This window comes from Elephas maximus, chromosome 18 (assembly GCF_024166365.1).
Source record: "Elephas maximus indicus isolate mEleMax1 chromosome 18, mEleMax1 primary haplotype, whole genome shotgun sequence".
NCBI classification, from domain to species: domain Eukaryota; kingdom Metazoa; phylum Chordata; class Mammalia; order Proboscidea; family Elephantidae; genus Elephas; species Elephas maximus.
The window spans coordinates 59,572,054-59,716,232 of NC_064836.1; the positions used below are offsets into that span (position 1 = coordinate 59,572,054).

General features: G+C 38.5%; 1 protein-coding gene across 3 annotated transcripts; it reads right to left on the minus strand.

Annotated features, from left to right (window-relative positions):
- Positions 1-20,467: 20,467 nt before the first annotated feature.
- Positions 20,468-77,619, minus strand: VGLL3 (vestigial like family member 3). Of its 3 annotated transcripts, none has more exons than XM_049858002.1 (4): positions 77,000-77,619; positions 63,474-63,591; positions 49,731-50,267; positions 20,468-25,887 (listed from the first exon to the last, which is right to left on the minus strand). In XM_049858002.1, exons 1-4 carry the CDS (start codon positions 77,123-77,125, stop codon positions 25,844-25,846), a joined length of 825 nt encoding a protein of 274 aa, XP_049713959.1. In that variant the 5' UTR covers positions 77,126-77,619; the 3' UTR covers positions 20,468-25,843. The 3 variants fall into 3 exon arrangements, with proteins under 3 accessions (XP_049713959.1, XP_049713958.1, XP_049713957.1); XM_049858001.1 differs by having other exon boundaries at positions 63,474-63,753; XM_049858000.1 differs by having other exon boundaries at positions 63,474-63,756.
- Between the last annotated feature and the right edge of the window lie 66,560 nt (positions 77,620-144,179).

Consider the following 144,179-nt stretch of genomic DNA (forward strand, 5'->3'; position numbering starts at 1 on the left):
GGCACCACGAGTCCTAATGACTCAATAACATTTTTTTTTTCTAATGTGTAACCACATCTTTTTCTTCAAAATTTATAAATCATTATTAAACTCAAAAAAGTGAATTTCTTTAGCAGTTTAGAGGAAAATGCATTAGCCTTAAGAAGAAAAAAACTCAAGAAATACATTAATCCTTACACTTTTTAGAAATTCAAATGCTTGTTATGTGTGTGTATGTATTTCTAAGAGTCATTCAAGACTTTAATAAAGTAATGTACTCAAAATAATTTATTAACTTCAGTTTGCAATAACCCATCTGGTCACCGCTAGGTGTTTTCAACCAAAACTACTTATATTAATGATAACACTGAGACTAAGAGTCTAAAACGTCATTTATAATCAAGCAATGTTAAATTAAAAAGGTGAAATATATTCCTTCATAAAAATTTCCATGCCAATACAGTCTCAAGTGTCTTTACAAAAGGGATGGAGGATGTGAAACAAGTAACAAAGACTAACATGAAAAAAGAAAATCCTTTGAGACAAGCAACACCAAAAATATTTCCAAATAAGACCTGCAGAGGTTCCACAATAAAACATCTGTGACCATAAGTTGGAAAGACCTCACAAAAAGGGAAATGTATGATTTTAAAGACAAAACCATAAGCAAGGACGGTTTGTATAGATACTGCATGTGGTGAGCTCTAGGTCAGATGCACTAATTAATTGGGTAGCAAGTTGACCATGCTACCTGGAAATAATATTAACAGCTTACATGTGCATAGCATTTTAGAATCCCTAAAATATGGGATATGAATTACCTATTAATAAGAGAAATGTTCATTAAAACTGCATAATGAATAAAGCACAGGGCATAGTGTAAAATGCATACAGATTTAAAACATTACTTATGATCTTATCCTTAAAAGGTTAACAATAAAATTTTAAGATAAAACATATATGAAAATTAGAATATGTCTACTTTAAAAGGGGTACTTTTATACTAAAGAACTAGAATATTATAACCTCAACTCGAGACGGTCATTGTGTTAAAAAAAAAAAAAGAATGTGAACTTATTTATGGACTAAAATGGTATTTCTCTTATGTCCAAGTCCTTTCCATGAGATAAGACAAGACTGATAGGTGTTATGGGTTGAATTGTGCCCCCCCAAAATATGTGCTATAAATCCTGACTCCTGTATCTGTGTATGTAATCTTGAGGGTGTCAAGGATTTCATTTTATTTGGATTCACAATCAACACCCATGGAAGCTGCAGTCAAGAAATCAAAAGACGCTTCGCATTGGCCAAATCTGCTGCAAAAGTCCTCTTTAAAGAATTGAAAAGCAAAAATGTCACCTTGAGAACTAAGGTGCCCCGACCCAAGCCATGGTATTTTCAATTTCTCATATGGGTATGAAAGCTGGACAATGAATAAGGAAGACCTAAGAAGAACTGATGCCTTTGAATTGTGCTGACGGTGAAGAACATTGAATATACCATGGACTGCCAAAAGAACGAACAAATCTGTCTTAGAAGTACAACCAGAATGCTCCTTAGAAGAGGGGACGGTGAGACCTCATTTCACATACTTTGGACATGTTATCAGGAGGGATCAGTCCCTGGAAAAGGCCATCATGCTTGGTAAAGTAGAGGGTCAATGAAAAAGAGGAAGACCCTCCACGAGATGGACTGACACAGTGGCTGCAACAATGGGCTCAAGCATAGCAATATTGTTAGGATGGCACAAGACTGGGCAGTATTTTATTCTGCTGTGCATAGGGTTCCTGTCACCCAGAACCTAACAACAACAACAATCTCATTTGGGAATATGGTTTTCTTTGTATGTAATGAGACCATATTAGTGTAGGGTTGTCTTAAATTTAATCACTTTGAGATATAAAAAGAGCTGATTAAGCACAGAGCAAGCAAGCGCAAACAGGGCAAAGGTAGATGTCACATAGAGATCTACCAGGAATGCTGAGAAGAATGTTAGAGAATCTGAGACAAACATTATCCCTCAGAGCAGACAAAGAGAGCCTTCTTCTAGAACTGGTGCCCTGAAGTTGGACTTCTAGCCTCCTAAACTATGAGAAAATACATTTCCATTCTTTAAAGCCATCCACTTGTGGTGTTATAGCAGCAGTAGACCGCAAAGGCAGTAGGGCAATCCAGTGCAGAGGGAAGAAAGAAGGAATCAAAACATGCTTGGCCTAAATAAGGAGGCACAATCCTCAGTTAAAAAAGAGAAGATAGATAGGCAGGTAGACACACACACACATATGTATATGGAAATTGTGCGTAGCAAATCAAAATGATGGCACAGGGTCAGAGTCAAAGTCTATATAGCTAATCTGGCATTAAGAAGATTAGGAGGAAAATGAGTATCGTATGAGAGGCCAGTTGATTGAGGATGGCCTTAATAAAAGTATTGAAATCTTGAGACCTTCTCTTACCTAGTAGAGAGTAAGAGCAACCACTTCAGAGACGATGCTGAAATGATGGCAGTGACCCTCACAATGAGCCTGAGTAGAATTAGAAGAGCAGAAAAGTAAATATTCCTTCCCATTTTATAGATTCTGAACTCCTGGGGGTACGCTCACGTCTGAGTCATTTCTCTCTCCTCACAAAAAAAAATTTTTTTTTTTTTTCACAACTTGGAAGAGCACAGAGAATGACACAGGTCAGGAATAACTGTAACGCTGCACCCTGTACCTGTGCTATGCACCAAGAGTACTATGTTTTAGGTGCTCTCTCATTTAATCCCCATAACCTTGTTGTTCTTGCCCTCAGCCTGTACCAAAGAAGGCCAGGCTTATTACCTACTGGGGTGATTAAACTTACATTTCCGAAGGGCCTGAGTTCCTAGGACCCATCTTTTATTGATGTTATATTGTCTTCACTATGAAATATGCCATAATAAGTTTCACCCTAGGGATCCCCTGGGTTCCATGCATATTTCTTCTTGCTCTCATTAGCAGCAGTCTATTTCCCCTTGGTGTTGTAACCACCATTCATCCCCGATGGTTCAGTGGCATGAGGAACCCAAAAAACAGCCCAGTGTTAGTCTCCATTCCCAATTTAATGAAACAATCTTTGTATCCTATGATGAAACTATCCATTCCTTAGGAACTGAGATCCCCAGAAAAGTAGGGCTTAAATTTGCAGAAAGGTGAAATAAAATTTGAAAAGTGGGTTATTTATTACAAGGAAATCACAAATACACACCACACAGTGCAGATAGAGAGTTTCTCAGAGGAAAAACTTAGAATAGAGAAGCAGTAGAGCACACACATTCCCCTGAACTCTAATTATTCCACACCTTAAGCAGAGGTGGCCTGCCTGCACCAGAAGGCTTGGAGTGCAACAGAGAGCACTCCCCGAGAAAGAATGAGCCCCATGCCCAGGCTGTATTACATATTCCTAGATCGGCCACTAGGGACTAAGAAGCATCTAGTTTCTCAAAAAAAAAAAAAGTTTCTCTAAGTAACTAGAAAACTCTGAAGATATCTCTGGGCCCAGGTACAACTTTATAGAGTTGCATAACCATGGCCCAGGCCTGCATACTGAGAGTCCTAGGAAAGCCTTGTGTGCCAGGAACACAGACACTAGCCAAAGGCCTTCGTGTCTCCATATGACCCCTCAGTCCATCTGAGGCAACTATCTGCCTCAAAAGGGGAAAGAAAATGAGCCTTCAGGACCATCCAGACTTGTTTCTCATCAGATGATAGACATAATAGTGAGCAGGGTCACTCCCACTTTCACGAGTTGGTTCCAGGATGAGTATATTCTGGCTATTGAAAGAGATAGATAGCATTGCAATCAGCTGTGGATTCATAGCAAGTTCTGCATCGTGTAAGACAGCAAGCCAACTTGGAAGAGTACTAACTTTCTCCTGACACCAAAACTAAATCTTCAGCTATTCCACTATTCCAATAGATCAACACGGATTATATAAATTTGATGAGCGTGGATTCACTGCCTCTCTTCTCTGGCTATGAAATGAGTTTCTAGGTTAGACATGATGTGGTCTGGAATACCATAACTGAGAGTAAGACTCTCTATAGTGACGTGGATAGCTGTGCTGGAAGAAGCAAGTTGCACAGATAAGACAAATCCACTTCTAAAATACATACCTAATTCTATGAGGACAAATTTTGCTTGCCAGGAATTGTTTCTCCTTCTAAGAGGTATATTGTGCAAATTCCAACAACTTGTATTTCATTTTAGAGAGGATATCTCAACATGTCTCAGATTACAGAACCCTTAGAAACCTCACTCGTATAACAGAAGCCTTAATTTTCATGTGGTTTATCTCTTAATCCTTGCACACAAATTGCTTTCTGGGTATTTAGGGTATTCTTACTACTTCCTGCTCATCAGATGCAACCAGTATCAAAGCCATGGCCCAGTGGGGTATTCAGAGGAGTGTCCAAATGATCAAGATCCTGAGGACTCTCGTAGAGCAGTGACGATATACTGTTGTCTTTGATGGGTGAAAGCAAGCTCTTTCTATTCATCGTTTTTAAATTATTCTGAAGAGAGAGAAAACAAAATACTTCACCAGTCAAATCAATAGCTGTGTGCTAAGTTCCAAGGGCTGCACTAAATACACACATCGGGAACAGTATTTGCATTTGGAGTCAGCCCCTGATCAAATTTTCCAATCATTTTCCAAGACCTCTCATGCTTTTTACAGGTGAATTAAATGAGGAGGTTCTAGGACTCACCATCCCTACATCCTTTAGTCCTTTGGTGGTAAAACTGATGTGTGTGTGTATATATATATATAAACCCACTTCATATATATAAATAAATATTATATATATGTATATTATATAGTTTGTTTATATTATATAGTGTGTGTATATATATACATATATAATATTATATATATATATGTGTATATGTAGTGTGCATATATATATAACCCAAACCTGTTGCTGTCGAGTCAATTCTGACTCATAGCGACCCTATAGGACAGAGTAGATCCACCCCATAGAGTTTCCAAGGAGCGCCTGGTGTATTTGAACTGCCAACCCTTTGGTGAGCAGGCATCGCCCTTAACCACTACGCAAACAGGGTTTCCATGTATATACGGAAACTCCTCTAGGGTTGGGCTGTTACTTTTGGTTTACTGCTTAGGTAAGGATGGCCACTTCCTGGCTCTACCAAATGGCCAGTGTAGGGATTTTATCAGTTTCCTAATCTACTTTATACAACTATGCAATCAGAAACCGAGGAAATAACCTGAGGATGGTTCTGCAGACCCAAGAGCACTCTTTGAGATGGGCTTAGGACCAAACTCCACTCATCATTCAACTTAGGGCCCCAGTGAACCATAGTGGCATTTCAGATCCCTAGTGATTAGTGTTAACTCAGAGACAAATCTTGGATTTTTCCTCTCCCCAGTGCACAGTCACAGGTAAATGGGCACATGTCCTTCCAGTGAATGCTTGGAGGAATATTTGCAGTATATACTCATGCTGGGGTTGCAGGGCCTACCTCACGGGGACCTGATCTCCCCTTCAATCAAAGGGCTCAGGGTTGTGGATTAGCCTGTGTGGAGAAACTGAGCGAGAGGTCATGACTTACATGGCAGTGACTCAAATAAAATTTCTACTTCCCAGATCAGCATATTTCCTGTAACATGGATTAAATAACATTTTATGACTATTTATTTTGTTCCTGTTATTGTTGTTGTTAGGCGCCATTGAATCAATTTCGACTCACAGTGACCTCACGTGCTGGAGTAGAAGTTCCCCATAGGATTTTCCAGGCAATAATCTTTAGGGAACAGTCTGCCAAGTCTTTAAGACCCTATAATCAGTTAACCATGTTCCAGACAGCTACAGGCTAAAATAATGTGATTGACATTCATCCATGTGTCCAGTTATGACAATTGAGTTGGTTAAGTACTGCCACTTCTCCTCTGCCACTCTGGGATCCCATAATGCCCATGAAAGTCATGGACACTACTTCAAGGATGACAACTCCCACTGTCATCTCCAATCCTTGAATGATAACCAGGCCCAAGATTTCAAGAATGCAAATGTTTCCTTCCTAAAGCATTTCTCAATGTCCCAGTGATGAAAATATCTTCTATAACAACCTTCAGGGTATCTTTGTTAGAGGGAGAGAAAGCAAATTGTAAGTAAGTGTAGGAAAGCCTGGCATCTTGATGTCATTAAACATAGTCCTTTGTTGAATCCATGCTTCAGTCAGTCAACGAAGCAAACTGTCAGAGCCTTTTCAGAGCTGTTCAAGTTAGCACGCAAAATCCAACACCTACCTTTATACGCCACCTCCTTAGTCTAATACACTTAGGATCTATTCGTGCGCATGCTCTTTAGCTTCCAAATGATAAGTAGGAGCAAGTGCTCTCATTCCAGTGGTGTGTAGGCTATCTTCTGCTAAAATAACCAGTGATTTTCCACCGGGCTTTTCTGGCATCTGACTCTAGTTATGAGTCTAGGGGCAATAAAGGGTGGTGTGGGTGGGTCATGAAAGAAAGCTAGTTTCCTCAGAAAAAGGGGGAAGGCTGTTTCAACTGGAAAATCAATTTCTGGAAAATATGGAAACCTAGGTTTTCAGCCTTCATCCGAGAACACCCAAAGTTCCCACCTAACTCTCAGAGTAGCATCCCTTCCTCACTAAAACACCTAATGTAATTTTAATATATAAACCCAGTAACCCAGTGCCGTGGAGTCAGGACTTGGTAAAGTTATCTGCCTTAGTCAAAATTCTCCAGTATTACATCTGTCTAGCTCTCTATCTATTGAGAGAGATTGGTTTGTTAAAGGAATTTTGCTCATGTGATTGTGGGGTCTGGCAAGTCCAAACTCTGCAGGTCAGGTGACAGGCTGGAAATTCTGGCAGTCTTACACCAAATTTGGTAGGCCAGGCAGTGGGGAAAAAGGGTTCCAGAAGGATGTCTATTTATAGTTTGAGGCAAAAATCTTTTTTCCTCAGGAACATCAGGTTTTTTGCTTTTAAGGCCTTCAACTGATTGAATGAGGCCTACCCACATTATGGAGAACAATCCGCTTTGCTTAAAGTCAATTGATTTAAATGTCGGTCACCTGTAAATAGCTTCTTAGCAACATCTACACTGGTGTTTGGAAGACAAATGGGCACCACTGAAGAGACAAATTGACACATAAAATTAGCTATCTCATTCTCTGAGAAACTTGCTTCAGAATTCTCTAACCTTCACCATGAGACCTTAGTCCTGATGTCAGGGATACCTGCCCCCTGTCTATTAGAGATAACAAATTCATTTAAACCTGTCATGGAAGCTTTCTGGTTTTCCACCTATATTTTGACCTGAGAGTTCAAAGCCCTGAGTTGACTATTATGAAGATTTATTTATTTATTTATTTTTATCAAGCCCTTCAGTGCTGTCAAATATACTTTCCCAACTTCTGCAATACAGGTTACTCAGTTTCCTAGAGCCTTGGTAGTTCAGGTGTTTGCAATGCCATGGCATTCCACGGTTTACTAAAATTGCCTTTTCACCTTCGAGGAGGTCATTCTTCCACTCGGGCCCTGACATGTGAACGACTCTGTGCCACAGTCCTTTATCAAGGATTTATCTACTGGGACCACTTCTTTTAGGCACATTCTAACTAGGTAAACAAAAAGCACTCCAAGTACTAAAAGTAACAAGTTTAATGCACAAAATTAGTTACGCCATGATCGAAGAGCTAAGTAGTCACACGGGAAGGGGATGGTGGAACAACTGGAGATTAGCACTCTCAGGAGGCCACCACCAACATGAAGACAAGAAAGAGGGGCAGAATGAGGGGAGCCCAGAGGCTGGGTACCTGGCAGAATCTGGGGCCACGGACAAGTCATAGTCAACTCGGAAGACACAGTTGCTGCTCCGTCCAAAGCAGAGAGAAGGAGAAGTAGCCTGGCTTTTTCCTTCTACCTGCCTTCACCCTCCAATCTCCTGCCTCTACCAGGGGAGAATCCCCCAGTGGTGCCAAGCAGAACATCAGGAGGTCTAGGAAGACATCTGACAGCAAACATCCCTGATGCCTGCAAAGAAACAAATGTAGTCGCCCTTTCTAAAACAGAGGTTTAGTCAGGAGAAGGAATTATTCCTCCCTCCAAAAAAAAAAAAAAAAAATTTTTTTTTTTTCCCTGCCTCAGAGTGGTTTACTCTGGCCACAATGAGCAACAACCACTGCCCAGTGAGGACAGCATCAGTTTTGATGGGCTCAAACTAAAAAAAAGCTCCTGGCAGGGTGAAAATTGACTATGTAGGCATTCGGATATTTACTAAGGAAAAAGACATGGAGGAGAAGTAGACACTGCTTTACGAGAAATGAAGGAAATAAGATGATTGATGTGGTAAAATTATTGGTAGAAGGGAATGTGATAGAAATCTGAACACATGAAACAGCCAGAATCAGGGGGTTGAGGGGTTTTTTTAGATCATGGGACTTTATCCATTTAAGTTGCTTTGTCCAAAATGCTGGGTGGCACCTAGAGCAGGTGGTAAATGCTTTTAGGTTATGATGATAAATTGTCCATCATAAAATGATAGCATGAATGACTGTAGGTAATTACATGACATTTGGGCACAAGAAAATTAAATAGTCAGAAAAGGTTCATTGGTATGGAATTTTATTTAATTATTTGTTTCCTAAAGGAAATCACAGAAGCCAATATGGGTTGTTAAAATTCAGCCAGACGGGGGTCTTAAATGCTAACAAGCGGCCATCTAAGATGCATCAACTGGTCTCAACCCACCTGGATCAAAGGAGAATGAAGAACACCAAGGTCACACTATAACTATGAGCCCAAGAGACAGAAAGAGCCACATGAAGCAGAGACTTACATCATCCTGAGACCAGAAGAACTAGATGGTGACCGGCCACAACCAATGACTGCCCTGACAGGGAGCACAACAGAGAACCCCTGAGGGAGCAGGAGATCAGTGGGATGCAGACCGCAAATTCTCATAAAAAGACCAGACTTAATGGTCTGACTGAGACTAGAGGAATCCCGGTGGTCATGGTCCCCAAACCTTCTGTTGGCCCAGGACAGGAACCACTCCCAAAGACAACTCATCAGACATGGAAGGGACTGGACAATGGGTTGGAGAGAGATGCTGATGAAGAGTGAGCTACTTGTATCAGGTGGACACTTGAGACTGTGTTGGCATCTCCTGTCTGGAGGGGAGATAAGAGGGTAGAGAGGGTTAGAAACTGGCAAAATCATCACGAAAGGAGAGACTGGAAGGAGGGAGGGGGCTGACTCATTAGGGGGAAAGTAAGTGGGAGTATGGAGTAAGGTGTATATAAGCTTATATGTGACAGACAGACATGATTTGTAAACTTTCACTTAAAGCACAATAAAAATTATTAAAAAAAAAATTCAGCCAGACACATCAAGGATTTGTGTGTTTAAATAGAGGTAGAGTCGAGTGAGGAGGAGGTGAGCTGGATAACCTGTTGTGTCTTCAGTGATATGTATTTATGACTTCTGTCTACTGTGCTGTACATAATTAGTACTAAGAAAGCTGTAGATTTTATTTTTTAATTCTATTATTTCTATTTTCCAGAGTTCAATAATTCAAACCAGCACACATAGCACATGGAATGAGCAAAAATGCCTAGATTATGCACGGATTTGAGTATTGCCTCCTTAAAGGATAAGCTATGTTAAAAATACAAACTTTAGGATGTCAAATCCCTATGGGAATCCTGCCTCTCTTGTTTCTTTTTCTTCAGATTATGCAAATACCCACGGCATTTCTTACAAAGACATTCTTTGAAATCTTTCTTTGTTCCACTCTGCTCAACACTGTCATTATTGAATTTTTACAGCTCATACTTTCATTGACATCTGAAGAAGTTGTCAAATAATATTTTCCATTTAGGTTACTATTTTCAAACCATTTTAGCCCCAGGAAAATATTAATTCCGATGTCTAAAAATGGTACAGTATTGTATTTAAAGAAAATACATGTAGAATCATGGAACTTGTAGAACTACAAGAAGCCTTAGAGATTGTCTAGTTTTACGGTCTCTAAAGATGAGGAATCACACTGAGTTTTAGTGAGATTTTCAGGGGCATATAGGTTGCTAGTGACAGAACTAGGTCAAGAATCCATTTTTTTTTTCTGACGATCCAAGAAAACAGTCTTTTAATAGGACTTCAATTATTTTATCCATGTAATCTAGTTCTGTTCAGGGGCCATGCATAGTTGAAAACACCATATAGTCTTTATCTTAAGAAAAACAGGACTGCTTTATCCAGGGGATAATTCTTTCCTCAGTGTTCTCATCTTCAGGTTATTTGCACACAAATTTTCCATTTCGAAGTCTTTTTACAAACTGTTTTTTTTTTTTTCTTGTTTGTCTATATTGAATGCCTTCCAAAACTTTTTTTAGCTTTCCCCCTGCCTCCCTCAGTTGATTTGAGTCTTTTTAATCCTAGCTATTCAGTCTGGGACTCTCTTACTATCTTCGAAGTTGGAGTTTAATCTACTACAATAGATTGAAACCAGAAAATTAAAAATGCAAAGCCACAAACCAATGTCCTTGTAAGTCGGGATTTCCTTTTTTAATATGGGGCACATGTTTAAGTGGCATTTGCGTAGGCAGATATGCTATGAACCTAATGAGGCTAAAGCTTCAGGAAACCCTTCTTTGCACAGGTTCTTTCCAAGGCCCTGGGAGGGACCCAAGGTATGTGTTCATATCAACATGTTTTTGCAGATTTTACAAAAATCATCTATTGTAACCACTATCATTTAGGAGCACTGTCTTTTTCCACCCATATATTCTCTCATCACACTTTCCCCTTTTCGGGTGGTGGGGATCCAGCATAGGGAACGCTGACTTGGGACATACACATATAGTTTGGATTTAGTGGGCTATGTCTCTGGCATTCTCAGGCACTATCGTGTATAATTAACTGATCACAAGCCATTCCACTGTATGAAGTCCTTTAGGAATACTCCTCCTCTCCTCACTGAGCTGTCTCTAAAGGGCCTGAGAACACAGTGCTCCATGACAATGTCCTGTGAAGCTCTGTTACCAAGTGTCTTAGTCATCTAGTGCTGCTATAACAGAAGTACCACAAGTGGTTGGCTTTAACAAAGACAAATTTATTCTCTCACAGTCTAGTAGGCTATAAGTCCAAATTCAGAGCATCAGCTCCAGGGGAAGGCTTTCTCTCTCTGTCGGCTCTGGAGAAACATCCTTGTCATCAATCTTCTCTTGGTCTGGGAGCATCTCAGTGCAGGAACCTCAGGTCCAAAGGATGTGCTCTGCTCCCTGCACTGCTTTCTTGGTGGTCTGAGATCCCCATGTCTCTCTGCTCACTTCTCTCTTTTATATCTCAGAAGAGATTGGCTTAAGACACTACCTAATTCTGTAGACCTCATCAATATAACTGCCAACAATCCATCTTACTACATCATAGTGATAGGATTTACAACATAGGGAAATTGCATCAGAAGATAAAATGGTAGACAATCACACAATCACACAAGGGGATCATGACCTAGCCAAGCTCACAGATATTTTTTGGAGACACAATTCAATCCATGACACCAAGCTAAGAAAGTAATGAAAAATAAACAGGTCTGAAATGTGCAGAGAATAAAACTCGTTGTTGGAAAAGTAGTTTGTTATATTATAGAGGTGTCTTAAGCAGTTCATCAAAAGGTACCTTGCATTGTTTTTCTGAATTGTGTGTTTGTGGTTTTTATAAGTTTTTCAAAATTTGTCAGCTGTGATTTCTTTTGTCATGCTAAATAAATATTCACTTTCATGCGTAATTTAATATTCATCATTTTGTATTTTTTCTTACTAAAGACTCTGCCCCCCAACTTTTATAAATTTCAGGCCTTGCCACACCTGGATCTGCCCCTGGGTGATTAACTTTCCACAGTTAATCCTTTTAGGTTTGTGTCCCCCCAAAATGTGTGTCAACTTGGCCAGGCCATGATTCCCAGTATTGTCTGATTGTCCACCATATTTGTCATCTGATGTGATTTTCCTCCGTGCTGTAAATCCTACCTCTGTTAATGAGGCAGGGTTAGAGGAAGCTATGTTAATGAGGCAGACTCAATCTAAAAGGTTAGGTTGTCTTTGAGGCAATCTCTTTTGAGATATAAAAGAGAGGCAAGGAGGCCTCATAACACTGAGAAAGTAGTACCAGGACCCAGGATCCTAGTGTTGAGAAGCTCCTAGACCAGGGGAAGATTGATGACTAGGACCTTCCCCCAGAACCCACAGAAAAAGTCTTCCTGGAGAGCTGGATCCCTGAATTTCAACTTCCAGCCTCCCAGACCGTGAGAGAATAAATTTCTCTTGGTTAAAGCCATCCACTTGTGGTATTTCTGTTTTAGCAGGACTAGATAACTAGGACAGTTAGAACTGCCTGATCCTGGCTCACTCCAGCAGCTGGAGCTCAGCAGGGTTGGGGTAGAAAAGACCTACTGTGAGTAACCAAGGAAGTAAAAACAAGCTAAAACCTCTCCTGGGGAGTGCAATAAAAATGTCAACATCAGAGAAGTTGAATTTTGTTGACAAGTCTAAGGGGGTCATGATGGGCCAGAAGTCTTAGACAGAGAGTTCAGAAGCCTCACAGGCCCAGAAGCAGAGCAGAGACCAAGGAGATGTGGTTGATCTGAGAATATTTCCATGAGAACAATGGACATTTCTAAGACTTGTTTGTATGAATGTATACTGCCTGATAAGAGGGTAGTTTGACCTATGCCAAGTAGTAAAGATACCATCCCACTGCCATTGAGTCAATTCTGACTCATGGAAACTCCATAGGGCTTCCAAGGCTATAAATCTTTACAGAAACAGACTGCCATATCTTTCTCCTGTGGAGCTGCTTGTGGTTAAAAAATGCCCACCTTTCAGTTAGTAGTCGAGTGCATCAATCACTGTGCCACCAGGGCTCCTTCTGAAGACACTATACCTCTGTGAAAATTGCCTAGGAAAAAGGATTAACATCCATTTGACCTCAAGACCAGGGCACCTAGGGATTGAAATCACTACTTTGTATTATTTGGATTAATATTGCCAGCATACGTAAGTGGCCCTGTAGAAAAATCAGAGAAGGAAAAAATACTAGAAATCAAAGATTATAGCATGCTTGGAAACTGAATTTGAAAGGCAATCTGTCCTGTCTTACTGTTGCATGTCTTGTTTTGACATAAACTGTCATGCCCATCGAAAATGACATCCTCAAAAATAGTTCACTGGATAAATTAGTTCTGTCTTGATGCCTAAAACAGTAGAAGTTCCAGGCATGAAAATTGCCAAGATGAAAGGTGAAAGAGAAAAAGGCTGATCATATAATTATATATATATATGTTTTATGTGTTAAGCCAGCTTTAAGAGTACTTATACTGCTATTTTTTTAAATGTGGACCATGGAGACAAAACTACAGGAAGCCCATACATCAGTAACAGTAAGTTCTTTTATGTTTTCTAATAAGGAGAATATTTGTGGTATTATGTTTCTTTTTTTGCTCACATGGTGGGATTGCAATTCCTCATCCTGTTTGAAGTTGACCTTGGCAGTGCTCTGGCCGAAGAAGTTTGAGTGGAAGTACCATTATGATGAGCTAAGGTGGAAGCTTTCAGAGCTGGTGCCCAGTTCCCTTTGTCCCCTTACTCTTGTGTGGTGATGACGGATGCTACTGTCAGTCTGGTCCCTCAGAGACCATGATGGGCAGAGCTTCCTGCCAATCCACGTTGGATGGTAGTGTGAGCAAAACTGAGCAATTGTTTTTTGTAATCATTGAGATTTGGCTGGGGGGAGATGAAAAGTTGTAACTGCAGCATAAACTAGTCTATATTGACTGGTACAATTTTTAATGCTTTGTCTTCAAAATAATTGCAAACAATTAAAAAATATGCCATTTGGCATGCCTATGTGTGCATGGTACACACACACACACACACACACACATATACATATATATAAAATGGAGCCCTGGTGGTATAAAGTTCAAGAACTCAGCTGCTAACCAAAGGTGGGCAGTTCAAATCCACCAGCTGCTCCTTGGAAAGTCTATGGGGCAGTTCTACTCTGTCCTATAGGGTCACTATGAGTCAGAATTGACTTCATGGCAACACGTTTGGTTTTATATACATGTATGTAAACACATACACATTGAGTTCTGAGGGGCAGGGAGATTTGCCCTATTTTGATGGGATTTGGAGGGAAAAAAAGGAGGATAAATCATCTCCTTCTTCCTCAAGTTTATGACAATCTGATTTCTGTTGCAGAAATTGGGCTTAATTTTCCAGTTACCCATCATGATACCTCAACCATGTAATTCAATGACCACCAGTTTAGGTCAGGGAGCACAGCTAGTTTCAATATAAGCAGCGTAGAAGTGAAATACCCCCTTATCCAGAATAAGGTCTTTATATTCTTTCCTTAGGTACATTTTTCTACATGAATGTGAGCAAACAGCCACTCAAATTCATTGGTTAGTAGATTGAGGGGCAGCTTGGTCGAGTGGAGAAGAAATGAAGTTAGATGGACTGAGCATTCGATCCTTATTCTACTTAAGGCAATTCATTGAACATCTCTGCAACTCAGTTTTCTCATCCATGATGGGAGAAGAAGTTGTGTGAGAGGATTTGCTAAGGTAACTTTTGCATAGTGCCTAGCTATGGATACCTAATAAATTGTGATTATTTTTAATTGATACATGAAACCCTAAGTTTCCTAAGAAGTCTATCCTCTGCAGGCATTTATACATTATCTCATTAAAACCACATGTCTACTCTAAATTGTAGGTATTACCATCTCTCTCTCTTTTTTTTTCTAATGAGAAAGATACTTTATCCAGGTCAAATGACTGGCTAGTAGAGGGTAGAATGAAAACTGAATCTTCTTGAAGGCCTCTCAACCTTCTGACAGAGAAGCTGTAAGCAGACGCATTTCACCAGTTAGGATAAGTGTGTTTTCAAATGATTTCTTCCAGCGCTTTCAGTCTTGCCCCTACACACACTCAGGGTCTGAGAAATGAAGATACTTAACATTCGCTACCTCATTACATATAGATAATAATCAGAATCAAAATTCATTTTTTTTTTTTTTTTTAGCAGACAAAACAAGAGCTTGTCTCTTAAGGAGATTAAGGCGTTGACATTTTTAGATAAAAAATAAGATGTCAACACAAAGAAGCTATGTAATTCTTCACATTCATTATTCACTATTTTAATGAGATTTGAGGTTGAACTGAGAAGGAAAATAACTATAATCCTTCATACCAGAAGGAAGAGTTGAATGAATTGATTCTGTATCCCCAAGATACAAATAGCATTCTACACTCCCAAAGTCAGCCATATTTCTACTTGGCTCACCAAATCTGCATTACTCTTCCTCTCCCCAACGTGTTCACTCCTTTCTGGCCATTTTTAGTTACTACTCTTGCCTCTTCTTTTCTAGTTGACTAAGATTATTGAAATCTAATGGCAGCAAATACATTCAGAATTGATAATAGCAACAACTTTCATGGGTGGGTGGTATTTCGAGACTTTTTTTAAGGGGTTAAACCTGAGTTTAAATCCTGACTCTGTCCTTTGTAGCTGAGTGTCCTTGGGCAAGTGCTGATCTGCTGATGTGAACGTTAAGATCGTGTGTCAACTTGACTGGGCCATGATTCTCAGTGTCTTGGCAGTTGTATAATGTCGTGATCACTTCCCTGTTGAAATTTGGTATGTGATCACCCCCGTGATGGAATCTGCCAAGTGATACTGGTGGGGGTGGGGCCTGTGGCAGCTCACCACCCCCTCAGCCTTTCTGTCTCCACCTTCCACCGCCTACTTCCTTCTTGCTCAACTGGCAACAGTTGTTGGCTTGTTCTGGATCCAGCAGCTGTCTCTTGTCTTACCTCTGGTTCTTGGGACATGAGCTAGCAGCTTATCTGTCCATCTTGGGATTCGTTGATCTTCACAGACTGTGAGCGGGAGCTCTGCTCTCCTACCTGCGGATCTTGGGTTCACCAGCTTCTGTGGTTCTGTGAATTGGGAAAGACCTCTGTCTTGATCCAAGGACTTGGGACATTCCAACCCCTACAATCATGGGAGCTGTTTCCTTGATATAAATCTGTACATATTTATATGCTTTACTGGTTCTGCTTTCTAGAGAAGCCAGCCTGAGACAGCTGATATCCTTAGTTCCCTCAATTACTAAAAAATAAGATTAATAAAAACATTAGTATTTACTTAGTGTTAAATGATTTATGTTCTTTATTTAATCCTCGTAACAACTCTATGAGGTAGTTACTTTCAATAGCTTCATTTTATAGATGAGCAAACTGACATTTAAAGAGGTTAAGTAAATTGCCCAAGGACACAGCTTCTAAGTAACATTGCTGAAACTCAGATCCTCATTTTTTTTTTATATAGTGCTACCAGCCTCTCAAATAATGCTATCTCTTTATTACTATTTGTGAGAATTGTTTGAGATAAATTCATAGACTGCTCATGGCATATAAAACCAAAAACCAAACCCATTACCATCAAGTTGATTCTAACTCATGGTGAACCCTATGTTACAGAGTAGAGCCACTCCATAGGCTTTTCTTGGCTGTAATCTTCATAGAAGTTGTTCATCAGTCCTTTCTCCCATGCGTGAGTGTGAACCACCAACTTTTAGGTGAGTAGTTGAGAGCAAACTGTTTGCACCACCCAGGTACCTTGATATGTAAAGGACATTTAATAAATATTAGCCCCTGTATCTTTGTATCTGTGTAGTGCTCTTAGTTTTCCCAAAACATTTTAAATTTATTTCATCTGATCTTCAAAACAAATCTAACAAATAAGGAAACTAAGGTAATATGGGACCAAATGATAATCAACAAATTACCAGTGGAGCTGGTCACAGAATCCGAGGCTTCTTTCTTCATATTTACCACTTTCTCCTCCCCAAACCTCCAATCTGTCGAAATTCTGTAAGGAGGAGCTTCCATTTTAAATTTTATTGGGTCCTCCCTTCCTTTTTTTGGCTCTGGGCAGAAAGGCATACGCTTATTTTCACAACTGGATGAGTGTCCTGAAGTTACCAAACCTGATGATGCATGCTTAAAATGATTACTCCGTATTCTTCGGGATCATCGTGGCCGGAAGGCCACTCTCTACATACAGGACTTTCCCTCCCCTTCCAGTGACAAGCCTTAATGGAATCCGGCCTGCAGAGTGTCTGGGCTGTGTGCAAGGCTGGTGCCACAGCAAGTCCAAGCAAGCTCCCTGAAGCTCAGCCTTTGCAAAAATGTGTAACTCAAAAACATTCCTTCCAGCCACCACCCACCTCTCCCAGTGGGAATCTGCCCAAATGATCGTTTGGAAGCAGCTTGGAAGCAGGGGTAAGGGTGTTAAGTACATGCCATAGAAGAAGGAGACTGTGGAGGGGTAAGTGGGTGGAGACAAGGGGGAAAGAAAAATGACAAAGATGGAAAAAATAATCACTACTGCCACCAAAATATTCTGCTCAAGGACGAGAGAGTACACCCTACAGCTGTTAGCACTGTTCAGCATATTTTGCAGATTTACATATACCAAGTATTTCCAAACAGTTCTGTGTTTGTTTTAAAATCCCACACAGAGATGTCGGGTAAAGCTGTCACTGTGGAAAGCTGTTTTCTTGCTGATGTTTGCAAAACTGTTTTCCAAATTCTCTCTGTATATCATAAGCTGAGCACAGGAGTCGTGGCCACTGACCACACTGTAGTGAAATCCAGTGATGTATCCATGGTCCAGAGTAAATAAAGCACCTGGCTGGCTGAAGCCAATCCTTTTTTTTTTTTTTTTTTAAAGTTTTGGTTAAATGCAAAATGAAACACATACCACCATCCAATGATACCTGGTTAACCCTGGAATCACCTAAGTGTGATTGATTCTAAATTGCTAGTTATTCTTACTCTAATTTACCTTAATATTTGATTTGAAAGTGTTTTCTTATTTAAAAAAATAGCACTGAAACCGGTTTCTCATGTAGCCATTTTTTTTTTTTTTTCGGAACCATCAAACCCTGCAAAACCACACTTTGCCCATTTGAAAAAGATTAGAGAATTTCCAGCAGAAAGGATGGAGTAGTTGAAAGCTGTATTTTCCTTTTAGCAAGATCCGCAAGGAAAGGATAGAGTGTCATGCTTAAAGAGGAACAGATTTTGTATATTTTGGCAAGATATTAAATCCTCTGTTGCTATATTTGGATCTGTGCAAATAGTCTCTCCTACAAGTGCAAAGCAAAGATCAATGCTGGTGTTCTTCATTCAGCCACAGCCAAACTTGGTATGGAAATAAAACAGTTGTGCTTAAGTGTTGTTTCTAACAGAGTCTTGAAGCTCGTTTATTGATCAGCACCATTCCAGCGCACGGATACCCACGGAGCACATTAAATGTATCAGAACAATTTTTGCCTTTTGGTAACATTTTTTTTCCCACTCCTTAACTGATAGCAGATGTAATGATTTAATCTGGACAAAAGTAAAACTTTGCCACATCAGTGTGGTCATATATAGATATTTAGTCAAATGAACAGAGGCAGGTCAGATGAGATGCTTGTGGACTTAGGACATCACAGGATGGGCATATGTTCCCAAAAAAGGAAGCAAAACAATTAAATGGTATTTGGTTGTCCCCAGAGAAAACACACTTCAGCTAGGAAGAATCCACACCAGATGTCTTGCTCTCCACCCTCCTGAATGCCTGTCTTACATAAATACCACATAATCCTTTGGATTCTGAGGCAACATAATAACCACGTGTAATGTTTGAAATAGTGATAGAACTTTTCCCCAAATGCAATTATTTCTGTGAATGAAGATGAATCTCACACAAACGTCCATGCGACTATTATGCCTGGAGTTCTCCCAGACAAGACATGAAAAGAGGCTGATAAAAAATGACTCAAGTCCAGTACTAACTGTGGTAAATAGAAAAATGGGAACCCAAAATGTCCACATCCTAATCCCCATGAATGTTACCTTACATGGCATCAAGCGGTCCTTAAAAGTGGAAAAGAGAAGCAGAGGAGGTCAGAGTAATGCGACGGAGAAGAACACTATCAGTTGTTGCTGACTTTGAAGATGAAGGCAGGGGGCCAAGAGCCAGGGAAGCAAGAAGCTGGAAGCAGCAAGGAAATGGATTCTTCCCAAGAGCATCCAGGAGGAATGCAGCCAGTGCTTTGATTTTGGCCCAGTGAGACCTGTGCAGGAAGTCTGACCTACAAAACTGTAAGATAATAAATGTGTGTTGTTTTAAGCCATTGTGTTTGTGGTTATTATTATTTTTTACAGCAGCCATAGAAAACTAATATACTAGTATAGTCTAATGTGACAGTTAAGGAACCTGTGCCAAGTCATTCTACCTGAGATGCTGGAAGGTCAACTCATTTAAATACTTATTTCCAGGCTTTTGCACTTTCCCATTAAAGACTGCTTTAATAAGAAAATAGAACACCCATGTAGGGAAACTCTAGCTTCCTTCATAATTTAAGTTCTTGGAATTCTCCTTTCTGGGTGCCTCAGGCTTCAGTATCAATTAATTGTGGGCAAGTTTTGTTTTTCATAGTGCTTATAAAAAAAAAAAAAAATTTTTTTTTATGGCAAGTCAAAGTACCCACAAATGTTTAAACAAAATTACAAAATACACCTTCCTTTAAAGAGACAACTGATGACCTTAAAAATGTTATTAAATATGTCTCAAGGCTCTTGCTTGTATGTAAATAATATTGCCCGTTTCATTTGCTCTCCCATTATAAACACATGTTTATATCCTCTTCCTCACTGCAACATGTACATTTCCTTGGCTATAGAAATTAACTTTATATAAATTTCTGAAGATATTTATAAGCCCTTAGTTGAATAATAAGGAAACAAGAGAGCTTCAGTTGTCGACAAATGCAGACCAAACCAAAATGCTACATCAAAATGTAAACATTAAATTCACATTAAATTATTTATTGAACAGATTGAAGATAATGACATCTGTTTTTACTACAACGTCTTCTATCACCTTATATCATCAACACAGAGTTATGGGACCCAGATTGGAAGAGTGAATAGAAATGAGAAAATGTCTCCCCACCACCATCCAACAAAATAACAGAAAAGGATATGATTTTATAAAACCAGAAGTTTTGTGAATTATATATTTTTGTCAATTCAGAAATGACCTCATAGTTAAAATTTCTTTTTCTAGGCAGGTAAAATTAAGCTAGCATAAAATTGTTTACAAAACTGAAAAATCTTGAATTTCATTGCATTTCAATGAATGATGCAAGATATTCCTATTATTACTTTTAAGTTTGCTTAATCAAGTGAAAAATATAGAGTTCACCATACTGTGTAATTCCTTTTTCATAAAAGTATTTCACTTTACCTAGATTTACATGATGAAAACAAATCTAATGCATATCTTCCCTTGCAATATACGCACTTAAAAATTATACAAATAAATGAAATGAAAATACTTCCCTATATTGTATATCCTGAAAAATGTATGGAATAGTATTTTTAAATCAGATATAATATTCAAGATTGTAAATAGCCTAAGAAATTAAATTGAATGTGTAAATAATCATTAACTTTTGTCCTAACCACAGCATAGAAAAAATGTACATCTCTATTAGTATAAAGAGAAATTATAAAAGTTCACATCATATGCATACACCAAAAATATTAATTAAAGAATCCTGTATCCTGAAAGAGTTATTCTTAGGTTGAAATTAAGTAATGAGACATTGTTAAAAAGGAAACTAATTGAGGGTGACCTGCTCTTTTCTAGGAAAAAAAAAAAATTTGTTTTTTCTTTTGCTCTTTTCTAGAAGGATTCATTAATTACTCACACAATGGAATTTGTAAGTTACACTGAAATCTATTAACGTTTCTTGGAACTTATAAAGGAGATTCAGGTAAATTTACTGGATCAAGTTAATTTGAGTACAATTTCAAGAAAACACTTGTTTCATCAATTATTTAAAACAACAGAAACATTTTGAAACAAGCAAAAAGGCACAACAGACAATAAGAGCCATTTTAAAATCAAGATATTTTAACAATAAAGATTATTTCTATAGGGTAAAAAAGTGTATAGGGTAAAATTTCCAGAGAGCACTAAAATGAAAAAAGCTACTGAAAAATTCTAAAAGTCAGCTCTGTGGCCAATCTCCATGACCAAGTTACCAAGGTAACTGGCATTTTGAAGCTATCAGAATGGATATTTCCTTAAAAGCTCCACCCATGCCCCACTCAACCCAAACTAACCCTCTTTTGTATGGTTTATAGATTCGTCTTCCACAGGTTTATTTGCCTAAAACTTCAGCTTAAGTTTTCAAAAAACACCTTAATAATAGTTCTGATGCTTTAGTGATAGTTTTAAAAAGTTCTTGAGCCATATTTTTAGAAAATAAATTTCTGATTTCACTCTCAAGCCAGCCCTTATATTTGTGAAAGCTGTGTCATTGACCCTGGAGGGAGGAACAGAATCTTACGTTTTTAGGGTCCTGTACAACATTTCAGTGGACTCGGCTCTGCTGTGTTTCTGTTGGCTGTGAAGGTGATCGATCACAGGATTTCTCACTGCCATCAATACCCCTTTGTATCTGCCCTGGTTTGCGTGAACTCTTTCCACCTTCAATAACTGACACGGTGTCAACATCTGCTTCCAATAAAATTGTTTCTTTTTTTCTGAAATGGAGTTAAATCTGCTGACTGAGATTGTAAAGGGTTGGGTATTTTTCCCCCCTTTTCATGTGGAGGATTTTTTTCCATCCATATTTTGCAACTATTCCTTCCAGGCAACTAAAAAAGTTTGATAACTTCAAAGGGAATGTGTTCATTTCAGGGGCCAAAGAAGCCCAAAATATAACTGAAAAATATAAATGTTGGAGATTGAACAAAACTCTTGCCTTAATTTTGAAGAAAACAATTCATAAGGTCCTAGATGAGTAAAGTTTTGGGATATGTAAGAAAACTCAGAGTTGGACTTATATACCACAAAGTAGTAAATTTATTTTACTTCATAAATGACACACTAAACAAATCAGAGTTAATTAAGAAATTGATATTTTATCACCCACACCTAGCAGGAGACAAAGATTTTCTTTCAACATTTCTTCTGGAGAAGTACAAAGTTTTATATATATATATATTTGATTGTTACAGAAATGGGTATGGAGAAGGAAAAGAAGGAACATTTGGGAACTCAATTTTATGATCTACTCACTCAATGGATAGACATTTGTGGTAGCTGTCATTTACTGAGTACCTACTATGAGCGAGATACACACACACACAGTCTGTCAATGAGATAGTATTATCCCATTTTACTGATGAGAAAAATGAAACCCGAAAACATATGTCTAACCGTAGCTAAGCCAGAATTCAGAGAATGGCCTCATGTCCAGGCTAATGCCCTTTTCCATCAATCTATTCTGCTTCTCTAGTCATCCCCCAGACAGGGCTCTAACATACTTTCCTTTCTCACCACTTAATGCCATTGCTCCATTGTCTGAATTATCAAATAACAAAGGGATGTGCAGTTTCTTGAAATAGTTTCTAATTGCCACTTTAAATTACACATCTCACGTTAAACCAGATCGCAAACCCAGAAGCTAGATTGTCATAAGTCTGCAGATCTTAGAACAGGAATGGGTACATACGATCTGTATAATAACCAGTTCCTCAAGAACTTATTTTGTGCCTGTGAGTATAACTGGTGTTTTTAATAAAAAGTTTGTTATAAAAAAATGAATTCCTCAACTATTTACAATCTACTAGTTCTCAATTTGTAAATTTTAGAGTAATCCTTGCCATGTGTGCTTAAAATAATAAAGAAAATCATTTTAACAAGAAGGAGAAAGGAGAAAAGGAAAAGAGAAGGTAGGAGGAGGTGGTTATGGGTTTGTTGTTTTCTTTTTTTATTCTTTGAGGCTCTTTACCGATAAACAATGAGGGCCAAACAATCTGTTAGGATCTTAACCTGCCAACCTAATGTTGTTTCTTTACTAGTGATGGTTTAATGTTGGAAGAATACATTACATTGAGAATAAAAGAGACGATTTTCTAGTGTCTAGTTCACAAGTTTTTAAGAAAGCTTGAATAAAGTCTAATTTGCAAGATAGTCAACGGTGGAAGGATTCTAACTGAAATCACGGAGGGAGGTGGTAGCTCTCAAAATGGCAGCTTGAAAGCCTTTAAGTTCAACATCATCATTTTGATGTGAGAAAACTAATTCCCCAAAGTGATAAAATTTGAACGTAAATGAAGTCAGAATAGTATGCTAAATTACAACTCATCCTCTTACTTCTGGTAGTAATATGGTCATAGCAAGGGATGCCATAAAATTATTGAGAAATGCCCTCATCCTCTTTCTACTTAAGATTTTGACCTACTACTTGGATGGTAGCATGCCAACAATAGCTGGGCTTGTCTTCCAGGGGAGAGCTCCCTGTGCACATCAAAACTCAGGTCTCTAACTTATCTTGGCCCATAGAGCCAAAGCTTTGTCTGGCAGTAACGAGAAGTGTCATACAGCAGACTCTAAATTCAGGGTGAAGCCCTCTGTATGGTCTCTCCACTTTAATTCACTTCAGTGAAGAATAAGGAAAAGGGCAAGGAGTTAATTAACACTTTCTCTTCTTAATTGCGGAAAGTCAGTTGAATAATTTGAACAAGTTCCAGTAAAACATCGATTTAAGGGGAAAATGAAAAGGTAACAGGTTCCAAGGGAAGAGAAGGCAAATAAATAATCCCAGGTCAGTCATCCCATAGAAACTTCTGAATAATGGTCTTTGGGAACTTAGGAGGACCCAGAAGAGAATGAATTTTATAGATTTATTCAGCTCTTTGTTCCATAGCTATGGACAAAATTATGTATGGTAAATATTCGAATGAATCAAAATGTAGATAATTTAACCAAACTGACGCCTAAGAATTTAAATTCACATCATTAGTAAGTGGAGATACCTTAAGTTTCAACCCCACGTTAGATAAAAATGTGTTTTTGTGTTAGGAGAGTCTGGTTAAGAAGAAGTAGTGTATGGAGTGATGAGGATACAAGGGAGTGTATAGATTTATCACTCACAGGATGCACCAGAAAAGAAAAATAATCAATAAAATATAGCCAGGGGAATGTCTGTAAATGACCTGTGAAAACTCTGTCTAGCTAAGTATCTAGTGCTGTTTAATATGTTTAAAATTTTCATACACATAACATATGCAATTCAACATGGAAAGTGGCATTTCACTGAACGCGGTATTTCACATGGCTGGGGAGGGAGGTTGGGGGAAATTTGAGAAACTTCTTTATCAAAGTAGTATTTCTATATAACACTAACTTTTTATCATGGCCCATCTCTAGGAGCAGTTGAAAGAAGAAATGGCTTCGTATTAAATTTCTTAAAGTATCAGTAACTGCTACTTGCATCATTTTTATCTATTTCTAAGAATCTTAATCAAAATTCAGATGTCACCTTATCGAGATCCTCATGGCTATGTCAAGTGGAATCTTCAAATTTTCCATGTTTTAACTATTTCCAATAATGGTGGCATTAATCCCAATTTAAACCTCATTTTGCGTTAATTTTTTTTCTTAAATAGAACTAAATCCAGATATAAATCCCAAACCAGATATAAACCCAAAAGTAAATAATTGAAAAACCCTATGTTTAAAATATTACATATAAGATATATTACTTTTTTCAGTTTATAATGCTGGGTGATATTACCAGAAACAGCCATTGATAAAGGCTTTGTGACATGTTGAGTACCTTGCCAGATATTATCCCTTCAAATTCTCTCTCCAAGGAAAAAAAAAAAAAATCCACTTAAAATAATGACTTCTAAAACTGTCATGAATAACTAATTAGAAACAAGAAAAATAAGTCACTGGCACTCACAGGTAGCAAGGTTAAATAAATTTCTTCCAGTAGTTACTTATAAATTCTGGTTCTATTTATCAAAGTTGGATGGACTAGAAAGAATTTTATTCTAGGCAAACTCTCCTTCTGACTGAAAGTTTATGCAAACTTTCTTCTTAGTCAACTTCCAAGTACTCTTTGGGAGAAATTAAAGTAATAAAATTTCCTTACTTTAGTGCAGTCATTAAAAAACTTCCTTTTAAAGCTATACATACAACTCAAAGTTAAGTGAGCTGGCATGGAATTAAACATTCACTGAGATTTAATGTAAAAACAATACTGCATTGGCTTGGCAATGGTGCTACTTTGTAAAAAGGAGAAAATATCAAACACTTGAGGTAACCTAGAAAGCATGGACAGAGCATATCACAGACATCTTGACAATCAGTATTTTAAACATTTTGCCAGTGCTTCTCTGAAAAAGCAAGTTCTTTAAACAGAACTTAACAATTTTTACAATATTAAAAAAAAAAATCCCTTGAAAGTAACCTATCAATGCTAAATCAAACTTTCTGTATTTCTACAAAAATAGATGCACACAAAGCTACGAAATTTATTCCTGAAAGAATTAGCATTTTCATTTGTGGTTAATTTTTTTTTTTTTTTTCCTGACAAGGTGGTTGGTTCCAAAAGAAAAACAAAATCAAAATGAAACAAAAAATTAAACCATGTAGTTAAAAAAAACAAACAGAGAGAGTTACACAGTTGGTAAAGGCTCAGATGAGGGGGAAAAATACAAACACAAAACTGCTTTTCTTCAATTTCTAGGACGCACTCTGCTTTCTCAAGAAAAGGCAAAAAACAAAAGTCAACTGGCTAACACTTCCTCTTCTCCTTCCATGTCTATTTTGTCCCATTGCAGAATGGCAAATCCCGGCAGCATCTTTTCCCAGTGGCCCTTGGATTCATGCAGCAAACTGACTTGCTAATACTGTGTGTTTCAGTACCACGGCGATTCTTTGCTCTTGTCTTGATGTTGTAGACCTAGAAAAGGTGACGGGGGAAAAACAAAAACCGTTGATATACGTATCACTCAAAAATGGGTCTAACCTGCAATGCATTGAATACAGAAATCAAAAACGACAATCCAGGCAACTGTGAGATACCATGTAATGACTACGTGGTCTCTAAGAAAATTCTGTGTTTGAACTCATAACTTCCAAAAAGCTAGCTGATGCAATGTGTGACTAAAGCTCTAGACTAGAGCAGTACTGGATCCTGCCAACACTTTATATAGGTCAAAGGCTTTGTTATGGTTTTTACTTTCTTGGAGTATAGTTGAATAGTAAATGAAATGAAATAAAATCAAATGAGGTTTTTTTTTCTTTTTAATTTCTAATTTCAAAAGGAGCTAACATTGGGGGAAAAAAGACATACATACCTAATCTTTGGGGCATTTAGGCAGTACTTCAATCAATACTCTTAGCAACCATCAACATGATCGTTTGGGACTAAAGCGCTAAATAAATCCTTTGGTTATTTTATTCCATAAATGCAATCAACTACAGTCAGTAACTTAACATCCTTAAAAACTCAGTTTAATATCATAAGTAAAATAGATACCATTGATTCATAGCTAATAGTGAAAATGTATGTACCATTTATTAAGTTAATTACTAATTTTTATCTCATCTTCTTCCAGAAAGTATTTAAGATGGTTTACAAAAATCCATATTGCATAGCAAGGAAATAAAAGTTACAGTTAAGTTTTAAAAAACAAACAAAAAGGAAATAATTTAAACATGACTTAATTTTAACTCAGTGCTAAAATGACGAGGTAGAAGTTTATTAAAGAGGAAACATAGAAAATTGTGACTCTGATTTAATACAGCCAATTGACTAATTTCTGATTTGTGCAATTAGCATAGTACATTGAATTTACGCCCACCTGGCATCACTTTCTTTTGTTTCCTTTTTATTGTTTTTGTATCTGAAGCATGATTGTTTGAAAGAGTGAGGACTCAGAGTAACAGTTACTCAGAGTAACAGTTGATTCTTCTGTTGTTTAGGACAAAATACCAAAACACAAAAGCAAAGCCTTTTAAAGAAGTGAATAGAAGGGCAATGTGGTTGCTATTGTGTAGTTGCTATGACCTCAGGCTGTCTTCCTGACCCTGGATCTAAAACTGTTTTAAGTCTGGACTGTAAGTAGGAAGTTGAAGAGTTAAACAAGCAAGTACGGTTTTGAATTTTAATTGTTACCAAAACAGCTGCAGTGATTACATTTCTTGTCCCTTAACTAGTTAGCAGATTTTATAAAACAATGGGTGTGATTACAAGAACAGATACAATTAGTTGTTGGCAGGAGACATTAAGACGGTCTATAATGCTAACAAAGTGAGGGAGAGGAAACAAAAGGAGATAAAGAAGCACCTTATAGAACCGCAAGTCATTATCTTCCTACTTTAGCATTTGTGTACTGGAAAACAGCAGCATGTCTTGAACGTCAAAAGACTGGTTCCATTTCTTTCCCCCAAGTGTACCGGTATTATGTTTAGATACAGAGTCAATGATTTTTCTTTCCCATTTTAAAAGAAGAGAAGGAGGAGGAAGAAGAAATAAAAGGATCTGGGGCATATCAATTCAATCTAAGCTTGCTTTATTCATTTTCGAATAATTTTGTGGTTGGAATAATTTGCAACCTGACATAGTCTCTGCTGGGTGACTCTTATAATCTAAACCACCTTCACTGACAATCTGCTGACTGTATAAATATTTTTTTCATTATCAAAATGTCTCATCTTCTGTATGACTCAGTATTTCCACACTTGAAGACTGCATCAATCTATAGATTGTCAGCACTGCAAGTCATGAATACTGTTGTAATCATCAAGTGGTTTGAGTGCCTTTTTTTCCCCTCTTACGAGATGCAAGCCCATCAATCCAGTTCCTTACTTCGATTTCTTCCAACATCACTACCACTCGATTGCTGGTTACATAAAGGCAATCCCCTAGTTGGCCTTGCAAAGACATAACGCTCCTTCCAAATCACGTTAGCCTCTTTCCGTGGATAAGTACTGCATTGCTGAAGATTGCCCCCAATTTTCTGACCAGAATAACAGAAATCATTCTCTCATTTTAACTGCCTCTCTTCAATTTTCTCCTTCTTTATCACTCTAGCACAAATCTGAAAAATTAATTCATCTAGGGCCTGAAATTCATTAAATATCTAATGTGATCCCTGGGGTTGGGCTACTCGGTGGTGGTGGGACATGTATCAGACCGTTGCTTTAATGACCAGGCATTCATACCTGTAACTTTAAAACAAACATAAGTAAATCACACATACAAAAAAAAAAAAAAAAATACCACAAACAACCACACAAAAAAAGACTCCACCTAATAAGCTGCAAAAGAAAATCAGAGATATGATTTTTCTAGTTGGACAACTGGTGAGGGTGAAGGTGGCATAATATATTTAAAACTCAGCCAGTATATTTAGTTTTCCCCAGCGAGAGACAGGGGTGGGGTAAAACTGGTAATCCATGACAGTTATGTGGTGTGAGGATTTTCCAAAATTTGCTTACCAGAACACAGAATCCAATGGGCTACAAGTTTTCCTCATATTCAGGCTTTTTTGCCTCCACTACACAAAATTAATTCATAACTTGTCCTAAAATTCCCTTATAAGCTGTCCAAAATCATCCACATTTAACTTCTTTTTATTAGTGATTCCATTCTAGTTTTATTACTTTGTCTGTGATATTTTAAGTAAAAAGGAAAATAAACAAAAATGTTAACTAACATTTTCCTAGGGCTTCAATGCTACAGATACTGTGCTAAGTGCTTTACATGAAATATTTTGATTAATAGCTATGGTTTAAATCCAAAAAAAAAAAAAAAAAACCCTGCTGCTGTGAAGTCAATACCAACTTATAACAACACTATAGGACAGAGTAGAACCACCTCATAGGATTTCCAAGGGTGTAATCTTTACAGAAACAGACTGCCACATCTTTCTCCTGAAGAGTGGCTGGTGGTTTTGAACCACTGACCTATCAGTTAGCGGCTGAGTACTTTAACCACTATACCACTAGGATTCTTTTGCTATGGTTTACCCACTAAAACCCACTGCCATCAAATCAATACAGACTCATAGCAACCCCACAGGGCTTCCAAGGCTGTAAATCTTTATAGAAGCAGATTGCCACATCTTTCTCCCATGGAAATTTCCAACAGTCAACCTTTTGGGTAGCAGTCCAGCACTTTAACCACTGTGTGTCATCAGGGCTATGGTTTAGGTACCATAAAAATATCCTTTTAACAGCTGAGAAAATTAAGACTAAGAGAAACTATGCAACTATTAGGTGGCAGAGCTAGTATTTAAAATGATGTGGACCAATGTCTGTCAGTGGTCTTAACCACACATATATACTGCTTTGTATATGGACTATATTGGCTAAATATTGTGGTAAACAAACAAACAATAAACCCAAACTCATTGACACCAAGTCAATTCTGACTCATAGTGACCCTATAGGACAGAGTAGAACTACCCTGTAGGGGTTTCAGGGCTGAAATATTTACGGAAGCAGACTGCCACATCTTTCTCTCATGGAATGACTGGTGGGTTAGAACTGCCGACCTTTTGGTTGACAGCATAACCATTGCATCACCAGGGCTCCTATATATTGTGATACTAGCCTACAATTGCACAACTCCCTAAGTCAAAATCTTCTCATCAAAATTAATTCAAGGAAAATGTACTAGATTTTACATATTCATTTTTACACTGTCTACAAACAGCCTGGTTTACCTGAGTTGATACTAAGATTAACAATATCGCTCTTACTGATTTTTTAAACAATGCAGTTACAATGTTTTTCTCAATGATGCAGTAAACAATTACACAATAGTTTGCTATACTTCTGAAGACCACTTCAGTTGTGTAAAAGGATATGCCATATTAACATTTTTCAATAGGTATCATTAATCTAAGCCTCCCCCCTTTCCCCAGTGTGAACATAAGACAGTGTGGCCATCTGGCTCATGAGGTCGTGTCAGAAATGACAGGAGAACAAAGACATCAAATTATTGGCTTCAGAGTTTCAGAGTCTGGGATTCCGATAGGAGAAAAGCCTGAAAGGAGATGCAAGCCCATCTGTCCAGTTCCCCACTTCATTTCCTCCAACACCACTACCACTCAACTGCCAAAAGAAAGAAAGAAGAGAAGAGAAGAGAAGAGAAGAGAAGAGAAGAGAAGAGAAGAGAAGAGAAGAGAAGAGAAGAGAAGAGAAGAGAAGAGAAGAGAAGAGAAGAGAAGAGAAGAGAAGAGAAGAGAAGAGAAGAGAAGAGAAGAGAAGAGAAGAGAAGAGAAGAGAAGAGAAGAGGAAAATGATGATATTCCAGAAAGGGAGCAAAGGTCATCTGAACACAGAAAATGAATTTAGGTTAGTTAGAAGCAGGAGAGGGGTTTTGGTTTTGGTAAAGAAGAAGATCATAATATGATTTTCCTTTAAAATTTGAGCCTTACTATGAAAAAAAAAAAATTACAACTCATGTTCCAATTTTCTAGCTAAGATTTTGGGAGACAGCATCTTCATGGATTCACTCCTTGCCAAATGGCTATGGTAATAAGCAAGTAGAGATGACAACAGAGTATATGCAAGCATGAAAAGCCTGGAGAATTTCCCCTTCCTAGTCAAACGAGCTCTGGTGGTGCAGTCGTTAAGTGCCTGGTCGCTAACCAGAAGGTTGGTAGTTCAAACCCACCAGCCACTCCATGGGAGAAAGACGTGGCAGTCTGCTTCCGTAAAGATTTACAGCCTTGGAAACACTATGGGACAGTTCTACTCTGCCCTGTAGGGTTGCTATGAGTTGGAATCTATCTGATGGCAAAGGGTTTTGGCATGTCTTATAAAAAAATCCGAAAGGTCCCATGCACCCCTTAGAAGGATAAAGAAATTAGGTCAGAGAGAGTTCTGTAAGAATGCCATTATGTCTGTCCAATAGCTATGATGAGGGTACCCACAGAAGAAGAAATGGTATGGATCATACCAGGTGAGCATCTTAGAGGGACCCAAACTGGAAGAAGCTTAACTGAAGTAGGCCCAGTTAGTGCCTCCAGGCCTTTGGTTGTCATTGCTGGGGAGGGGGTGTACTGTACAGAGAACGCACTGAGAAACAGATTGGGAGTAAGTGGCTGTATTTAGAAACAAGGGCCAGGATGGGAATGAAAGACAAGACCAAAACAGAAAAGGTAAGAAATACAGCAACCACATATTTAACAAATTGTATGATGTGAGTAACACTCTAGGGTACAAGAAACATTGCAGAGAAAGAAGCAATTCCAGGGTAAGGAAGGAATCTGAGAAGAGGTTTCAACTATGAATGGAACTTTGTTTTAATTTGGGAACATTGGAGATATCATTAAACTGAACCAGAACGGATGAGGTTAAGTTTTCTGCCAGTAGGTAGAAATGATAAATAGCGAATTGGGTTACGGAAAAAGTTACATTCCTGTACACCTGAGTTTTGGGAAGTGTTTGATTTTCAGACCTGGGTGGTGCAAACAGTTAATGTGCTCGGCTGCTAACTGAAAGGTTGTAGGTTTGAGTCCACCTACCGACACCTTGGAAGAGAGGCCTGGTGATCTACATTTGAAAAAAATCAGCCATTGAAAACCCTAAAAATGTAGTACAGTTCTACTGTGACACACATGGGGTCTCCATGAATTGGAATCTACTCAAGGGCAAGTGGTATGATTGTCAAGAGTCATAGCCACAAGAAAAGCACATTCTGATTCTGTGGAAGCGTGATAACTTGACAACACCATTGACCCTTCGTAGTTCTCTAAGTAAGTTGAATATATTTCTGATTAATTTTACTGCTGGAGATAAAAAAGGTAATATGGGAGCCATAAAAACAGAATATGCTATTGATAAAAACAGAAGATAAATAGGAACATAATATTTGAAAGTGTGGGTAGAGTATTTCATGACCTAAGAAGAGCCCTGGTGGTACAGTGGTTAAGAGCTCCGCTGCTAACCAAAAAGGTCGACAGTTTGAATTCACCAACTGTTCCCTGCAAACCCTATAAGGCAGTTCTACTCCGCCCTACATGGTCACTATGAGTCAGAATCAACTCGACAGCAATGGGTTTAAGAGTAAAGACAGTGTTTAAGTGAATCAATACAAACTTTTCATAAATATTAAGATTCTGAAAACAATTTGGAATCACAGTGCTTGCTATTAGACCGTAAGAAACTGGTAGCTTATTCCTAAATCTAAAAAATCTGAATTCTCTGCCGCACTCCTGCTTTAATAAATACGGCGTATTTACTTACACACCTAGATACGGGCAACTTGGTGTTGAATGTTATACCTTCACCAGTGACTTACCAACTAACACTGACATATTGATAAATGATCGTAAACAAAGAGATGCAAGAGACAGTCATGGGATCTTCTCCTACTTTACGAAATTATCATTGTTAACAATCACACAGCTGCATTTGTTTGTCTGAGCCCAGAGGCAATCAGCTCTTATACTAGTGAAGGATTTCTTAATCAGATCTCTTCGGGGGTATCCCCTTAACTCTAACTTAGAGAAACATTAGGAGCAACAAAGGGTTATCCAGTCTGGGAGCTGTTAGATTCAGGTCGGGTGACTATCGAGGTAGATTCTATTTCATCATCATGGAAACTTCATTTTCTTAAATTGTAAGTATATCCGTAACACAGTATTTGCCATCTGAACATTCTTTTCACGTGTACAATTCAGTGACATTAACTGTGTTCACCATGTTGTTCAAACATCACCATTATCCATTTCCAAGTTTTCCATCATCCTTAACAGAAGCTTGGTATCCACTAAGCAGTGACTTTCCCCCTTCATTCTATTTTAAAACATCTGTCAAAACATCATAGGTTACTTGGTTAAAATCATGTTAGATAAAACTGAAAAAGTAAACGTTCCACAAACTATCCCGTCACCAGACAACCACAGTCTTTACTGAGTATACTTCTGTACCTGCTCATATCACTACAGTGTGCTGCAATGTTCTTATTTCACAGCAATACTATCTTGAAAAACCATTACATTTCAGTGTGTGTAGACAGACATTATTCCTTTGGATGGACGCACAATATTCATTCTACCGTATACCCTAAGTTATCCAATTCTCTATAGATGCACATCATTCAGACACACACACGCACAAATTTGTTTCTTGTGTGGATAGTAATAAAAGCTAAATTCCTGGAGATATAATGCTGAACCAAAGTATATGCACATATGCATATTTAATTGCTTGGCTAAATGCACCAAGAAAGTTTGTACCAATACAAATATTCATAGTTTTTATTGCTATGATTATTATATATTAAAAGTATATCTAATTGCTTCAATATATCTAATTAACTTTAAAATGTTAAAAAGTAAAGATGCCACTTTGAGGACTCAGGTGTTCCTGACCCAAGCTGTGGTATTTTCAGTCACCTCATATGCATGTGAAAGCTGGAGAGTGAACAAGGAAGACCAAAGAAGAACTGATGCTTTTGAACTGTGGTGTTTGCAAAGAATATTGAACATACCACGGACTGCCAGAAGAATGAACAAATCTGTCTTGGAAGAAGTACAGCCAGAATGCTCCTTAGAAGTGAGGATGGTGAGACTTAGTCTCATGTACTTTGGACCTGTTATCAGGAAGGACCAGTCCCTGCAGAAGGACATCATGCTTGGCAAAGCAGAGGGCCAGGGTAAAAGAGGAAGACCCTCAGCGAGATGGACTGACACAGTGGCTGTAACAACGGGCTCAAACATAGCAATGATTGTGAGGACGGCACAGGATCGGACAGGTTTTCGTTCTGTAGTATACAGGGTCACTATGAGTCAGAAGTGACTCGATGGCACCTAACAACAACAACAGCAATTATTTCAATTATCATTTCTTTCAGGAATAGTGAAGCTGAACATATTTTTTGTGATTGTGGCATTTGTTCATCTGTAAATACGTTTTATCTTTGGCAAATTGGGGTTTTTTTTTCAGAAAAATCATTTCCTCATTGGTTTCCAAGTACTTTTTGTACATTAGCTACATTAGCTTTTTTCTTCCATCTTACAGTTTTCTTTTTTTGGTCAGTTTGGTGACTTACACCTAGTACTTAAATGTTGGACCGTAATTATTTTTAAAGTCATCATGAATAACAAGATGCATTGTTCAGTCAAACCACAGATGAAATGTATGACACTTGAGTTACAATTACCTTCTTCTCCTTCCAACCCTTGCACACTAAAATAAGGGCATTGAGACACCTACTTGGAACAGTGTGATAATTTATTAGCAGAGAGCGATTTTTCTGGGTATAGAGATGCTTTCTGGAAATACATTTAGAATTCACTTAAAATTTCCATGCGGTATTACCGTCAGAAACGATGAGGTGAAAACTGCCTGGACCTGTCAAAATGGATTCAAATTCAGATCCAAACATGGGGTAGAAACGTGAAACCTACTGAACCTGACATTCCGGTAAACCATTATTTACGTTGTTTTTGTAGAAGCCCGGCACCTGCACACCTGAGGCAAACACTCCAGGTGACATGTAGTTCTGTGCCCAGGTGTTTTACAGAGCCCTTGTTTTCCCAAGCCCAGCCAGCAACCCACCATAGCCTGCCTGGCCTCTCAGAACGTTGTTTCACTCCAAAACCACAAACTCTTCTATGAACAGAGTCTCCAGCCTTTTCCCTTAGCCACATCCACTTCCGTAGACTTGGGCACGTCAAAATGCACAGCTAGAAGGTAAACTGGCAACTACTTTAAGCCTCAGGATATGGAGTTACAAATCTAAACCAGCCTTTTTAAAACTGAACTGGTGGGCACATATAAAATATAAATCACAGATCTAGGTAGTTTTTCATCATAGCAATTTATTTTGCTCAAAGTTTGAATGTCGATGTGATAGATAACCTTTTGGACGAGAGCTGCAGGGAACCAGGAGGCACAGTATGGAATTTAGGCAATGCTTTACTAATCCAGTGACCTGAATTTCAAAAGCAGATATAACGAACCTTTGAAGAAAGACACAAAGGATAAAGGAAAAAGGAAGTGGGGAAGAGTAAAATGAAATCCCCTCTGTAATTCCTCCTACAGACTTTCCCCGAGAACTGGAGAGGAGCAAGACCAAAAAATGCTTGCATCGATTTATCGTAACTGAAACCACAAGTTATAGTACTCTCATGAGATTCTGACTATCCAGACATCTGTTGGATAACAAATGCAGCCAAATGTGCATCTTTAAAGAGGTTTCTAGGTTATTCAGTGACAGCTTTACGATCTAGAAAACAGATAATCCAACCAGAGGAAGAGCTAATCTGTATCCATCGCTTACCCATAAAAACATAATTAGGGACATAACAACAACACAGGAAACACCCTACCTGGCAGTATGGATTATTTCAAGTCCCCACATTTAAAAAATTACTTCCAAACTGCAGAAATCTTGATGATCATTTGGCTTAAGTAATCAATCTCTTGACGAAAGCAGAACATATTGGAAAATACTAAGAAGGAGACAAGTTGCCCCTACACCTACTCCCACATTGCCATCAGTAGTGTTTCACCTTATCTGCATGTGACATGAACACAAGCTTGCTCTCTGCCACTTTCCAGAAGAGTCTGTTCGATCGAGGTAAACCCAAATAGGGCTTCAGTGATTTGGAAGATGCTAGGGGTCACCCAATACTGCTCCTTCAAAATCGGCACAGAAATAAAAATTATATCACTAGTTTAGGGCCGGAAAAAAAAAAAATGATAAAGTTAACCCTGAAAATATCAGGTTATTTCCCAAAGAAAAATGGCATGTTTTGCTTTTCATCAGTTCCTTTCAAGACTTTTTTGGGCCATCTTTTTCCCAAGGAATCCAAAACATGTTGGCCACAAACAACTGTTTGGAAAACCTTATAATGTTGATAAATAGAACAGTTGAGAGAAGAGTTAGGCAGCCTGAAAGGGAAAAAAGAATTTGCAAATTTCACATACCGTATGGGATTTTTGTATTTAATCTTGGTAACCTTATGAAAGCTAAAATTGTCTGGGGACAATTTCTGAAATAGAATTCTTCTTTTCAGCTGTTTCTTTTAGATGCCCCCCCCCCACCCCATATGTGATACCAGAAACAGCAAAGCTTTTTTTTTTCTTCTCACCCGCTATACCTCTTGTGAGGACGTGGTGTAGCTTGAAAAAGTTTCCAACTCCCAACCACATAGTTGTGGACAACTTCTTTTAAGCTAACAGTCAAAGAATGACGGCGTTTCCATAAAGCAGAAGATGCTATACATTGGTGTAGTCATCAGTGGAATCTTTCACCAAATTAATACTGGAATGAACATGGGTGTTTTTCGTTCGCAGCTTTTAGAGATTAGCATGTATTAATAGCGTTTACATGAGTCTAATTATATGCAGAGTCTAAACGACTGGCTCTGCATGTAAATTTCTTTTTGATTTATATAAGTGATGAGGAAAAATATTTCAAAAGTGCATATGCATGTTGGATTGGGTATATTTTCTTAATACCCTCTCATTCCACATGGCAGAGTATTTTACACAGAGAAAACTATGCTAAAAAAAAGTCTCAAAGCTGTCTATCCTGGTAATCCTTCAAATTCTTACCTCCTTTATTCTTAATCTGTTTCTATCACATTGTATGTCCGACCAATGCAATTACCAGTACAACATCACTATTGTGAAATTTAGAGTTATACAGCTCCAGCGGATACTGTAGTCATCCTCAGGAAGAGAAACAATTGAGAACAGCTATAAAAGTGACAGAAGCAATAAAGCTTGCATCTCAATTATGCATGTTGCCTCAAATCTCCGTTGCGAATTTCTTTTTCTGTTTGAAACGCAACATACTTGTTAAGACTAATCAGAGGCTCACTTCCGTACCACGTGTCACCGTTTAGAAAGCCCTTCATTGGGCATCAGTTCATTGGAATCTCCCAATTGTGTTGGAGCCGATAGTGTCATTTTCGCTTTGCATTTAAAGAAGCTGAGACATTATGGGACTTGCTCAATCAAGATTATACAGCTAATGAGTGGTGGTAGGATTCCCAGAACCCACTTTTTGGTCCTCTGTTTTTGCCATGCACATTTCTGTGTCTCTCTGCAAAGACTAAACCCGTAAACCATTGCCATCAAGTTGATTCCAACTCGTGTGTCAGAGTAGAACTGTGCTTCACAGGGTTTTCAGAGCCTGTAACTTTATGAAAGGAGACCTGGTGGTGCAGTGGTTAAAGCTCTCAGCTTCTAACTGAAAGGTTGACGGTTTAAACCCACCAGCTGCTCCTCAGGAGAAAGAGGTGGCAGTCCGCTTCCATAAAGATTTACAGCATTGAAAACCCTGTAGAGCAGTTCTCCTCTGTCCCATAGGGCTGCTATGAGTCTGAATCAACTTGATGGCAATAGGTTAGGTTTGAGGTTTTTTTAATCCTATGAAAGTAGATTGCCAGGCTTTTCTTCCACAGTGCTTGAGTAGATTTGAACCACCAACTTTTTAGTTAGTAGCCCAGTGAAAAGTGTTCGCACCACCACATTCCCTAAATTGAACATTTTTCTAATCCCCTAAACACTTAGGAAGAAAAATAAATTACTAATAAAATCAATCTCTCTCATCTGCTGTTTCTCTCTCTCACACACACACCAGGCATGTAAGTACATACATAAAATATATACTTTTTTTTCTTTTCTTCTTCTAGACTCTGCCCTCTCCTCCTTTAATTCATATTGGTGTCCCAACACCCGCAGTACCAAAAGGAAACCCAAGATGACAAACTAGTTTTCTCTGCTCTCATGAAATTATGTGTACATTCACACACCACACAGACACACACATACAGGATTCTTTGTCATTCATTTTACACAAGAAAGGCATACATACACTTTTCTGCATTTTTTTTTTCCAGTCAGCAATATCATATAAAACATTTAAGTCATCCTCCTCTTGATGGGCAGTCACTTGATTCCATTTTTTTGCTACTATGAACATTGTCACAATAAACATTTTTTAACATATATCCTAGATACTCATATTTACATGGAAGAGACTCACAGGAGTGAGCATGCTGGGCCAAAGTTTATGTGTATTTTTAATTTTAATACATTTCCATTTTACTTTTTAAAAAGGCTACAACTTTTTAAATTTCTACCAGCAATGTATAATAGCACTTTCCCTCACCCAAGATGTCTTCTGTTGTTGTCAGTTGCCACTGAGTCAATTCTGTCTCATGGTGACCCCATGCATGCAGAGTAGAACGACCCCATAGGGTTTTCAGGGCTGTGATCTCCCAAAAGCAGATTGCCAGGCCTCTCTTCCAAGGTTCCCCTGGGTAGGTTTGAATGCCAACTTTTCCAGCACATAACCATTTGCACCCAGGTAGTTAGCATTCAAATTTGTATACCCACGTAATTATTTGTATTATTATCCAAATGCATTGTAAAACATAGATAATCCTCTCAGAAGGCTCCTGCACTTGCTCTACCAGGTGGGAGGGGGACCCAGAAGGCAAAAGCCCCATGCTTTGGGCCTTGTGACATTGTGGCACCATTCTATGGAGGAAGGCCCAGAGGATAGCATAGGCCTGATCTCCACATGGCTCTGGGGGAGTGGGGAAGTTTCATCAAGGTCCTGGCGAAGCCAGCCGTGGATACATGAAACTGACAACAGTCCTCTGGAATGTATTTCTCCCGTCTGAGTCACCATCCAGTTACTTTGCATGCAGATCTCACTATCTGGCTGGGATCTCCTGGCATTTTGCATGCATCTCAAGATGGTTTCCATTTCTTTCTGGTCACGAAATTGTCATTCTGGATGCATAACCTATGCAACTAACACCATTCAAGAGTTTGTAAATATTTTAATGTATCTTTTTTTTTCCCCTCAGTGCAAAATAGGCTTATAAGCCCACCCAAAAGTCCTGCAGAAAGTGTGAAGCAATCAATTGTTGATTACTGAACTACTGTCACCAAATCATAATAAACTTACAAAAAAAAGTCCATGGAAAAGAATTTCCATTAGTTCATAAATGCTCTGCCCAGCATCTTTTTCCCTTTCTTTCTTTCTTTAATCTGAAACTATTGCCCTAATACTTAGGTTTTAACTACCCTAGCTGAGCTTATGCCCTCAAGGTAGGTATTTCCAGGAATATATCAATCTTTACTGAACAGCAAAACTACCTTTGGAAAAAAAAAAAAAAATTCTATAGTCTTAGGGCCAATTTCTATACAGAAATGTCATTAAATCTGTCTACTCTGCTGAGATCAAATGAACAGAAGTAAGACTCTAGGTCAACTCTAGTTTTCAAAATTATTAAAGAAAATTTCATCTTTTCTTAACTGTTCATAAAAATGACTAATTTTGTCAGGAAAGGCTTCAGTGTACGCCTAGTCTCCTTTGGTTTCAGTATCCCTATGTGTAATATACGCTCCAGAGAAGAGGTGAGTAGAAAGGAGGGAAAATGTTTTTAATTGAATACCAACACATACGCTACTGTGGTGCCCTTTCTTCTCTAGGCGGAAAAATACTTTAATGCTTTAACACTTTAATACAAATCATGATAGCCTGTTAATTAGATCCCTGGTGGTGCGGTGATTAAAAGCTATGGCTGCTAACCAAAAAGTCAGCAGTTCACATCCACCAGTCGCTCCATGAAAACCCTATGGGGCACTTCTACTCTTTCCTACAGCGTCTCTATCAGTTGCAATTGACTTGATGTCAATGGGATTCTTTTAATTATTATTCCTTTCCAAATTTACTACATTCCTCTTTAATTGCAAAGCCTGAAATTGGAGCACTGTAATACCAAGTCAATATTAGATGGTCTTGGGTCAGAAACTCTTGGTTCAACTTACTCCTTTTTGTAACTGTAAATATTTAGAGAGAGAAATGATTTCCAAGAGGTTATTAGATAGAAAGATCTATATTTTAATCCCCTTAAGAACTTCAAAGAAATTTTAAAAATCAGTAATATTTTAAAAACAGATGCTAAAATATTTTAACAGCTTATTCCGAGATCTTTCATGTTATCGCAATCTTTTTGCCCATGTTTGTCAGCACCAGACCACCTACAAGAGGGCATGGGTCCTGGAACGTGATGTGGCAGAGGCCAAACTTACAGGTTGGATGGAAAAGCCACTACTAGCCACTTAGTATCCATCTCTCTTTCATGGAAATTGCCCCTGTATTTGCTGCTCTAATACGTGAGCTCTGTTTCCCTTTCCTTTTGTTTTTAATTTCCTGTGTTTGAGAAAAAGAAGATCCTACTGGTGGGTTTTATTGGAAAGCATGCTCATAGTATTGAGCAGGACTGAACCTTGCTTTGATCTTAACCACTGAAAGCTGAACTTTCAAAGGAACTTTGAAACTTCCTGTTTCAAAGGGAACACTACACAACAATTTTGGGCAATAATAATTACAGTTTAAATCCCATTAAAATGCAACTTTTGTCATTTGAATGAGGTCTCTTTGACTAAATAGTGAGATTAGAGGTTTAGATTAAACCAGAATATTGGGGCGGGGGGTGTAGTTTACTGGCTGTACTGGGGCCAATAGTGCTCTCCCCTCAAAAATTCATGTCTATCCAGAACCTCAGAATGTGATCTAATTTGGAAAAAGTGTCTATGCAGATGTAATGAGTTAAGATGATGTCATCTGGATTAGGGTGGGGCTGAAACCCAACCAGTGGGGCCCTTATAAGAAGGGCCTGTGAAAACAGAATCAGAGAAACGCTAAGGGAAGCAGCCATATGAAGCCAGAGGCAGAGACTGGAGTGATGTAGCCACAAACCAAGCAATAGCAAGGACTGCCGGCAACGACTGAAAGCTTGCAAGTGGCACTGGTCTGAACGTTTCTTTAGAAATAATCCAGTACATGCCTTAACACTAGAGAGAATATTAGAAACATGGCTTCCTATGCTTATGGAAAATTTTGCAGCCTTCCTTTGGCAAGTAATTTGTGGATCTGGTAGCAACTTAATTTTTCCTCTGACTGGCAAAAAAAAAAAATTTTTTTTGATAAGTAACCTTGATTTTACTTGATATCTGAATATATGTGAGATATAAACCAAATAATGTTTACTATCTGGCTATAATCATAGTTTGGGGCAGGTTCATATAATGGTTTATTCCCTGAATCCACTATTAGGTGGCTACATATGCAATGTTCCGGCTAATACGCATGAATTTTTTGAGATGACAGAAGATACAGCAACACATGTTAATTCCCTTTTAGCTACAGATTTCCTGGGTATGGTAAAGAATTATTATTTTGTTATTTATTTTTTCTTTTTTTAGTGATTTAGGCTACCTAAATGCTGGCAGTATCTTAGCAAAAAGAACATGCATACCTCAACTCTAAGCTCTGTATGTTTTTGTTGAATTTATCAGACATTCCTCAAAATAAAAATATACCTTTATTTTAAAAAATTATAGCTAAAATTGCATGAGGGATACTAAGAGAAATTAATGTGTGGATTTATAGAAGAAAACAATCTCAAGCCAGGAACACTCTGTGTTCTTAGGGAAGAAGTTGCACCACAAAGCATGACTCTTTTTCATTTTGGTAAATTTAAATATAGCAGATGAAGTGGAAGTTAAAAATAAGTCAGCTTTGCGTGTTAGTGGAAAAGCCTCATCAACTAATCTTTATTTGAAAAATTAAATCAAAGTGGCTTGGATGTATATAACATTGTATGTCTTACGTTAGGCAAACTATCAGCAATCAGACAAAATAGGGATGATACAGCATATCAATGAAATGCATTGTATGGTTATGATCACTAAAAGGCGAATAGCAGGTCATAATTTACATAATATCATCACACACAAAAAAAACTGGGCACGATAAGAAGAGGCATATTCTAGCATTCGTACATGCATGTCTAGTAACACGTTGTATCACAACCACAAGCAAACATTTCCACATTTAACTCTCTTCTTCCTGGCACACAAAAGGACCAAATACAATACTCTGAGATTGCTGAAGTCAGTTCTCCATGTAATGTGACCTTCATTTCTCCATCTTTTCCTTCTGGCCATTATCTTCAACCTCACAGACCTTTCCTAATCTGTACCTCTTCGCAGCAGCTTAATGTTAAATGAAAAGTTGTTTACAACAACAATACAAAAAAGAGTAGCTGCTGAGGCAACTTATGTACAACTAAACACCTTATGGGATTTGGTTCCTTGGTTTAGAGGTTTAGGGTCATGGTTTCATGGGACATCCCAGTTTATTGGCCTAATAGCATGTTTAGTACTTCTGTTCTACCTTCCAGTTTGTTGGGTAGTGCCCGGGGTTTTAAAACCTTGCAAGCAGCCATCCAAGGCACAACAATTGATCTCTATTCACCTGGAGCAACAGAGAGAGAAGAAGAGTCAGGAACAAGAGAAGGATATGGAATGTGTGGCTAATTGCCTCTATGAACAACGGCCTCCTTTGCCATGAGACCTGAAGAACTAGATGGTACCCAGCTACCATTACCGAGCATTTTGGTCAAAGATGTCATAGAAGAATCCTGATCAAAAGCAGGAAAAATGCAGAACAGAACTTCAAATTATCATGGACTCCAGAACTTTTGGAGCCATGGATGCTGGATAAACCCCTGAAACTACTGCCCTGACAATCTTTAAACAAAAAATATCCCCTGAAGTCATCTTAAAACCAAACAATGTTTTAGCTTAACTAGTTAAAAAAAAGGTCTGTCTTGATCATCATACTCTTTTAAGAATCATCTATACGGGATCAAATTGACAACAGCAACTCGAAAGATTAGATAGGAATCTCAGGGGGCAGTGAGGTTATGTTAATGAGGGAGGAACAACTCAGAAAAGGATAATGAGAACGGTTGCACAACTCAAAGAACGTAATCAATGTCACTAAATTACACATGCAGACACTATTGAATTGGTATGTGCTTTGCTGTGTATATCCTCAACAACAACAAAGTTTATAAAAAACTTACAGAGAAAAGTTGAAAGAATGGCTTTTATTGTGGGGAAAACTAAGCTAAATAGCATTTTCCACAGAGAATTCCATGAGAAGTTAGTAAGTATGCTAAAAACAAAATGTGCCCATCAGAAGATCAGTTTGAAAAATCGTCTATTAAACAAAGTTTAACATGTTTCTTTACTGAAAACTGCTGCCATTGAGTCGATTCCAACTCATAGTGACCCTATAAGACAGAGCAGAACTGCCCATAGGGTTTCCAAGGAACACCTGATGGATTCGGACTGCTGACCTTTTGGTCAAATCTGTCTTGGAAGAAGTACAACCAGAATGCTCCTTAGAAGCAAGGATGGCGAGACTACATCTTACATACTTTGGACATGTTGTCAGGGGGGATCAGTCCCTGGAGAAGGACATTATGCTTGGTAAATTACAGGGTCAGTGGAAAAGAGGAAGATCCTCAGCGAGGTGGATTGACACAGTGGCTGCAACAATGAGCTCAAGCATAACAACGATTGTAAGGATGGCTCAGGACCGGGCAGTGTTTTGTTCTGTTGTGCATGGGGTCGCTATGAGTCAGAACCGACTTGACTGCACCTAAAAACAACAACAACTTTACTGAAAAATGTGTAAAAGCCTTTTTATATGATAAAGTGAATATGATCTCCAAGAGGTATATAGTAGACAGTGTTATCAAGTTTGTTTCATCATAAGCCTTTCTTTTTTTTTTTTAATTTAGCCATTATTACCACATCCTAGAATTACTGTTGCCATGGAACTCTTAGAACCCAGTTTTCAGGCTGCTAAGGGAAAGAGAAGCCTAAAGTAGGAAACCTGATAACTGGCTTTCAGGTCAAGGGTATGTACAGATGTCCCACGATCAGATCAGCACAGTGATGGTTCCCATGTGTCTATATGTGGCGCATGTTCACCAGAGGGAGACAAGTAAGAGTGGGCTGTACCTGAACCGCACATGAAGAAAAGCAGAGCCAGGACTAGGATGAAGCCTGTGAGGCACCCAGAATGCAAATGCAACGTTTAAGAATGCAGTTTGTCGACTCCAAGAATGAGAGCCTATTTAAATTTTGTGCCCTAGACACCTGACGCTCCTGACCCTAGCCCCTTCATTCTATCAAACTTCAGAACTCTATTCTTATTATAAGGATGTTTCCTATCAAACCTCAGAACTCTATTCTTATTATAAAATATTAATTAAAGATACAGGAAATGCTCTTTGAAAAAAATTTCCAATAATACAGAAGTATAAAAAAAAAAAAAAAGGGAGGGTTCTCTCAATCCAGCAATTCCATTCCTACATATACAACCCAAAAGATCTGAAAAGAGATGTCCACACAAAAATTTGTCCACAAATGCTCATAGCAGCCGCATTCATAAGAGTCAATATCAAGAAGTATCAAGAACTATTATAATAGTCAAAAAGTGAAAAAAAAAAAAAAAAAAAGCCTATCAGCAGATGAATTGGAGCCCTAATGGTGCAGTGGTTAAAAGCTCGGATGTTAAGCAAAATGTCGGCAGTTTGAATCCAACAGTTGCTCCTTGGAAACCATATTGGGCAGTTCTACTTGGTCCTACAGTGTCACTATGAATTGGAATCGACTCCATGGCAACAGGTCAGAGGATGAATAGATAAACAAAATGGGCTATATTTACATGATAGTATTTTTTCAGCCATAAAAAGAAATGAAATACTGACATATGCTGCCCCAACATGGATAAGTCTTGAAATCATTATGCTAAGTGAGAGAAGTCAGACACTAAAGGCCACATATTCTGATTCCATTTATGTTACATATCCTAAATAGGCAAATTCATAGAGACAGAAACTATGTTAGTGGTTGCCAGAGATTAGAGAGGAGGTCGTAGGGAATGGCTGCTAACAGGTACAGATTCCTTGCTGGGATGATGGAAATATTCTGGAATTAGATAATGGTAATGGTTGTACAACATTGTGAATATTCTAAAAACCACGGAATTGTACACATTAAAAAAGTCAAGTTTATGTTATAATTATACCTCAATAATTTTTCTAATGTTAAAAAAAAGTGAGGGCGTGAGAGGCATTTTTATCAATGTTTTACTTCACTAACTTATTTAATCCTTATAATGACGCCCACGAGGCATCTTTTCCAGATAAGGAAGCTGAAGCACAGGGGACTAAATAGCTTGCCCATGGTCACGCAGCTAGTAAGCAACAGAGCTGGGCTTATAAAAGCAGGCAGTGTGGAATCAAAGCTCAGACTCCCACTAACTTGCCAGGAGTTAAAAAAAAAATCTGTTGCCACTGAGTCGATTACGACTCATAGCGACCCTATAGGACAAAGTAAAACTGTTCCATAGCGTTTCCAAAGAGCGGCTGATGGATTCGAATTACCTACCTCTTGGTTAGCAGCTGAGCTCTTAACCACTGCACCACTAGCATTAAAAGTTGCGGGTTTATGCTTCCAGATTAATTTCCATTAAGGAACACAGAGTATAGATAAAGAATATATACATGGAACAGTACCAAGCTCAGCTAACCACATACTCAAACTACCAAATCTGGCCTATTGGCTGTTTCTGTACAACCTGTGAGCTAAAATGGCTTTTACATATTTTTTTAATCGTTGAAAAATGAAATTAAAAGAAAAGGAATATGAAAAGTATATATAAAATTCAGTGGCCATAAATAAAGTTTTATTGGAACTCCACCATGTTCATTCATTTAAGTTTTGTCTACGGCTGCTTCCACACTACAACAGCAGTTTCATAGCTGTGACAGACACTGTCTGGCCCCACAAAGCTTACATAATTCCTATCAGACAGAAAAAGTCTGCTGACACCTGGATTATACTATATACAACATTCTCAAATTCTCTTTTGGTGCTAAACATTGTATCATGCTAATCCTTCCAGAATTCCTCCGGATTTCCTTAATTTCTTTCAATGGCTGTAAAATAAAAATGCATCTAAAATTATTTAGCCATGTTCCTACTTAAGAAAATCTCGTATCTTCTACCAAACTGCTCTCAATATAGTTGGATTAATATGTAATATATTTACCGTCTAAGTATGTAAAAATGACCTACAATTTGGTGGCCTAGGTACCTGGACTTCAAGAAGTTTTATGCCTACTTCACTTGAAATGAAGGCTTGTCTCTTGGTTGCTTGGTAGCCACCCAACATTGATGATCAGTCTTGAATTGGGACACTATTCTGGGCTGCATGGTTATGTAGAGGGACCCATCTCCTGCTCCTCTCAACCACCCTACTCTTCCTAGCTTGGGCCTGTTAAACAAGAATGTCTGTCCTTTTATAAGCAGTTGGAAGAATTTAAGGGTTTTTTTTTTTACTACCCTTACCATTGTGCCCTGTCCACCACCAAATCCTTTCCCCTTCAGGACTGAGACATTTATCCTCCCAGCTGTTGGCAACTCACAACACACAATTTTTATGTTTTTGGTTTTTTTTGGGGGGGGGGAATTGCCTTCAGATGAAGCTAGCCACCATTCCCAATGTCATACCCTCTTCCCAGAAGCAGATAACACCCAATAACTGGGTCAATGAAAGAATATGAAAGCTCAACCTCTTTAACTCAAACAAAAAAAAAAAAAAAACCCACTGCCATCGAGTCAATTCTGATTCATAATGACCCTATAGGACAAAGTAGAACTGCTCCATAGGATTTCCAAAGAGCGACCTTTAACTCAAGGCAGGACAACTGCAAAAGGCCATCCTAGCTCCAGGGCTCTCTACAGAATCTATGAAAGCTTCTGTTGCAACTTTATCACAATGCCGCTTCTCCTTCTGCCCAGTTCTTCTCTTATCCCAAGATATGCGCTCAGAACACTCTGCAATAAAGCATATTTAAGTCTTAGAGTCTGTTTCCTGGGGGATTTGACCTACAACACCCCTCTCTAACTCCTTCTAAAGGGAGAGATGTGATATTTGATGTGATGCCTGAGTTTAAGACAAGGAAGTGAGCACAGAAGGCTTAGCTACTTCCACTCTCTCTTATGGGCCCACCACCATGCAGTGGGGTGTGTGCTCCTCCTGGTCCTGCCCTCTGTAGGGAACCACACCAGGGCTATGTCTCATACTATCCTTTCCAGAGGCAAACCTGAGTAACCATTGGTCTCTTTACAGTAATGGAAGGTCTAAGCTCTGGCACAAGAAAGATGTCCCAGAAATCTTCTCTGAAGTCCAGATTTTCCCTTGGATAAGACCTCTCAGGGTCTGAATTTAGTCCAAAGTACTAGGAAATCCAATTGTGGCAGTCTCCAATTCTACCTGATCAACGATTATGCCAATAATTCATCTTTGTTTGTTTGATTCCTTTGTCTTAGTTTTCTCAATTGGACCAAAACTCATAGATAGGGGTGAATAGTAATCATGGTCCTAAACCCATACTGACACAAAGCAGCACTATGTGTGCCCAAAATGGGAATACTGATCCTCCATTATTGACAACTGGAGAGGAAGGTCCTCAAGGAGATGGAATGACAAAGTGGCTGCACCAATGGGCTCAAGCCTAATGATTCTGAGCATGGCACAGGAATGGGCAGTGTTTAGTTCTGTGGTACACAGGATCACAATGAATAAGAACCAACTCAAAGGCACCTAACAACAACAACAACAACAACAACAATTTTTCTAGAAATACATGGAGATGCTACTCCAGCAGGCCCTTTGAGAGGAACAGTTCAAATCTAAGCTTGGACTCTTAACAACGCAACTTAGGCAAGTAGGTTTTGAATAAGGAAATTAAGCCTTAGTATCCTCATTTGTAAATTAATCTAACGAAGCCCATCTTAGATTTGGTTTAAAGATTCAAAGCACTAATAAAATGTCTCATACAGTGCCTTAAATGTTGTTAGCGGCTGATCAGTCATCCCCGGCTTCATGGCGACCCCATGTCCAACGGAAAGAAACACTACCCAGCACCACACCAACCCATGACTGGTTACAGATGGACCATTGTGATCCATAGGGTTTTCATCGGCTGATTTTCAGAAGCAAGAAGGTCACCAGGCTTTTCTTCCTAGTCTTAGTCTGGAAGCTCTGCTGAAACCCGTTCAGAATCACAGCAACACCCAAGCTTCCACTGACAGACGGTGGCTGTGCATGTGGTGTGTTGACTTGGAATTAAATTCAGGCCTCCTCCCACATGGAAGACCATTACCGACCCTCAATGCCTTATATATAGTAGGTGCTTAATAAATCCTAATTCACAGTTCAGTAAGTATCAAGATCTATTACATTGTATATGCAGATAGGTCCTCTTTAGGTCTCTCCGAGAGAGAGAAAGAAAAAAAAAAAAAAAAACAAACCCTCTCTTGACCATTTCCAAAAGGGGCGGGATGACTTTTCAATCCAAAAGACTATTTCAAACTGAATTTCTGAATAATGAATCCATGATTAGGCTCATCCAAAGTTCCAAGTACAAAAGTAGGTAAAAATTGACAGAGAATTGGAGCAGAGAGCAACTGATGATCACATCCATCTCCCCCTTTATGTGATAAAATGCACAGAAGGGACATCTCCCTTGCCTCCTAAGAGCATTGTTACTCTGGTCCCATAGATACCATGGAAGTGAGATAAGGAAGAACCTCTAGAATCTGGCTGCCCTTGGTAGGAGCTACCAAACTGGGACTCCATTCAGATCTGGCCCCTGGTCTCAGACAACTGAGTTGTCTTCATTCTGCTAATATATAGCAAAGGGTGAAGGGAAGCCTGTGAAGGCTAGCCCCACCACTCTCCCCTACACAGGGGAGAACCAAAGTCCCTGATGCTTTGTTTAGAAAAGTAGCTTGGAACTTGGTGAAGCAGGGCAATGACCAGCAAAACAAAGCTCAGTGGGGAACAGTTAACCAATATATCTCACCCATGTCAAGGTAAATGCAGCTTAACATTGAACATTTATTACTCTAGGGAGTTCTCTACTGCTAACCAGCATTCCAATTAAAGATTCTTGACAGAAAAACTACAGAAAGGAAGAGTTTCTTTAAACTTCTGAAGAGAAAATTCTAGAATGTCATAAATTGTTCCCAAAAAGTACCTGATATTGAAGGTGGATGACTATGGAATATAAACTGTTGGGATGTAATTTCTCATTTCTTTTCCTTTTTTTTTTTTAAGCTTCAGATGCCTATGATTTTGTGAACTCAGAGCTATTAATCTAAATAGCACAGTTTGAAAACCAAACTAAAACATTCAACATCATGACCTTCTGAAGTAGTGAATTCCAGAGAGCTAAAGGCTCTGTGAAGAAAAAATTCCTGAATATAAACTTTATAGAAGTCTTTTAAGTCTATTATTATTTAAATCAGAGAAAGAGAGGTTGTGAGAGAGAAAGAAGGAAGGGGCAGGGAAGGAAGCTGGAAGAGAAGATAAACCCATTCCTTAAAAATGTGTTTAAATTCTTTTTCAAGGGTGGATTGTGGACTTTACTCTAGAAAACAGTTTGTTTTGCAGATATAAATAAGACCTCGTAAAAAGGAGTGAAAGAGAAATTACTGAAACAGAACTACTTCTGAATTCTAGTAGGCATTACATACACTACAGTATTGAGCACAGAAACATGGAGAGACTTAAAAGAACGTGGTCAAGTCTTTGTTCACATAAGGTACCAGAGATTCCAGTTCAAAGAAAAGATTACTACCCTAAGAGACGAGAGTAAAATTCTGTGTCCATTCTCAGGGTGTACTTCATGAGCTAGTCATACCGATTTCTGCAGGAATGCAGAAATTATTGCAAAACTGGTTAGGTTTTATAAACATATTGGCAAAGCATAACTTTACGTATGAGAGAAAGATATTTCAAAGTATTTAAAATGTCCCCCCCTCCTTAACGTTTTCTTCTTTTTATGGGGAAGAAGAAACCCACCAGCTTACCTGTATCAAACCCCACACTTGGCACGATGTCGACTGTCCCATGGAAGGCCCCGGCCCACGCTGAGGTAGCAGTAGTGACTGTAGTCGGATCTGTCTTTGTGATGTCACACTGGGGAGCAGGAATTCTGGCTGCGCGCACTGATGGCATTAACAGAGGCCCATATGGCGGGTCCAGGGTGGAGCCAGCAGAAGGGTGGTGGTGGTGGTGGTGGTGGTGGTGGTGGCGGTGGTGCATGTGGGCGTGGGGGTGGTGATGCCGCATGTATGCATCATGCATATGGCTGTAGGATGGGCTCACCTGAGATGCCAAAGGGTAGTGCCAGGACTCGGACACAGGAGGGTGAGGGGCTGGGCTAGTCTGGTGCAGGCTGTGTCCTGGCCAGGGGCTGGGGTCTGCTGCAGTAAAGGTGCCAGGGGGCACAGTGACCTGGAAGTCAGGATGCACTCCCCCCAGACAGGGTGCAGGTGGGGGCTGGTAAGAGCTGGTCCAAAAAGAAGTTGGGAAACTACTCCGCTGGCTTGAGAGAGCTGAGCTGTCTAAGACAGGGGAAAAAAAAGAGAAAAATTTACGTAAGATTCAATTCTGGTATAGACTTGCCTTTACTTGTCCAATAGTGTTTCACAAGCAGGCTAATTTGCATGTGCTTTTTTCTCTCCACACACAGGGGTGGAGTGATACCAGGCAAGCCTCTGGGCTCTCAGGCCCCAAGTCAACACTCAGGGTTCAAAACGGCAAAGCGGTGACTGAGTCTCGCTCTCTCTTTGCTTGGCTCTCATAGTCTATGCTGAGATGTGGAAGTCTTGGATTCAAAAGCTTCATTCCCTCCTGGGAATCTTGTTGCCATCAGATCTGAGCAGAATTCATCCCTATGTACTTCAAATGAAAAGAAACCTTATGCCATAGAGGTGGTTAATGTAGTTTGGAAATTATGATTTTTTATTGTAGTAAAAATATGTATAACATTTTCTACCAACTTCTTTTAAATGCAAATACAATTTTCATTCAAACGGAACACTTTAATGGAGAATGTACCGAACAGAAGTGTGACCACACTGAATTATACTTACCAACACTCATTTTCCATCAAGAAGACTATATTACAAGTTCTTTTTTTTTTTTTTTTTTAGCAATCTAGGGAGTCTCTGGACTGAGAATAATAATGGCTAACATTTAATAGCATTAATCAAATGCCTCATACGAGGCCACGGGCTTGTCACGAACGATCTCTTTGAAGCCTTATTCTAATCCTATGAAATAGTTACTGGTATTATCCCCATTTTATAGATGAGGAAATTGAGGCAGAGAAGTCCAAGGTTTCATACGTAGTAAGTAGGAGACCTGGTAGCCTGCTTCTAGGGCCGGCAATCTTCATAGCTATGCCACAAGAGGGCACACTTGTAACTATAACCTGAACACCTAGAATTTGATGAAAATTCTGTGGGAATCAAAAAGTGGAGGAAATTCAAGCAATGGTAATGGGTTTGAGGAAGTGATGGTGGCAGGAAAATATAAAAAAGTAGCACTTAGAGATAAATAAGGAAGGAAAAGGAAGAGCTCTCCTCAACTGCATCAACTCAATCTCTCCACTCAGTTATCATAATATTTATAGGCAGCCTAATCCAAAACCAAACCCGTTGCCGTCAATTAGATTCTGACTCATAGCAACCCTGTAGGACAGAGTAGAACTGTCCCACAGGGTTTCCAAGGAGCGCCCGAGGAGTTTGAACTGCTGACTTTTTGGTTAGCAGCCATAACTCTTAACCACTATGCCACCAGGGTTTCCAGTGGCCCAATAGTACCAAAAATAGAAGGTTTAGGGATGTCCAGGCTGATGTGGTTTTTCAACACAAGCTGGTGAAGAACAGATAATAGGCGTGTAAATGTGACATGGAATGTGCTTTCACAAGGGTACGGAGAGAGGCGGGGCACCAAACCAACCTAACAGAGCGATAGCTAACCTGAAGATGAGAGGGTAAGGCAGGGAAGCATATTTTAGGCAGAGAGAGCAGCATGTGGGGAAAAAAAAAAAAAAAAAAAGGCCATAAATGCAAAAAGTGAAAATAAAACAAACCATGTAAGATTTGAAGGACGAGAAAGTTCAGTGGGCAGAAGGTGGTTAAAAAAAAAAAAAAAAGGAGACTGTAGAAGCCAGCACGACCTCGATGAGTATGGCCTTGCTGGTACTGAATGCTGGCTCTACCCCGAGGAGGAACCCAGTGGTATTTGGAGGGTTTTAACCTAGTGAATGATACAGTCAGATCCGTGTTTAGAACAAACAATAGTTTCAGCTACAGTTTGTTGCCGATCGTGCGGTGTAACTGAACGAGCCCTGGGCTGGGAGTCTAGAAAGCTTGGCTCTGGTGCTAGCTCTTGCCTTATTTCATTTTATGACCCAAAATGGATCTACTGATCTTTCTGAGTCTCAGTTTCTTCAACTAACAAAGGAGGCGGTTGAACTCATTTAATTTCAGTTATCTTCCAGTACCATACTTATTCTGTGAAATGATCTATGGATTATTTCAACTTATAGGTAGCAATGATGTTACTAATGACATTAGTCATGAATGTACCATGAAACAGTATTTTCATACTAGGTTCCACATAAAAGGGCTTTGCTAGATCTTTCCACTGAAGGAAGGATATTCTAAGAAGTACTCTGAAATAAAACTATTCAAAAAAGTCTGACACAGCCATGTTCTTCTCACTTTGTAACTTTCCAGGACATAGTTGTCTTGTCTCAGGGAAAGCTTATAGAACTTGAGTCAACCACCACACATGTCATTTTGACCAGCACAACTAGACTATTACCGTGACCTGCAAACATTTCCTTTCCCTAGCATCCCTGAAGGCTGTGGTACTGGCACTGCAACCTCTTTCATCCTCTCCCTCTTCAGTGCTACACCAGAGTCATCATCATTTACCCCACTCATTCTGTGGACAAACAGCTATTCTTAGTCTCACGTTCAAGGCTCTCCCTCATAGTATCACCATGGGTCTCAATACCACTGGGGAAACCTAGGAAATGATGTTCTTTGAAAGGCAAAGGACGAACATATGCACTGGGCTTCGAGTCTTCAAATAGCCTCTGCAAACTCCTAATTGAATGATTTTCTTCTATCACATCACAATCTGTCAGAAAATGGTACTAAAAACTTACTGGCATTCTGTTTTAGTTAACAAATTGTCTTCCTCTAACACATGAAAACTGCTTGCTAAGGACAATTATATAAGCTATGAGAAGAAAATTCTATTTACCATTCGTAGAATATTTCTGTCGCACTGCATTGAAAGATGTCAATGTTTTAAGTTTCATTCCCATACAAGGAATGAATCGAGGATCCTTATATTGCATATTGTAGCTTTGCTGCCACCAAACTGCCACTCTGCTCTTACTGTCCCAATCTTGAGACCAAACCTCTCAGTCTGCTCGTAACTACAACTCTTGGTGGGGCTGGAATCCCATTAAGAAAACTGTTGAACCCCAACCTCTGAGTTTCTGCCAGAGATAAACTCACCTTTAATAAAATCCCCCATTAAAAATATCAAACATGTCATTTCTTTGGATGTTTCCTTTTATTTCTATGTACGTGGAACCAATCTTAATTTATAAATGCTTAAGCACTGTGGATATGCATGCAGAAATGTGAATAATGGACAAATTCCTTAGCAAAAGCATTATTGTCCTATTTATGAGGTATTGTTCTGTGATTAGTGAACACATTATCATTGAAAGTGGAAGTCTATTTTTAAAAAACGCACCCCATAAAAAAATGGAACAAAGCTTTAAAATGCTCCAGGGAAAAACAAAATTAGAAGCAATTTAATATTTTCTCAGTCAGTGTATCTCCTGAGATTAATATAAAGCTTGCAGAAATCTATGCAGCCTTTTTGGAAAACACTGTTGCATTTTCAAAGTAAGTGAAACAATATTGAATAGAAAATATGTTTATGAACAAGTCTTTAGTTCAAAACCACTATTTGGTATCTTGCTTGTTAAAACAAAATCTCGATACAAAGAAACAGATGATATATATGCTTTGTTTCATGCCTGGGAATCGGTTGTGCTTATTTCATATGTATGTAAATTTTTTCATCACACGATTCCTTGCTTAAGAGTACTTAATCACAGCCACATTTCTTGGATGAAAAAGCATATGAAAAACTGTGCATGAAATATTTCCATACAGTATTACTTTTCAGGTTAGTGGAGGTAATTTAGAACTGTATATTAATATTCCACAATGACCTGGGGCTCAGTGGTACTCGATTTTTGGATGATGTTAACAGTGACAGTCTAGCACCTACAAAAATCTAAGGATACTTTGGTTTCATTTGCATTTGGGATTAAATTCCACACTCACACACCCCTTCATCTCTAAGCAATAAAGAAAATGACAACATGATACATTGTCAAATACAACCCACTCAAAGCATGCTCAGTAATCTCCTGTCTGATGATTGATTTAAACCAGGACAATATATTTTAGAGACATGGAAGAGTTTAACACGGAACATCAAGTGGTTTATTCAATTTCTTCATAGCTGGGGTACTTTTTTCCATTAACTCTGTCTCTTAGAACAAATCTAAGGGCAAACAATTTAATGAAGACAATTCAAAACTTAATTTTAAAAGCAAGCATTCTGCTACTTAATTTTGAAAAAAAAGGGAAAGTATATTAAAATGAAAAAATGGGGCAACAAAATGTTGTTAAACCTCAAAATTTGTCTTAAAAATCTTCAGAAGAGACATTCTTCGAAAAAACATCGATTGATAACACTAATTGTGAAAGATAAATAATATATACGTTTTAAGAACCTCAGTAAAAAAGTTCTACTCAATGCCTAGCCTAAAGATTCCGGCTACAATTTAATTCCCATCTTCTTGATCTGATTCCTATGAAAATCAATCGTTAAGTCAGAAGTGAAATCATTTGTGTTCCATTGTTTTCTGTCATTCAGGAATTAGGCATGACCATTACATCCAAAGATTGTCCTCTAGCTACTTTGTTCTACAGTTGCCCAAAATGGACCTCATGACTCTAAAATGAGTTTTTGAGAGGTGACGTCAGAAGCCATCCTCCTCAGAGGCTGTAGGATGAGGTAAGGCAGGCCTCACTTTCCTCCCACGTGTTTGTTCTAAAACTTTCCAGGAGTGATAACCTCTAGTGCCTCCTGGAGATTCAGCTCAACCCCCTCCTTCCCAACATCAGCCAGTGCATGAAACAGACCTGCCTTCCTTCCCTCTCCTCTTTTGCTGTTAAAGGTAGTGTGCTTTTTTGAGAGGTCCTGCCTAGGAGAATGAGTTGCCCCAAGCAGACGCTATGTAAATCAATCAAGCAACTTGCATTCGCTTTGCAATTACAGGGAAGAAAAAAAAAAAAACCCAAGGATATCAGTAAGTTTACTGTTTAGCACTTTTGTAAGTACATTTTGTTATGGCCTGACTTACCTACTCCTCCTTCCCTACTCACACTCTCTCTCACACACACACACACACACACACTTTCTATAATAATATGTAGACACTAAAATCAATTTGTGTGTGCATGTACAACCAACAAAAAAACCAAACCCAGTGCCGTCGAGTCAATTCTGACTCACAGCAACCCTATAGGAAAGAATAGAACTGCCCCATGGAGTTTCCAAGGAACACCTGGCAGATTTGAACTGCCGACCCTTTGGTTAGCAGCCATAGCACTTAACCACTACGCCACCAGGGTTTCCTGTGCATGTATATGTATATGTGTGTGTATATGTGTATGTATATATATTTTATATATATGTATACACACACACATACATTTGAAGCCAATGTTTTGATTTCAGTGGGAATAGGGAACAGTCAGATTCACCAGATTTTCTTAAATGAGAACCCCTATTTAATCCCTGTTAAGGCAAGGTAATAGTGGGACTAGAGATAATTGATGAGACGTTGTGCCAAATACAGTACAAATATTTCCTGTCGTAAACTGTTGACCTAACAGCTTCAAAACACCTAAACAGGGTTTTTCTAGTGCCATGAAGAAGATACACAACTAAGTATGATCACTGGTTGATACGCCATCCTTTGTCTAGAGATATACAGTAGAAATGTATTCTGCAATCAAACATAATTCAGTTTAAACTCTTTTGTAGCACTGTAATCAGTTCATGTCATAAACCAGACCCTTTCCTGGAAAATAGCTGGTCTGTTTTTTTTGCAGTCTATATCGAGTATTATTGCCACTGTCACCAATGTTATCAATAGCCTTGAGTGCCTACTATGTCCAAGACTTTGTGTTGTGTGCCATAAATAAAAAAGTTCTAGAAAACAAGGCTTCTGGCTAAAGATCTAAGGTTGGTTTTCCATGTGCCAAGTGAGTAGAAATTTAATTGAGGAGAAAAGGCATCTGACCTCATTTAGTGCCTTGTGTCAAGCTTTGTGCTATATTCCTTGTATTCCAAAAACCAAACCCACTGTCGTCGAGTCGATTCCAACTCATAGCAACCCTACAGGGCAGGGTAGAACTCCCCCATGGGATTCCAACTCATAGCAACCCTACAGGGCAGGGTAGAACTCCCCCATGGTGGTTCCAAGGCTACAAATCTTCACAGAAGCAGACTGCCACATCTTTCTCCCATGGAGCCATTGGTGGGTTCGAACCTTCAACCTTTTGGTTAGCAGCTGAGCACTTTAAAAACTGTATGTAAAAAATACATAAATTCCTTATGTATGTTATCAAAAAATCTCTACAACAGCCCCAGAAGAGGTGTATGAATAAACAAATATTACAGGTGAGTAAGTTTAGCTCGGGGAGATTTTAAATAACTAACCCAAGATCACAATGCAACCCAAAAGTGACATAGCCTGGAATTGAACCCAAAATGATCAGAATTCCAAAGAAGGTGCTGTTTCCAAGCACGTGTAGCTTTGGCATTTAATATTAACTTGCCACTAACTGTCTTCAGGAAACCCTGGTGGTGTAGTGGTTAAGAGCTATGGCTGCCAACCAAAAGGCCGGCAGTTCGAATTCACCAGGCATTCCTTGGAAACCCTATGGGGCAGTTCTACTCTGTCCTATAGGGTCACTATGAGTTGGAATCGACTCAATGACAGTGGCTTTGGGTTTTTGTTTTTGGTAACTCTCTTCACTAGACATGGGAATCTTATTTTATTGTTCTTCTTTAAGACATTATTTCAAATCTTCAATTATATTTTGTGGCACTTCTATGAATTCTCTCCACGTTTTGACATATTTCTCAAAAAGTCACAAATTTGCAATTAGATACAACTACAGAAAACTTCTGTTCACAAATGGCGAGTTAATAAAATATTAGGAATCACAGAAGTTTACAAGAGAAAAGATTAAAGAGTTTGACAATCAATTAAGCCCCGTTATTTTTATGTTATAAATAAGAAAAATATACCCAAAGATTTCATACAACTTATTACCCATGAGTTCTCTATTTTATTAAGGGACTTTTTGTTGTTGTTTTCTAATCCTAGGTATGTGCTTTGAACTTGGTTCATAAATTCAATCATTTCATCAATATTTATTTCAGATTTCCATATGTAAATACATTATCCTCAGCATCACGGAAAAATGCCATGAGATAACTAATATGATATCTGCAAGCTTAGTGAGAGAGCGGGAGGTAGAAATCAAAGAGCATACCATCTTTGCCTGGGCTACTCTTATAAACTAAACTGGATCTTAAAAGATCTGGTCTCTATCTACTGCTTTTCATTTCACTCCGTTCTTGAACACTCTAAGCTCAGTCCTTCTTCAGAGCCTTTGCACTGGCTGTTCCCTCTGTCCAAACCTATTTTCTCCTAGATATTCACACAATGAACACTCTTATTTCTTTAAGGTCTCCACTCAGTTGTGACAGCCTCAGAGAGGGCTTCCATTACCACTGTACGTAAAAGAACACCTAGTATTGTATTCTGTGTTTGTTTATTACCTGTCTCTTTAACTAAAGTCTCAGCTCCATGAGTGTAGAGGCTTGCACTGTCCTATTCACTAATATAGTCCTAGTACTTAGAACAGTGTCTAGCATGTGTTATTGTTGTCAGCTTTCACATCTGCTCTTGGCTCATGGCAACACCATGGACAATGGGATTGGAAAATTGTGATCCATAGTTTTTTTTTTAAAGATGGTTTTCTGGAAGTTGATTGCCAGGCCTTTCTTCCCAGTCTGCCTTAGTCTGGAAGCTCCACTGAAATCTGTTTAGCATCTCTGTTGTTGTTGTTAGGTGCCATCCAGTAAGTTCTCACTCACAGTGATCCAGTGTAAAAGAATGAAACACGACCTGGTCCTGCACCATCCTCACAATTCTTGCTGTGTTTGGGTCCACTGTTGCAGCCACTGTGTCAATCAATCTTGTTGAGGGTGCTCCTCTTTTTTGCTGACCCTCTACCAAGCATAATGTCCTTCTCCAAGGACTGGTCCCTCCTGATAACATGTCCAAAGTACATAAAATGAAGTCTCATCATCCTCCATTCTGTGGAGCACTCTGGCTGTACTTCTTCCAGGACAGATTTGTTTGTTCTTCTGGCAGTCCAATACATATTCAATATTCTTTGCTAACACCATAATTCAAATGAATCAATTCTTTTTTGGTCTTTCTTATTCATTGTCCAGCTTTTGCATGCATATGAGGCAACAGAAAATACCATGGCTTGGGTAAAGAACACCCGAGTCCTCAAGGTAACATCTTTGCTTTTTAACATCTTAAAGAGATCTTTTGAGCAGATTTGCCCAATGCAACACATGATTTGATTTCTTGACTCCTGCTTCCATGGTTGTTGATTGTGGATCCAAGTAAAATGAAATCCTTGACAACTTTAATATTTTATTCATTTATCATGATGTTGCTTATTGGTCCTGTTGTGAGGATTTTTGTTATATGTTGAGGTGCAATCCATAATGAAGGCTGTAATCTTTGATCTTCATCAGTAAGTGCTTCAAGTCTTCTTCACTTTCAGCAGACAAGGTTGTATCACTGCATATCACAGGTTATCAACAAGTATTCCTCCAATTCTGATGCTGAGTTCTTTTTCACACAGTCCATCTTTTTGGATTCTTTGCTCAGCATCAGATTGAGTAAGTATGGTGAAAGGATACAACCCTGATGTACAGCTTTCTTGATTTTAAGCCACAGCATTGCTCTGTTCCAATGACTGCCTATTTTGGTCTGAACTGCATGAGCACAATTAAGTGTTCCGGAATTCCCATTCTTCGCAATGTTATCCATAATTTGTTATGATCCACATAGTCCAATACCTTTGCATAGTCACTAAACACAGGTAAACATCTTTCTGGTATTCTCAGCTTTCAGACAAGATCCATCTAACATTAGCAATGATATCCCTTATTCCATGCCCTCTTCTGAATTCAGCTTGAATTTCTGGAAATTCCCTGTCGATGTACTGCTGCAACCATTTTTGAGTTATTTCCAGCAAAATTTTACTTGCGTGTAACATTAATGACATCATTCGATAATCTCTACATTCTCTTGGAGCACCTTTCTTTGGAATGGGCACAAATATGGATTTCTTCTGGTTGGTTGGCAAGGAGCTGCCTTCCAAATTTCTTGACATAGACCAGTGAGTGCTTTCATTGTTGCAATCATTGCTGAAACATCTCAATTGGTATTCTGGTAATCCCTGGAGCCTTGTTTTTCACCAATGCCTTCAGTGCAGATTGGACTTTTTCCTTTACTACCACTGGATCTTGATTATATTGCTACTTTCTGAAATGGTTTAAGATCAACCAACTTATTTTGATATTAACTTTGGTTAAGTGATCTTGTGTATTACTTCCATCTTCTTTTGATGCTTCCTGCGTCCTTCAATATTTTGCCCACAGAGTCCTTCAATACAGCAACTAGAGGCTTGCACTTTTTCTTCAGTTCTTTCAGCTTGAGAAATGCCGTATGTGTTTTTCCCTTTTGATTTTTAACTCCAGGTCTTTGCACATTTCATTCTAATACTTTACTCTGTCTACTAGAGCTGCCCTTTGAAATCTTCTTTTCAGCTCTTTTACTTCATCATTTCCTCTGTTTGCTTTAGCTACTCTACGTTCAGGAGCAAGTTTCAGAGTCTCCTCTGACATCAATTTTGGTCTTTCCTTTCTTTCCTCTTTTTAATGACCTTTTGCTTTCTTCATGTATGACGTTCTTGATGTCATACTACAACTCATCTGGTCTTCAGGCATTAGTGTTCAATAATCAAATCTATTCTCGAGGAGGTCACTAAATTCAGGTGGGGTATACTCAAGGTTGTACTTTGGCTCTCATGGATTTTTTTTTTTAATTTCTTCAGCTTCAACTTGAACTTACATATGAGCAATTGATGGTCTGTTCTGCAGTCAGCCCTGTCCTTGTTCTGACTGATCATATTGAGCTTCTCCATTATCTCTTTCCATAGATGTAGGCGATTTGATTCTTCTGTATTCCATCTGGCAAGGTCCACATGTATAGTCACCGTTTATGTTACTGAAAAAAGGTATTTCCAATGACTAGGATGTTGTCTTGCAAAATTCTATCATGCGATCTCCCAATCTTTTCTATCACCAAGGCCATATTTTCCAATTACCAGTCCTTCTTCCTTGTTTCCAACTTTTGCATTCTATTCGCCAGTAGTAATTAATGCATCCTGATTGCATATTTGATCAATTTCAGACTACAGAAGTTGGTAAATATCTTCAGTTTCTTCATCTTTGGCATTAGTGGTTGCTCCATAAATTTGAGTATCAGTTGTATTAACGTGCCTTCCTTGTAGGCATACAAAAAAAAAAAAATATCATTATATCACTGACAACATCATACTTCAGGATAGATCTTGAAATGCTTTGTTTGTCAATGAATGTGATGCCATTCCTCTTCAATTTGTCATTCCTGGCTTAGTAGACCATATGATTGTCCAATTCAAAATGGTCAATACCAGTACATTTTAGCTCACTAAACACCTAGGATATCAATCTTCAAGCATCCCATTTCATTTTTGATAACTACAATTTTCCTAGAATCATACTTCATACATTCCACATTCCTACTATTAATGGATGTTTGCAGATGCTTCTCATTTTTAGTTGGGCCACATCAACAGATAAAAATTCTGAAAACTTTACTCCAAGCAAGTCATTAGAGTTGACTTTGCTTTGAGGAGCTCTTCCCCAGTCATAATTTGAGTGCCTTCCTGAGGGTCTCATCTTTCAGCACTATATCACACAGTTTTCTGCTGCTTTCCATATGTTTTCATTAGCCAATTTTTTCAGAAGTAGATCACCTGGTCTTTCTTCCCAGTCTGCCTTAGTTTGTAAGTTCTGCTGAAATCTGTCCACCATGAGTGGCCCTACCGGTATTTGAAATACCAGTGGCATAGCTTCTTGCATCACAGTAACACACAAGCCACCAGTGTATTACAAACCAACAGACAAGTGATTGGTTTAGCATCACAGCAACATGAAAGCCTCCAGTGACAGACAGTTGGTGGCCGCGCTGGAGGTGCATGGGCCTCCAGCATGGAAGGTATGAATTCTACCACTGAACCTAATAATAAATATTTGCTGAACAAATTTAAGGTAATGCTAAAAAAATTCTAATAACAGTTACTGAAACATTACCAACATCTACCCTTTCTGTACTGAAATTTGATATCTGTTCAAGTCTTTCTTTATTCCATCATGCAGATTATGGGAAAAAATGCTGAATTACAGAAAAGTTTTTGGACATACAGAGTACATCACTTAAGTCTACTCTGGCTATGATACTGTAGATAAGTATTTGTACACCTAGCTATAATTTTAGGCTCTCATTTCTATTTTCCACATTAAATGATCACTAGGCAGCAGGTAGGTTTTTTTTTTTTTTTAGGTTACATATACCAGTATGTGAAAAGAAATAGACATTATGTTTATCATTCTCCTGGGACTGAGTATCCTGATAAGATTTATTATTTATATATCAAATTATTTCTTAAAGTCAGTTAATTCACTGAAGTTTTCCTACTTTTATCTCCACAAATTATTAAAAGTATTCACTAAATGCTCTCAAATAGGACATTCTTTGTTTCCATAAGCACGTTAGACTTCCAGTTCTCAGTTCCTGTTGGAAGTCCACAATATTCACTAGTCAAATAGCCAGTATGCTTCCCAGTTCATCTTCATCAAGGTCTCTATCACTTGACTTTGTATTTCCCTTCTCCTTTATAGTCACTGCTTATCTTAGCATTCTTCATATTTACTGGAAGGAAGGAAGGAAGGAAGGAAGGAAGGAAGGAAGGAGGGAGGGAGGGAGGGATAGAGGGAGGGAGGGAGGGAGGGAGGGAGGGAGGGAGGGAGGGAAGGAAGGAAGGAAGGAAGGAAGGAAGGAAGGAAGGAAGGAAGGAAGGAAGGAAGGAAGGAAGGAAGGAAGGAAGGAAGGAAGGAAGGAAGGAAGGAAGGAAGGAAGGAAGGAAGGAAGGAAGATAGAGAGAGAAAGAAAGAAAGAAAAACATTACATGTACAGATGAGACCCAGCAATTCCATTTGACCAAAGCCTCACCTTCACTGGAGGAGAACCAGTCCTCCGATGCTGAGAGAAGAACTCTATTCACAGCTCACCTGCCCCTTTACTTGGTGTGGCCTAACACAGATGGCCAGCCTTTCCTCTTCTGAGGCACTTGTTAATATCTGATTCCCAGGGCTTTCCTCTGGCAATTCTGATTCAATAGGCCAGAATTGTGTGTGGGGGGTGGGACGGCAGGCGGGCTGCAACCTATATATTTAACAGCACTAGATCAGTGATCATCAAACTTAAGCCAGTATCTGAATCACCAAGAGGGCTGATTAAAACATAGATTGCTGGGCCTCACCCCAGGTTTTCTTATCCAGTACATATGCACAGGGTGGGCCCAAGAATTTGCACATGGTACAAGCTCTCATGTGATGCTGACGGTTCTGGTCAGGGGAAACCAGACTTTGAGAATCATCTTATTAGATGCTTCTGATGACCAGGTGAATTTGGGGGAAAACTTTGTAATACATTTCTCAGAAACCAGCATTGGTATGATGCATGATTTTTTTTTTTTTCTTTAAGCCTTGTAATTATTCTGGTAATGATGTTGCCAACAATTTTCTGTGAGCCAGGAATCAGATCCAAACATCCCTCTGTGACCTCCATATAGAAGCAAGAAGCAGATACACAACCTACCATTTCACTTTACCTAGGTAAAAGCAATAATTTAAGCCATGTAGATGCAGTCAATGATGCCTAGATTGCATATGACAGAGTTAATAGCACAGTAGAGCAGGACACGGAAAGCTACCAAGAGAACACAGAAGGCTTTCAAAGTCTGTGTTCCTGGGTCAGACTCAGATCTCTGCTATGTCACCACGTAGCACCTAGTGGAATGAACAAGAGCTAATTTTTTAAAAACTGATTCAGGCACGCCCATCATTTAGAGATCCAAATTGGGCCATCGGGGCTTCAGGAATGGTGCTCTGTAGCTCGATCCTGCCACTATAAACTCAAGCCGGTTGCATCACTACTTTCCATGAGGAATTTAAGGGGTGCGACTACATCCTTTCCAACCCTGCATTCCACATGTGACAAAACTGATCCAGCTGTTTGTCTGAAAGAAATTCCTTGCTGTCCTGAAAAATTAAAAAGCAAGTGGATATCCGTCCTCCAGGGGCACGCTTCCAGCTGGAACCTGGTACAGGCGGTTGCGAAACAGAGACAGTGCCCTGGAGAGCATCTGCTTTTGAATTCTTACCTCGCCATAGGGGGGTTAGCCCCAGCTTGCTTTTTGAAATGGCAGATTCTGGATGGAGGGTGCTGGCTTGGCCCAAAGCTCTTGAGAAGTGTTCATCCACTACTGACCCAATGTCTCCCTGGAAATAAGTGAAAAGGACACAGCGAGAGTTAAGGTACTCCATCTCGGCAGGCTGGTCTTTCTCCTCCTCCTCCTCCTCCTCCTCCTCCTCCTCCTCCTCTTGTTTGCTGGGAAGGGTGACTTCCAGAGAGTCCTGCATCTTGCTGTATACCGCTAACTTCTTCTGGGATGGAATAAACAAAACACAGTATCAAAGAGAGTTTGTAAAAATGCATCAACTAGTTAACTTTTTACTTTAAAAAAGAACCTAAATATTAACATATGTTTGCAAACTGATTCTTCTTCATCTGTTTTACTCCATCTTTTCCCTCCCCAAACCGGCCTTCTTCCCACCCTATGAAAAAAAACTCTGTTATTCCAAATTTGGCACACACAAAAAGTCCATTATAAAATGTTATATTTTCAGAATGTGTGAGACAGGTGTGTTTGTTTGTTTTTAATCCAGATTATAAAAAGAAGACTCCTCTTTTTTTTTTTTTTTAATTAGTGATGGATTTCTTCTAGTTTTTCATCCCCTTTCCTATAAAAAAAAATTATTTTTTTTTTTCCTATTTACTTGTAGCAACATTACAATTGGGGGAGGGAGTGGAAGATAGGAGACCTAAGTGTCTGGGAGAGGGGTGGAGAAGAAAAGAGCTTTTCATAAATGCAATAAACTAAAATAAAAACAGAAATGTAGCATTTTATAAAAAGGATTTGGCAGACGTGCCAAAATCATTTCTCAAAAATCAAACAAAAATGACAAAATAAGTCTGTGTGAAGATCCATTTTGCATGGAACATATTTTTCAGATGTTTCATTTACCACCATTATCACAGAGAAAAAGCGGGAAAAAAGAGAAAAAAAGGAAAGGTATTATGGCCTACTGAAAATGAGACAAGATACTTGCAATGGCTAACTTTTTAAATAAAAATGAGAAACTTTGATAAAGTATTCTGAAAACATATAACTTTAACTATAAAAAAAAAAAAAAAAAACCTGTTGCCATCAAGTCAATTACAACTCATAGCAACCCTATAGGATAGAGCAGAACTGCCCCATAGGGTTTCCAAGGAGCGTCTGGTGGATTTGAACTGCCAGACTTTCGGTTAGCAGCCTTAACACTTAATCACTATGATGCCACCAGGGTTTCTGTAACTATAATAAAAAAAAAAGCTAACATATATTAAGCCAGGCGCTCCTCTAAAAAACATTACATGTACTTCCTCATTTAATCTTCACTCTTCTGTGATATGATTATTATTACAATTCATATTTTAAAGGTGAAGAAACTAAGGCATGAAGAGTTGAGTGACTTGCCAAAAGTCACAAAGCAGGTAAATGGTGGAGCCAGAATGCATAATAGAAATACGCAAGTGTCCATATACGTACACATGCCTGTGTGTGATAGCAGGGGGTGGTGGGTGTGGTGTTGGGGGGTGGTGGGTGTGGTGTTGGGGGGTGGGGCGTGTATTTTGTTTTGGAAAAACAAATCGCCACACGGTTTTGTTTTTCTGTGTGGTAGGTTTGCAGTTAATTGTCATTTTCTTATTCCTGCTTTTCAATATTTCCAAATATTTTTCATTCAGCATAGACTACTTTTATTATCATCAATTTCCATGTGAATTGTATATAAGAAAATAATATTAAAGATTACAAAAATATGTTATTCTAATAACTGGATTAGTTTTCTTTATCATCGGTATACCTGCAAAACCTTAATCTTTTTCATCCCATCTCCTTATTTCACAAAAAATGGACAGTGGAAAATAAACGTGAGTAGAAAAAAAATGTATCATTCTAGAGTACCCAGTAAGCACAGAGATTCTTAACTGTTATCAACACACATAACCCAGACTCTACATTTCCAATGTAATAACTGGCTGTAAAATCTATAACCCCAAATTATAAATACATCTTTTGATAAAGTGAACCCTTTCCCTCTAGCAATAAATATGCTGTTCTTGCGTGAGGTGTGGTTCTGAACTGTTCAGGTATATTAGGAGCTAATAGTTATTATTTAAGGGCTATTATTTATAAATATACATATTGTTTTTTATATTAAATTTTTGCCATTATGATTATCACTTGTGGATGAGTAGATCCTTCATTCCTTGGGAGTGAATACCTGCTGATGAAAAGGTGATTGTAATGACTCAGTAGTTATATTTCTCACAATCTGCTTTTGCACAGATCTAAACATGTTTATGTAGTCCTCCTGTCGCAGTGGTTGAGAGCTATGGTTGCTAACCAAAAGGTGTGCAGTTCGAATTCACCAGATACTTCTTGGAAAACCTATGGGGCAGTTTTGCTCTGTCCTATAGGGTTGTTATGAGTCAGAATCGACTCTGTGACGACGGGTTTGTTTTTTTTTTTAAACATGTTTATATTCAACTTCAACAGTAAAAATACTACAGTAACATAGGCTATACATAAAATGAGGGATTGAAGGAAATGACCTCTGAAGTTACTTCTATCTTTTAAATTCTAAGATTAAATGATTACCACGGATTAGTCAAATTAAAGCGTTATTTCTCTGTGCGTCTATTATTTACCTGAAACGTATACCATTTTAAGCACAAACACACATTTTCTGTCCAATATTATGGCACATTTCAGGGCAGCACTGTTTTTACATGAGAAGAACATTAATACTGGTCTACAGACTGGCTTCGGTGCCCACAAGTGTTTGTTATTATCTATGAAACACATTCCTTTTTCTGTTAAGGTCCAGCTAAGCATCAGCTTCTGAGACTTGGGCTTTGCATAGAATTGTTTCATTTGTTTAATTTTCTTTAACACTCAGCCTTTAAATGAATGAGTGCTGACTGTGCTAATTATTCAAAGGAAATGTTTCATTTTACTCCAAATTAACAACAATTCATTCTTAGACGAAATAAAATTATATATATATATATGTGTAAATATGGGAAAATTGTAAACTCTGATAAAAGTATGTAAAACAGTATTATGATCAATCAATCATAATGTCTTAAATTTTCAATTGATGGCAGTGGTATTCATGCTATAGATATTCAATCTATTTAAGATTACAAAATATTTCTAAACGATACATCATTTTGTGTTATTCTTTTTTTATCGACTGTTGGTTGGATACAAATAAATTAAAAGTCACACTTTTCAATATGCAATGGAAAAGGAGTGAGTAGGCTCTTTGTATCGAAATAGCTATGGTTAGTTCATTTTCTAAAAGTCATTACTCTGTCAATGGATGCATTGATTACTTACATTCTTTATATTTTGTATACATATATAATATAGATTTATATAAATATTTATAATAAAACTTTTCTTTTGACATTGGAAACGCCTCTATAAAAATATCTGTGTTGACTTCTCTATTTAAATCAATTTTACTTGGAATGATTATAAAGCACACTTCTTTTTTTCTTTCTTTCTCTCTTTAAGGTATGTTTTCTACTAATTAATAAATGTGTTTGGAGATTATAAAAAAAAAAAATGAAAAGGGAGCCTTTGACCTACCTACCACCAATAGGTGGGATATAGGCACACCTGTCATTCCCACTTGCAATTTGTTCAGCTAAAATTAGATCAATTTTTGTAAATTACAAATAGTGAACCGATCTATATATTTAAAAGTGTTTCTGCTGACAGAGAAAGATTCATCATTTACAATATACTAAAATACACACACATTTATAGCCTCACCATCCATATCACTGGTTAAAATAAGAACCCCAAAGTATACAAATAGTCTGATAACTAGCTAATATGCTAGGATGGAATTCTCATGCATTTTCAGCATGAGGTGCAAGTGTCAAGATAACAGGAACACAGAATCTACAACAGCAATTGATTAACATTACCGTCATCCTAACCTTCTTCTCTGTAGACTCTTCAGCCTTAACTACTTTTAGATCTCTGTGCTTTGATGACTACAAATCAATTATCTCTCTCTCTCTTTTTTTAAACTAAATATAAGGAGCCCTGGAGGCACAATGGTTCAGTGCTCAGCTGCTAACAGAAAGGTTGGTGATTCGAACCCACCCAGCACCTCCGAGTGAAAAAGACCCCGAGACCTGCTTCTGTAAAGATTACAGCCAAGAAAACCCTGTGAGGCAGGTGTATTCTGTCATATGTGGTCACTATGAGTTGGAACTGACTGGCACCCAACAACAATATACTCATGTGCACTTTTGCCATATTCTGTATTCAATTAGTATTTGCTTCTTGGAATGAAATATCCCTAATATTACATTCTTTCTTGAGAATAATATAGAATATTCAAAATATTGAGAACAAATCTCAAATCATCCAGAACCTCTATTTCCTGAATCAAGGTCGAAATGTAATCTAGTTCATATTTTTCTCAAGGTGCAAACTCATTTCCTAAAAATACCCAAATCTGTCAGAAATATTCATGCCTTTCTTATGAGACTCTGAAGAACTGTTAACAAAAAATAAAGAAGTTATTTAAAGGAACTTCAAAGACTACAAGTTGGTTTATTTAAAGTGCATTAACTAGCTCACCCCTACATGCTCAGAGTAATGACCATTTTCCCCCAGGTAAAATGACCCTCGTGTTAGTTAACCAGTGAACCAGTTAACAGCCACAAAGCCTAAAAGCTCACTCATGAAGAGGTTAAAGCAGAAATGTGAAGGAGGTTGGCCTAGGCGTGCAAACCATACCCAACCACCTCAAAGCCTGCCGTAAGGCGCAAGAGAAACAAACTTGACCAGGAATGTGCAGGGGAAAGGATTTGTCTGACAAGAGAAAGACTTCCATGTCAGGAGCCAAATACCACTAACTCCCCAAGGCTTAAGCCTACAAAATGCCAAATGATTACTGTGCATCTGTGGAAACTTTTTTCCTAAAGAAAAAAGGATTTTAATGAAACATTGGCCATTGTTTTCTAGTTTTTTAAATTCTTTTCTTCAATTTCTACTGACTGGCTGTGTTCTTTAAATGCAGTGACTCTTTTATGGTAAAAAACATGATCAGAGCCTATAAGAAAGAATCACTGGCCCAGGACAAACGATATAAAATTGTAAAGTCTGTTAAAGAGGCACATTACCCTTTGATCGTATTCTTCTTAATTTAGCTGGATAAAAAACTTTTTAAAAAATAGTTCAAAAAGATTTGAAGTTTTACTTCTTAGCCTATTTGGAGGCGGAAGTTTAAGGGAGATATGTCACAGAACTTTTATATATTTTATTTCACTTAACACAAACACACACAAATAATAAATTGACAGAATAATTAGTCTGGATTTACATATGCAAAAACAGATTAACCTGTCCTGGGTCACCTACTAGTAAATGGCAGAGAGAGGATCACAACCTACTTCAGTGTGACTAAAAGTATATGCCAAGAAAATACACTAAAGGAAATGAGCCGCTGTATGATTTTATTTTAATTGAGTAAAAAAACACAAGCTCACAGTTGGCATAGCATCACATACTAACTAAAGAAAAGCTAAATTTATTCATAACATAAAAATTATTAGAGATTATAAACATATATCAGAGGTATGACTAGTAAGTAATATAACACTCTTAAAAATATATGTATGTCTAGAAAAAAAATGTCTAGATAAAGTTAAAATTCTACATTAAAAAAGTATTATCCCCTTGGTAAGATACATAATAAAACTACCTACGAATTTTCTGGAAATCCTTTTTAGGAAATGTGAGCAGAACCAATTTGTGAGACATAGTTACACCTCAAGATTTTGTCTTTGTGTGTGTGTGTGTGTTTGTTGTTTAAACGTAGGGAGAAGCAAACCAAAAATAATATTATTTAACATGATGAGCTATTTTAAGCACATTTGCCTCTAAATGATTTTGATCATCATCAAAAATCAAACCCGGCCCCCTGAAAGATGAAATTTTTCCAGTTTTGAGGGCGTTCAAAAAAAATGTGCCACAGGCTCAGAGGCAATTTCAAAATTTGCATTCCCAAAATGTTTTAAGCAATGATCACATCATTTTGGTATGAGTTCATCTCTCAAACCAACTACTTTGAATGAAACAACGGTTTCCAATGTACAAATATCTGGTTTGTTGGTATAATCTTACTAGACTTAAGGTATGATTTCATTTTTTTAAATTTTTTCTATTATTCATCCATTCATCAAACCAAGGATGAATTTCTATTTTGTGTCAGTAACTGTGCAAAGACTTGGAGACACAAAGATGAAAGGCATAGCCTTTCCCTAAACTCAAACTGCTCTTAATTAGAAGGGAGAGCGTTGTAAGAGCAATGATAAATAAAAACAGCCTTACGGTTACGGTTATCCAACTAACTGTGTTATGTCTCCAAAAAGCTAATATTCCAAAATCAAAAAACAAGAAGAATAAGAAAGTAACATTAGGTAAATGACTAATGTTCCCTTGTTTCCAAGGACGCCCAGACAGGAAGGTAACACAGTAGAAAGAGAACTAGAATGGGGGAGAAGATTTGGCCTGAAACAGCTCCATGAGTCTGTACAAGTCACCAAATCTCTGGCTCTCGCTTCCTCTTCTAAAACTGAGGAATTTTGACTTGATTATCTTGGAGGTCTCTTCCAACTCTTCATCCTCATAAGCCACATGCTGGAGCTCTAGACAAATTCACACTTAATTTAGTTTCTTACATTGGCCGCCTTTTCCAATTTTGCAGGACATTAGCCAAAAACGCCCTACAGATCATTGAAGACTAATTCATTTCAAGACATGGGTCATTTAGCCCAATTCCTCAGAATTAGTTATGGTACTTCCTTTTTCTATCTTCATATTAACAAGAAAAGCTACATTCTTAGAGTCCCGCCCACCTTGTCCCCCAGGGATAAGTGTTTTGGCATACTAAAATGATACAGCTTAAGGGGAAAGGACACCTGTTTAGTTTAGGTCATTGTTTTTTTTCTCTCTCTCTTTTAAAGTAGGAGGCAAGTGAAAAATAATTTGGTTAGCGTAGTTCAGACCACACTTCCAAATTAATGGCATAAATCTGGTATCCGCTGAAATATCTGTAAATATGGGATTTATGAGTTGTCTACCAGCAGCTATTTGGGTTTAACGGTTCAGGTCACTCTTAAAACCAGTTGCCATGAGTCCATTCCAACTCATGGGAACCCCACATGTTTGAGGGTAGAACTGTACTTCGTGGGGTTTTCAAAGGCTGATTTTTAGGACTCAAACCTTCAGCCTTTCAGTTAGGAGCTGAGCTCAGTAACCATTTCCACCACCCAGAGTCTCTCAGGACACTCTTAGGGTCCTCTTCAATGAGTAGTCAATGCAGGAAAGCAGCTGCTTCAAGTGGTGGGTCTTGAAAGGTTCAGGGCAGAGCTCTGCCCAAAATTATCTCCTTTGCTATCTCCACCCAAGCCTGAAATTCCACCATTAGATGGCTGTGTTTCTTAACTGAAAATGTTTTCCTGGAGATAACACCTTAAATGATTATCTATTATCTTACCACATATATTAGGTTTGGGGATTTTTTTTTTAAACTTAGGTGGAAAAAGGGCCCATGGGGATGGGAGCCAAGTTAGGCACTTGGGTTTTAGAATGAGTCACCAACTCCCAAGTTTGTTTTAGGAACTGCCTTAGGCATCCTGAGCTTGTTTTCAAATTCCTCATTGAAAACTCCCATTACAGAGATAGATACAAGACAGAAATATACATATGGCCCAAGGAGGCCAGCTCAGCATCCCTTCTTCAGTGGCCCCAGGTGATCCTACACTGGAGGACAAGGCTCTACTCTCTGAAAGACCTCATTTCCCTTGGCATAGGTCATGTCCCTGTAGTTTCCAACCTTGCAAGTTGTGAAAGTTTACTAAGGGCTAGATGGTTCAGAGGTAGAATTCTTGCCTTCCACATGGGAGCCCAGGGTTTGATTCCCAGCCAATGCACCTACCACATGCCCAGCCACCGCCTGTCTGTCAGCAGTGGATTACATGTTGCTATGATGCTCAACAGGTGTCCGGGGATGCTGAACTCCCAGACTAAGACTAGGGGGGAAAAAACAAAAGCTGGTGATCTACTTACAAAAACCAGCCAATGAAAAATTCTATGGATCCCCAACTGATCATGGGGGTGGCGCAGGACTGGGTAGCATTTCATTCCATTGTGCTTGGGGTCACCATGAGTCAGGGGCTGAACTGACAGCAGCAGCTACCACAATAGGTGAAACAATACTTCCCAGATAACCTTTACTTAAATTTCCAAAATGTGTCTCCTTGCCTCAGCTTCTGGGATCTTGGTGAAAGTATCCTTACTGTGCATAATTTTATAGATTTCAGTCCTGTCCTTACCATGATTATTGTAATCTCCTTCTGGTTGACTGCAGGAGACAACAGTTCAGTTTAGTTATTTTAAGGTTTAATTTTTCCTCTAGCTTTGAATTTGCTGAGTGGAAAGTTATTGGGAGCATGAAATTCTGGGGCACCTTAAGCTTCTAAGGCTCTGCAGTCAAGCTAATTTGCGTAGTGCAGAATTACAGCGGCTGTTATTTCTCAACGAAGTCCTGTATGAATTCTTATAAATCCACTTAAGTCTTTGCTTACAGTTGCAAGACTATTAAATCCTGTGTCTTAAATAATTTAACTCTGTATTCAAACTATTTTGGGTAAAATTGTTTTCTTTCCTTTTAATGAACCTAAACTTATGTTGGAGGAGTAATGATGTATGAGGCACTTAAAACTGACTGTTAATATCATTTCCTATATTTTATTTTAAAATAAATAAATGTTCATTTGCTAAGTGGATATTCTGCCTCATCGCCAAAGGATGCCACACGGATAGCAAAAGTCATTAGCATAATACAAATGCTCGCAAAAGGCCTTTGGAATGACTAAACTTAAAAAGTACACTACCAAGGACTTGGAAAGAATTTCAAGCTCCAAGGCCAAAGAACCTACTGGATATTAATCTTCTTTATCAAAGAAATTGATTTGGGGCACTAAAGTAAAAGAAAAAAAAAAGTCTATTGTGCAATAGCAAAGAAAAAGCTTGGGAGACTGCTTGGCATTGAGAAAAGATGCTACACTGGGGAGCTGCAGACCTCCCCCAAAATGGCCACCAATTTGCTTTGAAATCTTTAGCCAGGCATTTCCACCCTGTAAGCATACATTTTCCCATATGTTAAAGGAAGGTTTCCACTAGGTTTTTTCAGGGCTCTGTCCTGACAAACAGAATCTCTGAGCAGCTTTATGGCTTAACCCAGGTGGCAGAGCCCAGAGAAAAGAGTTTGCAACAGCTCCTTACAAACTTAACAACTGGACTACTGCCTTCCCAGGGGATTTAATTACTTTAAGGGAAAGCCTGCATGCATATTCACCCAGCTGTCACCCTTGAAGAGAGCAGAGTAAATATTTTTTAACTTCCATGAAGCCTGGAGTGTGACTGTTAAAATCACCTATGCACAATTGGAATAGTGGCAATTGTTCTCTGCTTTCACCACCTCATTAATAAACTACACACATCAGAAAGCTTTGCCGTATCTTGCTAACATTATCATTGTGAATATGGAGAGGATTTCCATAACAGACTGTCTATATTTAAAATCAGAATCCCCTGGATAGAAAGAGAATCTCTGAGTTCACGTTATCTCCCTCTATTTTTTCCCGAAACCTATTTCAAAATGTTCTGTTGGTTCCTACTGTCACTATGAGAATATAAGTGCCTTCCTGTCTGCACACATCCTGCAGTGTCATCGTGCCTTCAAAGCATGTGCTGGGGGCTTAGTCAAGACTTCTCCTGAAGGAGATGCTGCAGACCAGAATAGTAAAGCTATAAAGAGATGGTAGACAGGAGGAACAGGGAGCTCCACACCCCTCAAAAATGCCTGTGCTCTCATACTGCAAGATTTATGCACAGCCACGCGATTTCTTAGTAATTAACATCAGAGACTAGAAAATTTACTCTTCAGACACATTCACAGATTCCTTTGACTCACTTAGCTTCCAGTATGGCTCAGTGACGCGTTCCCAGGACAACCTGATATATGTGCAGTTAACTGAGCTTTTAAGACACCCACCTATCACCCATCTTACAACAACTACAATAGAAAACTACACTGAAAATGTCAAATGTACATTTGTGCTCGTAGGGGAAAAGCTGGGAGTATATGTGCCTGGAGTGTGGGGTTCTATTATTTCAGAAAGAATTTTGAAAGTTATATGACCATATGAAGAGGGAAAACATACCTATGCTGAAAATCCATCATAATAAAGCATTATGAAGCACTAATTTAAAAGTACTTCGGGACAACACAATTTGGAGAAAAAAAAAATCAGTTCAAAGACAAATTCCTAAACAAGAATACAGAAGTTATCCAAAATTTTTATGTTCTCATTTGTAGCATTTTATAAATGCCCACTAAACTGTCTTGAAAACTGTCACTTTTTCTGATTCTTTTCCTTTTTTTTCCCCCCTCCTAAAAAAATAATGGTTCAGATGCAGTAGGAGTAGCAGCTCTTATTTTTGTCTCCCAGGCAATATGCTATTAGGGGTCACTTCCCATGTACGGAGAAAACAATCTTTATGGATAATAATGATAAAACCTTATGGAATGCAAAAACAACCAAAATATGTATTCTCGGATGACTGCATTAGGGCCAAGTGAATATGAGTCGCACTTCACCCACGCATCGCATTACTCTAAAAATGCTGTCAGCCTGATAAGAATTTCCTGATTTACTCTTTTTTCAATAGAAAATATAGGTCATCACAAGAAACTCCTGACAGTACAAGAGCAGTAGTTACACTGGCAAGTCTCTTGTCACTTTGCTGGCCAGATATGGTCAAACAGTTTCTTTACTTGACCAAAAAAAAAATCATCTCAGACAAGCCATTTCAGTCTAAGCAACAGGAAAACTTCCAAACACACTTCTCAACTACATTCTTCTGGTCAACTCAGCCGAAACACGTAAGCCGTATCTGCAGAAGCCCAAAGTGTACCAGAAGTTTATTGTAAATTACCAATATTAATGTGGACAATTCAGTTTAAAAAAAAAAAAAAAGGTTCATTCTTCAGTTGGTTGATGATTTTAACAAAAGAATGGAATTTAGGGGCCAAGTTTCAAGGCTACTGCAAAAGTTACATAAAGGATTGGGGTCATTTCTTATTGAAAACCAAATTTGGTGGTTGTTAATTTATATTTGTTCTGAATTTTATTTTCCAGTTCAAAAAAGTATGACAATGCTACCTCCCCACAGATTCCTGTTTTAATGGAGTTGCACAAGTCTAGAAAGGAAAACCTTCTTCACAGCTCCTTTTACTAGGGTAAGTTATTTTTAAGGGGGAAAACTACCCGTCTGAATGTTTAATAAAGTTTGACTCTGTTGCTTGTCCACATTCCAACTGATAATTGCAGGCCTCTTCACAGCCCCTGAAGGAGCACTGGTGGAGCAGAGGTAAAGCGCTCGGCTGCTGACTGAAAGATCAGCAGTTCGAACCCACCAGCTACTCCGTGAGAGAAAGATGTGGCAGTCTGCTTCCGTAAAGGTTTACAGCCTTGGAAACCCTGTGGGGCAGTTCTACTCCATCTTATACGGTCTCTATGAGTCCAAATCCACTCGACGGCCACATCTGCTGCATAGGCACAGTCTCCGAGGCAAAGGACAGGAGGCGAAGGTGGTTCATCTGAGGCCAGGTGTTTATAAAACACACAGAGCTCATATACAGAGTCACTTTGCCTCACTTCCCTGTATTGTACCTAAATGGTTTTCGCCATTACTTATGAGATCTTTCATATTTAAAGCCAAAGAAAAATCGACAGCATAACCAAAATGTGTTAACCTGTCACTCCTGACCACAACCTAAAAAATGCATTCTTCTCCCCAAAAGTTCTTTTCCTTTGAAAAGCAGAAGTTCCTAAAGATTAAAAAAAAAAAAGAAAGAAAAAGACAAATGATAGCAAGAAAGAGGGGCTTCTTCCTCTTTCTCCCTAACTGGACCTGGTCAATCTCGCACTGTTTAGGAGAGACTACGCTGAGTTTCCCAGCCCCTAAATTGTAAACAGAAGTTGTGATTCCTTTACAAAGAGTAGGACTATAAATCTAGCAAAGAGACAGAGGTAGAAGAAACACAAGAATTAAAAACCAAAAACCAAACTCGCTGCCATGGAGTCCATTCTGACTCACAGCGACCCTACAGGACCCAACAGAACTGCCCCATAGGGTTTCCAAGATTATAAATCTTTATGGAAGAAAACTGCCACATCTTTCTCCTGTGGAGTCACTGGTGGATTCGAACCGCCAACCTTTTGGTTACCAAACAAATGCTTAACCACTGCGCCACCAGGCCCCCCATATAAAAAAAAGTATTAAAAAGTCAAAAAAAGGCCTAAACCCATAAGGTCACAATAAAACTTCCTGGTCCTAAGAAACTAAAAAGAGCAAATCAATAATTTCTGTGGATGGTAATTCCCTAACCTTATCTGGTTCCCGTAGAGAAGCCCCCACTTCAGAACGTAAAAGCTGTAGCTGTTAACCCCAAATCAATCCTCCCTGATGGGCAGAGTCTGAGCATCCTATTCTGGAATAGCCCCTTGCCACATATGCACATATGTGTTTTATGTAGAGCAATCTAAACCTTGACACACTTTCCTTCTGGATAGGAAGGTCCAGGACACCCAGTGCCAAATTCCCCCCAAACTCTACCTTCCCTTCTAAAATAGCTATATTATCTCCCCCCCTTTGACCCCCCTTTATCCCCAGCATTCTCGGTCACCCTTGGCATGGTGAAGGCCCAGCTTGTAGAGATTTCAATGTTGCCTCTTGGCCAGGGAACACACTTTGAACAGACTGAACACTTACTCTAACAAGCTGTGTTTTTGATGGAGTTAGAAGATGAATGAGGAACTGTGGGATCAGTCCCAGCCCTCTAAGTCACAGTCTTAGGAAGAAAACAGACTCTAGAGAGTTCTGGTAACATCTGAGAGGCCTTACAGTCAATCCCTGTTCCACCATAAAAGTCCTAGAAAGGTCATTCCATAAGATCACTTTCCAGGCCTCCCCTATCCTGGGGCACACTTCACCCCCTTCCACAAGAAACTCTTAAACACCCTACTTTTCTAAAGGAAAAAAACATATATATTTAGTTTAAAGGAAGTTTACTCACATACTCCTAAGACAGATGCCCTTGGTGACCTTCAGAGAACCGAGCCCTAAAGCTAGGTGGCTATGAGGACCAACCTCTGAGTTCTTGTGACAATAGGTCAATGAAGCCCTCGGCCAGGTAATGCCTCACATCAAATCCCCACCCGTCCAGCCTGGCTGCTCTGCTCTTCCCTTCCCGAAGCCTCTCCTCCACGGTCTGGTGGCTTTCTGCTCAAGGGCGCTCCCGCAGGTCTCAGAGCATCCTCTGCGCCACCAGTCCCGGCGGGACGTCGTCGGAGCCCCAGATCGATACTCCCGGTGCCCCTTGCCCCCGCCCCCGGCAGGCTGCCCACTCGGTGACTCACCTGCTGGCCAGGTTGGGGCACCGGATGGTAGTAGGCTGTGGGGCAGGTCGCAGCTGCCACAGGGTTGGGCAGATACTGGGGCGCTCCATACGGCTGGGGGTGATACATCACCTCCGCACAACTCATGGCAGCAGGGGCAGCGGCGGCCCCCAAGCTGCCGCCGCCGCAGCTTTACGCGCTCGCGCGAGGGGCGCCGCCGCCGCCGCAGCTGCCGCCTCTGTCGCTGCTCCAGCTGCTACTGCGGCGAAGGCGGGTCCTCGGCGGCCTCGGGCTCCGCGCGGGGCGCGGGCTCGGGAGGGGGTGGCAATCAGCGGGGGCCCATGCGCGGGCACCTTCATCTTCAGCCCCTCCGAGTGGCCCCCTGCCCGCGCTTATATGGCGGCTGAGGGACGCAGCCGCCCGTCGCGCAGCGGGGGCATGACAGTGCCCGGCTCCGGCTCCGACAGCGTCGCCCGCGGCCGCGCCAGCCTCAGCCGCAGCCCGGGCCCCAGACGGGTAGCCTGGGGCGCCGGGCTCAGCTTTGCATACACACAATGCGCGCCCGCGGCTCGTCCTATCACCGGCGCTCCCGGCTGGGCGAGGGCCGGGAGGGGGACAGCAGGAGGGGGCGCTGGGGAGGCCAAGCACTTCGCCTGCCCGGGCTCCGACGCGGAGCTTTGCAAAGTTTCCCCAACTCGGTCCGCGGCGGGCGTGTCGCCCAGCAGGGGGACCCCGGGGAGGGCAGGCTGCGGATTGGAGCGAAGTTTGCAACCTTCTCCGCCTCCCAGCAGTGGGATCTCTGTGGGAGGGGAATGGTATGTCAGAGGCTCCCCGCCTCAACCTCCCTGAATTCCCACCCTGCGTGTGTCACCTGGCCGCCAGGGTGAGGCTGCCCGACTCCAAGCAGTCTTTCTTTTTTTTTTTTTTTTTTACGAGGGCCACCAAATCAGAGCCCAGGGCCAAAGGAAGACCAAAATATGCAAAGAAGTAAAACAGAGCAGGCTCAAGAATAAATAAATAAATAAACGGGGGTCAGCGCCTACATTGAATATGCTGTAACCATAAATGAAAGTTGACATTCCAACTGCGCATACGCCAAGAATACAACACATCTTTCTACAAGCAATTTACGCTTTAAGAGTACTTCGTCATGGTATGACGTTTTCGTGGGAGACAACCGTCTGGTTTTTCCAGCTTGGTTTCCATAGAGCAATGTTGTTGTTGCTATTAGATGCCATAGAGTTGATTCCAACTGACAGCAACCCTATGTACCACGGAAGTAAACACTGCCCGGTCCTAAGCCATCTTCACAGTCGTTGCTATACTTGAGCTCTTTGTTGGAGCCACTGTGTCAATCCATCTTGTTGAGGGTCTTCCCCTTTTTCGCTAACCCTACCAAATGTGATATCTTTCTCCAGGGACAGGTTCCCGCCTGATAACATGTCCAAGGTATGTAGGAGGAAGTCTCGCCATCCTTGCTTCTAAGGAGCATTCTGGCTGTACTTCTTCCAAGACAGATTTGTTTGTTCTTCTGGCAGTCCATGGCATATTCAGCATTCTTTGACAACATTGTAATTCAGAGGCATCAATTCTTCAAAAACAAAAAAACCAAAACCCACGTTGTCATCAAGTGGATTCTGACTCAGAGCGACCCTCTAGGACAGAGTAGAACGGCCCCATAAGGTTCCAAAGAGAGGCTGCTAGATTCGAACTGCTGACCTTTTGGTTAGTAGCCAAATGCTTAACCACAGTGCAGATAGGGCCCCTATTCTTCAGTCTTCCTTATTCATTGTCCAGCTTTCACATGCATATGAGAAAATTGAAAATACCTTGGCTTGGGTAAGGCACAGCTTAGTCCTCAAAATGACATCTTTGCTTTTTAACACTTTAAAGTGGTCTTTTTGCAGCAGATTTGCCCGATGCAATATGTCCTTTGATTTTTTGACTGCTGCTTCCGTGGGTGTCAATTGTAGATCCAAGTAAAATGAAATTCTTGACAGTAATATTTTCCCCATTTATCATAATGTTGCTTATTGGTTCAATTGTGAGGATTTTTGTTACCTTTATGTTGAGGTGTAATCCATACTGAAGGCTTGTGGTCTTTGTTCTTCATCAGTAAATGCTTCAAGTCCTCTTCACTTTCAACAAGCAAGGTTGTATCATCTGCATAATGCAGGTTGTTAATGAGTCTTTCTCCAATCCTGATGTCATGTTCTTCTTCAGATGGTCCAGTTTTTCATCTTATTTACTCAGCATACGGATTGAATAAGCATAGTAAAAACATATAACCCTACTGCACAGCTTTCTTGCTTTTAAACCTGGCCATATCCCTCTGTTCTGTTCCAATGACTGCCTATTTTGGTCTGTACTGCATGAGCACAATTCAGCCCTCTGGAATTCCCATTCTTGGCAGTGTTATCCATAATTTGTTATGATCCACACAATGAAATGCCTTTGCATAGTCAATAAAACACAGGTAAACATCTTTCTGGTATTCGCTGCTTTCAGCCAAGATCCATCTGACATGAGCAATGGTTCGTTCCACATCGTTTTCTGGATCCAGCTTGAATTTCTGGCAGTTCCCTGTCCATGTACTGCTGCAACCATTTTTTAATTATCTTCAGCAAAATTTTACTTGTGCGTGATATTAATGATACTGTTCGATAATTTCCAGTTTCTGTTGGATCACCTTTCTTTGAAATGGGCACAAATATGAATCTCTTCCTGTTGGTTGGCCAGGTAGCTGTTTTCCAAATTTCTTGGCACAGATGAAGAATGCTTCCAGCATTGCATCCATTTGTTGAAACATCTCAATTGGTATTCCGTCGATTTCTGACTCTTGTTTTCCACAATGCCTTCAGTGTGGCTTGGACTTCTTCTTTCAACACTGTTAGTTCTTGATATGCAACTTCCTGAAATAGTTGCACATCCACCAGTTCTTTTTGGTACCAAAAAAAAAAAAAACAAAAAACCAGTGCCGTTGAGTCGATTCCGACCCATCGCGACCCTATACCCTATGACTGCATATTCCGTCTTCTTTTGATGCTTCCTGTGTCTTTGAATATTTTGTCCATAGAATCCTTCAATATTGCAATTCAAGGCTTGAGTTTTTTTCTTCAGTTCCTGCAGCTTGAGAAATGCTGAGTGTGTTCTTCCCTTTCGGTTTTCTAACTCCAGGTTTTTGCACATTTCATCATAATACTTAACTTCTTCTTGAGCCACCCTTTGAAATCTTCTGTTCAGCCCTTTTACTTCATCATTTCTTCAGTTTGATTTGGCTACTCTACATTCAAGAGCAAGTTTCAGAGTCTCTTCTGACATCCATTTTTCATCTTTTCTTTCTTTCCTCTCTTTTTAATGACTTTTTACTTTCTTCATATAAGATGTCCTATGTGTCATCCCACAACTTATCTGTTCTTTGGCTGTTAGTAATAACAATTGATTAAACCCAGGCAGCTATTATCTTAATGTTTATTTATTTGCAAATGGTTTATAGCCTTTTCCAAATGAAGGGGGGCAACTATCTATAGGAATATCTTTGTATTCCACATAATCACGTAAGGTAGAAAAGAATTAGACTTACTTTATAAATGAGCAACTCTAGCTCTGATTTTTAACAAAGAATTCTCTTCTTTTAAATTGGTATCTTTTTATGACACAGAACAATATCTCTTTTATTTTAGTAGAATCCTTTGTCAGAGGAAAAACCAGTCTGTATGTCTAATTATCTCTTCCTATGTACTGTATTAGCACACGGTAAACCTTAATATAATTGTAAGAGTGTTTGTGTATGCATAACTACACAGACACATTCACACACACACATTCAAGCCTAAATGCTATAATAATTGGATAGCAACTCTTTGCTACCATATCCAAAACCAGGAGCCGTGGACGTGATTCTAACTCATGGCAACGCCGTGTGTGTCAGAGTAGAACCGTACTCCACAGGGTTTTCAATGGCTGTGCCAGGCCTTTCTTCCAAGGTACCGGGGGTGAGTTTGAACTACCACCCTTTCAGTTAGTAGCAAGGCACTTAAACATTTTCACCACTCAAGGACTCCACATTATAGTAGCTCTTATTTATTCATACATTCTCTCATCCATTGAATATTTTAAAAATCATGTTTAGTAAGGGTTTATACAATTTGTATTTTAAATTATGCTCTTTGTTTTGGGGGAGTATTGCTATCACTAGGTTATATAAGAATTTATGCTAAATGCTTATTAGTGCCTTTTCCCAACTCTGTCCCTGTGTGGTGCAAACAGTTAACACACTAGGCTGGTAACTGAAATGGAGGTTGAAGTCCACCCAGAGGCACCTTGGAAGAAAGGCCTGGTGATCTACATCCAAAAACTCAGTTGCTGAAAACCCTGTGGAGCATAGTTCTACTGTGACACACATGGGGTCACCATGAGCCAGAGTCAACTGGATGGCAACTGTTTTTGTTTCTTTGTTTTTCACCAAATCTGCATCTTCTGCTCACACCTCTTTCCTGCATTCCAGACACATCTATTCAGTTTCTTTCTGGATAACTCCACGTGGCTATACCACAGAAACTTCAGCCATAATAGTATTGCGCTTCTCCCCACATCCCAGATCTAGTCATTTTTAAATCTTTAACCCAGGTATTGAAGTTTCCACCCGTTTCTACAGCTAGAAGCCTGGAAAGCTTCCATCACTCCTACATCTGGTCATGAAGTCCAATTAATTCCAATTTTACATTTCTGCTGACTTTGTTCTCTCATCCCTTACCCAGACTCTTACTAGAAGTTTCTAGCTGATCTCCAGGCCCTAAATTGCACCATCTTCTGATGCATTCTTCACAATTTCTCCACCTTTTCTGTCCCAGCTACTAGAAATCCAACAGTGTAATTATGTCTCTCTCAGTTTAAAAAAGACTCACAGTAGCTCCCTACAGCCCGTAGTCCCAACTCCTTAGCCTTCAAAATTGGGGCCCTGCCTATGGCACCATTTTCTGTAACAGCCTATGCAGCCATCTGAATTGAGATCTCCCATTTGAGAAGGAGCTATGGGCTCTTCTGCCACCATGGCTCTTTGCACCAACCACCCCTCACCCCTACCAATCCTTCTTCACTTGCTCACTGTTTTTTCCACAAGCGATTATCTTTCAAAACATCCTCTAAAGACTACCTTTTATGCTCCTACTCTCTGCAACTCCCGTATTCCATGCATACTGCTCTGATCATGCTACGTGATTTAGAGTTGGTTATTTGCTAGTCTCTGCAACATGGTCATAGCTGCTTAAGAGCAGGGACTGTGACTTCTATCTCTCAATCTCTAGGAATAATATAATACAATGTCGGGCTTAATAAACACTTATTGAATAAATTAAACATAAGAAGGGAAGCAAAAAAAGAAAAACAAAAAAACTCTTAGAGGAGCTTACAAACTTGTAGGGAAGCCAAGGCACATATGCAATCAATGAAAGCTGGAGCGTAGAGCACTGTTTCAGACTGTCCTCGATTTTCCATTGTATGCTGGATGAGAAGGTCCTTGTGATGTGAGAAAATTAAGGACCTGGAGTGTAGAGTGACTGAATTAGGTCACAAAACCAGTTTGTGAGGCCAGCCTTTCCTTAACACTGGACTAGATTAGGGCCTCCTGTCATAAGCTCTCAATACCTTCAGCTTTTTTTTTCAAATAATTTAATATATCTGCAGTTGATTATTTTTTGTACAATTTTATCTTCGAAGGCTATTTCCTCTAGTAGAATAAAAGCTACGCAAGTGTAGAGTTCACATACGTCTTGCTCACCTCCATGTCAAACATTTAGAAGGTGCTCAATATATGTTTGTTTGCTGAGAAAATAAAGCCAGAAATAGATCCCAGAAGCCCAATACCCTCTACCACGGCTTTTTCTGTGTGCCCCTGCCTCTTGTTGTTAGGTGCCATCAAGTTGGTTCTGATTCATGGTGACCCTATGTACAACAGAAGGAAACACTTCCCAGTCTTGAGCCACCCTCACAATAGTTGCTGTGTCTGAGCCCATTGTTGCAGCCACTGTGTCAATTCATCTTGTTGAGGGTCTTCCTCTTTTTTGCATAATGTCCTTCTCTAGGGACTGATGCCTCCTATATCGCCTCTTAGAAAAAAAAAAAAAAAGAACCTGTTGCTGTCAAGTGGATTCCGACTCATAGTGAATCTATAGGATAGAGTAGAACTAGCCCCTTAGGGTTTCCAAGAAGCAGCTGGTAGATTCAGAACTGCCAACCACCTTTTGGTTAGCAGCCATAGCTCTTAACCACTGCGCCACCAGGACTCCACATCAACTGTAGTGTGGTTTAAGTATTTACTGTATGACAAAGATGTAATTCCTGGGTACTAAGAAGTCATGACTCACAGTGACTCTACAGGATAGAGTAGAACTGCCCTATATGGTTTCCTAGGCTCAGATCTTTATGAGAGCAGATGGCCAGGTCTTTCCTCCCTTAGACCTTTTGTTTAGTAGCCCAGCACTTAACTACAGCACCCCCAGGGCTATGAGTAAGAATCAACTCAACAGCACACAACAACAACAGCAAGTCATGACACAAAAGTTTGAATATTTGACAAAATCTTCCCACAATGCGTTGTATTTTTTTCTGATAACTTTCTTTGTTTCTATATTTTACTGGTGGATGAAAATGAGAAAGTAATAAAAATTGTGCCCAGAGTTAGAATTTAGAAGAATGGACAGAGAGAGAAAATAACTTGTCAAAGGTATAAGTTATAGTTCACTCAATAGTAAAAATTAGGATGATTTCTGTGAGGAGACGTAATTGGAGCTCTGTTAGGAAAGCAGATGCACCCAGGTAGATTTTTAGGACTCTAGGTAGGATAGGAAAACCTTTTGGCCTAAGCAAAGACTACTAGGGAACTGGTGGCAGAATTAAAATCAAATCTCTGGGCTCTTGTTCAGCTCTCTTTTTAACACCCAATGATTATTGTTGTTGTGTACTATTGAGTTAATTCCAGCTCACGGCCACCCTGTAGGACAGAGCAGAACTACCCCTTAGGACTTCCTAGGCTGTGATCTTTATGCTGGCATAGTGGTTAAGAGCTTACAGCTGCTAACCAAAATGTCAGCAGTTTGACTCCACCAAGCGCTTCTTGGAAACAGGGACAGTTCTACTCCATCTTATAGGGTCATTATGAGTCGGAATCAACTCGATGGCAATGGGTTTTTTTTTTTTTTTTTTTGAATTTTTATGATAACTGATGGCCAAGTCTTTCTGCCTCAGAGCTGATTCGAATTGCTGACTTTTCGGTTAGCAGCCAAACACTTAACCGTTTCACCATCAGGCCTCCTTCACCCAGTAATAAGGATATACAATGAAGTCTGTGAGAGTCATAGCAGTTGGATTGCCTCATTTTCCAAGTCTCACAAGTTTTCCACCTTTGACAGGGTGCAGTCTTAGCCCTTTTCTATCGCTCTCTTTTAGTGTAAACTATTTGAGCTTTCCTTCTCTGACAGGCTTCTGCCTCACAAGATTTCCAGCTTTCACAGGTTTTACTGTATAAACAAACACATTTGTATATTTGCATGTATATATGTATATATACATGTGTTCATGTATACATATATACATGTGTTCTGCCTCTTTTCTGGCTCAGTCTTGGTGCAGACCCAGATACTGCCAGTTCATTGTTCATCCTCTTACTTTTTTCTGTCCCAGACACTGCAGTTCCAACAGAATATTAATATGACCTTGTTGTTTTTATTAGGTGCTGTTGACTTGGTTCCAACTCATAGCAACTGTATGTACAACAGAACGAAATACTGCCCGGTCGTGTGGCATCCTCAAAATTATTGTTATGTTTGACTCCATTGTTGTAACCATAGTGTCAATCAATCTCCTTGAGGGTCTTCTCCTCTTTCTCTGGCCTTCTGCTTTTCCAATATGATGTCCTTCTGCGAGGATTGGTCTCTCCTTATTGCATGCCCAAAGTAAGTGAAATGAAGCCTTACCATCCTCTTTTCTAAGGAACGTTCTGGCTGTGGTTCTTCTGAGACAGATTTACTTGTTCTTCTGGCAGTCAATGGTATATTCAAAATTCTTTGCCAGCACCATAATTCAAATGCATCAATTCTTCTTAGGTCTTTCTTATTTATTGTCCAGATTTTGCATGCCTATGAGACAATTGAAAATACCATGGCTTGGGTCAAGCCCGCCTCAGTCTTCAAGGTGACATCTTTGCTTTTTAATACTTTAAAGAGGTCTTTTGCAGCAAATTTGCCCAATGCAATGCATTTGACTTCTTGACTTCCACAGGCACTGACTGTGGATCCAAGTAAAATGAAATCCACAACAACTTCAATGTTTTCTCTATTTATCAGTAAGTTGCTTATTGGTCCAATTGCAAAGATTTTTGTTTTCTTTATGTTGAAGTGTAATCCATAATGAAGGCTGTAGTCTTTGATCTTCTTCAATAAGTGCTTTAAATTCTCTTCACTTTCAGCAAACAAGGTTGTATTATCTGCAAATTTTAAGTTGTTAATTAGTCTTCCTCCAATCCTGATGTCATGTTCTTCTTCATGCAGCCCAGCTTTCTTGGATTATTTGTTCAGCATACAGATAAATATGACCTTAATCGTTTTCACTTTTTCTGTCAGAGGTTTATAGTTACTATATTTCTAGCTCACCCACCAAATTTCCCAGGATGTTTCCAAGTTTTTTGGTTGGAATTTAGTGAAACCCCAAACAAAGTTTTATTTGAGGGGTAACTTTAAGTAGATTTTACTAATATTTCTTAAGATAGAAGGGCGGCATAAAAGGGGACAGCTTCTTTTTCAAATGATGACAGCCAAGTCTGTCCTTAACTAGGGTCCCAGCAAAAGATAACAAATAGGACCTTCAGTCCGTTTGTGTGGACATCTCAACCTATGCATTCAAAACGGCTGACCCCTGGCCAGCCCTCTGGTCTAAGGTGTACTGGTAATGCAGCCTGCTCTAGGATTCATGGCTGTACGGAAGTGGACCTGGGGGTCTTCTGGGTAGGGAATCTCCAAGTCTTGAGTAGAGAAACATGGTTGTGATGGGCAGAACAATATCCCCTCAAAGGTGTCCACACCCTAATTCCCAGAACCTGTGAATATATTATGTTCTGTGCCAAAAGGGAATTAAGGTTGCAGATGAAATTAAAGCTGTTAATCAGCTGACTTTAAAATAGTGAGGTTATCCTGAATTACTCTGGTGGTTCCCAGGAGGTAGAAAAAAAATCAGTGTCAGATTGATTCGTTATGAGAAAGACTCTGAGACATTGCTAGCTTTGAAGATAGAAGAAAACCACGAACTAAGGCATAGGGACAACTGCAAGAAGCTAGAAAAGGCAAGAAAACAGACTCCTTAAGAGCCTTCAGAGTGAACACAGACCTGTCAACATCAATAAGGTCCATGTTGGACTTCTAACATCCAGAACTTTAAAAGAAAATAAATTTGTGTTGTTCTAACTTAAAATTTGTGTTCAGTATGGTCCAAACCTCTGCTGAGAATTTGCTTTTCTAACAAGTTCCCCACTGAGAATTTGCATTTCTAACAAGTTCCCAGGAAGTTGTGCATAGGAATCATGAAGGGATTTAGTTAATATGTTAAAATGATTCTGATTCAGTATATCTGGGGTGGAAATGCAGATTCTCAGCAGGAAACTTGTTAGAAATGCAAATTCTCAGCAGTGGTTCAAACTGAAACTAACTGTTTCAAAGCCCTGGTTTTAAGTCACTAAATTTTTTGTAATTTGTTACAGCAGCAAGAGGAGACTAACACAATAGCTTAGTGGGCGATGGGAGGTGACTACATGGGAGGGCACAGGTTTTGGGTGAGCATGCCCCCTTCCCCCTGCAGATTTCTCATCCCATGCAGATGGCAAGGGCAAGAGGAGGGCCACGGCAGGGCCCTCTAAAGCTCAGAGGTCAGTGAGGGGCTCTGAATGCCTGGATATAATGTTAGCATCAATTACAGCAATGGGACAGGAAAGAAAAGGGGAGGCCAAAACTCACATGTAAAGTAATACCTGTTGCTGTCGAGTCGATTCCTACTCATAGGAACTCTACTGGACAAAGTAGAACCACCCCATAGGGTTTTCAAGGAGAGGCTGGTGAATTTGAACTGCTGGCCTTTTGATTAGCAGCTGAGCTCTTAAACATTGTGCCACCAGGGATCCACATAAAACAATGAGACCATTTTATTCAGGATCACCTGCTTAAATGGGCGCTCCTGAAAGCCCAGCCATTTTGCTGTTTCATGTTTTTCTGGCATGCTCACGCCCCTCTTCTGCAAATACTGCTTCCTGTTTTCTTTGCCATTGTCGAATTCCCCCAAATCCACCTCTCTCCCTCTCTCTTATTCTCTCTCTGCTGCTGCAACAAAAAGCTAGCTTTTGTTTCTTGGTGGTATGAGGTCCCCATGTCTCTCTGTTCTCTTCTGTCTTTTGTATCCCAAAAGAGATTGACTTAATACACAACCTAATCTTGTATATTCAGTCCTGCCTCGTTAACATAACTGTTGTTAATCCCACCTCATTATCATCATAGAGGTAGGATTTACAACACATAGGAAAATTACATCAGATGACAAAGTAGTAGGTGATCACACAATACTGGGAATCATGGCCTAGCCAGGTTGACTCACATTTTTGGGTAGGACACAATTCAATCCATAACATTCCATCCTTTGGCTTCTAAAAATTCATGTCCTTGCCACATGTAAAACACATTTACTCCATCATATCATAGCAAATGTCTTAGATCAACTCCAAGTCCAAAATCCAAAAATTCCTCTTTATCTATGAAATAGAAAATACAAGCTATCTGCTTCCAAAGTACAATGGTGGAACAGGCACAAGCTAGACATTTCCATGACTAATGGGAGAAATTGGAGGAAAAGAAGGAATAACAGGCACAAAACAAGTCAGCAGAACACATTGCATTAGTCTTCAAGACTTGAAAATACTCCTCTATTCTCTGAGACCATTTAGACAATAGCTTTGCCTTCCAGACTCTAGGTATCGGCTATACTCTCCAGATTCTGAGTGGAGGCCTCTGGGCCCTGAGCTTCAGCTCCATCTTCCAGGTCCACTGGAAAGGCAACTCTGCTCCCTCAAATTTGGGTGGCCCCGTTCTCCTAGTCCATCTGAGTGGCCATTCCACACTTTGAGATCTCAGAGATCCTGGCCCTACACTTTGAGCTGAGACAGCTCTACTTCCTGTATTCTTTGCCTTTTCAACTTCTACTTCCTGGTTCCTTGGCCTCACAGCCCCTCAGGCCTCACCTCCAGCATCTGCCCTGCTGGGGCAAGTTTTCTGAAGCTCTGTAACTCCACTGATAAGTGCGCGGAAGTACCCCACTCTGCCATTAAACTTTGGCTGAAAGGCACTCAGGTCTCTTGCCTCCTGGGTGGGCAAGCCTAGCTCCACCGATAAGTGCCCGGAGGTATCCCGCTCCTCGAGGAAGCTTCCGGGAGCAAAAGGCACTCTGCTCTCTTGCTCTGTGGGTCTGCTCCAGCGCTATCTTGTGGTCTCCTGATTCTACTGCTGCTATTTCTCTGTTGCTGTCATTTCCCTGCTGCTGCTTCTTGACGTCTTCGCCATCTCCAGTGGAACAACTCCACTCATTTCCTTCTGAGTCCTCAACAGAATTGTCCTTGACGTCCATAATTCCATCAACGATCTCTTCAAGGCAATCTAGGCTTTTACAATTAGGCACTTTAAAACTCTTCCAGCCTCTATCCATTCACAGTTCCATATTTTAGGTAATTGTGTTACCCCAGCACCTCACTCATGGTACCAAACTCTGTCTTAGTTGTCTAGCTCTGCTATAACAGAAATACCACAAGTGGATGGCTTTACCAAAGAGAAATTCTCTCACAGTCTAGGATGCTGGAAGTCTGAATTCAGGGTGCCAGCTCCAGGGAAAGGCTTTCTCTCTCTGTTGGTTCCGGAGGAAGGCCCTTGCCTTCAATCTTGCCTGGTGAAGGAGCCTCTCAGCTCAGGGATCCCAGGCCCAAAGAATGTGTTATTCTCCTAGTTTTTATTTCTTGGTGGTATGAGGTCCCCATGCCTCTTTGCTTGCTTCTCTCTTTTATATTTCAAAAGCTATTGACTTAAAACACAACCTAATCTTGTAGATTGAGTCCTCTCTCATTAACCTAACTGCTGCTAATCCCATCTCATTAAAATTGTAGAGCTAGGATTTGCAATATATAGGAAAATCACATCAGATGACAAAATGGTGGACAATCACACAATACTGAGAATCATGGCCTAGCCAAGTTGACACACATTTTTTTGGTGGGACACAATTCAATCCATAACAAATTGAGTGGTGAATATATTGCTTCTTTATTATAAATTCTCTCTCTCCTTTTGCCAGATTAGTTCCATAACTTCCCACTTATTTCCTCCTGTCCACTCTACAACTCTTTTCCATCTCAATGAACTGGATACTTATAGACACATGTTTATATGCTCAGCCATTCCTTTGTTTCAGTGTGTTTAACTCTCCCTCTTAAGGCCTTTTCATGTGCTATTTATCTGGAAAACTCAGCCCCTACTCTGTCTGGCTACCGTCTAGGTCTTGACTGAAACATGTTTCCCCAAAGACGTTTTTCAATCTGAAGTATGCTCCATTCACACACCTCCTTTATTCTTTCCAAAAACAGCCTAATCTTTCCTTTCATAGTATTTACCATAATTTGAAATATAAAGTTTTTATTAACATTTTTCCCCTTCTCCCCATAACGATCCATGCAGGCAAGAAAAAAAAAAAAATGTGCACTTCATTCACTACTATATTCTAGAACCTAATAGGTAATCAGAGGCCTGGTGGTTCAGAGGTTAAGAACTCAACTGCTAACCAAAGGATCAGCAATTCGAACCCACCAGCCACTCCTTGGAAACTGTATGGGGCAATTCTACTCTGTCCTACAGAGTTGCTATGAGTCAGAAATGACTCAATGGCAATAAGCTTTATTTGGTTTAATAGGTATTCACTAAATACTTATTGAATGAGGGAATGATTTTATTCTTTATTAAGGAACTGTATTTGGAAGGGGCAGCTTAACACGGTCACATTTGTTAGTTAAAACCAAAAAAAATCCAAACTTGTTGCCATTGACTCAATTCCGACTCATAGCGACCCTATAGGAGGCAGAACTGACGTATAGAGTTTCAAAGGAGTGCCTGGTAGATTTGAACTGGCAACCTTTTGGTTAGCAGCTGTAGCTCTTAACCACTATTCCACCAGAATTTCCTTTTCTGGAATAGGTTTCGTTTAAGAGTAGATTTTCGCTACCCAAATCATGGGTTATAGATTTGTTAGACTATGTTAAGGTTTTTGAGCATATGCTTTTAGGAGAGAATGAAGGATAATAAAGTGTACTTATAAAGATCAGATGTCTATAATTATAGTATTTTCACGGGGAAGATGACAATAAAGGGGACTTGCTTTTTTTGAGAACCTTCAATGGACTAAGTGGACTAATGTGCTAAGATTTTATAGCTCTCACTCATTTAACTGTTGCAATAACTCAATGAGGTCGTTGTTATCAACATTTTAGGTACAAGGAAGATGAAGTTCAGTTTAAATAGATACTTTTTAAAAGATCATTTAGCTGGCGAGGGACTGAGCCAAGATTTGACCCCAGGCCTGACCCCAAAGCTCCTGTGCGTGTGTGTTTTAATTAGTATTTTCCTGCCTAGATAATAATAACTATGCAGTACATATGGGGTTGCCATGAGTCAGAATCTACTTGATGGCAACTAACAACAGCAACAAAATCTAATGGAAGAGTCCCTGGGTGACTTAAATGATTAACGCGCTTGCCAGTGAACCAAAAGTTTGAAGGTTTGAGTCCACCTAGTGGCGCCTTAGAAGAAAGACCTGGCAATCCAAAAAAACTGAAAACCGTATGGAGCACAGTTCTACTCTGACACACTTCAGGTCTCCGTGAGTCAGAATTGACTTGATGGAAATTGGTTTGGGTTTTTTAAGTCTAATGAAATGGTGTGTCTATAAATTTAGGTTCACTTATTTCTATGCAGGAGGAGAGAAGATAGATTGACCAAAGAGTTGACGAACCTTAGAAAAAATTCACTAGATCAGTTATTTGTCTAATGGTCAATTTAATGCAAATTTCCTGTTGAGCCTGTTCTGGCTTTTAGAATTAGTTTGAAGAGTGGTGAGCTGGGGGCTCCTGAAAATTCCTAAGTTGAATGGAAAAATTAAAAACAACAACTTACAGGCAAAGCTCCAAAATTTTCTTTTGGATAAAATTAAGAACTTTTCTCTCAAAAGTTCTTTACTGTTTGATTTTTCTCTTCTTTTTGGTTTCTTTCATAACGTATTAAAGTTTGGCTGCTAACTGAAAGGTTAGTGGTTCAAAGCCACCTGAGACTCCGCAGGAGAAAGATGTGCCAGTCTGCTTCTGAAAAGATTTACAGCCTTGGAAGCCCTATGTGGCAGTTTACCCTGCCCTATCGGTCACTAAGAGTTGGAATTGACTTGACGGCAGTGGGTTCGGTTGGGTTTCATAACCTATTAAATACTGAATAGCATTTGATTGAAATTTATTATGAGAATTGTGACCTTTATTTCAGAATAACAAGGGATCAGAAAGGAGTAAAGAGGACCTGGCATAGTCTACAGGGGACAAGACAGAAAGCTGCATAGGAGAAGATGATTGGAGAATTCACTATGAGTCAGGAAAGCACAGGGATGAGCACAGGAAGACTAGGAAGAGCAGGGTCCCAGTGGAACCTCAGATACAGAAATGAAAAGAGCACAAATTTTGGCATCAGACAAAACTCTGAGCTTAAGTTTTCTCTATGTTAATGGGGGAGGAACAACCCCCAAAAAGGAGGGTGAGAATAGTTGCACAACTCAGGATGTAACCAGTGTCACGGAATTGTACATGTAGAAGCTTTTGGATTGGTGTATGTTCCGCTGTGTATACTCTCAACAACAACAAAATAAGTAAAATTTTAAAAAATTCATAGAACTTCTGTGAGGATTAATAAATAATGTATATAAAGCACACAGAATGGAAAAGGACATGTTGAACTTCCAAACGCTAGCATATGTCCCTGTCACAAACTTACCTCGACAAGTTGAGGAATAGGCAAAAATTAGGAAAAAGACCTATCATAGGATGACTGAAAACTTTATTGAAAACATAATTTGGGGGTCTTTTTAAGAGTTCTGATCTAAAAATGCACAAGCCAACCACTCAGTCCTCCAACTTCGAAGACAGTCTAGGAAGTAGGACATGAGAGAATTACATATGGTGCATGCTGGTTATGTTTTCCATTACTCTATTCTCTCCAGCCTGGTAAGATTTAATTTTAGGGTAAGCAAAACATACATGCAAGAATTTCTTAAATATTGCAGAAATTTTATTTGTAATGTGATTCAAGGTGTCTTTTTTTTTTTTTTTTCCTGATGGTTTTTCAACATCTAGCAAAGCGGTCCCTTCCTGGACTTTAGTCCTGTTGACTGTCTAGTTTGTGATGTGCTTAGGTTAGAGTGCATGATGCTAGTTATAAGTTAAGGATCTCACCTAAAGACTCCCAGCCTGGGACTTTGTCTGTTAACAATTAATAATTAGGGTATTTTTCATTCTTCTATTTGGCTTTGTTTGATAAAATCAAGATTTGAAGCATCTCTGGTTGACCAAGTAAAGATACTTAGCAAATAGCAATACCTGCTTTACAATGGTTCCTCAGCCACTAGGAGCTGAGCCAAGGTTTGTCGTGCCCCCTTTTGTTGTTGTTGTTGCTATTAGTTGCCATCGAGTCAGCCCTGACTCAAGGCGACCTTGTGTATAACAACAGAACACTGCACAGTCCTGTCCCATCTTCATGATCTTTGGCATGTTTGAGTCCATTGTTGTGGCTTTTTTGCCAATCCATCTCGTTGAGAGTTTCCTTCATTTTCACTGACCCTCTACCACACATTGTTTCCTACCTACTAGTTTTCCTGATGCCATGTCCAAAGTAAGTGAGCCAAGCCTTTCTATCCTGACTTCTGAGGAGCATTCAGATTGTAGACCTTCTCTTGTTGTTGTTAGGTGCTGTCGAGTCAGTTCTGACTCATACCAACCCTACACACAACAGAACAAAACACTGCCCCGTTCTGCACCATCCTTACAATCGTTGTTATGCTTGAGCTCATTGTTGCAGACCTTCTCTTAGTACCACTATTTACCACTAAAACATATTCCCTGAAACAGTCAGCATGCTCTCTCTGCAGAGAGTTTTTCTGGTTTTTCATTTGTTTTGTTTTCTTTCACAATTTCAGCTGGAGTTGCAGAATTTCATAGTACTTCTGAACTAGTATATTTTATACAGCTTTAGTAATAGAGAAATTCAAGTTGGGGAGCAGTGTATTTTGAGACAAGGTAAAAAGATACCTAGACACTTCTTAGCCTTATTCAAAAGTCATCAAAGAGTGTGAACTTAATCACGTAGCAGGGTTATCTATTCTTTGGGAAAATGATGATTATGAACTCTTAGTTCAACTTGTACCTTGAGTTTGTTGTTTCTTTCCTAGTTTTCCTAGTAGTAACAACAGATCTAGGCTAATCTAACTCCATGCTGTGTGTCAGCCTCTGACAAGTGGAACACATTGACATGAAGCCTGGCCTGGGTTGGGGTACAGTTCTGTGCATGGAATGGAACAAGTCTAACTAGGCCAGAGGGGATTAAGCCCTTGATCTTGGCATCATTAGCACTGTGTTCTAACCCACTGGGCTAACTAGCCACAGACAAAAACCAATTGGACTAATAAATCACAGCAGCCAGAAGAATCTGGTTTGCATTTATTTTTCATTTTTAATACATTAGTTTTATAATTTGATTTAAATATTTTAGGGTAAATGAAGCCAAAGGCCCGCTTTACTGTTATTCAGAAGAGTGAAAGCAAAGAGGAAAAGCTATCCCACACGAATCTCCAGCAATCACTAGGCACAAAGAGGCAGTGTGGGTGTACCAGAGGCGTCAGCCTGGAACGTTGGAGAGTAAACCACAATTCTTATAAGTGACTTATGTTTAATAAGCACAAAAGGAGCTTCGTACTTAACAAAGCCTTTTTTTCACCACTTAGAAATCCAATAACATTTATGAAATAAACATTATTCTTGTTTTTTCCCCCTAAATTTTTATACATTGCGTTTGAGCCAAAAATGAAGAATGCATGTATCTTCAAATCCTGAAAGTAATTTCGTTGCATCCCAGCTGCCCACTTCATTCTCATTTTATAAATAGATCACTGGAGAGGCTATCTTAATATTATTGTCCCTGTAGCTTTCCATGCCTGGAAAGTATTCGAAATCCCACCTACTTCCAAGGTCCATTCTAAGTAGCATCTCCTCTAGGAAGCATATCTTAACATTCGAAAATTAGCTTCTTTTATGCCTGTATAATTTTTATTGTCTGCCCCTTATATTTGGAACGTGATTGTATATGATTATTTTTGTTGTTATCCTTTATTTTGCTATGATTATTTCAATTATCATAATTGTCTCCCTTCTGAAAAGATAAATTCCATGAGGGACAAGACAGAGTTAGATTTTTTTTTTTTTTTAGTGACTCACATGACACCAAGCATAAAGCTAGGTACAGAGAATAAAGCTGCTGAACTGAATTTGAATAATACTCTCCCTGTAATCTGTGAATGTTGTGGAATTGTTCATCTGTAAGTGCTTTTGGGTTGGTCTCTTTCAACACCAAATAGGAGGTAAGACAAATGTTCAGCATTTACGTGTAAGCTTTACACAGAAAATTTATCTTATTGACCTGAAAGCCCAGTACATTTTAATGGCATCATGCATCACAGCTGAAGAGTCAGTTGATTCTAATATTTCCAAGAGATGGCATAGCCAAGTTGTGTTAACATAATTGAGCTTAATTCTAAAACATAATAATTATAAATATTTAATATTCAAAAAAATTTTTTAAATTTCTTGTTCTACTAAGTTCCTTCTCTTAGGCACAAATTATATGTCTTCAGATACATCTTTCTTTTCAAATTAATCTACAGAGCAATGTCAAAATGTTGGATGGGATGGATAATATTTTGAAAGATACTTCTTACTTTTCTAAGGATTTTAACTAGGACAATCTCTGTAATATAACTGAAAAATGTAAAATCCTTTGAGATTTCAGGAGATATATATTTCTTCCAATAACAATAACTGACAGTACCTCATCCACAGACATTGTTTCAAGAGGGTTTGAGAAAATCAAGTCCATCACGGTGGTCTAGTTAGTGACCCAAAAAATCCAAACCCATTGCCATTGAGTCGATATAATAATGATGATAGTAACTTCATATAGTGCTCACCATGAGCCACACACACATACAATGCTGGGAGATGAGCCCCATAGGTTGTAAGGCACTCAAAATACAATGTGGCCACAGCAATAGACACAAGCATACCAACAATCATGAGACGGCACGGGACCAGGCGATGTTTCATTCTGTTGTACATGGGGTTGTTATGAGTCAGAGTCAACTCAACACCAACTAACAACAACAAACCGTGTCAGGCAAGGTCCTAAGCATTTTTCATATTGTTGTTGTTGTGAGGCACCGTTGAGTGTGTTCCAATTTATAGCAGCTCTATAGTGACAATATATTAACTCGTTTAATATTCACAACAACTTTAGAAGGTAAGTGAAACGATTGAAGAAACTGAAACAAAAAACTGGTTAAAAGACCTGATCAACATTATTCACCCAGACAATCTGTTTCCAGAGTCTAGCTCTTAGCCACTGTGCATACTGTGTCTTAAAGGGGGATTGAAGAGAGTAGATGTATAATTTGAGATTCTGGATTATTTCCCCAGTCCTTCCATAGGAATAAGCTGTAGCCTCCTGGCTATAATTTTTTTTCCTTAACAGCTGGCATCATCTTTAATGTCTATGATGACGTTCTACACTCTTGACAGGGATAGTCTTCACCAAAGGGACAAAACTGTGGACGATAAGAATCTGTTCCTACATATCGTATGTTCAAGGAATTTCAAGGAGCCAGGGACAAAAAAAGCAAACAAACCAAGAAAAATAAAACAGTGCTTCTATTGCCTTGATACTTGTCCGTTTTTTTTTTTTTTTTTTTATGCACGTGCTCTCCAAATATAAGTTTTGTTCTTTCTTAAAAGTGAATAACTGAAATAATGATATGTATGCTGCCAACTTTGTGGGATTAACTCTCATAAATTCTCAAAGACTGAACTGTTTGTTTATACTTTCCCTGAGAGCACACTGTGTTCTATATGGGTAATACCAACAACAACAAAAAAACCTAATAGTAATTTCACAGAGTTTGATAATCAGGTCATGACATCATCAACTTCAGATATGCTGAGAGTATGAGGAACCTGATGTGAACAGATGGGAGAGGTGAAGAAATATGGGAGCTATTCTTGGGCAGTGTAAGATGCAATGTTGAATATTAATTGTGACTTCAAGCTCAGGAAATGTGCAAAACTTCATCATTAACTAGAGCATTGCTACTCAAAATGTGGTCTATGGTCCAGTAGGATCGTTATCACTTTGGAGCTTATTAGCAGTGAAAAATCTCAGATCTCAGCCCTAAATCTGCTGTATCTGAATCTGCATTTTGATAAGACCCTCCAGGTCATTTCCATGTACCTTATTTGGGAACCACTGAATGCTTCTGTACACCCAATATCAAAGTGTAATATCTAATCTCTTACATTAACTTTAGCCTAATTTTCAGACCATAGTCAACTGGAAGAAACAGACTAATGGTGATATAACATATTTGCCATTTTATATATTGCAAAGCCCTTTTCCAGGCATTTCTTCTTTAATAACCCCGTTCTGCCTATGAGGAAGATAGCACAATTACATGTTTTACATGACAGAACTACTGCAAAGAGAAACTATCATGGGGACAAATAAATACAATTGGCAATTTAAACCCAAATCTTCTAAATACAAATCTAGTACCTTTTCCATTTATGAGCAAACCATCTGTAGTTGTCATGATATTTCAAGCTTTCTTCTAGGAGTACTAAAAAGTTGACAGTTTTTATTTTTCTGAGACACAACTTATTTGCTATTACAGCATTCATTCTTCCCGAAGGCAAAAATGTAATCTTAATTAAGTCGAGGAAAACTTCACTTCACTTCAGGGTTTTCTTGGCTTTTTCGAGAGAAATTCAATGATTTTGGGTTAAACTAAACAGATGATCTCCTTCTCCTCCTGCCTGAAACAGATGCTGGGCACTTTGGTGACAGGGGCAGTGCTTTCATGGCACTACAGCATGGAGCAGAAGCCATGGTCACCTCAGGTTCTGATTTCTGACACCCCACATACCCCAAATAGTTCCTATATCATGGCAACATTTTGGGGAGGCTGTTGCTTCCCAGCATGCCTCACAGAAGCAAAGGGACAATATTCTATCCCACCAAACTATGATGGACTTCTATTTCTCCCTTCCTATTTCAGTAACTAATCCCAAGGATGGGCATGGAGGGGAGTGGACAGGGCACAGGAACCCTGAGCATAAGCTTTTGCCAAGTCTAACTCTCTAGCTTCTTCAAATTCTTCTCTAATTCTTCCAGCCCCCAAAGTGCTTATCTCCTCAAAGGCAGGAAAAACTTGATCTTCAAGTATTCTTGTGTGACCTTTTTTAAAAGCTTAAAAGCCAGGAATTTGATGTCTTTGTTCTCCAGTTTCCATAGTTGCCACTCCCCAGTTGAGGCAATGCCTCCCCAAAGCCTAGTGGCATAAATGGAGGAGAGGTGACAGGGTAAAATGGAATGAGGGTGGCAAGAATCAGACAATAAACACTTAAAAAGATTTTCTGTCCCCATGTCCCGTAATTATCACAAGGTAATATGAAAGTCTGGAGCCCTGGTGGGCAGTAGTTAATAGCTTGCCTGCTAACCAAAAGGTTAGCCATTCGAATGCATCAGCTGCTCCTTGGAAATCCTGTGGGGAAGTTCTGCTCTGTCCTGTAGGGTTGCTGTGAGTTGGAACTTTTTTTTTTTTTTTATAATTTATGTTTGTCAAAAAATATCTGAGGTACTGTCAGATGCCAGTTTTTGAATGTCATTGATAACCTAAGAGATGTTCACATGCATACCAACCAAACCAAACCCAGCGCCTTCGAGTGGATTCTGACTCATAGCGACCCTATAGGACAGAGTAGAACTGCCGCATAGAGTTTCCAAGGAGCTCCTGGCAGATTCCAACTGCCCACCCTTTGGTTAGCAGCCGTAGCACTTAACCACTATGCCACCAGGGTTTCCAATGGGTATAGGCATAGCCGCAACCAAAATGCTAAGGAGTCTGGAAACAAGTTTATGTGAGGGGCCTGGTTACATGAATTACAATCATTTAATCTAGAAAAGAAGAAACTAAGATGAGATAAATATTTGTATGGTTATTGACAATATTAGGAGCTCTGGTGGTGCAATGATTAAGTACTTGGCTAACTGAAAGGTTGTCGGTTCAAACACACCAGCTGCTCCATGGGAGGAAAGACTCGGCCTGGGAAACCCTGGTGGCATAGTGGTTAAGTGCTAAGGCTGCCAACCAAAGGGTCGGCAGTTGGAATCTGCCAGGTGTTCCTTGGAAACTCTATGGGGCGGTTCTACTCTGTCCTATACGGTCACTATGAGTGGGAATCAACTCGACGGCACGGGTTTTGGTTTTGGTTTGGTAAGAAACCCTGTGGGCAGTTCTACTCTGTTATATTGGGTTGCTCTAAGTTGGAATTGACTTAATGGCACACAATATCAACATGGACAATATTGAACTTTATCGAAGTCCTACGATACCGGAAAAGGGGAAACAGCAATGGTTAAAGAAATCACCCCTCTCCTTCATGTTCCAGAAATGGCTCATTGCAAAGAGATATCTTTCCCAATGTGACTTAGATAAGGCTCACAGATGTCCCCTTTGTTTATCTGTGACAAGTCCAGACACAGGTTCTCAAAGTCTCCACTTCTTGCCTCGTAAAAGACTAGCTGAATTGTTTGTTAAGAATGACCAATCTGGGCAAAATACCAGCTACCTTGACTGGAACAAAGTTTAGGTAACTTTTTCTCCTTCCCCCCAGGTCTCTGAACTCTGACCCTCCTCAGCCTGAGCCAGTGTACAGCCCCTTCTTAAGGGCCCCTCCCAAGAATAGGCTGACTTCAGAAGAAAGCATTCTCTGATTTTCTGTAGATCTGTTCATTCCACTTTTCCACACCCATTTCTACTTCCCCACAGGTGTACTCCTCTTCCCTGAAAAAGAAAACCCCTTTTCTTCCTGACCTTTGAGAGACTTGCAGATCTCCTGGTGAGAGTGTCTCCCTATTGTAATATTCCTTACCCCCTCTCTTGCAGTAACTCTTTCGAATAAAGCCTCACCTTATCTAAGTCTGGATTTTTTTTATTTTTCACGTGGAAAAGAAAGTGAGCTTTTTGCTATTGTTGTTTTTGTTCCAAGTCAAAGCTAGAACCAATGGATTAAGAACAAGAAATAAAATTTTAATTCAAATTAAGTATGACAGAGTCATCTAAGCAGACAGAACGACTTCGTTTCTTAGCCCTCTTTCATCTAGGTTGGATCATGTGTTTGGTTCTGGCCAGTGGAATAGAAAAGATCTTGCACCATTTTCTACATATGCTTGTTCTCTCTCTTCCCTCCCCTATCTGTGTCATTGAAAGCAAAGGATTTCTGTATAAATCAACCTGAAGGAAGAGCCCTAATCCTTGAGACATCACTTAAAGAAGAAAGCCATAGGAAAAGAGGTTCCTAATACATATTGAATAGTTATATGAGACAGAAATAAACATTTTATTGTGTAATGTCATTTGCAAATAGGTAGGTAGATAGAGAGATACATAGATAGATAGATAGAGCTACAGATATATGCTGTCATCTCATAACCTTTTGTACTTTGACCAACACAGTTAGAAAGAACTTCCTCTGAAGACTTTCAGCAAGAGACTGGGCATCCCATGCAGAAGAACCTACTCTATCATGGAAATTATCGAGCAGTAAAAAGAATATTTTATTCACTCCTTTATAAATTTATTAAAATACATATTGAGTATGCACTATGTGCCAGTAATTCCATTATGAACAGGGAAAAAAGTCGTAGACAAAAATTAGTATGGCCTCTCGGCATTGGCTAGCAGGTTTGATTAGGTGATTCTTTGCTTTTGGTTATTGGATTCTGAGGATCAATTCAATAAACTAACGGGACATTGTTACTCCCAATAAATTAACAGGACATTGTTACTCACACAGCCTACTATACACAATGAAGTTCCAATAATACTTAGCCATGCTCATATTTTTCTATATACATGTGCATATGTGTATATATGCATGTTTATGTTTAAGCAACTATGTTTTATAACTCTCATAATTCACCTAAGAATTGTGAAAAATCTGAAATTTTTATCTTACACACAAGCTAGTAAGTTAGACTATCACAATTTCATGGATGCTAGCAGAAGGCAAGCGTCTCCTGGGTCAGAAACAAAGAAAAGTTTATTACTCACAGCAATTGCTGTTAAGTGCCCTCCAATCAGCCCCAATTCATAGTGATCTTCTGTATAACAGAACAAAACACTGCCTGGTTTTGTGCCATCCTAACAATCCTTACTATGTTTGAGCCCATTGTTGCAGCCACTGCATCAGTCCAGCTCATTAAGAGTATCTCCCTTTTCTGCTGACTCTCTACTTTATCAAGCATGATGTCCTTCTCCAGCAATTGGTCTCTCTTGATGACCTGTCCAGTACCGAAATGATCAGCGTTTACACTAGTTCTATGAATCCCAATTCCTACAAGAGGATGTACAATGACCAAGTGATGCCTGCACACACAAGTTTAGGAAACCTGTGTTTTAGAAAGGGCTGCAGCAAGCCTGCCCAAACTTTACCCTAGAGGAAGACCTTGTCATTTTTATAACAGACAACAGACAAACCTGTCCTCTTCTCTGAAGGGAGACACTATCTCTGTCTCTCAAAGTACTCTATACATAAACCAAAACCAAACCTTTTGTTATCTAGTCGATTCTGACTCATAGCAATGGTATAGGACACAGCAGGACTGCCTCATAGGGTTTCCAAGGCTGGAAATATTTACAGAAGCAGACTGCCACGTCTTTCTCCCATGGAGTGGCTGGTGGGTTTGAACAGCTGAACTTTCCGTTAGCAGCCAAGTGCTTAACCACTGCACCACCACTGAAAAGACAGAGCACAGACTGTCAGTGCTTCCGCTCACAAGACAGGCGGGAATGCTAGAAGTCCACAGAGAATTGTTGGGCAACAATGACACCCATTAGGTTTTAAGTTACTATAAAACAGAACTAAATCTATTCTTTTACAACTTTACTTCCAATTCTTACCACAATACAGTAAAAGAAGCCAACACTTATTGAGGTCTTATCATATGCTAGAGCCCTGGTGCTACAGTGGTTAAAAGTTTGGCTGCCAAGCAAAAGGTCAGCAGTTGGAATCTACCAGCCACTCCTTCAAAACCCTGTCCTATAGGGTTGCTGTGAGCCAGAATTGACTCAATGTCAAAGGGTTTGGCTTTGGTTTCAGCTTATGCTAGAACCTTTACTCACTTGATCTTAACAGTCACTGTAAGGTATTACCAATATTATTTACATGTTACACATGAAACGAAAGCTCCAAAATATTCAAGTCACTGATCCAAGGTTGCAAAACTCATCAGTGGTGCAACCTAAATATGCATTTCTTAAACAAGCGAATAGAATGACAGGACTGAATGAATAATTATGCAACAGAAAAGAAGCATCCATGATTATATGCATCAGGCTGTGTACCAGACTGTGATCACCAGCTTGAGCACAGTGCCATTCTCTCCCCAGAACTCTCATGCTAATTGAAAATATAATATTAAATCAGAGGCTAATTGACCTATTATCTCTGGATTTCTGTAACTATAATCTGCTCAGGAACTATACAGGTAAGTCTGTGCTGCAACGTTTCTAATTGAGACTTTACTCTCTAGGTTTAACTTGCCTGACTTGGCCAAGCTTCATAGTCAAAGACTAATTCTCTCTGAAAAAAAAAAAAGAGAGAATTTATTTCATACTTATTGTTCTTAGCAGTATGCTCATTGGCAGAACATTAAAAACAAGCAGAGTTGGTCTGTTTTATTAGCTGTGGAATAAATGTACAATGGAAAAACTAGCTCATGACTAAAGCAGTGAGAAGTCATTTCTGTGCTATGTAGCTGTCCTTGTATGCAGGGAGCTACACAAAGTACATGCCGCCCTGATTGTGTCTTGCTTTTTGTTTTCCAAAAAAAGTAATCGGTTTATTTATTTCTTATCTCCCTCTTCATCGAGTAATCTCCTTTGCCCAGATTGTAAATATAAAGTGATTTGCACTGGGCTAGAAGAAGATTTAAAAATGTGTATTTCTACATATAAATAGGATGTTTACGGAAGAGAGCAGGATTCCCCAAATCAGGAAAAGAAATAAAACAACCCATAATTTTACAACCCAACATAGCAGCCATTATCACGTTAATTTTATATATTGTCTTCAGGAATTATTTTTTAATTATTCATCCACAAACTCATAAGAAGATATTTATCAAGCACTTACTGTGTGCCAGATATGCTAAGGGGGATATAGCCAAGTACAAATATCCCTGCTTGCTTAGAGCTTATACTCTAGAGATGGATCTTTTTAGATAGTGTCTTAGTTTCCTAGTGCTTCCATAACAAGGTACCACAAAGTGGGTGGTTTTAAAGAACAAGAATTTATTGTCTCACAGTTCTGGAGGCTACAAGTTCAAATCTAAGTATCGGCTGTATGAGCGCCTTCTGAGAGTTTTGAGACGGGTGATGTTCCACCTCTCTCTCCTAGCTTCTAGTGGTTGCTGGCAATCCTTGCCATTCCTTTGTGCTTGTAGATGTAGCTTCATATGCCATCTCCCCCTTGTGTAACTCTCTCCACATCGGTTCTCCCCTTTTACAAGACACCTCTCAGAAGTGATTACAACTCATTCTAATCCAGTGCGACTTAACTGATAATGTCTTCTAAGAAAGACCCTATGCCCCCGAATAAGGTCACGTTCACTAGTACAAGTGTTAAGACTTGAACATATCTTTCTGGTGACACAATTCAATCAACAACAGATAGTATACATCAAGTTTTTAAACGCTTTATAAGCATTTTCCCATATTACTCTTTGGTTTTCATAACCATCATTGCTGTTGTTGTTGTTGTTTGTTTTTGTGTGTGTTGTTTCATTTTTTTTAAGTAATTTTTTTGTGTGTTTTCAGTGAAAGTTTACACAGCAAATTAGTTTCCCACTAGACAGTTTTGACACAAATTGTTCAGTGACATTAGTTATGTTTTTCACAATATGTTAACATTCTCTTTAATTGCTTTCTGGTTGTTCCATCTCTAGTACTCTAGTTTCCCTGCCCCCTTATCTTTTCATCTTTGCTTTAGAGTGATTGCTGACCTTTGGTCTCATATAGATTTTTTTTTTTTTAATGGAGCACTGTACTCATGAATGATATACATTATTTTGTGTGCCAATCTGTTAATTCACTAAGAGGTGACCCCCAGGGATAGATTCAGTTCAAGGTTTAAATTGTATCTCAGGGCAATAGTGTCAGGGAGTCCTCTAGCCTCGACTGGTCCGGTAAGTCTGGACTTTTTAAGAAATTGAGATCTTTTCTGCATTTTTCTCCCATTCTTTCAGGGTCCACCTATTGTGGCCCTTATCAGAATAGTCGATAGTGGTAGCCGGGCACCATCTAGTTCTTCTGGTCTCAGGACAGATGAGTCCATGGCTCGTGTAGGCTATCAGCCCTGTAGGCTAGTTTCTTCTCTGAGGCTTTGGTTTCTTTCTTTCTCTTTTGCTCCTAACAAGTAGGGACCAATAGTTGTATCTTTGATGGCTGCTTGCAAGCTTTTAAGGCCCCAGATGCTACTCACCTCACTAGGATGCAGAATGTGAACTGGGTTATCCCATGTATAACCATTGTTTTTAAGGACTGAATTATCAGCTACTTTTCAATGGTTGATGTATTTGTTTTATTTAGTTATTTAGCAAATAACCCTGTAATAAACATCTTCACAGATGAATTTTTTTCCTGAATATCTTATACAAGCATGTTCTTTCAGCTCATATTTCCACTGGACTTGTGCATACCTCCTTGGGACACTCTTCAACTCTTGTTTTAGGCCAGAGTCACATTACAGAACCTGAGTAAAGTCATGGGATAATTTCAGAGTTGCCGAGGAGTGATGCTTCTGAAATCTCTGTATCCATAGTTGATACTTGAAATTTCAAGACTAGAGTTCCATCTTGCTCACTGTTAAAATTAACATAGTACTGAGATACTAATATGTTTCATTGTTATAAGCATCCATACCTTTATAAGAACATAGAACAAGAGAACAGGGCTTTATAGAGGATGAGAAGAAAACAGGAAACCAATGGCATTCACTGTATCCTATGTATAAAGTTCATGCAAGTATTTTTGTATATACATAAGTGTTATTTCTTGTTTTATCATTATTGTTGAATACCTAGCATGGAGTTTTCTGATATGAAAGAATTCTGCCCAGGTGTAAGTATGAGTGTAGAGAGCAAAGAGAGCAGGCGTGTATCTTATTAATTCAACATTTAAGTTGTCTGGAGTCAATAAATAATGATCTTTTATAAATTGTCAGGCTGTTTTCATGCATAAGGATAAGAAAATGTTAGTGTGAGGGGAGCTTCACAAAACGTTAGAATTATAATAACTTCTAATAAGTTATTTTGTTTTCAGGTAAAGAGGTTGAGAACTAAAGAAACTGAGTACCTTGATTCAATTAAAAAAAAAATTGTACAGTATGTCCATCCTAACATTCTTTCCAAGGAACTCTGGTGGTGCAGTGGTAAAGCACTCAGCTGCTAATCAAAAGGCCGGGGGTTTGAAACCACCAGCCACTCCATGGGGGAAAGATGTGGCAGTCTGTTTGGTCAAGAGAACAGCCTTAGAAACCCTATGGAGCAGTTCTGCTCTGTCCTCCAGGATTGCTATGAGTTGGAATCGACTAAGGCAACAAGTAATAAATAGTCTTTTAGCTATAGCTAATCACTTCCATTCTTTGGTGAGCTTTCAGACATTTTATAGTGGCCTTTGCAAAACTCTAAACTTTTTTCACATTTTTGGAGGGAAGAAGAAATCAATAGAAGCTCTTTTTACTTTATTTTCCTTTTGACCCGGAACCTTGGTAATTTTTCTGTGATGTTTTATGGATATATTTTACGGAAATACGGAATAGGAAGGGAAAAGAAGAAGAAAGAAAGAAAGAAGAGAAATGACACAACAATTGGGAAGGAAAATCAGTGAAATAAAACTTTCTTCTTTAAAATATTATAGTACATAAAACTTCCTTCTCTCTTTTTGATCTAAAAATTCAAGTGTCCTTTACGATCATTACGTAGAAGGAGTCTTTCAAGGTTTCATTTGGGGGACATGCTTCCAAGAACAAGATGAAGCATCTCCGACCCCTGGGGGGAGCTGAGCCAAGCATGTGCATTGAATTTTTACGACAGGGTCACCTCTATCCTTAAGGAAGGATAAATATATATAGATTCATTTTATCATTACTATGGAATATTACATATAAAAAAATGTATATTAATTGCTAATGGACTTCAGCTGTATTCTAACAGGTGATTATGCTCCTTTCCGAGTCACGATAGTCCTATCACGATAGAAAAAGAAGCAGAAAATGAATCAGTGTATTTGTTAGTGAGCAAGGGGGCATGAGCGAAAATTCTGGGAACAACTTGAGCATTGGGGAGGCTAGTTAGAAGAGTCCAGAAACCAAGGTTTAAATGCTTCTAAGTATGCTCCCACAGTGTATCTCCTTCTCAGAAATTCCTGTGGCAAGCAGGTGGAGGCAAAGACCTTATAAGAAACATTATTCCAATGCCCAGGAACTGTGCTCGCCCAGAAACCCAATTCCAGCCAACTGTTCAGTCATTACATCAGTGAAAATATTTCCTATACCTTCTGTTAACTGTTTTAAGCTTAGGGTGATTGGGAACAATGACCTGCTCACATCATTCCCATCTTCTAGATTTTCTCTGGTTACTCCATGATTTCCTACCAGGACCCAGGGTACTCGTATACCAGTGGATTATGAACTACTTAGCATTAAGAAGATATTTGAGTCTGTATTGGGGATAGAACAGGATTCACCAAACAGGACTGGATGCCCTTAAACATATCTCACCACTCACTTTTTGCTAAAGTTCACCTTATATTAATTTTTTGGAGAGGATGGATAAATATATGAATAAAAAGTAGATTTATGATAACTCTAAATACCTCTCTTATTAACTCCTCTGGTTCTCAAAGGTTTTGTGATTTAAGGAGTGAAGATGAGAAATAAAATACTGTCTGCTCAACTCATCAGACATGGAAGGGACTGGACAATGGGTTGAAGAGAGATGCTGATGAAGAGTGAGCTACTTGTGTCAGGTGGACACTTGAGACTGTGTTGGCATCTCCTGTATGGAGGGGAGATAGGAGGGTAGACAGGGTTAGAAACTGGCAAAATTGTCACGAAAGGAGAGACTGGAAGAAGGGAGCGGGCTGACTCATTAGGGGGAGAATAAGTGGGAGTATGCAGTAAGGTGTATATAAGCTTTCATGTGACGGACTGACTTGATTTGTAAACATTCACTTAAAGCTCAATAAAAATTATTAAAAAAAAATACTTTCTGCTATAGTGCCTATGTTCTACTCTATACTATAGGGTCAGAATCGACTCGACAGCACTGGGTATAGTGCCTATGTAATTCACATTCTACTAGACGTGAAGTGATTGGTAACATTCCTTGCTAAGGATCTCTACCTCCAGTTGCCAATGAGTCGATTTCAACTCATGGAGACCCCATATGTGTCAGAGCAGAACTGTGCTCCACAGGGATTTTGATGGCCGGTTTTTTGGAAGTAAACCACCAGTCCTTTTTTCTGAGATGTCTCTACATGGACTCAGGCCTCCAAACTTTTGGTTCACAACTGACCATGTTAACTATTTGTACCATCCAGGAGCTTCCTAGGTTCCCTAGGAAATGTTTAATGATTAGATAGAAAGGGTCATGATGCTGCACCAGTTGTGAACATTTCAAAGAGGAAAAGTCTCTTCTCACCAAAAGCTATTCAAAAACGTATACATGATTGCATACATGGTTGCAGAACCAAGACAGGGAAGCCAGAGCATAAAATACATCCCCTCTGACCGACCACAATCCTAGCAATTAAGAGATACAGAGCTGTAGTATTACAGCACTGTCCTAGGGTTCACAAGGAGAGGCTGAGAATTGTGATTAACAAGACCTTTATGTAAAAAGACCAAGAGTAGATCAGATCACATAAGAGTGCCTAATACAGTCATACAAGAGTCTGATACGGAGCTTACCCTCACAGAAAATGTCAAAATAAGCAATCAATTTGGTAATTTGTTTTCTTTTATTTTAAAATACTTAGCTAAAAATTAATCTAGATATTTATCTTAATTTACCAGTTTCAACGGAGCTACTTAAACAGGCAGAAACAAATATTTGAAATATTTCCCTCATACAGTTATAGTTGTTTTCTTTTTAAAAAAAAAAAAAAAAACTGGTTACAGAATCATTAGTGGAAACAACTAATCTTTTCCCTCTTTTCTGTATTTACTATGTTATTTTGAACTGAGAGAGGCACAAAGAGAGAGAGAGAACTGAGAGAGAGAGCCATTATATTTCATTCTTCTTTCTCCACTCATCTCTCTGGACAATTATTTGTTCTTGAATAATGCATGCCAGTTGAATTTGCATATGTTCGTATAATTTATAAACTGCCAGAGCACAGTTTTGTGCAACTACCAAATTAAAATATTATGCCCATTAAGATGTAACATTCCTTATTTAGATTATGCAGTATTTCTTAGGGAATGGAAATGACTCAAAAACACTTTACAATTATTTACTGAGGCCCACTTCTCTTGTAAAGTACACAAGCCATAAAATGCATAATAGACATTATATTCTGAGGATTATTTCCTTAAAAGAGACAATAAAACGTAAATTTCCTAATTACAAAGTTTTCATATTTAAGTGATGTTTGTCAGAAGCTATATCTAAATTCGTGAATTAAAAAAAAAAAAAAAAACCTTTGCAGTCCAGTAGATTCCTACTCATGATGACCCCACATGTATCACATTAGAACTGTGCTCCACGGGATTTTCTGCTCTCAAAAAAAAGAAAAAAAAATTGTAAATGGATATTTTGTTTGTTTTAAGTATCTTTTGGTATTTTAAGTGTGTATTAACTAGTTTAAGTATGAAGTAATAATACAAATAAATAATGATTTCCTTTCTTTAAACTCATTTTATTGAGGTATAATTTATACTCAGCAAAGTTTATCCTGTTTAGGATTATAGTTCTATGAGTTTTCACAAACATATACAGTTGTGTAACCAACACTACAGTCAAAATATAAAATATTTCATCATCCCAAAATAATTCTCTTGTTCTCATTCACAGTCAGTGTTCCCCATCACCCCCATTCCTTGTCAACCACTGGTCTGTTTTCTGTTCTCATTGTTTTGCCTTTGTCTAGAATGTCATGTAAATGGAATAATGCAGTGTGTAACCATTTGAGTCTGGCTGGTTTCACTTAGCGTAATGCCTTTGATATTCATCCATGTTGTTAGTTGTACCATCAGTAGATGCTCCATTTTATTACTGAGTATTATTTCACTGTACTATGTACTGCAATTTGTTTTTACATTCTTTAATCGATGGACATTTGAGTTGTTTTCATTCCTGATAATTATGAATAAATCTGCTATAAACATTTGCATACAGGTTTTGTATAGTCCTGTCTTAATTTCCCTTGCATAAATACCCAGCAGTGAGATTGCTGGGTTATGAGGTTAACTTTATAAGAAGTAGCCAAACTGTTTACCAAAGTGGATCTACAAGTTTTGCGTTCTTATTAGAATGTATGAGAGTTGCAGTTGCCCTGCACTCTTGCTAGCACTTAATATCGTCTTTTTAAGCTATTCCTATAAGTATGCTGACTTCATTTGTGAAAGGTCAATAGCCTTATAAAAACTAAAAATCTGTCAAGTCTAGCTTGTCATAAAAACCATTTGAAAATATGAATATTTAGACATCTTATCAATATCTCATTGAATTCACCAAATTTTGTTAGTTATAAAGTACTGCCATTATTTCATTATTGCATATCTCATATATCTCAAAACCGTAAATAATATTTGTGATGTCAGTCCATCTTAAGAAACCAGCAGGAGGTTTCTTTTCATCCAACAATCTCTAATAATTTTCAATTATTTGCTTCTCCTTCCTATAAGACAGTTAAGCTTTTATCTCTTTGATATCAGGGTTCTTTGCATGAGTTACTTTAACCAATGAAACGTGAACAAGAATTAAATGTGTCATTTCTGAGTAGAAATTTTAAAGCACAATGATGATTATCCTCATAGTTTTTCCTTTACCGAGGAAACTGAATGTCCTCAGTTATCTGGGAACTGATCCTTTAGTCTAGACCTGAGAAGGAAGAAGACACATAGAGTGGAGACATAGTCAAACCTTCAATGACTATCCATTACTTATAGAGTTATCTGATCATTTTACCTTTGTTTATAAGTTCCTGTGAGTTGTTTCCTGAACAAATGTCTTCCATCGCTCTATTGAATGAACACTCTCTTCCAACTATACTAGTATACTCCTTGTTCCAGGATTTACAACAGACATTGCTGTCTCCTTTATGGTGTTTTTGTCCATCATTTTAAATTCTTCAAGACTTATCTTCAATTACATTCTTTCCAAGAAAACTTTCCACTGATTTCATTCAGAGTTACCTTCAACTACTCCAAGCCAGTCTCCAGAAAGCCTCCAGAATGACGATTTAAAAACACTTAACTGGTCACCCCTTCTCTCTACCCCACTCCCTTCACTCTCCCCTGTTTCAACCACAATGATTCTCTTTCTGTTCCATTGAATACCATGCTCACTCCCAGTATAGAATCTCTGTGTTTACTATTTTCTCTGCTCAGAATGCTAATCTATTCTCTTTTCCAAGTTAACTCTTTCTTAACCTTCAGATCGCAACACTGTTATTACTTCTTCAGAGAAATCTTCCCTGACCATTCTGACCGTATCCAAATTTATCATATCTTTTATAGCACCAAAAAAAAAAAAAAAAAAAAAACCATTGCTGTCAAGTCAATTCCAACTTACAGCAACCTGTAGGAATGAGTAGAACTGCCCCATAGGGTTTCCAAGGAGTGGCTCTTGGCTTCAAATTGTTGACCTTTTGATTAGCAGCCAAAAGCTTAACCACTGTGGCACAAGGGCTCCTTTATAGAACCATCTTCTGCAATGTGCTTATCACATCTGTAATGGTTATTTTTGTGTCATTGTAGTTAAGCTACAGTACCCAGTTTTTGGTTCAAATACTAGTTTAGATGTTGTTATAAGGTAGGTATATATGAGTGAATCAGTTGGCCCTAAGTAAAACAGATTATCTTCAATGGGTCTTATCCAATAAATTGAAGGCCTTAACCGCAAAAAAAAAAAAAAAAAAAGTTTTTACTAGGTAGTATTCTGCCTTCAGATTATAAATAGACATCTTCTTTCCAGAACTCCTCCACTCTTTGTCACTTGACCTACAGATTTTGGACTTGGTGGCCCCCACAATCATGCAACCAGTTCTTTAAAATAAATCTCCTTTCTTTCTCTGTATCTATCTCTGTACTGCTCTCTCTCTCTGCATATATATACACATTCATATATGTATACATAGATAGTTAGATATAGATATAGCACTTATTTATAAATATGTATTACATACATATTTAGACAGAGAAAGAGTGTCCCTGGTTGATGCAAATGGTTAACACTCTTAGCTGGTAACTGAAAGGTCAGAGGTTCAAGTCCCCCGGAGGTGCCTCAGAAGAAAGACTTGATGATGTGCTTCCAAAAAAATTAGCCATTGAAAACTCTATGGATCACAGTTCTACTCTGACACACCTGGGGCCACTATGAATTGGAATCAACTCAATAGGAACTGATTTAACTCATTTTCTCTGTCTTTCTACGTATATCATATATATCTTACTGGTTCTGTTCCTTTAGAGGACAGTTTTAGGTTGGGTGCTCTGGAGGAACAAAACCGGAGAAATGTGTGTGTGTGTATATATATATATATATGTAGAGAGAGAGAGACTGAGAAACTTATTTTGAGAAAATGGCTCACACAGTTGTAGAGACTGGCAAGTCCCAAATCCACGGATCAGGCATCAGGATGGAGGCTTCTCCTGACTCACATGGCTGCAGTGGCTGATGAATGAGAGGTTGGAGGATGAGGAGTCAGATGCAGGATCAAGGGAGAGAACAAGCTTTGCCAGAACATCTATGTATATTGGATGCAGGCTACATCCCCAAGGATACTCCCCTTTCAACTGATTGGCTACTCTTAACAAATCACAAAATGGAGGATGATTACATAACATCTGCAAAACCACTGAGAATCATGGCCTAGCCAAATTGACACATAACTTTAACCATCATAAGAACCCTAATTAAGACATAGTCATAATTGTATACTCATTTGTGTGATTATTACATCACCTACCCATTTGGGTGCCAGCCTTGAAGAAACATTCTATCCAGGAATATTATAGACCCTCAGTAGATACTTGCTGAATGTTTATCAAAAAGTTACAGCCCATGGTGCCTGTACCCATCTCTCTGTATCATTCATCTGACATACATTACCATACTGATTTGTAATCTTGTACTGATTTGTAATTTAGGTCTTTATCACTTTATATTGCCATTTTTTTGTTTGCATGTCTTATTCCTGTACCAACAAACACGGGCACTTAGTAAGCCTTATGCTGTTAGTTGAATAAATGAATGAGTTCTCATTATTCTCATATAGGAATACTCTTAGATTGAAGATTAGTCAATGTAGTAAAATTGACATTTTATGTGCATTAATATGAGGCAATATAAAAAAATTCAGTTCATAGTTTCATTTACGTATCTCTCAAACAAAAACTATTGAGTGCCTACTTTTATCAGGCACTATGATTAATACATATATTAAATATACGTAAATATATATATATTTTACTGTGAGTATGTCCCAAATATTGCAGAAGATATACTAAAAAATTATCCACAGTTTATCTGAAAGTCAAGTTTATCTTGGCATCTTTTATTTTTGTATGCTATTCCTTTGATTTTCCCTGGAATAATGACTGCCTTTTATTGAGTGATGACTGTCAGCCACACACTGTACTAAGCGCTCTCTATGGATCCTTTTATTTTATCCTTAAAACCAAGTAAGCAGCTCTTGTAAATATTCATTCTTGACAAATAAGAAAACTGATGCACAGAACAGATAAAGGACTTGCTCAGAGTAACGCAACTATTAAGTGGCAAACATGAGCTGTTATGAGGTATGTAAGAACTCATAGCCTCCACACCTAACCACTATGATATACTGCCTAATCTAGTACTATCTGTCTAAGCTATTTGTCTTAGTTCTCTAGTACTGCTATAACAGAATTGCCAAAAATGGATGGCTTTAACAAACAAAAATTTGTTCTCTCACAGTCTAAGAGGTTAGAAGTCTGAATTCAGAGCTCCAGCTCCCGGGGAAATCTTTCTCTCTCTGTCAGTTCTGGGAGAAGGTCCTTGTCTTCAATATTCCACTGGTCTAGAGGGTTCTCAGCAAGGGGACCCCAGATCCAAAGTACACGCTATGCTCCTAGCACTTCTTTCTTTGTATATGAGGTCCCTCACCTCTCCACTCCTGTCTTTTATATCTCAAAAGAGATTGACTCAAGATACAACCTAATTCTGTAGATTGAGCCCTGCCTCATTAACATAGCTGCCTGTAATCCTGCCTCATAAATGTCATAACAAAATCAATCTGTTGAGTCAATTCTGACTCATAGTGACCTTATAGAACAGAGTAGAAGTGCCCCGTAGGGCTTCCAAAGAGTGGCTGGTAAATTTGAACTGCAGACCTTTTGATTAGCAGTGGAGTCTTAACCACTGCACCACCAGGGCTCCATTAACATCATAGAGGTTAGGATTTGCAACACATAGGATAATCACAGCAGATCACAAAATGAAGGACAACCGCACAATACTGGGAACCATGGTCTAGCCAAGTTGACACACATTTTTGGAGGACACAATTCGATTCATAACACTGTTAATCATACTCTTAGTCAACTGTGGAAGAGATTTTGTCATCAAGTGCTTTGAATAACTTAACAGTGATACTCTTTAACTGTGATAATCTAGAGATATCAATGTAGAAAATGGATTTGTGAAAGAACAAATGGGTTTCTGACACTCTCTAGGGAATTTCAGGCCTTTTAACCACTGTATGGATTCTGACTTTACAGCAATGTGCTACAGTATTGCCATCTGTGTAAGTTTATAACCTTGGGTCTATGTTTGTCCACACATCAACTGTTTAAGAAGTTTTTACTACATAGAAAAAAAGTCTCGATATAATTTCCAAAGTCTTAGATCCATGTAATGAATATCTCCCCTGTTGACAAAAATATCGCCAAGATTAAGTGTTCTTTGAGGACTTAAAATGATTTGCACTATACTCATCATTTTATTTCAGTGGCAACTTTATTGACAGGTCAAACAGAGAGTTCCACTGCAATTGTGTAAATTCTTTTTGACTATGTTCATTTTTTTGGAATGTCATTACTTTTGAATCTTTTTTGTAGGTATTAATTATAACTTCCCTCCCTTTTTTTTTTTCCTCCTTTTAAATTGAATTGTTGGGGGACTGAAAATAGTTCCTGAGTTCTCTCCAAAAGGCATCTTGAGAACAGTGATGGATTAAGTGATTCTTGTGCAGAGTTTAAATATTAGCTTCAAAGACTGTAAGAATGAAATGTTAAGGTATATCATATGTCAAGAATGTTGGGCCTTGAAGATGTTGGGCATTCAATCACCCCTTTAAAATCTTCTGTCAAAAAAAAAAAAAAAAGAGTGACTCCTTAGATTCCATGCCAAAGTAAACTTGTACTTCTTGATCACTAGAGAATTTTCATCGAGTGGGTCTTAGACATACAGTTAAAATGGTTGCATCCCACATTGAGTCCATACATGTTCTCTCTCTGGTTCATTTAACTTAACTCCCTCACTCTTTCTCTCTTTGAATATCTACCTTTAAATCCAAACTCTATTCAAGCACCCTCTTACATCACTCCCCTGAGATCTTGTCACTAGGAATGCCTAGGGTCAAGCTACCCCATTCTCTCTCCCGATGATATAGAAATTTTATCAGGTCTGGGATATAATAACTCAGATCAAAGCAGTATTTTTTTCCTTTCTCTTCATCTTCAGATCTCATTTGTCTGTAATATATCACTCTTAGACTCACAAACCTGGTGCAGTGGTTAAGAGCTCAGCTGCTAACCAAAAGGCTGGCAGTTCTAATTCGCTAACCACTGCTTGGAACCCTATGCGGAAGTTCTACTCTGTCCTATAGGGTTGCTAGGAGTCAGAATACACTCAGTGGCAACAGGTTTGGGTTTTTTAGTAGTGGTATTGTGGTTGTCTGCCTTATTTTTCCTCATACTTAGACATTCATGTATCCCCCACTCCTGGAAGCTTTTCAAAGGTCTGTATATACACACTCATTAGGTAGAGTTTCAGATTTCTACATCTTAAAACCTTTCTTAGTGCTTTGATTACCAGATATATTGCAACAAAATAAACTTTGGATATCATCATGGTTCCTAAAACTGATTATAGATCAAAGGGTAGCTATGAGTTGGAATGGACTTGACTGTAATGGCTTTGGTTTTTTGGTTTAGTAGCTACCAGTAGATTGGAAGAAATGATGGTGTAAAAGAGCAATACAGAAAATTTCAAAGGAAGGCTTGAGAAGACAAAGTAAAGTATTACTGAAATGTGCAGAGACCTGGAATTAGAAAACCAAAAGGGAAGAACATACTTGGCATTTCTCAAGCTGAAAGAAATGAAGAAAAAATCTAAGGGTTATTGAAGGATTCTGTCGGTAAAATATTGAATGATGTAGGAAGCATGAAAAGAAGATGAGAGGAATACACAGAGAGACTCAACCGGTTAGTACCAAAATGAATTGGTTGCTGTTCAACCATTTCAGAAGGTAGCATATGATCAAGAACCAAAGGTATTGAAGGAAGAAGTCCAAGTTGCACTGAAGACACTGATGAAAAATAGGACTCCAGGAATTCACAGAATAACAAATGAGATGTTTCAAAAAACAGTTGCAATGCTAGAAGCTCTTCTATGCCAAGAAATTTGGAAAACAGCTACTTGGCCAACTGACTGGAAGAGATCCATATTTGTACCCATTCCAAAGAAAAAGTGATCCAATAGAAGGAGAAATTATCCATTAATATTAATATTACACACAAGTAAAATTTTGTTGAAAGGTAATTAACAATAGTTGCAGTAGTACATAGACAGGAGTTGCCAGAAATTCAAGTCAGATTCAGAAGAGGTCATGGAATGAGATGACGTTATATGGATCTTGGCTGAAAGCAAAGAATACCAGAAAGATATTTAACTGTGTTCTACTGACTATGCAAAGGCATTGGCTGTGTGGATCATAACAATTATGGATAACATTGGGAATTCCAGAACATTTAATTGTGCTCACACAGAACCTGTATGTAGACAAAGAGGCAGTCATTCAAACAGAACAAGGGACTACAGAGTGGTTTAAAATCAGGAAAGATGTGTGTCAGGCTTGTATCCTGTCACTGTACCTATTCAATCTGTATGCTGAGCAAGTAATCAGAGAAGCTGGACTATATGAAGAAGAAGGGGGCATCAGGATTAGAGGAAGACTCATTAACAACATATGATAGGCAGGCGACACAACCTTGCTTGCTGAAAGAGAACTTGAAGCATTTACTAATAAAGATCAAAGATTACAGCCTTCAATATGGATTAAACCTCAACATAAAGAAAAAAATTCTTACAACTGGGCCAATAACCAATATTATGTTAATCAGAGAAAATATTGAAGCTGTCAAGAATTTCATTTTACTTGGATCCACTATCAACGCCCATGGAATGAGCAGTTAAGAAATCAAATGATGCAGTGCATTGGGCAAATCTCCTGCAAAAACCTCTTTAAAGTGTTAAAAAGCAAAGCTGTCACTTTGAGGACTAAACCATGGTATTCTCAATCACCTCATATACACATAAAAGCTATACAACGAATAAGGAAGACTGAAGAATTCATGTCTTTGAATTATGGTGTTGGAAATGAATATTGAATATACCATGGACTGCTAGAAGAATGAACAAATTTGACTTAGAACGTGTACAGCCAGAAGGCTCCTTAGAAGGGAGGATAGCGAGACTTTGTATCATGTACTTTAGACATGTAACCGGGAGAGGCCACTTCCCGGAGAAGGACATCATACTTGGTAGAGGATCAGTGAAAAAGATGAAGACCCTCAATGAGATGGACTGACACAGTGGCTGCAATAATGGGCTCAAACATGGTGGCTATTGTAAGGATGGCACAGGACCGGGCAGTGGTTCATTCTGTTGTACATAGGGTGGCTATGAGTAGGAACCAACAGGATGGCACCTAACAACAACGGTAGCTACTTATGATGATTGCGAAATATCTCCATGTTTGTCCAGTCTTTATTGTAAATGCTGTTCTTAACAGATAATAAGTACTTGAAACCTCTTTGTGGTAAAAAAAAAAAAGTTTCTGAGAGAGTTGTACTGATACTACTGTATTATATATTTTGTATAAAAAAATAATCCACAAAACTTTTTACGCCAAAACTCTGTGCTGGATACTTGAAAAAGAGGAAAAACTAATATGTGTATTAGGCATTCAATTCCTATATTTATTTAGTCAATAAATACTTGTTAAGAGCTTACTATGTTTCCAACTTTGAGCAAAGTGCTAGGGATAGAGTGGTGAACAATAACAACAACAACAAAAACCTTGCCCTAGCCCCTAATTTCATGCAGTTTGCATTGTAAATGAGAAGATGCATATTAATTAAAGAATTAATTTTTCCATTTGTGATAAGTCTATGAAGAAGATTTATTTGGTTCTATGAGTGTGTCTAATGAACTCATTATTCTGTTTTATAGGGTAGTTATGAGTCAGAATCAACTTGATGGTAACAGTTTTTTTTTTTGTTTAGGAGATCATTAGATAGAGAGAAAGGGGATGAATATTCCAGGACTATGGAACTGAAATGGAGCAAAGGAGCTCTTGCGAGAGGAGAAGGTCAGAGAAGACAGTGGGACATGGCCCGGGGGCCCCCAGCCAGGGGTGTGCCCTGGAGGTTGTTTTTTTTTATGGAACAGGTTGTGCGAATACATGGAACCTTGAAAGGACGTCGCATGTTCTGAGGGTAGTGAAAACGAGTGGATGATTGGCAAGTGACAGTGAAGTGGTGATAGATCACAAAAAGGTGTTTAGATTTCATCCTGCTGCAGTGGTGAAACCAACGCAATTTCCAAGGAGCAGAGTGACAAGATCAATCAGATTTGCATTTTATACAGCTTTCTCTAGTGTTAGTGTAAACTGTGACCTAAGGATTTGATGAGCCACCAAACGGACAACTACAGTAATAACCTCGCTAAGAGATGACCTCACTACACACAATCTGTAATCTAGCATTATTATATCTGTAACGCAGCTACTTCTAATGTGAAGTTTAACACATACGTATTACAGTATAGGATTCTAATACTATATTCAAGGCCAATAAAACATGTTTAAACATAACAACAACTTGACGATTAAAAGTCCATTTCTAGCCAGAGAGATAAGAAGCCAGGGCACAATGGGTGTGTCCCTTATGAGCGGCATGAATTTTGATCTTAGACTGAAACAATGGAAGTCAGGACTTTAGATTTCATATATTTTCTTAAACATCGAATGTCAGCTAAAATATTTAGACGTATTTACGATTCTTTTCTTATCCTCTACAGAAGACTTGCAATTCTGTTTTTTCAGTGCTGTGGTCACCAATGTGAGTTTCTTTACAGGGGCAGCTGGTAGAATCCTAAGTTGCTGGGCAACCTCTCTGCTTTGGGTTTCCAAGCAACATGCTTTGCACGTGGTCAGAGTTAAAGTTTGTTGTAATCCAGAGTGTTTTGGCTGCTGCCGAGAGAATTTTGTTTTGTTTTGTTTAAATTTTCAACCATGCTTATTAATGCTTTATCATCAAATGTATAAAATAGCTTATCATAAGGGAAGTAATAAGTCTGAAAGAAAACAAAATCTTGAGTGACATTTTCTGAATATTGATCTTCCAGAGAGCCAGATTCACTAAGATTATATTTTGAACCCATCTGCCTACTTCTCTGACTTTAACATTTTTCTACATACCTCTTTCCCGTGATTGTGAAGAAAATGAATGATACCCTCCCAGGGATAGGGGTTGGATGAAATATCAGGTGAAATAAGGAGAAAAAAAAAAGAGAGTCTCCTTTTAATGTGCTAGTAATTTTTTTTTTTTTTAATTCAGCTGAGTTTACGCCCTACTAGGAAAATCCAGCCCTACCCCCCTTTTGTCATCAAGCACTAGTTGGGGAGGGAAGCCTCCTAACCACACGTTAAGTGCATGCATGTCTTTCCTTCTGCTCTGGAACGCAGTAGAGCCTGCAAAGCCTGTGGCACAACCTCAGGGTTGTCCGTCCCCACTCTGCTGAATCCTGTTTGGGGACTGTGCTTCTCAACCTTCTGAACTACTGATTTCTTCCAGGATGTGAAACACCAGACAATCTAGTCATGGAAGGTGGTGATTCTGCCCCCACACTTCTTGCCCCAAACACATGCAAATGACCCCAGAACATTGTCTTTGAAACAGCCTTCTCCTTTGCAAAAACTTGAGTCATCAACCTACACACTGGAGTCCCGGAGGCTCAGTGGTTAAGAGCTCAGCTGCTAACCAAAAAGTTGGTAGTTTGAATCCATTAGCCACTCTTGGAAACCCTGTGGGGCAGTTCTACTCTGTACTGTAGGGTCACTGTGAGTTGGAATCAACTCAATTTCAACCCACATACTGTATTTGGTAGTTAACACGGAATTTTGAAAAATTGTTGGATTGGAAGTCAAAAGACAGCCTCCCTCCCTCTCCTCAGGAGATGACCAAATAAAGTAAAGCTTCACAGTATTTTCCCTCACATCAGGCTCCTTATTTTCTAGCTGACCAGACCCTCATTAATATCTGTGGCACATCCCTATTAAACTATGTGTGACTCCTGAAACAGACTGCTATTTCACGCCTCTCTTTTGATTTCCTTTTGCCCATCTATAGATTCTCTTTCTTTCCTATTTTTCTTCTCAAGCTTGTCCAAGATGTTATTCTGAAGTACCTCTTCTGTGAAAATTGCTTGAGTAACTCATGTATAGGTATCACTGCTTCCTGTTTCCCATCTCATCTTGTTTTAACTTGTTTGCATGTCTATATACTCCAGTCTCTATGAGCATCTTATTCTCTTTTTGTTCTAAGATTCTAGCTCAGAGCTGGCACATGAAAGCTATTGAATATATATCTTTAGCACGAATGAAAGAAACCTGGTTATGACCACTGTTTTTAATTAACTGTGTATGTGATTTTGAGAAAACATCTTCCTTTCACTAGGAATAATTTTCCAAATCTATAAAATGGGTAAGAACTTGATAAATTTCAAAGATTCCTTCTATGGTACTTCTATGGTAGTCATTAAGGCTATTCATAAATATTCTGGTTTTGTACCTACTCCATTCTGAGATGGAGAAGTGCCCCATGATGGCCTGTACTGGGCAAATTGCCTGAGTGAAAAAATTTGTTGTTTCTCAGATTTGGGTTTTTTTTTGTTACCACAGTATAACATAGCCTATCCTGACTAATATATCTTTCAACATTTCATGACCCTATTTTACTTAAGAGAAGATGCACACTTCAATTACAAGTCTAAGGTAAGGCCAAAAAATGTTATGGTTCCCCAAAACCTACTACGTTAGTATGTAATATTAGTGTACACGAGAACCTGGACTTGTCTGAAGAAGGTGGCATCAAGATTGGAGGAAGACTCATTAACAACCTGTGATATGCAGATGATACAACCTTGCCTGTGGAAAACGAAGAGGACTTGAAGTACTTACTGATGAAAATCAAACACTACAGGCTTCAGAAGTATGGATTATACCTCAACATAAAGAAAGCAAATATCCTCACAATTAGACCAATAAGCAACATCATGATAAATGGAGAAAATATTGAAGTTGTCAATAATTTCCTTTTACTTGGATCCACAATCAATGCCAGGGAAGTAGCAGTCAAGAAATAAAAAGCAGTATTGTATTGGTCAAATCCACCACAAAAGATCTCTTCCAAGTTTTAAAAAGCAAAAATGTCACTTTAAGGGCTGAGGTGCGCCTGTACCAAGCCATGATATTTTCAGTCACCTCATATGCATGTGACAGCTGGACAATGAATAAAGGAGACTGAAGAAGAATTGATGCCTTTGAATTATGATTTTGGCGAAGAATATTGACTATACCATGGACTGCCAGAAGAATGAACAAATCTGTCTTGGAAGAAGTACAGCCAGAATGCTCCTTAGAAAGGAGGACGGCGAGACTTCATTTCACATACTTTGGACATGTTATCATGAGGGACCAGTCCCTGGAAAAGGACATCATGCTTGGTAAAGTAGAGAGTAAGCAAAAAAGAGGAAGACCCTCAACTAGATGGATTGACACAGTGGCTGCAACAATGGGTTCAAACAGCAATGATTGTGAGGATGGCACAACACCAGGCAGTGTTTCATTTTGTTGTACATATAGGGTCACTATGAGTTGGAACCGACTGGATGGCACCTAACAACAACAACAACAAGAGAATATGAGTTATTTTAAAACTGTCAGCAATACTTCAAGCATTAAAATGTGCTTCTATTTAATGTCAGTAAGCAAGTACAATAAAATAAAAACACTCAAATTATTTTTATATAAACCATAATGAGAACTGGGATGGGATACGAACTATTTTCCTCTCCTGTATTTAATTTATACCAAGAAATGATGTTTCAGCTTCTATATTTTAGAAAACAATGTTGCACATGGACTTAATTTTACAAAAAAATGCAGCATTCGTGTATGTTTTATTAAAAATGCAGTGTTAGTCTATATTGCCAAGTCATTCCTCTTTTCCATGAAATATGGCTAATTTTTCCCTTTTCTACTGTGATTAACATTTTCATAATTTATTTGGTAGCATTTCTAAATACTTGAGAAACCTCTTAAAATATATATATTCTTTCCAACTTTAAAGATATTACCAAAAACTTAGACCAATGTAAAAAATTTTCCAATAAAAACAAACAAAAAATTCAGGCATCCAAATGTTTCCAGTTTTACAGACTGATCATTGAGTAGACCTACCAATCAGAAGATTGCTTATTTTTTTATTTTATCCAGAAATTTCTATGATACCTAATTGATTGTTCATTTATCTGAAATTTTACTGAAAATAAGTACATTTTTCTAGAAGAAATTCCTTTAGTGCATTTTCAATGAATCAGATTCTCACTCGCCTTTAGTTGTAAAACTTTTGCTTTTGCTGACCTGGACTCTGTAGAGCCAGAAAACAAAAATACTATTAGTTCTTGACTGTCGATACTTATCAAAGATGCTTCAGGCTAACCTATAATAAAAGCACATCTTATTTTCATTCTGAATTTTGAATCACATTATATCTTCAGATACTAAGATTTAGGGAACCCTGAGACCTTAAGAATAGTCTTGTGACATGACAATCTGAGTTCAAACTCCCCCGATGATCAGCCAATCAGTTGGGTACTCTTGGAGAATTACTTACCTACCCTCTCAAAGCCTTAACTTCCATTAAAAAAAAATGTGGATAAGAATAATTGTCTCATACATTTGTTATGAAAGATAAACGGCTTATGGAACTTAATTTAGAACTACAAGGTCCATAAAGGTGTTCTGTTTTGTTTGCCTCTGTACCCCATGTGATTATCATGTTTTACACAGAAGAAGCCTTGTAAAATGTTTCTCGAGTCAATGATTGAATAAACATTTAATGGATCAATGATTGAATAAAGAACTTATATTGGACTTAACCCATAAATTATAGTTATCACTATCACTATTTCATGATGCGTTGTCCATTTTTATCCTTAAATTCACCCAAGATTTTAAGGTTTGACACTTTTAAGAAAATATTTGAATCAGTTATCATAATTTTGGAAACCTTGATGGTGTAGTGGTTAAGTGCTATGGCTGCTAACTAAAAGGTCAGCAGTTTGAACCCATTAGGCACTCCTTGGAAACTGTATGGGGCAGTTCTACTCTGTCCTAAAGGGTTGCTATGAATTGGAATGGACTCAGTGGCAGTGGGTGGTTTTTTGGATCATAATTTTGATTAATAGAACTGCTGTGGCCTGAAATCCTTGCCTAAGATAGAGACCATCCTTATAAACTCTCATGAAAAGCCGTTCATGCATTTTAGTGTGTTATGCCAATCAACAAAGATTTCAATATTCTTTAATTTCAGAATTTAATTCACTTAAAAAGTGTCCATTTAAATGTTTCAATGAAAATGGAAAGAAAAATTATAATTTGCTTTTATGAGATATTTTCAGACACATTTTCCAGATTTCTTTCTTCCCGCCACACTCTTAATCAAACCCTTCTCTGAACGCTCATCAAATGAACATATACAGTCTCTCCCTCTGTCTCTGCTTCCTTTCTTTCTCTATCCATTTTTTTTTTTTAATCTCTTCTAGAGATTATGGGGGTTTGACAATATCCTGCTATGGAAAAGGCATCACTGTATAGCCACACTTGTTCCTTATTTCACGGTGTTGGCCATTTTACTTGCGGACTAGAAAGACTGAATACCGAACATCATACTCCTGGAGCTGATCTCTTTTGTAGGCTGGGCTTCTTGGCTCGGTGATTTTGCTATTCTCTATGAAGTTCTGCTACGTGCCAGAAAAGCAATGAGCAGAACTTTGAAATCCCCCCTGGGTCAGGCTAAATGAGGATAGCAGAACAAACACAACAGTCTGGGATGCAAGTCAAATCCAGAAACCTGTGGCCGTGATAAAATCCCTCCGAAGTCCAAGATGATCAGCAAAACTATGCTTATAAATCTGGAAGGAAAGGGTAAAGGAACCAAACAGCATATGTCTTGGCTGTCACCACGCATATCTCTTCAAGTAATTCTAAGGCACTATTTTATGCTGGAGCCCTGGTGGCTCAGTGGTTAAGAAATCAGCTGTTAACCAAAAGGCTGACAGTTTGAATCCACCAGCCATTCCCTGGAAATCCTGAGGGGTGGCTCTACTCTGTCCTAGAGGGTTGCTATGAGTCGGAATCGACTCGACAACACCATTTATATATATATGTGTGTGCGCTAGTCTGAGAGTATTTGCCATTGTGACAGTACCTGGGCATCCTTGTTCCACTATTAAAACAGAACAAACCCTAGTTTCCCTGTAAAATAGGGCTAAGTCCCAGTTCGGATGCTGCGGCTAATTTAAAACTGGTTTTATAAGGGAAATTTTACAAGTCGTGTAAAGAAACATTTCTTTCCTATAAATAAACTAACAGAAAACAAAACAAAACCAAAATACAGTAACAGACTGAAGAATTGCAGGGAAGGAGAATGATGGACCTCAGTTTATTCTAGTCCATAATTTCTTTAGGAAGAAGTGTATAAACGGTTTGAATGGGTCCGTGTTTGTACATTGTGCTTTGTAACCTGGCCCAAAACACAATAAAGCAGCTTTTCTGATGAGGACTGTGCTTGGAGCCTGGCTGCCTGCATCAAAACAGCTGGGATGTTACACAGAGTGTGTTTTGCTAAAATTCTTTTCTCAAGGAACCTACAAAGACGTAGTAATATAACAAAGGCTGTAATTTTTATAACAGATTAGAGGAACTCTTTGCCTTTTGTCCATCAGGATATCTCCAGTGCTTGGTAAAATACCTGGTTCATAACACCAAACCCCGAAAAAACAAAACTCATTGCCATCAAGCCAATTCTGACTCATAGCAATCCTACAGGACAGAGTAGAACTGCCCCATAGAGTTTCCAAGGAGTACCTAGTGGATTCAAACTGCCGACCTCTTGGTTAGCAGCTGTAGCTCTTAACTACTAGGCCACCAGGGTATGCATAACACAGTAGGTGTTTAATGATTATTTGTGGAATGAATGACTGGTTAAATGATTAAATAGGATTTCTGGATTCATTTATATTCGTTTTACCAGCAGACAGCTGGTGAACAACTTTAGGCCACAACAGTTTCAATGCTTTAATTTTGATGATGGGGAATTTGATGCCCAGAGATTTAAAATGCCACCAGTCTATTCTGTGACGGACAGGCATGAACAGGGCCATCAGGGGCTTGGTGACATTTTTCCAGAGAAATTATGAGAATTAAGAGCTAGATACAATGCTGATGAAGAATTCTACTTCAAGTCTCATCTCAAGAAGTTTCATATTTGCTAAAATCTGGTTCTCATCTTGTCCAAGTCCAGGTCTTTTCTCTTATGCCAGTTGTGACCCAGTTTTGCTGTGAAAAATTCTTCCTCTAAGGAAAAAAAAAAAAAAAAAAAATCCCACAACAGCTCTCTTCTGCTCTTCTCCCATTTGGACCATGAATCTAGGATCAGTCTGAGGTTTCATTCTACTCAAAGCAGCATGCTTTTTAATAGCTCATCATGTTTACTCCCTAACCACTCTCCCCCTAGTGTTTTCCTAGGACACATTTTCAGGGTCAGTTTTTACCCCAGTTATCAACTCAGTCAACAAGCGTTGAATTAGAGTCCAGTCATATGCTCACTAATTTGAAATGTTCACAATCCTTCTTGCTCACACATCTGAGTTTGGACAAGTCAGTATAATTGGATTCTGAGGAAGTTTATAAAAGGCCAGGAACCCCTAATCCACGCTTTCAGCTAAAACAAATACCTTGTGTTTCTAGGATTAGGTTTTGTTACCTCCTAGAAGTAGAGCAAACACTGAATTTGAGTCATCTCTGCCAATATTAATAGCGGACTTGCCTTATTTTCTAAATCTGGGCTTCATATGGTCAATACAGTCACCAATACATACTTCTTTTCAAAAGAAAGTACCTTAAAAGATGTTCTTAGGAGGATATGAGGTGTACCTTTGAATTCAAGCAGTTTGGGCAAAAGAGAGTAAATTCCTTGCCTGTTTCTCAACCATTTCCTATCAAATACTTTAAGAAGTTGGCCTTCTTTTAGTTAATAAGCGTTATCTGTTTTCCTCTACAAATGAGGAAAACTGGCTACACCACAGCAATGCAAAAGTTTTAAATGTATTTTGTTTTTCCAAGTATTTAGCAACTGAGCAGGTAACAAGAATTGTCCTTCCATAAACAAGAATAATTTTCTAAATGTTTCAAAAAGGATAAGTGGATTCTAGGAAGGGGAATTAAAAATAACATGGAACTGTTCCAATTTGTCACATTAATGGACATGAACAAGAAACAGTGTGTGTACAACTCCCTGTTTCTATTCTAACAGCACTAAGAACAAAAAACAAACAAAAGAAGGAAAGGAGATATTTCCCACTTATTTCTGGAGGTTACAGGTAACATGTACATGAGGATGAATTAAAATTCTATGGGCTGGTAAATGAAACGTTCAGGATAAACCCAGCCCTAACCAAGGGCCATCTCCAATCAAAAGAACCTCAAAGATATTGATTTACCTTCTTTATGTGAAAAGATCAAAAGAATTACTCTTAAATCTTCTGTAAATATTATAAAAGTAGAAGGAAAAATTTAAACGATGATTATTAAAATGTCTGGGATCTACTAACATTTGAATTTATGATTCTATGTTGCATTTCATCTGGAAATGTAGTAAGACAATAAGAATACGAAGGATTTATGAAAGTAAGTGGCAGTTAAGTGTTAGTTCATTACAAAACAAAAGGCCATGAAATCCATGGTCTCTTGTCAACGATTTCCCCTTTACAGACTATAACTTTTTGATATCTAAAAAGATTATGGGATGATTCCTGACACATCTTTTTTACGCTTGACTCAAGAATAGGGAGTCTGCAGTGAAACTGACCACAACAAACCACTGCTTGCTTGTTATCTTCCTGTTTAGCGTGAAAATACTAGCACTAAGATAATTGAAAACTACAATTCTGACCAAGCTTCAGTGGAGATTCATCACTTTCAGTTCTTTGGAGTGTAAAATGGTGTACAATAAATACATAAGCCAATGCGTCTTCCAGGGCTCTGGATATGATAAATACAAACAGATTAATAATAGAAGTTGGTCCACCATACTGCTTGGTTGCTGACTGCATTTTTTTTTGCTACTTGTGTGTTTAGGCAAGAGGATAGTGCTTGACTATCATGGGGTACCAAGTCTCATCCAGAATGTTTTTTCATTGTCTTTAATGCAAACTACCCTTTCCACACTGAAATAGTATGTTGCATGAGTGAGCAAGTGTGTGGGGGAGGGAGAGAGGGGAGAGAGTTGCTATTCTTAAAGGAAATATTTTTAGAAAATTAGAAGGTTAATATTGACATCTTCCACGGGGAAAGTATCCTCATTACCTTTAATGAAAATGTCAAGAACAGTGTGGTAGACAGAATAATGGCCCCGCAATGATGTCTACATCCTTGAAACTTGTGAATGTGTTACCTTACATAGAAAATGGGAATTTACAGATGTGACCTGGATTATGTGGTGGCTCCAATGTAATCACAAGGGTTCTTATAAGAGGGAGGCAGGAGAACCAGAGTCAGAGAAGGGGATGCGACCATGGAAGATGAGTGGCAGAGAAATTTGGAGATGTTGTGCTACTGGCTTTAAAGATGGAGGAAGGTGGCATAAGCCAAGGAATGTAGGTTATTTCTAGAACTCAGAAAAGGCAAGGAACAGATTCGCCTGTAGAACCTCCAGAAGAAACGCAGCCTTTGGTTTTAGCCCCATTAAACCCTTTCAGACATCTGACCTCCAGATATGTAAGATAATAAATCCTGTTGTTTTAAGCCATGAAGATTGTAATTTTTTACAGAAGCAATAGGAAACTGACACACATGGGTATTGTATATGGGATAAAAGTGAATTTTCTGGAGCTGGACTACTTGGGTTTGAATCCTCATTACTGTGTGACATTGATTTATTTAATCATTCTATGTCTCAGTTCCTTCACCTGTAGAATTGTGGTAATAATAATAATAACTACTTCACAGGGTTGAGGCAAGAATTAAATGAATCAATATATGTAAAACACTTAGAAAAGAGGCTGGCATGGAAAAAAAAAATCACTGTATATGCACTAGCCATTATTATAGGAATTGGAGAAGTTGGTATATCTTGCATTTAATTGATTCTATCTCTACAGTTTTTATCTACACACACATCACCTGCTCAGTTGGTGAGTGATTGCTAGCTTAGCCCACTGGCCAGGTGATTTTTTTGGTCTACAGTATGCAGAAAGATGTTGTCTGCTAGTCTATGACTTCCCTCTTTTGCTGGAATTGTCCACAGCCCACTTCTTTCCACAAAACAGGACAAAGTCATTTCAAAGCAACCTGAGGTAAAAGTCAAGGGGATTATGGTCAAGATTCCAAAATAAAATCACTACAAAGAAAGTGCAGTAAAAGAAACATTAGGACCAAATATAAAGTCAGAGTCACAGGAGATGTCAGATAGAAGCAACACTGAAAATATCGGATTTAGCTGTCTGATTCAAGGTTGAAAAAGGAAGGTAACAGAGAAAGGAGCAAGGCATAGGAAAGACTGTAAATACTTGGAAAATCTGCACAGATTTACTCATTCCATGTTTTGTGGTGATGGAGTTTCCCTAATCTACTTTTAGTTCAAAAATTGTTCCAAAGACCCAGGCATCTCTTTCTAATAGTCAGCTAGTCATCTTTACATATCTTCTCCCCATAATACTTATCTTGCATGATTAATGATACTAACATTCCACACAGAAACTGGGAGCTATCATCAACCGCTCCCTCATAGCTAATATCTAATTTACCAAGTCCCAACCACTCTACATGCCAAGTAAATATCAGTCTGCCTTCTCTCTCCATCCCCCAGTGTAAGCTCTAAAAATTTCTCGTCACCTTCCTAATTGGTCTGTCTGCCTTGATTCTTACCACCTTTCAAATAATCCTACACACTCTGCCAGAGTTATCTTTATAAAAATCAGATTGGCTTATGCTGCTCCCCTATTTGAAATACATAATACCATCTCTATTTTTTCTTCCTTCTGTCTAAAAGGATGTATTTTCAGTTGGGAGGGTTGGTGACAAAAGAAAAGAATCCATTTGCCCTTCAGGTATTTTTATATGTCAAATTCTCTTTATTCTCCCCAAGCCTTAGGTATCTGAAAACCAAGCCATGAAGAAGTTCAAATGGTTTATTTTTTAAAATTGTTATTGTTTTGTGTGTTGCTATGGTTGTTGTTGTATTTCTGTTCTGACACTTGCCTTCTGGAAGTAAGGGACACATCTGCTGTGTTGGGGAGGCAGGGAAGAGAATGAGTGCCAGTGGGATAGAAAAACAGAAACATAAGTGAGTATCTTCACAATCTTATCCTGTCTCATACCACAGCTGAGATATGGTGCAGAGACAGGGAGCGGGGTCCAAACTACTAATTTTCTACCAACACTGCTCGAGGCCAAATTTTGAAGTGGAAGAAGTTGGCCTTTGGATATCATATTTTCACACATTTATCATCTCATCAACTCTTCCTTTCTTTTCATTTTAGTTCATCGGTTTCCTTCTGAATCTACCAAAATGCTTCCATGAAAAACTCTCTTAGTGGTCATTTACCATTCAATGTAAAAAAGCCTGAAAAAGTCATCAATTCAAAAGAGTTTATTTTTTCCACTTTAAACTTATATACATTTTATAAATTATAATCATGAGCAAAGGTAGTAAGGGGAATGTGATACATATATTTATAGCCAAATGCATACCCCCAATTCTGAAGAAAAAAGTAAAACCTAGTCTTTTTGTCCATGGTGCTTCAAAGGGCCAGGCCAGGAAGCTGGCTAAGAAAACTGACGTCTGTGAGACTATACCAATCACAAATTTTGTTGACTGTTCTTAGGCAATCAGAAAATAGAACTGCTAGTAACTGTTTCTTTGACTAACTTGTTATCCAGTTTTGCCAGGGGTCACTTCGGGCTCAGTTACTCATCGTAATGTACAAGGATGATTTTGTGGGTCTTCTCTAACTGCCAAGCATGAGCTGCCAGGCTTGATTTACACAGTTACAGAGGATAATATCATTTTTATGTTATTATTTCCACATTAATGTTTATGTGTAAACATTCTTTTTTATGCTATCTTGGTCCAACTTAAATATATTAAGAGTTTTTTTTTTAAATACATTGTGTATAATGAACCCATACCCATTGCCACCAAGTCAATTCCAACTCAAAGCAAACTTATATGACAGAGAAGCACAGCCCCATAGGGTTTCCAAGGAGCGGCTGGTAGATCTGAATTGCCAGCCTTTTGGTTAGTAGCCAAGCTCTTAACCACTGTGCCACCAGGGCTCCATATAGCAGAATAGTAAACTGAAAAATTTTCAACATTCAGATAAAATAATTTGTCTAAAGATGTGGTTGTAACATCCAGACTTGGGACAAAATTTTACTTTTAGAGTAAAGGGACCAAATATCCTAAATATTCAGCAATGAATATATTTCTAATCCTTTGTTAAATTTCTAAATGTTAACTACTTTAAAAATAGATAAAGCCTATATATAACACACACCGATGAAACACTTACGCTTTTGAAAGTTCTAAATTTTCATTCCCAAAATCAAGGCCAAGGGCAACTTTTTGGTTCATGCATTATAAGGCCAAGAACAAAACCTTGAAATAGACCCAAACCGTTTGAGGGCTTACATATCCTTGTTTCTGCAGCTGTGCATTTTAGAGGGGTCTACAGATATCTAACAGTTTACTTTTTACAGATTTCACTGAAAGGAAAACTTTGTTTTTCACAACAGAAAACTATTTTTGGTAAATATAGATATAAATGGAACCAGAAGGTGCACTTCAGTGTTTAGCTGAAGGCGAAATTTTATCTATTTACAATGTTTTTTTAATTATTATTCTCATCTGGTTTTGTCTCAAATGGCTTCTAATTTCATTTGCCTCCTTTGTGCTTCATGGTTTTCTTCCCTTAATCCATAGTTCATGAAGCGGGTCTATCGATAAATTTCTGAATGTTAAGTTAACTTCAATGTTCTTAGAATTAATTATCTCCTCCACCTGGCCCATTACTTTTCTACCAAAAAGTGTCTCGCACACTTAGGAAACTATTGATTTTCTCTACTTTCTACCTTTGACAGAGGAACCCAAATCATTTAATAAACAAATTTATGAATTGATTCCATTTGATTCAGAAGGTAAGTTGTCTGGAATAAAAACAGCTCGACTTATTCTTGGTAGTTTTCCTTCATTGTTTGACATTGACCAACAAGCAGAGATTACATTTATCACAAGGCAATGCAACGTTAATCAAAACACATGCGATATATACCAACAGTCAGGGCCCTTTCTCAGTGTGTTTATTTTTCAAAATTGTGAATGTCCATTACTTGGAAGCCTCTAGGAACACAAAAGGATAAGTAAATATCAGATTTAATTTTCTGTGAGATTGATATTTTCAAAGCAACCTTTAGAGTTTTCTGGTTTCATAAGGCAGTTAATATGAAATTGTAAAATTAGTTATTGCAACTATTGTTTCAGGAGAGAATTCAAGAAGAAAACATTTCATTGACTCCATTTTAAAGTATCTGCGATTGTACCTATGTATGTGTTGGCAAAGAATGTTGAATACACCGTGGACTGCCAGAAGAATGAACAAATCTGTCTTGGAAAAAGTACGGCCAGAATGCTCCTTGGAAGAGAGGATGGCAAGACTCTGTGTCACATACTTTGGACATGTTATCAGGAGGGACCAGTGTCTGGAGAAGGACATGATGCTTTAGAAAGTAGAGGGTCAGTGAAAAAGAGGAAGGAATGAGGTGGATTGACACAGTGGCTGCAACAATGAGCTCAAACATAACAATGATTGTGAGGATGGCACAAGATGGGGCAGTGTTTCATTTTCTTGTACATACCGTTACGATGAGTTGGAAAGGACTCAATGGCACCTAACAACAACAGCTTGTCCCTATAAATTACATGTACATAAATACAGTAGAACTAAGTTATTTTGTGATACAATGTTTTGCCCACTAGGTGGGTCTCACTTTCATATTGTTGGAAAAAAAAAAACAAAACCCATTGTCGTCAAGTGGATTCCAACTCATAGGACAGAGTAGAATGGCCCCATAGAGTTTCCAAGCTGTGGCTGATGGATTCGAACTGCCAACCTTTTGTTTAGCAGCTTTAGCTCTTACCCACTGCGACACCAGGACTTCTATTCAAAATAACACACCTATTTTTCTGTATTTACTCTGATTGACCTAACTAAGTTGCCTGTTGGAGTTAAGAACAATACCTGACCAGCAATTTTTAAAAGTACCAAGGTCATAAATGATAATAATAATAATACAAATGACAATAATAATAAAGACTAAGGAACTGTTAATAGCTGGAAGACACTAATGAGAAATAAGAACTAAATGCAATATGGAAGCCTGGATCCAGTCCTGGGACAGAATGAGGGACATTAGTGGAACAACTTGTAAAATTAGAATAACATCTTTAGTTTATTTGATAATGTCATATAAATGTTAATTTTATGATTTTGGTAATTGTACTAAGGTTATGTAAGGTGTTACAGTTCCTGGAAGCAAAGTGAGGGATATGTAGAAATACTCTACTAGTTTTGCAAGTTTCTATAAGTCTAAAATAAGTTCAAAATTAAAATCAAGGTAATTGAGATGAAATAAATGACGAATTAAGAAAAATCAGGAATATAAAGACTCCGATTGATGAAAAGTAAATAATGCTAAATAAAAAAGATTCTGGAAAATGTTTACAGTACTTTTTTTTTTTTTTAATTCTGTAGAAAATAAATTTTCATATGATTTAAGGTATAGGCCTAGTAAGACAAAAAGATCACAACTATCAGCTGAGTTCACCAAAACCAAAGGAATTAATTGAAGAACTCAGGTAAAATGGGTATGCCTCACAGAGTCCTTTTATCACACAATTTTCTTATTTGGGATTTCTTTTTTTTTTTTTTCCTTTTAAATTGTTGCTCAGTCAGTTATTGCATACATTTAAGTTTTTTTTTTTTCCAGAAAATACACATGAATAGTATATTTTCCTTTGCTTCTGCTTACTTGATAATGAATTATTTTTACACTTCTGAGTAAATGGCTGAATCTATTTACAATCATCAGATCACAACATCTTGTCCTCAAATTTCTGTCTTTTCCTTATTTATAGTTACCCATTTTCTTTTTCCTGCCTAGATGACTTTAGGAGTCTATCTTCATCATGGAGATTAAAAAAAATGTTATTAGTATATACCTAGGATATATAGGTCTTTTATTATTATTGTTGACATAATATTAATGATAGACACTTTTAATCTGTAGATACATGCCTTGATTCAGCACAGGAAAGTTTCAGTCCATAAAATATTTTATTTGCTTGTATTTTGCTCTGTTTTATTCTTTGGAGACAATTATTTTTATGTTGGAGCCACATTCTCTGTCCTTCATATCTGTTAACGCATGACCCCCGGCTTCCTTTCTTCCTTCCTCCCTCTTTCTTCTCTCTCTCTACGTCTTCATGTCTTTCTTGCTCTTTCTCTTATTATCTCTGTTTTCTTCCTATGAATCCTGGGTAATTTCATAATTTTTTTTTTACTTCTTTACGAGTTTGTATTGCTTAGATTCCGCTTATTACAGTATTGCATGCACAGTTTAATTTGATGATTGCATTTTGACTGTCGCCTTGCTTTTCTGCTCTGCTTTGGCACATCATAATTTCTTGTCCCTAAATAAAACTACACTACTTTTGAGGTTTCCTTTAACCTTCATCAGTAACATTTTCTAAATTCTTTTGAAGATTGTTAACTCCCCGTACGGGACATAGTTGAGGGTAAAAATAGACACCACAAAGGAGATATTGGCAAACTTCAAAACAATCAGATGTTAACAAACGGGATCAGAGGTCTTCAAACTGCACCATGTGAGAATGACTAAAATATGAAAAGGCTTAAGAGTAAAATAGAGGAGCCTCTTCAGTATTCTGACTGTGGTGATGGATACACAAACACACATAGGTGATAAAACTGTATAGAACTTAACACACACACACACACATACATACACAAATGAGTACAAATAAAACTAGGAATACTCAAACAAGATCTGTGGATTGCATCACTGTCAATATCCTGGTTGTCATATTCTACTATAAAACCCCAAACCAAATCCGTTGCTGTAGAGTCAAGTCCTATTTATAGCGACCCTATAGAACAGAGTAGAACTGCCCCATAATGTTTCCAAGGAGTAGCTGGAGGATTCGAAATGCTGACCTTTATGGTGCGCAGCTGAGCTCTTAACCATTGCACCGTTAAGGCTCCATGTTATACTATAGTTTTGTAAAATGTTGCCATTTGGAGAAACTGGGCAAGATGTACAAAGAATATCTCCATAACGTTTCTTAAAATTAAAATAAAAAAGTGAAGGCAAAACAAACACATTCCCCTATTTAAAAATACAGAGAGTGAGAAAGAGAGAGGAATTGGAGTCTGAAGATATTTTGTACTCTATCATGAGGAAAAGGAAATAAATTTATTTTGTGTGACTCTAAAGGAGTCCGTAGACGTTTTCTATAAAGGGCCAGACAGTAAATATTTTAGGCTTTGTGGGACATGTGTTCTCTGTGGTACCACTCACCTCTGCCATTGTTGCACAAAAGCAGCCATAATCTGTATGGAAACTAATGAGCATGGCTGTGTCTCAACAAAATTTTATTTATAGATACTGAAATTTGAAAATCATGTAATTGTCATATATCATGAAATATTATTATTCCTTTGACTTTTTTCTCAACTTTTTCAAAATGTAAAATTTATTCAGAGTTTGCTGATCATACAAAAATGGGTGGCAGGGCCAGATTTGGCCCAACAGCTCTGGTTTGCTGACCCCCTGCTCTAGAGAGACAGATTTGGGTTGAAAACAATGAGAATGTTTACAACAGCAAAACTGAAGCTAGATGGTCTCTCTGTTAAGATTATAGAGAGGCTTCAAGCAAAATGGATGAGAGACTGAAATTGGTGGCCCACAATGTCATCCAGTTTGAAGATTCTGTGATTCTGTGGTCTTGTTTTGTCCTGATATGTGGTAATTTAATGAGTAAAAGAGATTTTGTTCATTATTTAAAAGGAATTCTTTTTTATTTGTCTCAAAATAATAACTTTTTTTTTCTAGTATGTTAAAAAGAAATCTGGATTCTTGCATTTCCTGAACCTGAAAGTTACCTTCCAGCCCTGAATTCTTCTTTGCATTCTGATTTATATCCAAAATTCAGGTGACTTCCTCGATAAGACTACTTAAATTTTGAAGTAGAAGCCACAGTTTGGTAAAAGGTTATGGTACTTAATAAGCGTTCATTGAAAGTCAATTATTCTTGTCCTTGTTGTTATTATTGTTAGTCACCAATTTTGTACAAATATAGGAAGTGTTAGCTATGCCACAGAGAACAAGAAACAACAACTCAGAGGACGAAGACCCCATGTAATTTTAGTCCACTGAGGCTTCAATGTATAGAGGCAGAAATATTTTATTTCAAGCTTTGGGAAGGCTTGTTGTTCCTCATTTGCCATAAGCCTGAAATTCGGTCTTGATAATCTCACCTCTTTAAATTAAGACTTTGGAACCTATATAAATTCCAGTGACATCTGAGGAGCTACCAGACTCAACTGTTACGAGGAGGGGGACTGATGCAGATTTTATGGAGTCTAAAACTCTCTTTCAGGTAAATAATGCCCAATTATAAATAAAAATTAAGTCCAAGGCTTTGGAAGGTGATGTGCAAGACAGGGTATCCGAAGTTTAAGTTTTTTGGGTTTGATAGTACATTCACCTCAATAATCAGATTCTTTATTAAGAGCCTTTTAAATTGAGAGAGAGAAGACATCCAGGCTCAGAAAAATTGAGTTTCTGTAAGTAATGAGATCTTCAGCGTAATTTGTTGCACTAGAAAGTGAATGCAACCAGTGTTGCCAAAGACAAACTCCACCTAACTCACAGTTTAATCTTTGCCACATTCCTGTTACGATCTCTTCACTATTGGTGATATGAAGAAGGCAATGTTATCCAGTCACCTGTCAAGATAGCGTCCCTAGCTGCAACAACTAAAAAGGCAAATAAAGTCAAATAACCCATTAAAATATGTACTGAGAATAAATAAATACGGATTTCAGTAAAGAACGGCTGCCATAAGTTATGAAATACAGGTAGTCCCTGACTTACAACACATTCCAGTTAAGAACCGCACTTAGAATCCTCCTTTTTTTTGGTACATTTTATTGTTAGTAGTATGTACTATACACAACGTTGCAGTAAGTAATTTGTTGATGTTATCATTCTCAGATATAATGTTTTCAACTCCCAAAGACAAATAAAGATCAGATTTATAAAGATACCGATAATAAAAGGCAATAATAATGAAAACTAAAAAAAACAAGGTGATCAACTTACATTAGAACCAACTTATCTCAGAGTAGTCATCAGAATGGAACCCCGTCGAAAGTCGGAGACTCACTGCACTGAGGCCGCTTGTGAGAACATCGTTTGGAAAGGCATCATCTTCTAAAAATGATCAAAGCTTCGGGACCTAGGAAAGTGTGGATCTTTGAGCCAGTAGTCTCATGTTCTCTGAGGCGGTTCTGGCTTTCATTCTACTTGTCATTAAGCACACACGCTGAAGCATGTAATTATGTCAGCATGCTGAGAATTGAACTGCTGCTACAAGAGCATATGTCTTTTCCTAACTGCACTCTGAGCAATAGCTGATCAATGAGCATGTCTTTGCAGTTCATGGCAGTGTTTTTGACTTAGGTCAATCAAATGTAACTGAATCTTTAGAATCTCAGCTGAATATTAGAATTTTATCCATATGGATAGGAAAAGTCATATATATATATTGGTGGATGGAATTTCATTAGATACATAGAAGTAGGGGATTTGGGGTGCAACCTTGCAAACCCCCCAAGAATCTGAATGTATGGCTATCTACAGCATCAAAGGCAAACCTATTATCTATTAGTGGTTTTCAACTGCTGTGCTGCTACAGTCATAAGGTACATTTGAATTCATTTTTCAAAAAAGTAGAGTTCAAAATATATGATTAACCTTAAAAACGATAGCAGATTTGTGAGAACCTACAAAATGTATTTGTTTCATACACTGCATTATTAGATGCTTTCTTCATCCAAAGGAAAGGGGTAGAATTATAGCAATTGAGCCGTAGATTGGGTATACACCAAAATATTTGTAAAGTCTAAATAACAATTTTCATGACTCACTTAATCATTAGCTGTTTTTGGAATGACTCATCTTAAAACAATGGTGCCATTATTTGATACATCCAACATTCCATATCATATAGCAAATAGGAACGTCTTCTGTCATGAGTAATTCAGTACAGGAAGTTTGAGAAAAACTGATGTAGAGAATCCGAGGGCTGTGGTTCCCTGATATCTGCAAATCCATAGATGCACAGGTATCACCTGAAGATAAAAAAAAACTATGTTTCACACATACATTTACAATATATAAATGCTTTTGAAGGAGCCCTCCCGGTGCAATAGTTAGTTACATGCTCGGCTGCTAACAGAAAGGTTGGTGGTTTGAACCCACCTAGTGGCTCCACAAGAGAAAGACCTAGCAATCTGTTCCCATAAAGATTATAGCCTAGAAAACCCTGTGAGGCAGTTCTATTCTGTCACATAAGGTCGCTATGAGTCCGAATTGACTTGACGACATAAAACAACAACAACAAATGCTGTTTTGAGCTAAGATGACTTTTTTAAGAGTTTCTGAATTCAAAATAGATTTTTGGCCTTGCGTTTTTGCAAGTAATGGACACTTACCATACGGTTACTATCACATGAGGGTTTGTGAAATATTTTAATATTTTTAAAAGTGTCACATGAAAAAAATATCAATTAATGGAAGTCTTCAAAGATAGAGGTTGGTAATTACATAATAATACTACCCTTCCTGCGAGTCTTTTCTTTCTACCTCCTTCCAGGATCCTGGGCAGGAGAATTAGATTTTGTAAGGAATATGCCCACAGTAGAAGCTCACTGACGGAAACTGCATTTTGTCCCATATTCTCCTTATTCTGTGAATTTGGAATCACTCTCTTTTACCATTGCTAATGGAATTACATTTCCTCGAACATGATTTATGAGCCAAATCTTTATACACAAAAACCAATGAGTCCTTAAAGGACCTAAGAGTTTCTAGCCTAAATTTGAGTTTTCACCTGGGTAATCCCTCAGTGGCAACTAGCTCATTTTAATGTTCTTTGATTAAAAACAATTCTGATTTATAGAGTGGAGGTAATGGCTGTGTTTAAGATCCTACTGTTATTAACTACACAGCGTGAGAGCTCTCAGACAACAGCTTTTCAGCAGAGAGTATTATGGAGCAACTGTAATATATTCCAATAGCTACAGCCCATCACCTTTTAAAGTGCCTGATGAAAATATTTTGCACAAATACACATCTCAATAGGCTTCATGAAACCAATTGTATTCATTTTGTTAATTCAGGCTTTTTTTTTGTTTTTAATCACAGAGCGTACATTTTCACTACAGCTATATTTGGATATGTCTTCTATAAGAGTTCTGGTGGCATAGTGATTAAAAGAATGGCTGCTAACCAAAAGGTCAACAGTTCAAATCCATTGGCTGCTCCTTGGAAACTCTACGGGCGCAATTCTACTGTGTTCTATAGGGTCGCTATAAGTCAGAATTGACCTGACGGCAACAGTTTTATATACCATAAAAAAAAACATAGCAGATTACAAATGAGAAATTCATCTGTCCTGTGTTTCATAAAACTTCCCTATGCCTCACTTATATGCTGATTACAATTTTTTTTAAGCATCTTTTACTTAATTACTGTAAAACTTTCCAAAAGTCGGAACCTGTGTATGGCAGAAACCTGTCAGAGAAGAAAACCCAAAACTGCAACAAGGTAGGATTCTTAATAGAACGTGATACAAAAGTGGTAAGACTGCACCCTCTCAAAGGTGGAAAACTTGCGAAACCTGGAAAAAGTAGGCAGTCTTGTCGATTTCCGGCTCTTACAGTTTCCACTCTATTTATTTGTTGTTTAATCCCCAAATCTTACCAGTTAACGAACATCCTTTCTTAACTTTCTACTATCAAAATTCAGTGACTTTTGGCAGAAAAGTAAATGACATTTTGGGGTAAGCAAACGTTCTTTTGGCCTTTTAATAAACATTAGATATGTAACAAGTCTTGTCTGTCAGTTTGTCTTACTGTGGTGGCTTGCATGTTGCTGTGACCCTGGCAGCTATGACCTGAGTATCCTAAATACCAGCAGGGTCACTCATAGTGGACAGGTTTCAGTGGAGTTTCCAAACTAAAACAGACTAGGAAGAAGGACCTGGCAGTCTACTTCTGAAAAAGTTGGCCAATGATGTCACTTTGAGGACTAAGGTGTGCCTGACCCAAGCCATGGTATTCTCAATCACCTCATATGCATGCAAAAGCTGGACAATGAATAAGGAAGACCAAAAAAGAATTGATGTCTTTGAATTTTGGTGTTGGAGAGAATATTGAATATACCATGGACTGTCAAAAGAATGAACAAATCTGTCTTAGAAGAAGTACAGCCAGAAGCTCCTTAAAAGGGAGGATGACAAGACTTCATCTCATGTACCTTGGACATGTTATCAAGAAGGACCAATCCCTGAAGAAGGACATCATGCTTGGTGGAGGGTCAGTGAAAGAGAGGAAGGCCCTCAACAAGATGGACTGACACAGTGGTTGCAGCGGTGGGCTCAAGCATTGCATGGATTGTGAGGATGGCATAGGATCGGGCAGCATTTCCTTCTGTTGTACATGGGGTCCCTATGAGTTGGAACTGACTTGACGGCACCGAACAACAACAGCAATGAGACAAGTAAAGTAACTAGTGTATTTCCAAAGGCAAAGTAAATTACTCCATCTTGAGGCATATCGGTACAATCATCAATAAAGAAATATTTGAAGTCAACAGTATAGCACTGTTTTGAAACACCGTGGACATCTGTTTTCTGAAAATCTATACTTTAGACCCCCAACAATAAGCCAGCCAAATTATTACGAGTAATATTCTCACCAAACAAATCTTCAGAGCTCCCCTTTAAGATTTGTCCAGAGGGCAAGACAGTATATTTGAATGTGAGAGCTGAATGGATCCATGAGAATCATTTACTCAATTTTTTTTTTTTTGACTGATGATGAAAGCTCAGTCCAGAGAGATGATTTACCCAAGGTCAAGCCAAGGTCATGGCAGAGCTCTGCTGCCTTTATACTCCCTTCATTATCACATTCTGCTTCTGCTTCTCTCACCTAAGCCTTTCTCTATAGCACAGGTTTAAAGAAATGTCTAGAGGTATCTGGGCAATAGTTATAACTGGCCTAACTTCATAATAACCTTTTCTCCTTCCAGTTTTCTGAAAGTAAAAAATTACTCACTCTGCAGTTTTTGATTCAGGGTCAAACAGCATTTTGGCAGTGACTTTTTTTCCAGGATTCTTTCATTTATAATATGCTGAAGTGGTAAAACCTGAATTGGCAGTGATCAAGCAAAGACCCTGAAAAAATGCCTGTGTCCTGACCCCCTCTGAATCAGCTGGAAGGACTGGGTAAAACATCCCTAAGGATGCTCCAAGGTATACTAGGATACCAGGGCATTTCAGGCCACTGTGAATGGTATAATATGCAAGGGTAATTCAATGAGGGTGCTTACCTTTGCCTCAGGATTCTAGATCAATCATGTTTTCAAGAAGAAATATGATAGGAAAAAGAGACGTAAGGGATTGAGAAGATTCCCCTGAGCTCAGGAAGCCACGAGTTAGTCTTGTTCTAGAAGTAAAAACTGTAAATAAAACTTCAAAAGACCAATGCTGTTTGAATTAATATTCGCAGAAAGCAACCAAAGAGCTTCAGAAATATTGCAACCACGCAGTTGCTAAGCATCCTTCTAATGTACACAGAAGAAAACTAAAGACTAAAGACACAGACCAAGACTATTCAAACAGAAGGATCTCAAATGATCCTGAAAGCAATGTGGCCTGAATGCTTTCAGACCCCAATAGGAGCGGGTTCTGCCGGTTGGACTCACAAATGGAAATGTAGAGTGGCCTTTCCAAATTAAAAAAATGAGTCTACTGAATTTACCTGTAGTTCCATTCATCAGCAAGTTAGTATTATGTCTTTATAGAATTATTATTAATATAAAATTAGATAACTGATGGTAAAAAGTCTTGCAGAAATTAACCATTGCTGTTGAGTCAATTCCAACTAATAGCAACCCTATAGGACAGGATAGAATTGCCCCAAAGGGTTTCCAAGGAGCACCTGGTGGATCTGAATTACCAACCCTTTGGTTAGCAGCAGAATTCTTAACCACTACGCCACCAAGGTTAGGGTTTAATAAAGTAAAAAAAAAGTAGTTCCTTTGAAAATACTGCAACTTAAATAATGTTTTATTTTTGTATTATACAAAAATACAGCCATATTTTTCCTAAGCTAAAATTTTATTCACTGTATTATCTTTACTACCACACAGCAAAGTGTAAACTAATGTGTAAACTAAGCGGAGTTGGTTAAGTACAGGAAAACAGCTTTTTGACCACCGCCCTTTCCTAAACAATTCATTCAGTTATCGGCCATCTTTTCTGAGTGCATGTATATAAAAAAAAATTTTTTTTTTTTTATATGCATATGCTTAAAATGATGACAAGGTTTAAGCTATATAGCTTCAATTTCAAACAGGAAAAACTCAAATGAAAAGACTATCATTTATTTAAAACCGAATCCTAACCATGACCCTTGGGTATGCCGAGTTTGACAAATTACTATGTTAGACTTTAAACTGTCTAAAGAGAGATTGAGAAGCCAAGGTTTCCATCAAGACAACTTTTTGGTTTTACCCATTAATCCATCACACCACAGAGCTTGCTTTTTAAAAATCACCAGTTATCACAATTTTGCCAAGTCTTTTTAGTGGAGCTACACTGCCAGAAAGATGTTTACCTGTGTTTTATTGACTATGCAAAGACATTTGACTGTGTGGATCAAAACAAACCATGGATAACATTGCAAAGAATGGGAATTCTAGAACACTTAATTGTGTCCTTAAGGAATCTGTACTTAGATCAGGAGGCAGTTGTTGAAACAGAACAAGGGGCTACTGCATGGTTTAAAGCCCGGAAGGTGTGCATAATCAGGGTTGTATCCTTTCCCCATTATCTGTATGCTGAGCAAATAAATAATCCGAGAACCTGGACTATATGAAGAAGAGTTGGGCATCGGGATTAGGGGAAGAATCTTTAACAACCTGGTTTATACAGATGACACAAGCTTGCTTGCTGAAAGTGAAGAGAACTTGAAGTACTTACTGATGAAGATCAAAGACCACAGTCTTCAGTATGGATTACACCTCAACATAAAGAAAACAAAAATCCTCACAATTGTACCAGAAGGCAACGTCATGATAGAACGGGGAAAAGATTGAATTGTCAAGGATTTCATTTTCCTTGGAATCACAATCAACACCCGTGGAAAGAGCAGTTGAGAAATCAAAAGACGGATTACATCAGGCAAATCTGCTGCAAAAGACCTCTTGAAAGTATTGAAAAGCAAAGATGTCACCTTGAAGGCTAAAGAGTGCCTGACCCAACCCATGATGTTTCTAATTGCTTACTATGCATGTGAAAGCTGAATGATGAACAAAGAAGACTGAAGAAGAACTGACACCTTTGAACTGTGGTGTTGGAGAAGAATATTGAATATACCATGGACTGCCAAAAGAACGAAAGAATCTATCTTGGAAGAAGTACAATCAGATTGCTCCTTAGAAGCAAAGATGGCGAGACGACATCTCACATACTTTGGACATGTTGTCAGGAGGACATGATGCTTGGAAAAGTAGAGGGTCAGCCGAAAAAGAGGAAGACGGTCAACGAGATGGATTGACACAGTGGCTGCAACAATGGGCTTAAGCATAACAATGATTGTGAGGATGGCATAGGACCAGGTAGCGTTTCGTTCTCTTGTGCATAGGGTCACTAAGAGTTGGAATTGACTCGATGGCACATAACAACAACAACAGTGGACCTTTTTAGCTACTTACTTTTAATAAAAACTTTCCACATAGTTGATTTCTGCGTCTTAGAAACTCTTACCTTAGCATCGTTGACACTAAATCTTCCTGTCTTTTCTCCTTTCTTTCTTTCTTTGGCCACCATTTCAGTTTTCCTGCTTCTTATCCTAGGTTAACTTACAGTCTTAAATATCATTTTAACATGGAACAATAGTCTTCACCATCACACTTCTCATACATTTTTCTTTATATCTTGCCACTGTTGGACAGAGTGCTTGGTAAAACTGAGTAAAGAGGACAAAAGAATTTATTAAACTCATAATGCATAAATCACTCATAAGAATACGTCAACATGGCTTACTCTTCAGGCTAAAGAGCCTCAAAGGCCTACATGTCCTCTTAAAGAGCAGACAGAGGAGTCTATAAGGAAGTTGCTAACATTCACTATCTTTATGACTTTGAGGATCTTAAAAAACTGGGTCCTGGAGAAGAGACCAGAGGTGTAGAACAACTAGGGGAATCTGACAGTTGAAAAGAAAATGTAGGGAGACCATAAATGTTCATGAACACGTAATGGAAACTGTTTTCCTTATTAATAACTTTTTGTTTGTTTGTTGTTTTGTTTTTACTGGAAATTGACTATATATGTGACCATATTAGATATTAAAAAGATAATTAGTGAATCACATCAATGCCCAGGACTCCTGTTTTTTTATCTCCAGTCAAGACTTTTCCTTTGAATGTCAGAGATTTATGCTGAGTCATTACTCAATATATGCATATTTCCTCCAGCTAAGTATTTATGAAAGAGAACTTTTATGTTCCTTCTTCATCCTTCTAAGACTTGCTCTTTTTTCTCTGGTGATCTTTTATCACACTGTTGTTCATGCAAAAAAAATCTAAAACTTATCATTAAACCAAAATCAATTTTTATCAAGTTGATTCTGACTCATGGTGACCCCATGTGTGTCAGAGTAGAACTGAGTTCCACAGAGTTTTTCAATGGCTGATTTTTCAAAAGTAGATCACTAGGCCTTTATTCTGAGGTGCCTCTGTGTATACTCAAGCCTCCAAACTTTCAGGTGGCAGTTGAGCACATTAATCATTTGTACCACCTTGGACTCCAAAACTTATTGCTAACACTTCAATATTCCACAACCTCCGTATCAAATCTATCCATTGTCCTCCATTTCTGCTATCACTACCCTAGTTCAAGCCACCAGCTTCTTTTGTCTGAACTATTCAATAGGCATTTTCTGGTTTTTTTAAAATAATTTTTATTGTTCTTTAAGTGAAAGTTTACAAGCCAAGTCGGTCTCTCACATAAAAACTTATATACACCTTGCTACATATTCCCAATTACTCTCCCCCCCCGCCATGAGACAGCCCTCTCCCTCCTTCCACTCTCTTTTCATGACCGTTTTGCCAGCTTCTAAGCCCCTCTATCCTCCCATCTCCTCTCCAGGCAGGAGATGCCAACACAGTATCAAGTGTCCACCTGAACCAAGTAGCTCATGCCTCACCAGCATCCCTCTCCAACCCATTGTCCAGTCCAATCCATGTCTGATGAGTTGGCTTCGGGGATGGTTCCTGTCGTGGGCCAACAGAAGGTCTGGGGTCCATGATCACTGGGGTCCTTCTAGTCTCAGTCAGACCATTAAGTCTGGTGTTTTTATGAGAATTTGGGGCATGCATTCCACTGTTCTCCTGCTCCCTCAAGGGTTCTCTGTTGTGTTCCCTGTCAGGGCAGTCATTGCTTGTGGCCGGGCAC

Coding starts and splice junctions, on each gene's coding strand:
- VGLL3 (XM_049858000.1), bottom strand. CDS start 77,125: ATGAGTTGTGCGGAGGTGATGTATCACCCCCAGCCGTATGGAGCGCCC. Junction 50,268..63,473: donor GCTAACCCCCCTATGGCGAG/GTAAGAATTCAA, acceptor CCCCTGTCTTAG/ACAGCTCAGCTCTCTCAAGC. Junction 25,888..49,730: donor AAGTGTGGGGTTTGATACAG/GTAAGCTGGTGG, acceptor CACCTTTTCTAG/GTCTACAACATCAAGACAAG.